The sequence below is a fragment of the Panthera tigris genome, chromosome D4, assembly GCF_018350195.1.
Source record: "Panthera tigris isolate Pti1 chromosome D4, P.tigris_Pti1_mat1.1, whole genome shotgun sequence".
In the NCBI taxonomy this organism is placed as follows: domain Eukaryota; kingdom Metazoa; phylum Chordata; class Mammalia; order Carnivora; family Felidae; genus Panthera; species Panthera tigris.
In genome coordinates, this window is record NC_056672.1 from 14821652 (window position 1) to 14965830 (window position 144179).

General features: G+C 40.2%; 1 protein-coding gene across 1 annotated transcript; it reads left to right on the forward strand.

The window, feature by feature from the left end:
• The first annotated feature begins 13385 nt into the window (after positions 1–13385).
• TMC1 (transmembrane channel like 1) lies at positions 13386–118986 on the forward strand. Its single transcript, XM_042965019.1, has 20 exons — positions 13386–13438; positions 13956–14032; positions 17761–17932; positions 26215–26343; positions 46542–46632; positions 48381–48462; positions 56327–56433; positions 59321–59419; positions 75556–75698; positions 79906–80050; positions 80659–80853; positions 83567–83746; positions 83873–84034; positions 90895–91023; positions 100624–100691; positions 105849–106088; positions 111115–111240; positions 114892–114970; positions 115073–115124; positions 118919–118986. Exons 1-20 carry the CDS (start codon positions 13386–13388, stop codon positions 118939–118941), a joined length of 2352 nt encoding a protein of 783 aa, XP_042820953.1. The 3' UTR covers positions 118942–118986.
• The last annotated feature ends 25193 nt before the right edge of the window (positions 118987–144179 follow it).

Genomic DNA, 144179 nt, shown 5'->3' on the forward strand with positions numbered 1-144179 from the left:
AGCAACCAGAGGGAATGGAAATAGAGACTAGTGAGCTGTCAGTGCTGAGGAGCTACAGCTGAGAGTCTGGGGATATTAAAGCAGCTGGAATTCCCAGGGAAGTGTCCCAGAGAAGAGAAAGCTGAATGGAGAGAGTGTTCTGGAGATCTGCAGAGCATTCTGAGTCTTCAACTGAATAATGATCAGTGTATACATGTAGCTAGGAAAGAACCACCCAGTAGGAGTAAAGGGAACAAGCCCTAGAGCTCACACAGGTATGGGTGGCTTCTCTTCCCACCAACAAGAGTTTTAGCACCTTTTAATTCATGAGACACCAGGTAAAGTACTCAGAAGGTTTTGCTTCAGCAGTAGGAAAACATTTGTCCTAGAGTAAACATAGCTCTGGTCATACCAGCAGCTTTAAAGTGAGACCCTGAAGGATAAAATTGATTCCAGATAACTTAAATGCATACCAGAACAAAGCTAAAGAATATTTCTGGGAATATAAAAATACCCAGCACCCAAGAAGGAAAAATTAATAGTGTCTATCATGCAATCAAATATTACCATGAATACAAAGAAACATGAAAATACCCGTAATTAGAAAAATCAATTAAACATAATCATCCCATAAATTACACAATTGGTATAATTGGCAGACAGTTATGAAACTGCATTGTACATATTCAAAAGGCTAATGGAAAAAAAATAGGGACACATATGAAAGTAAAAAGACAAAATTCAACTACTACAGATGAGAAATACAATATGTGAGATGGAGCAAATGCTTTATGGGCTTAGTGTAAGATTAGACATTGCTGAAGAAAAGATTACTGAACTTGAAAAAATGTATGACGACAACACCAAGTCTGGAAAAAAAGAAATGAAAACATTCTGGTGTAAGGTTTTATACTATAAATGAAATGTCATAATATCACTTGCTATTTATATAAATTTCTCTGGTACTGTATTAAGTATCTGGTTTAGAGCAAAGTGGTATTTAACTAGTTATAGATAATAGGCCATAAAAGGCAATAAAAGAGAATCACTGGAAAAGTTAATTCATCCAGAAGAAGCCTGCAAAAGAACAAAGCAGAAGCTAGAGACAAGACAAAAATTAAATAGCAAGAGGAGAGCTTTCGTCATTCGACCATGTGGGTATGGATGTTAAATATTAATGGTCTAAGTACCCAAATTAAAAGTTAGAAATAATCAGATTAGATAAAAATTTCAATATCCAACTAAATGTCATCTATAGCAAGCCCACTTTCAGTATAAAGATACAAATAAGTTAAAGGTAAAAGGATGGCAAAAGACATACTATATTAAAATAGTAAAAAGAGGGGCGCCTAGACAGCTCAGTCAGTTAAGCGTCTGACTTTGGCAAGGGTCATGATCTCGCGGTTCCTGAGTTCAAGCCCCACATCGGGTTCTGTGCTGACAGCTCAGAACCTAGAGCCTGCTTTGGATTCTGTGTCTCTCCCTCTCTCTCTCTCTGCCCCTCCCTTACTCATACTCTGTGTCTCAAAAATAAATAAACCATAAAAAATAGTAAAAAGAAAGCTAAAGTGGCCATGTTCATGTTGTATGAGTTTTATTTTAGAAAAAAGAATATTATCAGGAATAAATAATGTGATTTCATAATGATAGAGGTAAATTGATCAACAGGAAATAACAAATGTAAACATGTATACACCTAATAACAGAACTCCAAAATACATAAAACAAATACTGATAGAGCTGTAAGGAAAAAATAGACAAATCCTCTGTTACAGTTGGATTTCACACCTTTTTCACAATAATTGATAGAAAAAGCAAAAAGAAATCAGTAAACATATGAAAGGCCTCTACAACACTATCAACCATTTTGAACTAATTGACATTTATATAACTCCACCTAAGAACAGCAGAATACACACTCTTCAAGTGCATACAGAAAATTTAGCAAGATATATCATATTGTAAGGTGTAAATCTCAACACATTTAAAAGGATTCAAGTTATACAAATTCTATTCTCTAACTACAATGGAATTAAATTAGAAATCAAAAGATATTTGAAAAATCCCAAAATATTTGGAAACTAAATATCACCCTTCTAAGTGACCCATGGGCCAAATAAAAAATCAACAGAGAAATTAGAAAGTGTTTTGAACTGAATTTAAATAAACACACAAGCTTCAAAATTTTGAGATGCAGCTAAAGTAGTATTTAGAGTAAAATTTATAGTATGATATACCTATTTTAGAAAAAAATGATCTCAGTTTCTGCCTTAAGAAACAAAAGAAAAAGAATAAATAAAATCCAAAATAAACAGAAGCAAGTAGGTGACAAAGACCAGAACTGAAATAAATAGAAAACAGGAAAACAATATAGAAAATTATACCAAAATATGTTCTTTGAGATCAGTAAAACTAGTAAACCACTGGTCAGACTGATTAGAAATTTATCAAGAGGAAGTAACAATTTTAAGATAGAAACGAAAAATGTGGCATCACTACAAATTCTACAGATACTTAAAGGATAATAAGGCAATCTTAGAAACAATTCAGGCCAATAAATTTGATAACTTAGATACATTGTACAAATTACTTGTATGACAGGCTACTAAAGCTCACTCACGAAAAGAATCAATGAACTTAATAGCCTTACATGTATTAAGGAAATTGAAATTATAGTTAAAAATTGTCTTACAGGGGCACCTGGGTGGCTCAATTGGTTAAGAATCTGACTCTTGATTTCGGATCAGGTCATGATCTCACAATCATGAGATCCAACCCCACATTGGACTCTGGGATGAGCGTGGAGCCCTCTCTCTCCCTCACTCTCTGCCCCTTCCCTGCTCGTTCTGTCTCTCTCTCAAAATAAATAAACATTAAAAAAATTGTTTTACAAATAATATAGCAAGCTTTGATTACTTCCATGGATAATTCTTTTCTTTCTTCCTTTATTTTATTTTTTGAGAGAGAGAGAGACAACATGAGTGGGGGAAGTGCAGAGAGAAAGGGAGACAGAGGATCCAAAGTGGGCTGCAAACTGAAAGCAGCGAGCCTGATGCAGGGCTCAAACTCATGAACCTAACCACCAGATCAAGACCGGAGTCGAAGCTGGACACTCAACCGACTGAGCCACCCAGGTGCCCCTCTGTGGATAATTCTACCAAATATTCAAGGATGAAGTAATTCTGATTCTGCACATTTTTTTTTTAGAAGAACAAAGAGGAGAAAATATTCTCCAACTTTCTCAGACACTAGCATTACTTTGATACCAAAATCAAACAAAAACATTCCAAGAAAACAAAACTACAGGCCAATGTATAAAAACAACAATCAGAGATTGAACTTCTAAAACTATCATTTCAATACCAGAATAAAAAATTACAAAGCACTTAGAAACAAATCTGACCAAAGCACTCTAAGATCTAAGCACTGAAAACTACAAAACACTGCTGAAAGAAATTAGAGAAGGTGTTAATAAACCAAAGTAATTTCATCTTATGGAAAGGAAAGGAAGGGATAGTGTGTAATTGTAAATATAAAAGCACCTTCTACCTGGACGTCATAGAACTAGATCTAGATCTTAGGTTGGTTATTTTTTTTTAATGTTTTTTTATTTATTTTTTTAATGTTTATTTATTTATTAGAGAAAGGGAGGGGCAGAGAGAGGGGGAAAGAGAGAATTCCAAGCAGGCTCCACACTGTCAGCACAGAGCCTGAAATGGGGCTTGAACCCATGAATTATGAGATCATGACCTGCGCCAAAATCAAGAGTCAGATGCTTAACTGACTGGGCCACCCAGTCACCCCTAGATCTTAGTTTTTAACCATTGCCCTTCCCTGTGGCATACAATAGTTAAAATTACAGTCCCAACCTCTTGGTATTTAATCAAGATAAAATTGATAACTTTAAAATTTTGTTATTTTAGACAGAGAGAGAGAACACACACGAGCAGGGGAGAGGGACAGAGGGAGAGATAGAGATTCTTAAGCAGGCTCATGACCGGAGCTGAAATCAAGAGCCCGATGGTCAACTGACTGAGACACTCAGGTGCCCACTAAGTGATGTCTTATTTTCAGTTAAAAGTTATCAATTTTAGGGGACGGAGAGTTTAGGGAAATATTTTATTCCTTGTCTTCATCTTTTGGTTAAATTGCCTTTAATGGAATCACAGACTGAAATTATGGCAATTTTCTACTTGCAGAGTCTAAGATATTAAGGTGAAGGTCAGAGTAGATGTGTCTTCCTTGTCTTCCTAGAATTTTAGGTGAAATTTTGGGTGCAGGTGTGTGGTAAAGCATTTGAACAGCTCTTGTAGGTTATTTTAATGTTTGCTATATGCCAAGTACGCTATATTATATACATTGCATGCATTTATTATTACATTTAGTTTCACAGCACCTGTGTATAGTGGTTAGTGCTCCTTCCTGTAACTACAACGTAGAGAATTTAAATAAACTATTCGAAGTTGTAAGATAACATAAAATTGTAACAGCCAAAACACAGATATTCATCCATCTAACTCAAAAACTCGGGATCTTTCTACGAAATCGGTTGCTTACTTGAAAGCTCTGAGTTGTCTTCTCTAGTTCTACGGTATGAGTGCAATCGTTTTGGGGAGCCAGATGAACAAAACTTCTTTCTTGTTCATATTTCTCAGTATTTGGCTAGTCATGGAAATAAACTTTCCTCTTCATGGCCATGGTCCTGAAGGAATTGGGATTAATCCAAAGGAAATCGGGTGGTGAAACATACATTTATTTATCCTGATGAGTCTTTTGCCTGTTCCCAGAAAAATTTGAAGAAATGTAACAAAAAGCAATATCCTGAAATTCCCTAGTGAACATGATTTCCGCCTCTCTCTTATGAACTCTAACAGACCTTCTGCTTGTATTTTCTGGTGAAACTTGTCAAATTATATCTTGTGTTATTGCTTCTAGTTTCTAGTATTCGTCTGATTCCATCATGGTAATCTTATTTTTTTTTTTAAACGTTATTTTATTTTATTTTGAGACAGAGAGAGACAGAGCATGAACGGGGGAGGGTCACAGAGAGAGGGAGACACAGAATCTGAAACAGGCTCCAGGCTCTGAGCTGTCAGCACAGAGCCCGACGCGGGGCTTGAACTCACAGACCGTGAGATCATGACCCGAGCCGAAGTCGGACACTCAACCAACCAAGCCACCCAGGCGCCCCCCATCATGGTAATCTTAAAGAGAAGACTTTCGATTAGGGTTCTCCAGAGAAACAGACCAGTAGGTTATCTACCACTCTCTTTCTATCATTTGTCATCTATCAAGAGATTTATTATAAAGAATTTAGTTTATTTATTATTTTAGAGTTGCTTTATATATTTTCTATTTATTATTTTAAAAACTACTTTTTTTTCTTAAGTATTTTTTAATGTTTATTTGTTTATTTTGAGAGTGTGTGTATGTGAGCAGGAGAGGGGCAGAGACAGAGGGAGAGAGAATCCCAAACAGGGTCCACACTCAGTGCAGAGCCTGACACAGGGCTTAATCCCAGGAACCTTGAGATCATCACCTGAGCCGAAATCAAGAGTCAGACGCTTAACTGACTGAGCCAACCAGGTGCCCCAAAAGTATTTTCTTATTTATTATAAGAAATTATACATAGTATATATGCATATAATATGTATTGTAATGATTCAGCTGCCTTTAGGGTATAAATGAATACATTCTATGTGAACTATTTTGATAAAATTATATACCACATGCAAATTACTTGCAAGTTTTGTTTTATTGGATATCATAAATTGAGCCTGTAGGGCAAAAGACGAATGGATAGGTGGGTGGTCACAATTTTTATAAACTCATGAGGACACCTAGAATTCAGAGTTCCTTTCCCTTAATGGGTGATGATGCTAATTAATATCCCTAATTAAAAGTTGGGTAGCAAATCCTACAAAGTATGATTTTCCCCCAACAGCTAAAGAATAGAAAGAAAGAGTGATTCATTCTAGTCAATGACTTGCTTTTTCTTTTCTTTTTCTTCCGCTTCTCCTTCTTTTTTTTTTTTAATTTTTTTTTTTAACATTTATTTGTTTTTGAGACAGAGAGAGACGGAGCATGAACAGGGGAGGGTCAGAGAGAGAGAGAGACACAGAATCTGAAACAGGCTCCAGGCTCTGAGCTGTCAGCACAGAGCCCGACGCGGGGCTCGAACTCACGGACTGTGAGATTATGACCTGAGCCGAAGTCGGACGCTCAACCGACTGAGCCACCCAGGCGCTCCCCCCTTCTCCTTCTTTTAAATTTTCTTTAGAAACAAAAATGAACAAAATCCTTTCCTCCATTTTGGTGCTATTACTATTTTGTTAGGAAGCCAGTTGTTCCAAATTTTCGGGAACTACCAATTCCAATCCCGAAGCCACTCTCTTTTTCTTTTTCTCCGTCTCTGTCTTTGGTTGCAGCCCTTAACTTACAGCTCAGCCATCCTCCAGCCTCAGTGCTTCCCCACACTGCCTTTGTTCTGTAGAAGACACTCATTAACATTTGCTAATGTATGCTAATGAGAAGTAATTAGCATCTTCTGTGCGTTGCTGGGAAGGAAGGATGAAGGCCCACCGAGTTCAGTCAGCCTTGCTTCCTGCTTCTTTACGCTGGAGGAATTGTCTGCTTTCAGTTGTGACGCAATTATTTACTGCCTTTTGTTTGTTTGTTTCGCTTTGTTTAACCATGAATCTTGACAAGCATTCTCCTTCATGACTTGGAATATTGCAGAAATGCTTTGGGGGACAGACACATTCCTTTTTTGTTCTAGGCTATCCAAGGATATAAGGATGCCAAGGGCTTACAACACATTATTTTCATCTGGTTGTTATTTTGGTATCCTATTACTAGAAAAGATCTGAGCCACAAAAACTCACACAAGAGAATATATTTTCATTTCAGCACACTTATTTACACGGGTTGCTCTTTATGGTGGTAACTGAAATGTGAGAGCACACACTCTGAATATATATTGTGACAGCATGGTTAAATAAGAAACGTGCCCTCCTCCAGAATATTCTAAATGCAAAGAAAAAGCCAAGACTCACCACTTAGTTTTTCGTAACCACGGGGAGCTCCAAATGCCTTTCTTAATAGCTATTTGTTTATTGAATATGTAAACTTAAAAAAAAAAATAAGCCAACCCCCCAAACCAGTTGAGAATAAGAACTGTTTTTGTTTTTCTGTAGACCGACGGTGTCATAAACTATCTAATTACAGCTTCTCCCAAATACTCCAGCATATAATTCACTATTTGAAGAACCATGCTTTAGCATTTCATATTTGCTCTTCGAGCTCAAGGGTGGTAGAATTTGGAAATGTATCAGCTACCCACTTCACTCAGCCTGTGTTTCATTTTAATTTCATGTACCATAAAAACAGAAGGAAAAAGTGCAAAAAAAAAATTGGTGTGCATCTCCTGCCCCTCCTTCTTATGTCTATAAAAAAAGATTATTATCGTTGAAAAGATAGAAGGGGGATTTTTCTTTTGAGTGGATCTTCTTTTTTTTTTTTCCTCTCTGTTCTTCCTGGGGTTAGCTATTGTCTCTCCAGGACCTCATGGTACAACACGTTTCTCTCCAGAATCCATCCTGTTCGATTTGGCAACTGCAGTATCTTACATTGTGTTTTTAATAAAGCAGACATCAGCGGCTATTTATTCTCTGCTTCTTAAGGGTTTCACGGACTTGAAAAATAAATATAATCTAGAAGGAAAAATATTGGAGAGTGACAGCTATTATAGCAGCTGAATCTCTCGCCCACTCGCTTCTTCTGGTCGGCTGCGTCTTACCCAAAGTCAACATCAACGTTATTATTGTTGCAGTTTTATAAGCACAGCAGTTTAAAGTGCTTAGCATCTCCAAGATATTATACTGATTGAAAATGTGAGCAGCCTTTTGGCATTGTTTTAAAAGTTTTCATTAGGGTGTTTCTGAACGCATGTGCTCCGTGGTTCATTTTCTCTGTGGTCTAGGGCAGATAAGAAGGATGCTAGCACCTGCAGAAAGAATAGCAGCCCCAACCTGTCAAATTAAACCTTTTCCCCAGATACCTTCATGATATTCAAATGTAATGATCTCATTTTGTTTTTTTCCACCCCAAGGATTTTGTAAATGTCTTATAGTTTACGGGTTTATTAAGGCATTTGAATGATATAAGAACTAAGTAAGTTTCCTCTTTACTCAATGGCTTCCAAATATTATGCTTAATTCCACCGTTTGAAGGACTTGGGATTGTTATACACAAGTGTCACAGGCATCTTTTTGTCCTTCCCTAGAAGTAATAAAAGGAAAAGGAGCTGCTGATTTAAACTGAATCAGATTTCATGTCTTGGGCACATACTATGCTTGAGGAAGAAGAATCACATTTCATCATTGTTTTTAATGTTTATTTATTTATTCTGAGAGAGAGAGAAGGGCAGAGAGAGAGGGACAGAGAATCCCAAGCAGGCTCCGTGCAACAGCACAGAGCCCAGCGCCATGTGGAGCTCAATCCCAGGAACTGCGAGATCATGACCTGTGCCAAAATCAAGAGCCGGACGCTCAACTGACTGAGCCACCCAGGCGCCCCACATCCCAACATTTTAATTCTGTTTTGCAGACAGTGCATCCTGTTCCCTACTTAGTGCCCATCAATAATTGAATGAAAGCAGGATGCTGGGGCATTCTTTGCAGAAGAGATGATACCTCATTATGGTTTGGTGACTTGATCTAGCACCCAAGTGTCCCACTGATGGGAAATTCTTCTTTATGGTTAATGTTACTCATTCCTTTTGAAATTTTGGTTGGTTTACCTTCTGTTTGGTTTTTAGAAAACAAAATATCTAAATGCTATCCTCGGCCATAATTTATATACAGCTTATAAATACACACATACATACGCATGCATATAATTTTGTCCATATCATAATTGAATCACCACCATCATCATCATTACTATAATCAAATTTAGTGGGGGCACCTGGGTGGCTCAGTCAGTTAAGCGACTGACTTTTGATTTCGGCTCAGGTCCTGATCTCACAGTCTTGAGATCAAGTCTGGCATTGGGCTCCGGGCTGCCCATGCAGCCTTAGATAAGATTCTTTCTCTCCCTCTTCCTTTGCCCCTCTCCCCTGCTTGCACTTTCCCTCTCTCTCTCTCTCTCTCAACAATAAATAAATAAATAAATAAATAATCATCCACTTGAGCAGCTACTGGAAGGCATCAGACCTAGAAATTTCAGAACATAAAATTTACAGTGTCTACTCATAAAGAGGCTACATTTAAAAGAGATTTTTTTAAATCATAGCTTATTTTTCATAGTTTCACTGGTAAGTTTTCTCTCTTCTTTTTTTTCCCTTGAAAAAAAAAGAGATTTCATGTTTTGGGTAAGGGGATCCTAACTTGTCTTCCTTACAGAACAAGGCAACCTTTACTTTGGAATATATTATCTTTTAAGAAAAAAGATATTTTTATTTTGTTCACATTGTCTAGCCTTTTCACCTTCAAATTCTTGTCAGGAAAAAGTATTGATAGGAGAACCAGTTGAAGATGGTCTAGACTTTGTTAACCCAAGGTATTTCTAAAATATGAAATAATATTAAGTATGTAAATTTAGAACTGATAACATTTTCTGTTTAGAATACTTATTTACATGAGTATAAATACAGGTATGTTTATTTATAATATGTAGCAAAGACAAATGTTTTGCTTTACATGTATACTTTTTCACCTCTCATTTACTGCAGTCACCTCATTTTTGCCCTTTTAACTCCCTTTCTTTGCTATCTTCTTCCCTTCTTCCCCTTCCCCATTTCTCTTTTTCTTTCTCTCTTCTTCCCTCACCATACTTTAGTCCCATACTTTTGAATTGCTAAACAGTCGGCACTATATACATAAGCAAGGGCTATATTAGTAAATTGCCAGTCTCTTAACAAAGTCTCAGTCAGAGACACACAGCCCAGTAACAAAACCACAAAAAACATCAATGAAATAAAAGAATTCAGAATCTAATATGTGTCATTTGAGTAACATTATCTTTTCATAACCTACATCGAATGCTCATTCTTACTAGATCTTTGCCATCAACATGTAAGAACAGTTTGGCCAACATAACTAGCTGTCCTCTATTCCTCACTGCCTATTCTCTTGTAAAGCCACTGAAATTCAGGCGTTTCCTTATACCATTTCACTAAATCTATTCTTGTCAAAGTCATCCTCGACATCCATATGGCAAAATCCAAAGGTCGATCTTTAGTCCTCATTATACTTGAGTTACAAGCCTACGACACGTTTCTTATTTTCCTTCTACGTCACTGATTGTTCATTTTCAGTGTCTTTGGTTGATTTTTCTTCTTCTCCCTGTCCTCTCAACTTTGGAGCCCTCTTTTTCTGTTTCGTTTATATTCATTTACCTGGTGATCTCACTTGGTCTTGTGGCTTTTAATAGTATCAATATGCTAGTAATTCCTAAATGTCTATTTCCAGCCCAGACTTTTCTTCTGAACTCTAGACTCAAATACCCAACTGCCTACTCAACTCATGTATGGGTGTCTTACAGGCATCCCGACACCAACATGTCATATTAAACTTCTGATCTTCAACTCCTCCCACCTAAGCTATTCTTCCTGTGGCCTTTTCATTTCCTTTTCTTCTGAATCTATCTTTCTGCCAAGGACAAAAGCCTTCTGGCTGTCCTTGATTCTTCTCTTCCTTTCACATTCCACATCACACCTCATACTGATGGTATGGGTTCTTCCGCTAAGATTTGGCAAAATCCTTATTACAGCATAGGTGAATATCCCTTCCAATGCTGTTTAGTCTGAGGTGAGATATGTACCGCACTTATACAGGAATGGCCGATGATGACATTTCCTCACACACACAAAAAGAACCCTGAAAAGTAACACACACAAAAAGCCTAAGAAACATAATGAATACATTGCTGCTATAATGCAAGTAAGCTGGATAAGATGCTGGTACCTAATCTTGGATCTCCTTTAGAAAGTCGTTCTTTTGCATAAAATAGCAAGACTCCTTAAAGGCAGTGGTATTTTCTTCTGCGCTCTACAGACTGCCTCCCTGAGCATTTTGCTCTGTACTCCCTTGTGAGTGGACGATAACTGCTAATTGGACAAACAAGCTTTCAGTTTCCAGAGTAATAACCTAGTGCTACAAACATCCCTTCAAGAGCCAAATGTGGCGTCGAGCAAGAGGTAATACCACTTAACTTTTCTGGCCCCTTGGTTACTGTGAACCATAAACTACTTTCAGGGCTATAGATTAAAAAAGAAAGTCTGGAACAGCATCCACTTCTCTGAACGATTCCAATGCCTCTAAAATGTGACATTTTGCTGTTGTTTCCTTTTACTGTTTTTAATTACTGGGTCTATTTGCATGAAATGAAGATCTGGGTTGCCTAGGCATTCATCTGCTCCGAATGCATATTCCTCTCTTAAATAGCATACTTCAGGGAAATTTTCCTTGCTGGCCTTCAACATTTTGACAGGACCCCCCCTCCCCTCCTTCCACTGCCCTCCCATCACTCCCCAGGAGAGAGGTTATTTTTAAAGTACATAATCAATAGGCTTTGGGAAGCAGCCAAAGCCTGAGGGGGGTCATATGATTGGGAATAAGCTACTGGGGATTGCTGAGAGAAGGGATGGCAACAGGCCATGCCAAAAATTGTCTGAGGAGAGAAAGACATTCTGTAGCTCCCATTTAAGTGTTCTGAGTAATTCTTTTGCCCAGGCTTTTTGTCTTGGAGGGGTTTCTTCTCTTGCTTCTTCAGCCTTGGTTGGAGTTGCAGGAGATGCAGACCACCATTGACAGTTGTTTTTCAGACCAAATAATGTCCCATTAAAACCAAGCTCGGTCTAAGGCCCTGGAAGGAGTCTTAAATTTGGTCACGGTGCCATTGTTTAGTTCTTGATGCTGATGATGCTTTTGCTGTTGGTTCGAGTCCAGAACCCATCAATTATTATCAGAACAACTATACAAACAACTGTTTCATTGTCCCGGACTCAACTGCCAAAGAAACGCTGTTGAGCCAAGAAGGCACCTGATGAGAAGGTGCAGATGATTACACACAGATGATATTACTGTTGGAGAGTCACCTCATGAGGAGGGACAGGGCTATTTCCGCAGTGCTCTCCATTACGTCACTTAGAAACCATAGCTCTTTTTTAGTTCTTTACTTGAAACCACAGGGATGTCTCCTCTGATGGATTCTTAGGTTTTATTTAATAGCCATTTGCTACTATCCTTCCTGTACTTGAGAAGATGATCCGTGACTCCAGCCCTGTTTTTTCCCTTCCCCTGGTTATCAGAGGAGATTGATTCATTGCTCATCTCCTTGGCGTGGGACATTTCATTCTGCTGTTTTTATTTAATATATGATCCTTCCTAAAGATTTGCTTATATTTTTGTCCATTTGGTGTTTTTTCTGTTTCATTTAATCACGGCTAGTGAGTTGATTATTACAAATCAGCGTAATATTTTGTGTGAATTTCTCTTTGGCTATAAGGTTGCAGAACAGGCTGTATATCCGTCTTTGCTATTTATCCTTAGCAGTTTTTATATACACACGGAGCTGACTCTGCTCCAAAGCTAAGCTTATATCATTCAAATTCCTTCCTGGGGAATTCTTCCTTGACCGGAGAAGCTTGATGGCAGCATTAATTACAAACAAAAGACCAAGACCGATTGTTAAACGTAAAATATCTTCTTAGAAGTGTCTGCCTTCACTATTGGCGGACTCTCAGTGGTGACATAAAGATCTTTGTTCCGTGAAGATCCAGTTACAGCCCGTAACAGAAGGCATATGTCCACTCTGAACAAAAGCAGACTTATTTTCACATTCCGCGGCTGACATTGAGTGATAACGTTTTTGCATTTCCTAAAAATTTTTATGCAGATGCTGTTTAAAGGCAAAATGGGCTTTCACAATAATCTTCTTTGTGAATGGGATTGAAACTCTTGGCAACTGTTCCGTTTTCAGTATGCCTGTCAAGTTCTGAAAAATAACCTTTGACGGTGTGCGAGCAGAAACAAAACGAAGGTTGTTTCCTCTGTTCACAGCAACGTCGTTTTGTCATCTTTGCTTTTTCAGACTGATGCTCATCCAACTTAAATGAAAATATGATACAATTAATATTTTATAAGCAAGTTACGAGGCTATGGCTTTAAAAAAAATAGTCAACTCTAATTTTTACCTGGGCAAGTTGCAGAGCTTTGCATCTGCTGAAATCTGTGATGAATGGACCGTAGATGACAAGTGGAAAAACATCTGCCAATGAATATATTTTCACATGTTATTGGTCAATTAAAATTCTTATGAAAGCTCTATATGTCTTTACAAAAATAGAGCAAAACTGAAAGCAAGGTGCTTTCTGAGTATAAGGTGAGGAATACACAGAAGAGATGTTCTTTGTCTTGGAAAGAACTGGAAAATTACCTGTCCCCACACTGTCAAGGTAAATCATACATTGGAAAATTTAGGCTGTGTCTGTATACAACCTACAGAAATAATTGAAATAGGAAATATCAGCCTTGTGACATTTTTTGAAAGGCTCTTGGACACTGGTAGCTGCTCTGAATGAACTGTTCTCGGTTTTAATAAATTCCTTTGGTTCTAATAACCAAAGTGTTTGTGCATGCGGATATAGCTTTATTAACAAGTCAATTTATCATAGAATGAAATAATCCACCAAACCCCAAGACTACTCACCGCAGTGTAGAATTTATTTTGGTAGCAGTTATTTTCAATGGAGCCGACAGGCTTATAATTGATGTGTTTTGCAAATCTTCGAAGACAATGAAGCAGAGAAGTCTTTGCACAACACTGCATAAGATACGGTAGCAGTATATCTTTAATGAACAATGCTCTTTTTGACAAGCTCATTGAAAAATGCTTTTATTAACTGCACAGAAAACCTTATGATGAAAATAATCATAAAAGCCCATTACTAACGGTTGTACTGTCATTTAAAGAATTGCCGTATTTTTCATTTCTTCAACAGTACAAATTCAAGTGGAGGAAAAAGAGGATGACACCGAGGAAAGCTCAAGTAAGTGAGAATGGACCCGCGTGGAATGTGTGCCTGGGGAATGGCAGTGAGTTCAGAGGACTTGTCATCTTATCTTGTGGGATCATGCTGCCGCGTGTGAGCACAGGCTACCTACCACCCATGTGGGTGATTTTTGATGGTCTCACAAAAGAGATCAAGTCCAGCAAATAGGATCTCCACTCTAGATTCCATTTAATTGGCCCACACACATTTTACCAAATGTGTAAGTTACTCATGATCCAATAGATGATAGTCCGCAAAAATTTGCTTTTTTATCCCCACCCCCCCTTTTTTTTTTAATTTTGGAGACAGAGCACAAAGGAGGGAGGGGGCAGAGGGAGAGAAAGAGAGAGAGAGAGAGAGAGAGAGAGAAAATCCCAAGCAGGATCCACACTCATCCTTGAGCCAGACAGGGGGCTTGATCCCACGACCCTGGCTGGGATCATGACTTGAGCTGAAATCAAGAATCAGATGCCCAACTGACTAAGCCAACCAGGTGCTCCCAAAATTTGCTTTTTAAAATTTCTCTACTGTTTTCTCTATTAAGGCATTTGTCCTAAAAGTTCTTCTCTAGGGCTGAGTCTACTATAATAGAACAGATTGGCCATTTTGACTGAATTGATCAGGTGGTTCAATTAAAACAAATAAGCACGTTATTTTGTACTGAATTCATGGGTATTTCATCAGAATTGCTCCGGTTTTAACCTGTGTAGGTTCAGCTCAAGAGTTTGGGTTGTGATCCCTTGCAGGCAGACCCCTCATGGACTGGAGCATGAGAAAGACCATTATATAAGCAAAAGCTTTGAATGTACTCAAACTGAAAGAAAGAGCCGTAGCTCAAGAAAAGTTCAATTAGGGGATACATCAATACAATCAAGTTAATAACCTGAATGCAATATGGCAGCCAGGGCATGTTCACGAGGCCAGGTGTTTTGAGTCAGTCAGTGCATTCTACATGCAAACAGCTCAGTTTCATACAGATCCTGCAAGTCATGGCGTTCGTACTGTAGCGGAGGAAAAAGAATTTTCCCTCTAGCCTTCTGAGTTCTTAGCTGAGACCCCTAGAAGACAGTTTAGCAAGAGGAAAAAACATACAGAAATTCATTAGCATGTACGCCTCATGTGTACATGAGAGATGCTCAGGTAATATGTAACATTCTGAGGTGGCTTAGAATTTAGACTCAAATACCATCCTAATAAGGAAAAAAAAAAAAGATAGAGATATAAGCCTTTCAGGAGAGAATAAATAATTTGAAAGAAAGATGAGTGGGCCTTTAGAAAAAGATGGGAAGTTTGATAGTTTGTGACCAAGTTTGTCTGGGTGTGGTATTGACTTCTAGCACCTTCCTTTGTGGGAAGAGTCAATCTTCCCTAAGGGTGAAATTCTTGGTGAGGGGATTTATGACAATGAGTTCCTTTTGAAGTGTCTGTGTTTGGGCAGATGAGGGGAGTTCAGAAACAAACAAACAAACAAACAAACCACAAAACAAAAAAACCTCTCACTGAATTTGCTGTTTTTCAAGTGTCTACAGCCCAAAACAATCAATATACCAAAGTGGCATAGTTTGGAGTGGCGTATCCTTAACTCCTACAGTCATATTTTGAGGTAGTAGGTAGTATATTCTGCTATGCTTCCGCCCTGAGTGGAGCCCATTTCAAATGGTAAGATTGTAGGCAAATCTACAGTTAGGAGGCAACTGTAAAATATTGATTTTTTTTTCTTAGAATTGATATATTTGGAAACAAGTTAAGGCACCAGAGGCAGTCTTTCTGTTCTGACATGGTACAAGAGAAATCCAATAAAACACTTTTTGTCCATGGTAAAACTGCGAGTTTAATATGGTAGTCTTAATACAAAACATACTATCATGCAGAGTACTAAGTGGCTGCTTGACTTCTTGAGTTATTTGTGGGAAAATTGTTTCTCAATCCCTATCAAGGTCTTGTCCTTTCTATAATTAGTGACTAATGTGACTAATAAAGACTGGGCAGATTTTCAGAATGTCAGAACGGGATTCAAGTAACATACAACATCTGCTGCATATTTAACAAATGGAAAACCATTCTTGGTTTTGATGACAGTGTATAGTTCTCAAAGCTTAGTTTGAACAGTTAACCTCCTGTTTTTCTCTCTAGCCAAACTTTAGTAATAAAGGTAATATTTAGGCGTCATATTTGAAATATCAATAAAAAAAGTTTTGGCAAGTAATGTTAAAAGATAATTGGCATAATGAACGTATTTAATTAACGAATCAGAACCCTAGTGAGCTGTTATGATCAGTTCAAAGGAAAATTTAAAGAACAGATACATTTATAGGTCAGGTTTATTGAAATGATTTGCATATGGAGGCATCACTGTTTTGTGGGAGTTTTTTCTTTTTTTTCTGGTGAGGAAGGATTGTGTCTCCACTGAACATGTTTGTGGACATGTTTATGTACATGTTTATGGACAAGGATTATTTTGCATTGCTATGCAGTGATCTAGAACTTTCAAAAGTACAAAATCGCTCCCATGGAATCAGAATCAAATAACACAAAAGGATACACTGCAGACAATTTATAGTTTTCCATTGAAGACAACTTTTTCTTTATAGTACTTATATTTAAGAGGATGGTGATAAAGGGGCACCTGGGTGGCTCAGTCGGTTAAGCGTCCAACTCCGGCTCAGGTCATGATCTCACGATTTGTGAGCTTGAGCCCCACATCGGGCTCTGTGCTGACAGCTCAGAGCCTGGAGCCTGCTTCCGATTCTGTGTCTCCCCCCTCTCTCTGCCCCTCCCATGCTCATGCTCTGTCTCTCTTTGTCTCTCAATAATAAATAAACATTAAAAAAATTTAAAGAGGATGGTGATAACTATGAATAATATTTGACTTTCTTGATAGTTGAATCTAAATATCAGAAGTTAAGAAGTGACAAAAATGAAAGAGAAGTAAGATTGTGTGTTATAAACTGTGAAGGAAGGAACTGGATTCTTTACTCTTTACCTGGAAGATTCCAGTGAAGCTATGGACATAGGAAGCATTGTTAGTTGATGAATAAAGTAAAATAATAAAATAAAATAAAATAAAATAAAATAAAATAAAATAATGTCATTTCTCTCAGTTTTACATTAAAATTATAAGTTATCTATTTCTATTCATAAAGATACTATGGTCAAGCAACTATTTATGTAAATAAATATATTTAGTATCAATTTCATTTAAGAAAGGGAAAAATATTTAGGAAAAGGAAGAAAAAATTTGGCATCAGGAATAAAGAGAATTTGAGTTAGGAGACATCTCAGGGACCAAATTAGTTTCTTCAAAATTATTCTTGTTTGTTGCATTTCCTTGTTATTCCGGTCCTTTGTTCCAAAACAGAAGTAGTAGTAAGCATATAGTGGTTAATCACTTAACCCTTATGTGTTATATCAGTAACCTCTATACTTGTCTGAGAGGTCATGGTATGACATTTATGACATTAAATGAAGATTGGAATTCTAAGGATTATTACAATTTGGGGATCCACATTCACATATGTGAGTAGATGAACCACAAAAGGAATGAAAATCCAGATGAGTGTATTTGAAAAACAAGTTATGGAATACATAAATGACACAGTGCATCTTCTTATGGTGCGGAGACTTGCTGAATTATGATCTACGTGTGACAATGGTAAGCATACATTTGGTAGTGGGAGAGAGCGCTTTTTGATATTGTTCACTGAAGCATTCACGGCTATGTTTAGGCGAAGAAGAAGAGGAGGAGGAAGATAAATTACCTCGAAGAGAGAGCTTGAGACCAAAGAGGAAACGAAAAAGAGATGTTATCCATGAGGATGACCCAGAACCTGAACCAGAGGATGAAGAAACAAGGAAGGCCAGAGAGAAGGAGAGAAGGAGGAGGCTGAAGAGGGGGGCGTAAGTTCAGTCTGATCTGTAACTGAAACTGTGGCTCCTTCAAAAGTACTTGACTCTGAAAGAGGACCCCCCACTCCCCCACCCTTTAGGCTCTCTGTGGCCTTAAAACTGGTAATTAAAAACTACTTTTAGAAAGACAGCCTGGTGGCCCCTACGTGGCTCAGTCTGTCAAGTGACTGACTCTTGGTTTTGGCTCAGGTCATGACCTTGTGGTTTCATAAGTTCGAACCCCACGTCTGGCTCTGCACTGGCAGCACGGAGACCTCCCTCTCTATCTGCCCCTCTCCCACTCGCACTGCCTCTGTCTCTCTCAAAAATAAATAAACTTAAAAACAATAAACACTGACTTAATCCAATGCTGCCATTTTTTACTCCACTTAGTTAAATGTATTTTACAATTTAAATGAAATTTAAAAACGAATATATGTATTAAGAATGGGCTAAGAGAAATTTCCTAATGAGACATCTAAATTGTCATGGTTATTAATATAGTTCATTAATTAATATTGATACTGCTATTAATTAATATTAATAGTTCATTTAGGTATTTTGAAGTTATCCCATTAATGACATATATTGTTATCAAAGTTAAGTGGAAAATTCCTAAACAGTGAGCCCAAATCACTTTAGCTTAGGGAGCCGGGGTTGACAAAATATGGCTAATTCCAGCCCAAGAGCTAAGAGTGGTTCTTAGAGTTTTAAAGCGTTGTTGATTAACAAACAAACAAACAAAACCAAAGACGAATATGGGACAGAACTGTATGTAACCCTCAAAGCCTAAAATATTATGCATCTCTTCTTTTACAGAAGAGCATTGGGGCTGTCATTTCCTTTTTAACACAACCCTGCACCTACCATTTCCACCAGGCGAACATTTCACTGAGCACTGACTTTATATAGAATAGTTTGTTAAATGCTAGTTAGGAAAAATCTAATGAAATGATTTTCGAGTCTTTGCCTTCTGGAAATTTGCAGATGGCGGGCTGGTAGGAAAAGTGTGCGTGTGATACACATCTAATAATAGAAAACCTTGACCCCTTGGAAAGGCTTTAAGAGAGCAGCTACTCTGCCCCTCTCAGGTAGTAGGGCCATGGGAACCACTACAAGGTGATACGATTTCCTCCAAAACACTCTTAGGACTTTAGATGAAGAGGAATTTTCTAAGATGTCCTCCCCAAATGATACATTCCAGTGTTCAACAACTAGCTATTACTTTCCTTTTTGTAAATAATTGTAGTTAAATACAATTGTATGGAAATTTTGGCAGGTAAAGAAGCTTAGCATTGACAGCTGATGGTTCCTTTTAAAATGAAAAGACTAACCCCACCTACTTCTTTGCCTCTGGTATTCTTTTTGCTATTTTTTATGCTTTTTATCCTTTTTACTTTTGAAAACAAAATATCTCATAGTTTTTTTAATTAAAATTTTTGTAAAGTTTATTTATTTATTTTGAGAGAGAGAGAGAGAGAGAGAGAGAACATTTATAAACGTGTGAAGGGCAAAGAGAGAGAATCCCAAGCAGGTTTCATGTTGTTAGCGTGTGATCATGACCTGAGCCAAAATCAAGACTTGGTCCCTTAACCAAATGAGCCACCTCATCTCATACATTTAAGCTCTATGTCCTTATTGTCATCACTATTATAATGCAGTAATATTTCCTATTAACAAAGCCTGCGTTTTCTGATAGTGAGATTTCAACAATAGATGCATGCATGATATAGGCTGTGTTCCAGAATTTGCTATTCTTCTCCACTTGTGCCTCAGAGAGGTCCTTTCAAAAAGGTGAATTGGGGGCTGGAGGTTGCACCTGGGTGGCTCAGTCAGTTAAGCGTCCGACTTTGGCTCAGGTCCTGATCTTGTGGTTTGTGAGTTTGAGCCCCACGTTGGGCTCTGTGCTGACAGTGCAAAGCCTGCTTGGGATTCTCTCTCTCTCCTTCTCTCTCTCTCTTTTTCTGTGCCCCTCCCCTGAACACACACACACACACACACACACACACTTTCTCTCTCTCTCTCTCTCTCTCTCTCTCTTTCTCTCTCTCTCTCTCTCAAAAATAAATAAACGTTAAAAAAGAAAAAAGAAAAAGAAAATTTCTGTGCTCTCTCGGTTTGCTTAAGCCCACATATTAACTGCTCAACTCCTAGAAATCGGACCGTATAAATCAGTGGGTCTTGGCCCCTATTGCCTGAAGGAAAGTTGTCCCTGTGACAGTGTCTGTCCTTAGCTGGTACCAGCCTCACCCTGATTCTCAGAGGCCCAAGGGTAGCCCTGCCCCTCTTTCTCCTTACTCCTCCAAACAGCCAAACCTGGCTACAGTGAGCTTTGTCTCCAAAGGTTTTTCAAATTATATGATTACTTCCATAATTTGGGCAACTCATCTAAATAGTATCATAAATTATTTCTGGTGATTGATGGTTCCAATCCCAATATGAAGGTTCATTTTCTGTTGTTCATTTTGAAGACATTAAAAAAAAATTTTCTTTTTAATGTTTATTTATTTTTGACAGAGAGAGATAGAGAGAGAGAGCATGAGCGAGGGAGGGGCAGAGAGAGAGGGAGACACAGAACCCGAAGCAGGCTCCAGGCTCTGAGCTGTCAGCACAGAGTCTGATGCGGGGCTCGAGCTCACAGACTGCAAGATCATGACCTGAGCCATCTAGGCTCCCCACCAAACATTTGTTTTTTTCCTAAAGAAAATATATTAGCAAATATATTGTGAGAAAGATTTGTAGGCAAATATATTGTGAGAAAGATTTGTAGGCAAATCAGGGCATGTTTATTTAGATTAACTGATTTACGGTCTTTTTAAATTTAAATGTTCAAGTGAAACACCTTAGGGAATTTCCCCTGCACTAACAAAACATTTGAAGCCAACTAAAACCAAGGTTGCAATGCTAACTATCTTTGGAGACAGTGAAAAAATACTGCCTCGTTAGACATTTTGGAGGATTTCTAATAATATGACAGGCTTTTCCTGACCCAGTTTTAAGTGTAAGAAATATGTTCATAGCAGTGAGAAATTCAGCACATTATGCCTTTTTTCCCCCTAACAACTGTTGTTTAAATAAATCAAACTGAAGATAGAAAGCCATTCTTGCACAGATTAGCCCTACAGTTTAGAAGATGAAGCAAACCTCTGCGATATTCTTTTAATATGATTAGCACTTTCTTTGAGTGATTCTTAGGAAAACAGTTCCCTTATATGCTGGTGAAAGTAATATTATAATTACCTGCCTGTTTGAAGATAACTTATTGAAGAACCATTCCTGGTAGCACAACACAATCCGTCTGGAGCAATCAACAATTAACAAAAAAGACTTTAAAAATATACCGGTCTGGGGTTATTTAGTGTAAGAATTTATTCTTATCTTTCCATACCATACTAATCTTGGAGGACATTGTTCAATTTTAGTGGACTTTGAGCAGTGGATTTATGATGATAACCCTGTCATCCAGAAAAATTCTGTACATAAACATTTATTTAATTAATATTTATCCAGTTCCACTGCTGTGGAAGCTAATTTGCTAATTTCTTTGGAAGACATGGATATGAATATGCAATTGACTGTATTCTCCCGAAGTTCATAATAGAGTAAGGGAGGGGTTACTTGGACCCAAATCATTGTGAAGTAAGACAGTATAAATGTGTCAGAGAAGAACAAGGTTGTTTGGAGTTTTGGAGAGGACAAAACTATTTACTATATGGGATAATATATATGGATAATCAGAAAAGGGTTGAAGAGATTTGACATAAGTTTTCAAGGAATCATAGAATTTAAATGCATAAAGAACTGAATTTAAGATAGCAGGAAAGGATAGAATTCGTGTTAGGAAGATTTCCATTAAGTGGTTTCTAAAAATTGGCATGTAAAGAAATAAACTTTAGTTACATCGTAAATCCACATCCTAATAGATCTTTTTTTTTTAATTCTTTGATGACACTACATTAAGTAAGATACTGTTTCATATATGATTCCTAATGGGAATCCATTAATGTAAAGCTTTAAGGTACTTACATGTAGATACCGTTGACCCTTGAACAACATGGTTTTGAATTGCATGGATTTTTTTTCCTTTTTTTTAAAAAGATTTTAATTCCAGTTTCATTAACATACAGTGTTACATTAGTTTCAGGCACGCAATCTAGTGATTCAACACTCAGTGCTCATCATGATAAGTTTACTCTTAACCCCCATCACCTATTTCACCCATCCCCCAGCCTGGTAACCATCAGTTTGTTCTCTGTAGTTAAGAGTCTGGGTTTTTTTTGTTTTGTTTCTTAAATCCACATATGAATGCAATCCTATGGTATTCGTCTGTCTCTGACTGACATTTCACTGAGCATAACACTCTTTAGATCCATCCGTGTTGTTGTGAATGGCAAGATTTCATTCTTTTTTATGGCTGAGTAATATTCCATTATGTTGCATCTTCCTTATCCATTCATCTATCCATAGACACTTGGGCTGCTTCCATAATTCGGCTATTGTAAACGGTGCTGCGATAAACATGGGGGTGCATATATCTTTTCAAATTGGTATTTTTATATTCCTTGGATAAATACCCAGTAGTGGGATTACTGGGCCGTATGGCAATTCTATTTTTAATTTTTTGAGGAACCTCCATACTGTTTCCCACAGTGGCTGCGCTAGTTTGCAATCCTACCAACAGTGCATGACGGTCCTTTTTTCTCCACATCCTCACCAACACTTGTTGTTTCTTGTGTTGTTGATTTTAGCCATTCTGACAGGTGTGAGGTGATATCTCATTGTGGTTGTGATTTGCATTTCCATGATGATAGTGATGTTGAGCATCTTTTCACATGTCTGTTGGCCATCTGCATATCTATCTTCTTTGGAGAAACGTCTTTTCCATGTCTTCTGCCCATTTTTAAATTGGATTATTTGTGTTTTTGGTGTTGAGTTGTATAAGTTCTTTGAATATTTTGGATATTCACCCTTTATCAGATTCTGTCATTTGCAAATATCTTCTCCCATTGGGTAGGTTGTCTTTTAGTTTTGTTGATTGTTTCCTTTGCTGTGCAGACACTTTTTATTTTGATGTAGTCTCAATAGTTGATTTCTGCTTTTGTTTCCCTTGCCTCAGAAGACATATAGAAAATGTTGCTACAGCTGATGTCAGAGAAATTACTACCTGTGCTCTCTTTTAGGTTTTTATGCTTTTAGGTCTCATATTCAAGTCCTTAATCCATTTTGAGTTTATTTTTGTGTATGGAATAAGTAAATCATCCATTTTCATTCTTTTGCATGAAGCTGTCTGGTTTTCCCAACATCATTTGTTGAAGAGATTCTCTTTTTCCCATTGCACATTCTTGCCTTACATGGATTTTGAATATTTATTAAATTTGGATTTGGTCTATGTCTACATGGAAACAAGTTTTTGAGTAAATATTCAGTAAAACAGTCTCTTTTTTTCGATTGAAGTATAATTGACAGCCAATGTCGCATTAGTTTCAGGTGTTCAACATAGTGATGTGACAACCAAAACAATCAGTTTCACTAAAACATACATTTTCCTCCTGTGACAAATCAACACACATATTGTTATTCTGATTGGCAAATTAAGCAAACAAAAACTGTGAATATAGATGCAGTAAAAATGTCAGAGTTGCAACCGCCATGAAATTTTATATAATAATCAAACAAATAATTAAAACGAAAACAACCTAATGGCAACCAGAGTTGTATTTTAGAGTGTACTCTTACTGGTCTCTTACTATTCTTTTTAAAGTTAAAAAAAATATAATTTAGAGAGAGAGACAGTGCGGGAGAGGGGCAGAGGGAGAGAGAGGGAACCTCCAGCAGACTCTATGCTCAGCACGGAGCCTGACACAGAGCTTGATCCCATGACCCCGGGATCATGACCAGAGCCATCAAGAGTCAGACACTCAACTGACTGAACCACCCGGACACCCCAAATTACTATTCTAAGCAAAACATTTGAATTGGTCAAGAAACCCAACTGTCAACAGGAAGTGTTATTTTAGAAAGTTAATATGAGTTTTTATTTCAGTAATCATGACATGATTAAAAACTGGGTTGGTGGGAAAGAAAGGAGGGTGCACAGTCATTTTGTATGGTGGCCTGTAACGCTATGGCTATGTCCCCCTCTCCTTCAGCTGGAACTTTCAAAAGCAGCTCTGCCATGGTCTTACTGTGTGTAGTCATGATGAGTATAGTGAACAGAAAAGTATGTTTCTCTTTACAATTTTTTTTTAATGTTTGTTTATTTTTGAGAGAGAGAAAGAGAGAGACAGCGCACGAGTGGGGGAGGGGCAGAGAGCGAGGGAGACACAGAACCCCAAGCAGGCTCCAGGCTCTCAGCTGTCCACACAGAGCCCGATGGGGGCTTGAACTCACAAACCTCAAGATCATGACCTGAGCTGAAGTTGGATGCTTAACCGACTAAGCCACACAGGCGCCCCTGTTACTTTTTTTTTTTTTAATGTTTATTTATTTATTTATTTTTTGAGAGAGAGAGAGAGAGAAAGAGAATGCAAGCAGGGGAGGAGCAAAGAGAGAGGGTGACAGAGGATCCCAAGCAGGCTCTGTGCCGACAGCAGACAGCCCGATGCGGGGCTCAAACCCACAAACCACGAGATCGTGACCTGAGTCGAAGCTGGATGCCTAACCCAGTGAGCCACCCAGGTACCCCACAGCAAAGTATGTTTCTGACTAACACTGAGTCAGATTGCAATTTCTCTGTCAGGGTTTATTTAGGAGAAAGAAACTTCTGCAGTTAATTGAACAGAAAGTATTTGATAAGAGAACTGTTGAGTAGGGATAAATAATTGTTGTCTAGGTTACTGGGAAGGTGACAAGACAACACTCAGGTATCATGGTGACGACAAGTATATGAAGCAGCTACCTCTCCAAGGGCTACAGGAACAGAGGAGAGAGGTTGAAATTTAAACTTAAAAGCATAGAGGAGAGGGGTGGCCGAGTGGCTCGGTTGGCTAAGCGACTGACTTTTGATTCTGGCTCAGGCCATGATCCCAGGGTTGTGGGATCGAGCCCCGAGTCGGGCTCTGTGCTGAGCGAGGAGCCTGCTTGGGATTCTCTCTCTCTGCCCCTCCTCCCCCTCTCTCTCAAAATAAAGAAACCCAAGAAGCATAGAGGAAAGACGTATGGGGCTGAAACCATTGCAAAGGGGGTGATCCACCAGCGGTGCTGGTTTCTACCGGGGTGGTGAGGAAGCTGGTTCTGTTAGTGTTGGGGAAATTGGCAAGCTGGATTCACCTGTAGCTGTGGGAGGGCCCTTCAGCCAGTGGGGTGAAGAAGCATTACCAGGGAGGAAGTACCACCCCAGGAAGCGAACAGGAATCCCAAGTCCCTTCTGGGTATCTCTTATTGACAGGCTACTATTGAGGCAGCTGACAAAGCAGAAATGTGCCCTACAGAGCCCCAGCCCCAGCATCCCAATATTCAGTATAGAAGGGCAGTCTGGAGCTGAAGGACAATAGCTCAATAAACGAAGCTATCTATAAAAAAAGTTGATCTTTACAAAATGGGGCATTACATTCCTCACCTTAAAATCCTGCTGCCCATGTTTAGATTGTTTTGATTTGTTTCGTTAGTTCTGGACCCTATGGCATTTTTGCAATCCGAGAAACACAGAAGAGAAAAGAAACATCTCATTTGCTCAGTGAGAAGCCAAGTTCCTTTGAAGGTCCCTTCAAAGGTTTCGTTTCTACCAAATAAACTTCAAGTTGAATTTTATCAACTGAAGTTTTGAATTTAATTAACAGATTAAGTTACCTTCGAGAAATAGATTTTTTTAATTTTTTCCTATTTCAATTTTTCTCTTTCTCTTGAGACATGGCTAACAAATTTGTAAGGGCACTTCAAAGACATCTTCCCCTCTCATTTACCATCCTTATCAAAAAGTAACGTTTCTCAATGAAATGTAGAATTGGTTGGGGAAAGGATACAAGGGAACAAAGTAGAGAGGAAAATATCTTGATAGATCTGCAACTAATATTCCACAGGTCTTCTAGTCCTGAGAGTTATGTCCTGAGGCTATGAATGTAAAACTGTTTCAGGACTTCAGAAGGTAAACGCTATTATTTTAAAGTTGCAATAATTCCAGAAACCCCGCATCAGTGTTCGGATATCTGCAAGCTCTAAGGCTTATAAATCTCAGCCTCCTCTGTACAACCAAGTTGATATCCATTGGCTGAGTATCCGAGAGCGTTCTTCTTTAAGTCTGGTAGTCAGGCAAAACTTAACTCTATTAAGGTTTCTTTCTTTGCTATCTTTTAAAGGGAAGAAGAAGAAGAAATTGATGAGGAGGAATTGGAAAGACTGAAGGCAGAGTTAGATGAGAAAAGACAAATGATTGCTACTGTCAAATGCAAGCCTTGGAAAATGGAGAAGAAAATTGAAGTTCTCAAGTACGATGCCTCTTTTCATAATTAGAAACACTGTCCTTGATTATTGATCTCCCAACTCCTCTATTACCTATGTTTTGTACATAGTGCTATATATAATATATCATATATATAAAATACTCATTATTGTATATAACGTTCATGGTCATATACACATATGCAACATATTATATACGTTACATGTCATGTATGTGAACATATCATATATCATATACATGGGCATATATGCATATATATGTGTATATATATATATGTATATATATACATATATATCATCATTAGAGAGGCTGGGCTAATGATTATCAATTTTAAAAAATTATGAGCAAATTCATTGTTTGGAGTCTTATAACCTCTGGTCACTTTTAGCCATTTGTTCCTGAGAATTTCTTTAATGTAATGCATTCATTACTTTCTCTCTGAAAGAGATAATATATTTGAATTTTACAAGTCTGTGTGACTGGCAGATTCTTGTTTCTCTGCAGGGTCCCAGCCTCAGGTGACATAATCATGTGACAGCTCTCTTTAAAGCACAGGGAAGATATTAAGCCAACAGAAGAGTATATAGGATTCCAATTAAGGATTATGCTAATAGCTATTCCATGGCGACACGTCAGTGACCCAATTTCACTCTTACGTTGAACGTTGACGGGGGTAACAAACACACTCGGGGCACCCGGATTTACAAACTTCCTATATGAAAAGGCAAATGATTATCTCTTTCTGGGGGATGGAAGCATCTTCGCTTCTGATCACTTCTGAGGATCACGCTATATTTCCTTGCCACGGTTGTTGGGGAGATGAGGCGTGAATAAAAGGGAATGTGTCGGTGATAACAGCCATGTTTATAGCTTTCAGTGGTGCTACCGATTGCATTTTTCCATAGAACCATTTTTGTAAGTAGTGGTAAATTTCCAAAGCTGTCTCTCCACCAGGCTATTTAACTAATAATGTTAAATAGTATAGAGAAGAATATTATTGTCTCTGGTGATGAAAGAAAGAATTGAAATAACTACCACGATAATTCTCTTCTAATCTTAGCTTTGTAAACGAGTATGTGTTATTTGAGGACACTGCTTAAACTTCTGGGGCCTCATATCCAAAATAAAACAAGAAATTCTCCATCTATTCTGTGAAGTGGGAACCTAGCCATCGTTTATAATGGCATTGTTTTGTTTGCGGATAGTTTTCCAAGTTCCAAACAGTGGTTTTCCCAGCAAACTTCTATAACACTGCACAGTCGTAGGCTGGGAACTCTATATGCATGTGCTTGTACCCACCAGCCCTGAATGAAAGCAAAGGCAAGCAGGGTTCCTGGTTCCCTGGAGCTAGTAACACGTGTGCGTGCGCGTACACATTCGACGTGGTGATAATGACGCTAAATGATAGATTTAAAAATATCCTTGCTTGGCAAAACAGGAGTTTGGCAACCACTTTACGTCGCTTCCAAAATATCGTTTGAAATACGATTGGCCATAAAATGCCCAAAACTGGAAACCATTAGTAACTGTATGTAGAAAGTTGTAAAATTGGAAAGCAGTGATATTGTGAACTTTCAAAGCGTGGTGTGAAATTGGGTAAGAATGCCGAAGAGCGTATCTTCCCTTTCCACCTGCAGAAAGTGTAGAAATACCCCCACCCTCCCTGGTCTGTCTCTCCCATGCCGGGCAATGGAGTAGGAATGGGCTTCTGATTTGAGTTTGAATCTCAGACCTTCACTTCATAGCTGTGCAAATTTGAATGAATTGTTTAGTTCTCTGACATTCAGGTTCCTTATGAAATTATGCTAATTTACCGGGTTAGTGGAATCATAAAGTGGGATAATTTACATAAAACACTTAGCACGCTGCCAGAACATAGCACGTAGCTGGGAAGCACAAGTTGTAATTATTATTTCACCTCAGGACAGAGTCAATGTTGCCTGGTCCCCTGAAGCATGTCAGGAGAGACAGAGTGCGTGTGAGACACGGCAGGGTTAGGTGGAGGCACACCTGGTCAGGGATAACCTTAGCCACCTGGGGGGATGGTGACACATTGGTAGCAGTCTAGATGGGTAACCGATTTTGACGTTCCAGCAAAGAATAGAGCCTCTTGACAATTTGGCAGAATCCAGGGCCAGGCCACTTTCAGATCTTCCAAATGGACCCAGGGTAATCCTGTGGCAGATTTTAGGACCTGGGGCCTTGAACTGAGTCCAGGAATTAACCCATTTTGCGAAGTGGAGAGATGGGGCTTGGGATGGCCCAATGCTAGGGCAGAGGTTGAAAATGAGTCTGCAGCTCAGTCTAGATCTTAGGTTTTAGATCTGAGTGTTAGGTTTTTATTTGGCCCACATGCTTTTTTTTTCTTTTTATTCTTTTTTTTTTTGTTCTTTTTATTCATATATCTATAACATAAAATTGACCATTTTAACCATTTTGGGGTGTATTTTGTTTTAAATTATTTTTTAAATGTTTATTTATTTTTGAGAGAGAGAGAGAGAGAGAGACAGAGCGTGAGCAGGGGAGGGGCAGAGAGAGGAAGACACAGAATCCTAAGCAGGCTCCAGGCTCTGAGCTGTCAGCACAGAGCATGACGTGGTGCTCAAACTCACGAACCGTGAGATCATGACCTGAGCTGAAGTTGGACGCTCAACCGACTGAGCCACCCAGGCGCCCCTGGGGTGTATTTTTTAACAACATTTTTCTTTGTTGTCAAATGTTAAAAAGTAGGAGATTTCACACTAAAAAAATCCACATGTCCAGCTCCTGCTGGACAAGTGGAGCATCTGGTCCCACATTCTTACATGAAAATAGCAGCTGGGGCTCAGTGATAGTTGCACTTAGGAACAGGGAATTCAGTCTTCAGTGCGCACAATTCTCGATCCACATCAGTTGGTCACGCTATTTGGTTAAACCCTCTAAGCATTCCAGTCTGCTGCCTCCTACCCGTGCAGCCAGGGAGTGAGTTAGGCATGTTACCAAGGCAGTGATTCAGAACATCAAGTTCAAAGCCAGCTTGCAGAATGGAGGCACAGATTTAGGCCCAGAGAAGAAACAACTATGGCTTCTCACCTGTCAGTAACGCTCACTGTCTTACAACGATTCTCCATGGCCAGAAGTCAGTCCTGCTTTGTAGCTTGGCAATTCTCTGCACAGCTGGTACCAGTGGTCATGGTCAGCCTGATCCTCTTGGTTTCAGCCTCTGGGATGAAGCTGTTGGCACTACTGTGGCCAGCCTGTCTCCCTTTGTGGGTTTTTGAATGTTGTATTGAGCTTCTCCCGCATGGATCTCAATCGCATTATTAGAACAAGTGGTGAATACTTGATAGTGTGGAGAGATAAAGGTTTCTCTGCCCCAATGCCACTGAAACATGGCAGTCAGGGAGCTTTTCTCGCACCCTTTATTTCTTTCAGGGACTTCTGAGTCTGAGAATGCATTTCTGAGGACCGTGTTATTCCCAGAATTTGCCTCCAGTCATCAATCCTTGCTAACTACATGGAGACCTAGATACTAGTCTCAGTATAACTGGAGCAGATATTTTGATCACAGGTTTGGATTTATGTCGGGATTCCAAGGCTTTCCATCTGGCTCTGGACTCTGATGAGCTTGTGAAACTTCTAAAACAGATTCTATGGAGGATCAGGCTTTCAAGATGTGTTTTAGAGTAAACTTCAGGAACGGTAACTTATTGTTCTGAGGATGCCTTGGGAGGTGGCGCTCAGGGAGTCCCACATTCTGAAAGAATATCTACCGCTAGCAAGGTAAGCATCCTCAGAGCTGAGGACCCAACGACAGTTAAAAGAAGCAGTTAATACATAGGCAAGAAGCTCTAAAAATGGGTTGTTAATCCCTAAGGGCTCTCAAACATGGCTCAGGAATTGGAGCTCAGCATTTTGAAGGCAGCAGTATTGGCTTTTTAGGACTGAAGAGAGGTCACATCCTTTCCACCGTCACTGTGGAACAGTGTTTTGCAATGTGGTTTCAATGTGTTTCACACAGTCAGGTAGCCTTAAACCTATCAAATAATAATCTCCAGGTGGAGGGGACAGGTGTGTCTGGCCCAGACCAGGCTATGTGTATTTTAATTTTCTGTTCTGAAAGCCAAGGATTGAGGGCCACTGTCTTTCGATTCTGAGAAACAGAAAACCTCAGAAGCAGAACATCTTACCTTACTCTAAACTATTTACTGAATGGGTGAGAATATGTTGGCAGACAGGGAAGGGGAAATAGTGGTATGTTTTCCAACTATTTGAAAGTCAGTTCCTATTCTTTTTTTTTAATTTTATTTTTTATTTTTTAGAGTTTACCTCCAGATTAGTTAGCATATAGTGCAACAGTGATTTCAGGAGTAGATTCCTTAGTGCCTCTTACCTGTTTAGCCCATCCTCCCTCCCACAGTCGCTCCAGTAACCCTCAGTTTGTTCTCCATATTTATGAGTCTCTTCTGTTTTGTCCCCCTCCCTGTTTTTATATTTTTGCTTCCCTTCCCTTATGTTCATCTGGTTTGTCTCTTAAAGTCCTCATATGAGTAAAGTCATATGATATTTGTCTTTCTCTGTCTTTCTCTTCACTTAGCATAATACCCTCCAGTTCCATCCACGTAGTTGCAAATGACAAGATTTCATTCTTTTTGATTGCCGAGTAATACTCCACTGTATATATATATACCACATCTTCTTTATCCATTCATCCATCGATGGACATTTGGGCTCTTTCCATAGTTTGGCTATTGTGGATAGTGTTGCAATCAACATTGGGGTGCATGTCTCCCTTCGAAACAGCACACCTGTATCCCGTGGATAAATGCCTAGTAGTGCAATTGCTGGGTCGTAGGGTAGTTCTGTTTTTAGTTTTTTTAGAAACCTCCATACTATTTTCCAGAGTGGCTGCACCAGCTTGCATCCCCATCAGTTCCTATTCTTATTAATGAACTAAAAACATAGGATTTTAGGCATATCTATTTTGAAGTTATTAATGGGTTTCACTTAGAAGTTGGTTAACTAGGGGCGCCTGGGTGGCTCGGTCGGTTGAGCATCCGACTTTGGCTCAAGTCATGATCTTACAGTTCGTGGGTTCGAGCCCCGTGTCAGGCTCTGTGCTGACATCTCAGGGCCTGGAGCCTGCTTCGGAGTCTGTGTCTCCCTCTCTCTCTGCTCCTCCCCTGCTCACACTCTGTCTCTCTCTCAAAAATAAATAAAGATTAAAAAAAAAATAAAAAATAAAAAATAAAAAGAAGTGGGTTAACTAGATCTTTCCTCCTTGTTATAGGTGGCTACACTGATCTGAGAGCAACCATCACAGGTGAAATAAAACACCTTTGTGGAAAATAACCATCTACTTATTACTCATCCTGAAACCTAAAACCTAACTGTACCACAACTTTCTACATGGTAGATTTAAAGCTTGCATGACTAATCCTGATGAAGCAATCACTTTATTTTGTTATAGTAGGGTAGTTTTGGGGTTGAAAAGTAAGAGACACGGACTCCGGGCTGAGCTCTACCTCTGACTTCATCTCTCTGAGTCTCCTGTATTTATTTGTAAAATGAAGGGATTGGATTGTGGCCCATGGTTTGCAAATTAATGTCTCCAAGTTAAGGCGGTTTGGTGAAATCCCTTCAGGGCAAGGGAGGCAGAGGTAAGAAGCAGGGCTGCTTGGCCAACAGCACCAGCTTCGAGCAGAGACCTACGACTTCTTTCTTCTTCAGAATGTACTTGTGTCTAAAGCACCCATTTGAAGAAAAAATGCTTCTGTGCCTATTAACATAAGAAATCATTAAAAGCCCTCACTTAGCTGGATATTTAAAGGAGCTTATTTTGGGGACCGAGCAGTTCTAACATTTCATGAGTCTACCAAGTAAGATATGGGAGTACTCCAATATACTTTTGCAAGGAAATGGTTCTTGGGTAGAAGCCATTTCAAATGCACTTATTTTGATAACAAGCATGTTTATTTAGCTCTTACACTGACTGTTCTAATTTCTTAGCTGTGTGGCACCCTGATCCAGTGTTTCTGGGAGTTGTCCATCGGCCTACTTGGCCTAGTGATTTATTAATGAAACGTTCAATAAAGCCAAAAGGAATCCTTACTATTTCATTTGCATTTAAACATGTGCTTGAAACTGGCAGATTGTCATTAAGGTAGCATTCTTCCTTACTCAATCTTCCTTCACTATCCTGTATTCTTTTTTGTTTGTATTGTTTTTGATTTTATTGAATTTTCTTGGTTGAGGGAACTAATATATTTCTAGGGCAGTAAGAATAGACTGGGGTTGATTTTCTCTGCTGGAACTATCTGGGAAAACTAGCCTCCTGGCTTTCATCCCTTTCTCTCAAGTTTCCTTGGAGCTTGAGATTTTTATAGGTAAGAACCATGATTTCTCCTTCAGTTCACAAAGGCGTTTCCTTCATCTGTCATTGAGAAGGAATGAGGGATTCCACACAAGAGGACCTTTAATCACATGTACACACCTACTAACACACCCTTCAGCCATTTGGGATTCTTTTTAGTCAATAGCTCAACCAAAGCATCAACTTTCAGTTCTTGTACATTACAGGTATCTGAAGTATATTGATTTTCTCATCCATAGAATGGAGACTATTGGAAGTCAGTACGGCTGAATTTTGTTGATCAAAATGTAACATTGACATTCAATTTTTCTATTATTTAATCAGGGCCTAGTAGGTATCAAGCGCTATGCTGTGACTTTGGGCAATTTTCTTAACTTCTGGAACTTAGTGTTTTCTCACTTATAAATGGGGATAAAAAGTAATACTACTTCATAGAATTATTAGGAGGATTAAATCAGTTAAGATCTAAAGCACTTAGAGTGGTGCCTGGCATGTAGGAATTGTTTTATATGTGTTAGCTATTATTATTTTACTGTCATAATCCCATTTATCTCTCTCAACCACGTATCATTACTTTGGTTTTGTGTATAAGGAAACCAGCGCTCTGAGAGATAAGTGACTGTTTATGTTCAGACAACTATTAAGTGGTAGAACTATGATTCGGACTTGTGTAGAAACTTCCTTTGATGAGACGGAGGTCTTTAACTATACTACTCCGCAAGCTTGACCACTGGCCATGGGACTGAAAGACCAAACTAACATGCTCAACTCACATGGTCTATTAAGTCAAGTTAAAGTATAGTGATAAGCAAGGGCAAAGAGGTGGCATAAATGGACATGCCAAGCAAGGAATGGCAATAGAGTGGTGGAGGCCACAGGATCACATTTCTTGAATCTTGGGGTTCACGATGCTCACATGCCCTACTGATGTTCACCATCCTGCTGGCAGTGTCATTAAGAAGGCTGAGGTCCCAAAGGCCCCCACAGAATGAAGATGACTCGGGCCAGTGATAGGCATTTGCTCTATCAGAATGACACAGAGCAAGTACACTCAACGATAGTAGTACCTTGTCAGTTAGCCTGTTGAAGTGCCACAAGTGGTAGCTGCTTTTCTTGAGCGGAACACATGCGAGGAGAACGGAAACATATTGGACGACACCAATGGGTGGTCGATTTAGTGGTGACAGATATCAGTCCCAAAGCGACAGGATCATAACTTGGTCTTTCCATCCACTTCTAACTTTAATACTCTTATTTGTTCAGCTGTTTTGTCTTTCCTTGTCAGGTATTACACGTTCCTAACTTACTTGCTATCTGTTTTGGAACACATCACGTACAAATTATGCCTGTGTGTCACATGCTACAAGTTTATTTAAAGTATTTATTAGCTACACTTAACACCTCTTATGTGCCAAGCCAGGTACGTCATTTGCAGGATCTGGTGCAAAATGAAAATGTAAGGCCTTTTGTTAAAAAAATAATTAAGAACGTCAATTGTTAAGAATTTCAAGGGGCAATTGGGCGGCTCCGGTTAAGCATCCAACTCTCGGTTTCAGCATCTGACTTTTGGTTTCAGCTCAGGTCATGACTTCATGGTTTGTGGAATCGAGCCCCACGTCAGGCTCTGTGCTGACAGCGCAGAGCCTACTTAGGATTCTCTCTCTCCTTCCATCTCTGCTCTTCCCCTGCTTACTCTCTCTCTCTCTCTCTCAAAATAAATAAATAAACATGAAAAAAAAAAGAATTTCAAGACACCTATGGCAGAGCATTAAAGTAGGCACTGGGCTCATCTATGGTGCTCTGCATCAGGACAGTCACAGGTACACCAAATTTACTCTGCCCATGAGTTTCACCTGAATATTATGAGCCAAGATCTTTCTTGTGACCTATGCTTAATATTTCTGATGAGTTCCATTCATTATAATAGCATAATTCAATGCTCTCAAAAAACACAGCAAACTCACGTAACAGAACCCAAGTCTATATTACTCCAAAGACAGTGTTCACGCATTATTGCCAGGGTGTTCTTTTTAAATTTTGTTCTTTAACATTTATTTATTTTTGAGAGACAGAGACAGACAGAGCATGAACAGGGAGGGGGGAGAGAGAGAGAGAGAGAGGGAGAGAGAGGAAGACACAGAATCCGAAGCAGGCTCCAGGCTCTGAGCTGTTTGTTAGCACAGAGCCCGACGCGGGGCTCAAGCTCACAAACCGCGAGACCATGACCTGAACCGGAGTCAGACTTTCAACCAACTGAGCCACCCAGGAGCCCCTGGGGTGTTCTTTTGAAACACCACTTGGAACATGTTATCCCCACGTTCAAGGCCTTCCGTATCTCCCCAGTAATTAAGTTTACAAGCTTTTGCTTAGCAAATCAGTGAGCTCTACAATCTGGATTTACACTCTGAAGTCCAGCTTCTCTTCCAAATCATTAGGTACTGATGACAATGACCATGAGGGTTTGAAGGTGGACAATACTGTCTTTAATTTTTTTTTTTTTTTTGTCAACTACATATCAGGTTCTGTGCTAGGAGATGCTGCACACATTAATTCTTTTAATCCTCATGAGCACTTTGAAAACAGAATGTTATACCCATTTTACAGACAGGCAAGCTAAGATTGACAAAGGTAAAGTAGCCTCACACAGCTAGTAACTGTAAAGGTGAAAATTAAATCCAGATTTCTCCATCCCCAAAACCTCATGCATTCTCTATTGTGCCACATCACTTCTCATTTGAACCATGTTTTCCAGGAAGATGACTTTAATTTTCTGTAGACATTCTGGGTACATTTTCCCACTGTACTCGAGTCTCCTGTCCACTTCTCTGCTATTCTTCTTCCTATGCTTCTTCCAGTTATACCTCCTTTGTGAATTATCATCTCCCCTCTGAGGTCCTTTCTTTGTCCACTCCTATAGAAGTAGAACTCAGGTAGACTCTATTATTCATTTGACTCTGCTGTTAGGCTGTGTTGCATTATAGTTTAAAAATTGTACAAAAATCTCCTTCTCTTCAAAACAGACTGTGAGCTCTTTAGTTCTGCAGAGACTAGCATAACGCTCTGTATGTCAGAAACATTGAATTACTGTCTCCTGTGTGGGTGACAGTATTAATGGTCATTTCTTTAGTTGTTGGACACTCATTCTCAAGGCAAGAGAATCATTAACATGATGGAGCCTTTTAAGGTCTGTATGAATGTGTGAATAAAAGGCAAGAATGTGCTGGTAAAAAGCCTTGATTTGTACCTTTTGCCAATTTCCATGGCATAAACACTCCCATTACGATCAATTTCAGCTAACAGTTTAAGAACCAGTTTACAGAATCCCTGAAAATGTAACAATCAGTAGCCAAGTCAGTTCCAGCACCTCATACGGGGATCTAAGAATGCCCTTTGATTAAGTTTGTGTTAGAGGAATCTCAATCTGGAACAACAGAAAGCAGAGGCTAAAGAAAGAACTGTTTGTTATGATATAACATATTTCCTTTATTTAATTGGTAACTAACAATGAAATGCTTGAATTAGAGCTGCCTGTGAGAAAAGCAGGCATTAAGGACTTAACTTCAGAACTCCAGATAAGGGTCCAAAGTGCACTGATAACCTCTTATTCTAGTTTCTATTTCAACACCCTGCTAAATGTCTTTCATTTTGTATTCTAGAATTTCTTCCCAAATCTGTGAGCATGACCAAGAGTTTCAATCTTTCTCCCTTTACCTTCTCCTATTCTGCTCTTCTCTCACTCTCTGTTATTGAAGTATAGTTAACATACAGTGTTACATTAGTTTCAGGTGTACAATATGATTCAACACTTCTGTGTATCTCTCAGTGCTCAACATGTTTAACTGTGCTTTTAATCCCCATCACCTATTTCACCCACCCCCACCCACTGCCCCTCTGGCAACCACCAGTTTGTTCTCTGTATTTAAGAGTCTGATTTTATCTCTTTTTTTCTTTTCTCTCCTTTTAAAATTCATCTTAAAGAGAATTTTTTTTTAAGAATAAACAAGTCTTGATTAGGATAAGACATCTCTTCTGACTTATTCACATTTTTTTAATTTAATTTTTTTTTTTTAATTTGCATCCAAGTTAGTTAGCATATAGTGCAACGATGATTTCAGGAGTAGATTCCTTAGTGCCCCTCACCCATTTAGCCCATCCCCCCCTACAACCCCTCCAGTAACCTTCAGTTTGTTCTCCATATTTATGAGTCTCTTCTGTTTTGCCCCCCTCCCTGTTTTTATATTATTTTTGCTTCCCTTCCCTTATGTTCATCTGTTTTGTCTCTTAAAGTCCTCATATGAGTAAAGTCATATGATATTTGTTTTTCTCTGACTGACTAATTTCACTTAGCATAATACCCTCCAGTTCCATGCACGTAGTTGCCAATGGCAAGATTTCATTCTTTTTGATTGCTGAGTAATACTCCATTGTAGAGATATACCACTTCTTCTTTATTCATTCATCCATCGATGGACATTTGGGCTCTTTCCATACTTTGGCTATTGTTGATAGTGCTGCTATCAACATTGGGGTGCATGGGTCCCTTCGAAACAGCATAGCTGTATCCCGTGGATAAATGCCTCGTAGTGCAATTGCTGGGTCCTAGGGTAGTACTATCTTTAGTTTTTTGAGGAACTTCCATACTGTTTTCCAGAGTGGCTGCACCAGTTTGCATTCCCATTATCATTCACATTTGCGTTCACTTGTCCTAACTATCTTATCATTGTCACTGAATTAAAGGTGATCTTTCTTTATTAAATAAAAGCACAATGTTCTTTATAATTCTTTCTCTTTCAGATTTAGCCTGTTAATATTTTCTGTGCTATTGTAAGTGCTTAGAAAATCACTATGTGTAATTTTAATAATGCTTAGAAAATCACTGGGTAATTTTAATAATGCTTTTCACATAATATTTTGAAATTCTCCCTGAAAGGATGCTGGTAGGAACCACAAGACAAAATCATATTTCTTTTTTTTTCTTGAGACTTGAAAAAGGAAGTCAGCTCTGAAGCATTGGGGATAAATATACTTTTGCCTACCAAAAATTCTTTTCTTCTTCTCTATTTGTTTCCTGATTTATTTCATCTTTCCTATCTATAACTGCATCATTTTACCAGAGATACTTGGAGATGTCCTATTCTTCACCTTGGTTTGGCATGGTTTTTAGATGGCCCATGGGCCACAGGTCCTATCTCTTTTGGACAGTTGTAAAGGCATTTATAGCTCTTGTACCTATGTCAAGATCTCAAGCTCCCAGCCTCATTAAATCAGCCTGAGATTCTGCCCAGATGGTTGATAGAAGGGTAACGGTCATTGGAAAATGGGTCTAACATATGCTAATATTCATCTTGTCAATCAATATTATTCACTACCTTCCAGAAATATCTGCTTATCCAGAATTCAGATAACCTCAAATTTCAAATAGACAGGGATTTTTAGAGTGCATTATCAGATAATAATACTTACAACAAAAAGTAAATATGAGACAAAAGAAAGTTCTAAAGTTTTCTTCTAGGTAGGTAAAATGTAGTTACTATCTTCTTAATTGCATTTCATTGTCTATGACTTCCCTAGAGTGTTATCAGTCAATATATTAGGTGTGGTAAAGCAAACTGAATTGGTTTCCCAGGCTGCCAGGGTGTCCTACTCTCCAACCATTTCACCTAACTCGCATTCTTTAGGATGTCAGCTACTGGTGACAGCTAATTTTCACAACTTGCTATTAGACTCTCCATAAATATATTATCTTTGAAAGGTGATTAAGAAGAGAAATGCATTAATTACCACTTGCAATTATCTAGAAATGCTTTTAAGTGTGTTTGACATAATACATTAACAGTAAAAGGAAAGCAAATGTGTAGATGATAAGCACAGAATACCATTAATTTGAGGAATGTGGTTTTTTTTTTTTTTTTTTTTTTGGTTTGGGGGAGTGTCATCCAGATCTTGGGTAAGGTATGAATTTTGAAGATAACCCTTTACTTTATCAGGATTATAATAAGAGAGTGGCCAAGGCATTTTTGAGGATGTTTTTATGTATAGGACAAAAGAATGGCAAACGGAACACTACTTTGGGGGATTTAGGTAAGCCTGTTGTTGTAGAATAAAAGAGGTTATTAAAATGCCTTATTAAAATGCATATACTAAAGTAAACGTTTGGAGAACATTGTATTAGAATATTAGAAGAAGACAAGTTAGACGGGAAGAAGAGAGGGGAGTAGTTTCATATATTCAGTATAATGTGTCTAAAATTTCTTTCTACAGTCCTGAATATTAGAAATTTTTAAATATTCTAAACCACTTATTTCAAATAGTTGCTAATTATGTGTTTATGGTATACATGCATGAATTTGCATATCTATGTATATATATGTCTATGTTCTTGCATATAGACATATACATACATACTGGGATATCTGCATAAAGACACATGACTCTGGATGAATTAATTGTTTATTTTATGTATATCCTATTATAGTGCTCTTGACCAGTGCTTGGACAGAAGGATCAGGGAAGCTTAGAAGGGAGGCTATGCAAAAGAACAGTGAAATTGTAAGAGATAAGTCAACTCAGTAGAAAGCCTAGTTCACAGAGGAGTGTAGAATTCTCTGTGGGTGACCTCACCTAAGTTGTGTTGCCAAGTGCTTAGGACAGACCTCGAGAGCTAAGTTTGCCATGTGGCAAGCAGTCAAGTTTACTAGGTGGTCTTAATTATTTTCAGAGCTCACTGAACTGCCATCATTTGAAATGTCTTGCCCACTCAAGGAAGGATCAAAAGGCAGAGCACACTGCTCCACCAGAAAACTAAGACTTTTTTGCACTCCTAATTATCACAACACAACATTTTGGAAAAATATTCCATAGTACTTAGAAATGTTTAGCATAGGGTAGAAACAGGAACACACAGATATGGTGCAGAATCATTCTACTCAACCTTCCAAAGCAGAACGCCTGTCTCACTCTGAGGCAACACCTTGTAAATCTGTCTGTTTACAGCATTGAGAATGTACCACATGCATTTGATTCAAATGCACCCGAACTGAGCAAAATCAGTTCAGTCTGACTACCAAGCCCTGTAAATGGCCTCGTGAAAGGCTGTTAGTCTATATGAGACTATGAGTTTGTATATGTGATCCATGGTGGAAATATCTCCTTTGTTAGAAAAATTCCTGCAAACCAATGCCTAGAATGCCTTTCTCTGCCTACTTGAATTCTATCAGCCCTTTGATGTCCAGTGTAATTCTTCTCTTATCTACATCTTCAACATGTTCTCAGGCCTCCTTTTTCCTCTCCCTTTTCACTTAAAGCTGTCTAGCACTGTTATATAACAATTTTATGGGTCTATATCTCATTTTTCTTAACAGAGTTTGAACTTCAGAAAAGAATCAATGTTTCTTTTATTTCTTTCAAAACACTGAGCGCATTGCTAAGAACAAACACACTCAACACATGCTTAGAAAAAATGGCTAAGTGTAGCAACCACTGCTTTGCTTATGTCGTCTCATATGTGTCCATATGCCAGTCGCACGAGGTAGATGATGCTGTTATTAGGGGAAAACTGGCGTGGGGCGGGGGATACTGAGCTCAAATCCCAGCCAAGCTGGGACGCTTACTCTTTGGGTAAGCTTGGACCTTTATTCCATTAATCCAACCCTCAGTTTCTCATCTCTGAGATAGTTCCCGCCTTGCTGGATTTTGTGGGGGAGAAAATGAACCGATGGGCATCCATCATGCCTGGTACGCGGCAAGCACTCAGTGTATGTTAGCTGACACTGCCATTACTGTTGCTGATCCCATTTTACAGGTGAGAACGCTCGGGATCCATAAAGTCTAGTAATCTTCTCCCAAGAGCACACAGCTAGTCTATGGCGGAGCCAGGATCCAAACCCGTGTCTCGCAGATAAGACACAGATCACAAAATTGAACAGCATATAGTCCTATTCAAGAGAGAGAGAGATCTCTTTTTACCTCTGAGCACAGAGACTCCCCGGCTGACCTGAGCTCTCAGAGGCAGCACAGCCCCGGGGGGAGCAGGACTCAGGCTGGAATTCACTGCTGCCTCCTCTCAGGCTGAGTCATAAGCGGGGTTTCGGAAGCCCGACACCAGGGCCCTCACGTTGCGTCTTAAATGCGGGGCTGGTTCCTCTTTTGCTCATTTAGTGGCAAGAACTATTCCCGCTCTTCCCACGTCCCATCATGTGAAGGGAAACGGACTGGCTTTCCGAGGGGTTTTTGCCTGGAAATATCTAGTCGTTTCTCAACTTTGTAATTTGGAGACTCAGGCACAAAAATCGAAGTCAGCACTACCAGTACTAGGGCTATGAATAATAGTTCCTATTTATAGAGCTCTTGCGATTTGCCATGGTCCCATTACATGTGCTATTGCTAAACGTGTTGTATGCATTATCTCCTGTAAAACACAGGACAGCCCCATGACGGAGCTATTATGATCTTACTTCATAGGGATAGCTACTCAGCCTCAAACCATTGCACCCACTTCCACCAGTGTCTCCTTTATAAAAAACAAAACAAAACAAAACGCAGGTGTTTGGAATCATCGCTTCTAGGATTAGGATGATTTTAAATCATGCCGCCAGTCTCATTATGGAATTACATTACCTAGTAGTCTAGTAGCCTATAGTCTTTATTTCCAATCTCTGTGCTTAGAATAGCTTCCAACCTCTGCTCCTTTCTTTCAATTTACTCAGTACTGTTTTAGGAAAAGTCAGAGTTCTGACTTTGAGTCAATTTACATTGGTCTTTTTTTTTTTTTTTTTTTTTTTAACAACTGTGTTTACTAAGAAAAGGCTTCTCATTCCCCAGATCCCTTTACTGGGAAGTGTTCCTGAGTACAAGTTTTGATTACAGTTGCCTTGAAGACTAGTTTTGAAATGTCTTTCATTTACTTGAGCAAGAAGTTGGTTGCCCAATTGTACTATCAAACTGAAAACAAGAGGGAAGAAAAGTCAACTTAACCTAACCCAAACAGAGAACATGTTTCCTGGGATGAGAATGTGTCAAAGGCAACCTTGCATGTCCTGACTCCCCTGGGCGATCAGGGTTGTATCATGTGTTATGGGTAAATTATCTATTTTGTAAGTTGGACCAAAGTGTCTTCCTCCAACTAACTGTGAAAGCATTCTTGAAAGCCCATGAAACCTTATTATTCTAATTACCAACACAAGGGGTTGATAAATGAATGATGAGGCCAGGTATCATTGTCATTAAATAGATCTCACTCAATTATTTATCCCTGGGTCTGGGGTTACAGCTCATGGACCTGTGCATATTGTACCAGGGCCGGCTGGAGCTCCGAGACCTGGGGACCGGATTACGGTCTTGGCAGGCAGCTTTTTTTGAATGCAGTTCAAGGGAATGACACACATTTTTCAGTCAGACATTTGGATGGTTCGAAGCCAATAGATATTCCAAGTTTATCCACACAATCTTATTCATGTTATCTGTGTCAAAAAAAAAATCCCTTTAAATTATCCAGATGAATACAAATGGGTAGGAAAATGGATTAACTGTAAGAAAACCATGAAGAAGTTGTCTTGCTTTACAGTTTTCGAAGGCTCTGCTCTTTATTTACTTGGATTCTGCTATCCGTAATGGGCACTTGAGTGTGATAAGTATCAGTCAGTGCTCCTCTCCATATTGGATATTTTCTTTTTGTATCTTGTTTCTAATAGCACAATGAAAGATGCTGTCTTCTGGGTAAGAAATCTGTTATTGGAGATGATGGGATTGGGCCGTACTACTTTTTTTTTGTTTGTTTTTCATCTCGAGGTCATGCAGCTCACTACAAAGGTTAGCCTTGAAAATAGTGTGAAAGGATATTCTCTCAGAGTTGCCTACGTCTTCCCATCTGATGTCCCTTCTTCTAGACCAGCAAGCTGCAAGAGTTCTTCCTTATATCCGAAGAGCATCCTATTAGGAATTTCAAGAATCTGTACTTGCTAAAAAAAATTATTCTCTGGCTACTCCATTACCCCTGGCTTTGTCTTAACATCACCCCACACCCCCACAAGACTTCTGATGTGTTGAGTCTAGAATTTATTTTGGCAAGGGTGGGCAGTGGGGAGCAGAAGGAGCTAGAATGGCTCTTCAAGGATCCTTCAGGAATGAAACTAGAGAGAGGCCTTTTGGAGAATGGAGGAGGGAGTAAGGCATTAGGGAAGAGAAGAAATGTATACCCGAGATTACATGGAGTTGAGTTCGGTCCAGGCTGGTATCTGAAAACCAGCGTCAGAATATGCATGTTGAGGGGCACCTGAGTGGCTCAGTTGGTTGAACATCCGACTTCAGCTCAGGTCATGATCTTGCACTCTGTGAGTTCGAGCCCCACGTCGGGCTCTGTGCTGACAACTCAGAGCCTGGAGCCTGCTTCAGATTCTGTGTCTCCCTCTCTCTCTGTCCCTCCCCCACTCACACTCTGTGTCTCTTTCTTTCTCAAAAATAAATAAACATTAAAAAAAAAAACAAAAGAATACATATGTTGAGGGTGGGGGACGGTAGGGCTTTGGAGGGAAGTATGAAACTGTGCCTAGCATCAGGAAAAACTTGGCAATTGAGGAGGCAAACGATAAAACCTTGCTTAGATGGCTCCAGGGAAAATTATGCTTATAATAACTGACAAAAAACCCTATGCATGCCATGGAAATAGTTTCCATTAATTTTGTGATGATTTTAATTTGTTTATAACCCTGACTTCCGTCTCTCTCTCTCTCTCTCTCTTTTAAACCTTGCCAGTTTAATGATCCTATTACATAATCATCAGTTCACAAAATTAAAAATCTTGTCAGAAATATGAAGTAGAATAATGGCTGTTTAGAGCAGTCATGTTCTCTAATTGGCCACTCATCTAGAAAGTGATGTAACTCTATAGACCAAACTAAGTATCTAGAGTAGCAAATATGCCCATATAAAGTAGGCACTTTACATTTGAAAAACAAATTTTGATTTTACTACCAGGAAGAATTTTTGACTCTCTATTTATATGTTTTACTATAATAAAGTGATGTGATGATTCCTATGTAGACCTGATTTTACGAATTTCAAAGTTCTCGATACCAAATAGTTGAATTGTAGTCAGTTCGGCTGTCATACATTGTATGGGTACCTAAAATCCACCACACTATGCAAAATAGGGCAATGAAAACCACAGGGCTGATAGGAAACCTGGGAATAAGGGAAGAATACTCAGGAATATCATCAGTGACACATTAAAAAAGATAGGTATAAAACGGCAGCAACATTTTGCACACGCTAAGTGGTTAAGAAATACAGAAAAGCTACAGTAAATGATGGCAGTTTCCTTTGCAAAAGACCTGAAGCTTGCTCGTGGAAGTGGCCTTCAACAGGTTTGCAATTTGGGATGTGGCGTTTGGAGGAAGTTCTTTAAGACCAGCTGTGAATGGCTGCGGCCATAAGGCAGGAGGCGCAGTGAGGTAGCCGGGTGAGGTCTGCACGTTTCGTGAATACGCTAAGTTTAGCTGGATGCGGTTTTTCTGCATTCCCCTCGAGTTTCTTGCAGATACAATCTCATGTCAGCAAACGCAAAATTTGTGTTATGCTTAAATTCTTCTGTAATGAATCAATCATGTTAGAGCAAATTTTCAGTTTTGAAACAAGTATTAATAGGAGAATCAGGGGCGCCTCAGTGGCTCCGTTGGTTAAGCCTGCGACTACGGTCCAGGTCACGATCTCATGGCTGCTGGGTTCCAGCCTTGCGTCGGGCTCTGTGCTGGCAGCTCCGAGCCTGGAGCCTGCTTCGGATTCTGTGTCTCCCTCTCTCTCTGCCCCTCCCCTGCTCACAGAGACAAATCAGAGGATGGTTGAGAACTCAAGTCAGAGTCAAGTTTAGTGTAGGTCACTTCAACATTTTATAAATGTCAGCGAGGTGCCATACTCACTCCTGCCCTGTCTTCTCTAGAACATATAGTTAAGGCTTAAATGTGATGCACTTTCTGATTGTGTGGATGTAGAAACCCAGCCATGAGAGCTCAGTTTATACTTTGTGATGTGGCTGCATTAAACATTTTAGGATCTGTAAAGTGTTTTAGAAACCATTATCAAATTAATCTTCATAGCTCTGAGGTCATGTCAAATGGTCAGGCCATTTGACAAGGCCAGTCTAGTAACCCTTGTCATTTCCAGGAGACTGTCATAGTTTCTGAGTAGACTCCTGAAGAAGGGTACAATCCCAGCATTTGGGAATGACCTTGTATTTGAGCATTAATTAATATGGAAAATACAATTACCAGATTCTCCCCAATCTGGTAACTATCCCAAGTTATGCCTCTCATCTCCACTTCCAGAAGGTCTAGTTTTATTAAGCATCCTCTTCTGGTCAAAGTAGTGGTCGGTGCTGTGGGAGATACACAAGGACAGGATTTCTTTTTTTTTTTTTTTTTTTTTTTTTTTTTTAAATTTTTTTTCAACGTTTTTTATTTATTTTTGGGACAGAGAGAGACAGAGCATGAACGGGGGAGGGGCAGAGAGAGAGGGAGACACAGAATCGGAAACAGGCTCCAGGCTCTGAGCCATCAGCCCAGAGCCCGACGCGGGGCTCGAACTCACGGACCGCGAGATCGTGACCTGGCTGAAGTCGGACGCTTAACCGACTGCGCCACCCAGGCGCCCCAAGGACAGGATTTCATCTCTGCCATCAAGGAACTAATTTGGGAGCTCTCTTTGATGCCTAAAGTGAATCTTCTCCATTGCACTTGTGTTTTTATGGCAGAATGTGGGTGGGTTCACATGCCCAGGCAATTCAGGAGGCACCACTGTGTAGTTATTGGGTAAGTCAGCAGGTGCATGTTGTGTTTCCATCCCTGGGTATTATAAAATCTTGAGTTTAGAACTATTACTCAGGAACACCTTACCAAAAAAAAAAAAAAAAAAAATCCTTCACTGACTTTTCATTTTTTTTTTTAATTTGCTTTTTTGTGTTAATAATATTCTGTAAAATCTCACGGTCCAGCGGCCTTCCAACCAAAAGACGATGTTGCAGCTATTGAACCATAGTTCAGGTTTGGGTTCTCCTGGGTTATGCCCTCTGCTGTCCCGAAAAGTCAAGACAAACCTGGGCCACCTCTATTTTTAAAAGTTTTTCGTATATCAAACAAACAGCAATAGCAAAATTGGCCAGCCGAGTTTATAAAATTATAGTATATTTAACATTCTCCATTTTCGTGAACTGATGCTTTTCTATACACACACACACACACATACAGAGAGACCTAAGTGTGACTACTGAAAGGTATAACTATTTGGGAATAATATTAAACTTTATCTTTGAGGCCCTTTCTGAATGTGAGGCCAAAAGTACTCCTTCCCTTTCTCTTCTTCCCTCAACCCAATTTGCTGTACATAACATTTTTGTTTCAACTCATAATTGGTTTTATGAGATTAAATACCAGGTCAGTAACTGTGCTCCATGTCAGTTTGTCCTAAACTCTTTGCCTTATTTTACAAAAGGAACCCTTAAAAAAGAAGAAGAGAAAATATTTTAAAATAAACATTCTGACTGCCAGAAGCTAAAGTCAACTTTGGATTCAATTTTATATGTGGTGGAAATGAAAAGAACTAGAGTTCTCGATTTTGACACTTAGCATAAATTCCTTGCTTTTTGATGACTCCAGCTGATTAATAAGTGAGACTAAAATATCTTATTCTTCCTGGCCGGAATTAAAAAGCTTAAACATCTATTACGAGTCCGGAGCTTGAAATAGAGCTTAAATTCATGTGCTAAGGGTCTGGAAGAACTAAGGCTACAAACCTGATAAAATGAAATGTCCACTACCTCTATTCTATGCATCTCAACCTATACCCCATTCCCTCTTACCCCTTATTTTGTTTTATTTTCTCAGGGAAGCAAAAAAATTTGTGAGTGAAAATGAAGGAGCCCTTGGGAAAGGAAAAGGAAAGCGGTGGTTTGCATTTAAGATGATGATGGCTAAGGTAAGCATTTTCACAACTCAGTTTGGTCGATGTTGTATATTCTCGATGGCGGCCTCTCAAATGAAATGGTGATTTATGGCAAAAAGACTTACTTTTGTGATTTTATCACTCTGAAATGGTAAAGATTGTGCCCCTTTCACTTCCATTCCCTGGTAGTTAAGGGGTTCTGGGTCAAAGTTTGTTGCTCTATAAGTTGTTATCTACAAGTTTCAGGGCCATACAGCTACCAGGAACATTAACTATAAATTGAATAGAATATGAAAAAAGCCCCAAATGATATAGTAATATAAACATAGATCCTTGGAAAAGATAGAAAAGAAACTAACATTTCATTAGTATTTACTTATGCCAAGCACTGAATCGAATCCCTCTATGAAGGTACCATATTTAATTCTCAAAGCAAAATAGGTATATAGGTATTATTATCCCCTTTTTATAATTGTTATACCACTTGTAGGCTGAATTCATTTCCATAAAGATGGGGTTTTGTGAATAAAATTCACACCTTAAATATGAAATATAGATTTATGATATATATCAGGGAGTAATAAGTCTGTCTTTATAATTTAAATGAATGGAATCATAATATTTATGCTTTTGTTTCTGGCTTCTTTGACGCAATATTATATTCATGAGACACATCTGTGTTGTGGTAGTTGTTCATTTTTATTGATGTGTTGTATTCCATTGTATGAAGGTACCACTATTTACTCATCCATTCTATTGTAGATGGATATTTGGGCTCTTTCTAGGTTGGGTAACCTTTTGAACTTCAGACTTGTCTCATACTGTTATTTGGGCTCTATTGCACCTGTCCGTCTCACACATTATCCCAGCGTTATGTGCACATATGCAAAGTTAGCTTCCCTGTTCCCATTCTTCCTTGTGGTCCTCTTGACCATGGATGGCCCAACATTGTGGAGTAAAATGGAAGGAAGGTCTTTTATAAAACTAATGTAGGGGGGGCCTGGGTGGCTCAGTCAGTTAAGCATCTGACTCTTGATTTCGGCTCACATCATGATCTCATGGTTTGTGGAACCCAGCCCCACATCGGGCTCTGCATTGACAGTGTGGAGCCTGCTTGGGATTCTCTCTCTTCCTCTCTCTCTCCCCCTGCCCTGCACTCTCTCTCTTTCTCTCTCAAAACAAATAAGCTTTTAAAAAAGCTAATGTATGATTCTTTTTCTTCCTCCCTTTCCTATGATACCATGACTTTCCATTTAGTTAGATGCTCTACCCCTCCCAGAATAAAAAGTGTCCCATGTCATAACACTTCCCATCCTGTATCAAAATTACTTGTTTAGGTACAGCTTACTCTAATAGTCCCAGAAGCCCTTCAAGGCAGGAACGATGTCTTATTCAGAGTTCATTAATTTCTTCATGCAACAAGTATTTAATTAAACATATACAATTTGCCAGTCAACTTAGTAGGTGCTACCCCAGTCCCTGCTCCCTTATTGTCTGGAAGAATAAACAGATCTTTCTCAGCATATTTTTTATAAAATAGGGGATCCATAAACGTTTTTTTAATTGGATTGGTGTGAAGGTGGGTGGGGAACAGAGAAGCAAGTGAATCCTACTGGTTTTTTGTTTTTTTTTTTTTTTTTCTTTTTACAAAAAGCCTTATGTGGCACTAGAGAGATCTTTCCAAGTTCATTGTCTTGTGATATTTGGGGATGGGGTGGAGGATAAAACATCTTGACAAACAAGAGGCTAGGTTTTATTGTTCTATTTGGCTTTCTTTTCAGAAATGGGCGAAATTTCTTCGTGATTTTGAAAACTTCAAAGCTGCTTGTGTCCCGTGGGAAAACAAAATCAAAGCAATTGAAAGTAAGTGCTCATGAGATCTCATTAGATGGGAAGGTTGTTTCATAAGCTTATCAGATGTATTTCTCGGTTTCTGTACTATTGGAAAGATTAAAAACAAGAAAACAAACAAACAAAAGTTATCATTTTTAACATTCTTTTTGTTTACTGTGAAAATTTGTTAGTACTCACCAGTCACAGCCCTGGAGACTCCACTCTCCCTTCCTATATTAGACCAAAATATTCTCATTCTGACCTTGTGTTCTCTCCTATACAGGGAAGTCAATATTGTGCACAGTGACACTGAGTCATATATATCATTGGGAAGGCAGTGATTTTATTTTGGCAATGAACATGACATTGAAAATATATACTCTTATGAGATTTAGACAATAATCAAATTGAACAATGTCTACAAAGAGTGAAGAAATCTTAAAGCCTCATTTTCATGTCTGAAGTAGAATAAGTTAATCACATCACCATCCAGGAATTTGTTATGTGAATACCATTACGTTATTGTGCCTTCATTTTATACAGTATTCACAGGGTACAGAGAAGTCAGGAGAATATACTTGATCAAAAGCGTATTTAGAACAGTGCTCTAGGCTTGGAATAAAGCCAATAAAAATTTTAAAAAATTGTAAATGTAATAAATGATGTTTTTAAATAAGAAAGAATACAGAATATAAAGAAAAAGGGTCATATTTAAAATGAGGGTGAGCATAATCTTGCCATGTTTTGGTTTCTAAGAGTTTTGACTAGGATCTGAATTTCCTCCCTGAGTTTTCAGACTGAGAAGCAGATTTTCCTGCTGGTTAAACTTGGCGTTGCATAATTAAAATGGAGGCTCCACAGGGAGATAACACAGTTGATGGATAGTTCATGGACATGATTGGGCATGTTTTAGGAGTGCCTATCCTCAGTCCTCTGTCTCTCATTATCAAGTGGCAATGAATTAAAAACACATCAGCTAATTAATTACACTTCCACATATTCCTGTATGAACACATTATTACTTTATTTTCTTCCTTAACACTTACTATCTAAAATACTGTATTTTAGGGGTGCTTGGGTGGCTCAGTCGGTTGAGCATCTGACTTTGGCTCAGGTCATGATCTCACAGTTTGTGGGTTCGAGACCCACATCAGGCTCTGTGCTGATGGCTCAGGCCTTGGAGCCTGCTTTGGATTCTGTGTCTCCCTCTCTCTCTGCCCCTGCCCTGCTCACACTCTGTCTCTCTCCATCTCAAAAATAAATAAACATTTTAAAAAAGGCTCTAAAAAACTATGAATGTGATTTCTTTTTTAAATTTTTTTTTTTTTTAACATTTATTTATTTTTGAGACAGAGAGAGACATAGCATGAACGGGGGAGGGTGAGAGAGAGAGGGAGACACAGAATCTGAAATGGGCTCCAGGCTCTGAGCAGTCAGCACAGAGCCTGATGCGGGGCTCGAACTCACATACTGCGAGATCGTGACCTGAGCCGAAGTCGGACGCCCAACCGACTGAGCCACCCAGGCGCCCCGTGATTTCTTTTTAAATGCATCTTAACAGGGGCAACTGGGTGATTCAGTCGGTTGAACCTCCAACTTCAGCTCAGGTCATAATCTCACAGTTTGGGGGATCGAGCCCTGCATCAGGCTCTGTGCTGACAGCTCAGAGCCTGGAGCCCGCTTCGGATTCTGTGTCTCCCTGTCTCTGCCCCTCCCCGGCTCACGCTTCATCTCAATCTGTTTCTCAAAAATAAATAAATGTTAAAAAATTTTTTTTTAAATACTGTATTTTAAATTTAATTTTTTTAACATTTATTTATTTTTGATAGAGGGAGAGAGAGAGAGAGACAGAGTGTGAGTGGGGGAGGGGCAGAGAGAGAGGGAGACACAGAAGCTGAAGCAGGTTCCAGGCTCCGAGTTATTAGCACAGAGCCTGATGGGGGGCTTGAACTCACGTACGGTAAAATCATGACCTGAGGGGCGCCTGGGTGGCTTGGTCGGTTAAGCATCCGACTTCAGCTCAGGTCACGATCTCGCGGTCCGTGAGTTCGAGCCCCGCGTCGGGCTCTGTGCCGACAGCTCAGAGCCTGGAGCCTGTTTCAGATTCTGTGTCTCCCTCTCTCTGTGACCCTCCCCCGTTCATGCTCTGTCTCTCTCTGTCTCAAAAATAAATAAACGTTAAAAAAAAAAATTAAAAAAAAATAAATAAATAAATAAAAAAAAAAAATCATGACCTGAGCCGAAGTCAGACGCTCAACCGACTGAGCCACCCAGGCACCCCTTAAATTTAATTTTTAACTGTCATTTCATTTCATTTTATTTTGTGCTTATTTCTTCGAATAGACATGAGAGAAGAGGTTTGGTTCTCTTCCTCCTGGATTGCCAGACCTAGAATTTGACTGTAATAAATATGTGTTGAATAAAGTGAAAGAGTAGACATTCCTCACATGTCTACCATTGTAGGAAGTGGAAAAAGGAATTTAGACACGTCAGAAAAGAACAGACGTCACGGAATCCTTAGGTTTCAAGTGTGCAGCGGAAATACGCTAACCTGAGAGGTATGGAGGAACAGAAAGACATTTGGAACATTAAGATCTTGATACAATTTGTGTGGAAAGAACTCTGGGTTCTGCTCTTGCTTTGCTACAGATTAGCTGTTCTGCTCCTCGGTGGTCATGTAATCTCTCTGGGCCTCAGTCTCATTCACCTGTGAGATGATAGGGTTGAATCTTGACCAGTTTTGAGATGTATCCCCATACATTTGTAAGAATGATCATTAAAATATGTACATTTGCACATTTTTTATTTCGAAGGTACACTAGAGCAGTTCTAACTTGTCTCAATAACAATGTCATGCCCGCTTGCATTGCAGTAGCCTATCTTGAGGAGGCCAGAAACAGATGGGATTATTTTTATTGCCAGAATTTCACACAAGAATGAGTTACATATATGGCCACCATCTATCATGTGTGTTACTGTGGGGAAGACAGATTGAGGGCCACTCAGTTATACTCTTAGTTATTTTCCTTCCTCTCTTCTTCCTCCAGAAAATTTGGAACAGTCAGCTGGATGATGTCAAGCACATTACTTTCTCTTCCTTATGCAATTTATGATTTGATTAGGTTGCCCTGATTTCTTCACCTTTCATGGTGCTATGCCTCCCTGTGAAGAACTGACCCTCATTTTCTAGTCTATCAACAATTGCCACAACCACTGCCCTTTGAGCATCGCTCAGATACTCCACAGACATTTCATATACTCTTTACCATGCATGCAATGTGCACATTAACCTAACTGTACCAGAATTAGTCACTAGAGGAGCTGAAATGCAAGGTGAAGTCTGTCTGGGTCCAAAGCTTGTGGTTTCCTCAATGTGGCTTGCTCATTTATCACTTTACAGAACATTTTATAAACTTTTTCTTTGGCAACACTTCCCAGAGTGGATTCTACCAGGGCAATGGCAAGATGGGTAGTTATAGAATTTCTTGATCATTATCCTACTTGGGGAATTATTTTCCATTTTCTCATGCATTTAGTTTTGAATGAGCTATTTATTTAATTATATACTTCATCTTCTATAAGATGCTTAATGCATTATGATCATAATGATAATCATAAATACACCATAGACTCTGGGGCTATTATGTTAGTTGAAAAGTATGAAACCTCTCTAAGACTGTACTAGCAAAGTCCTTGGGTCATAGTAACCATCCCATAGAAAGTACCCTACCAAAGATGGGGAAGCATGTATCTGCGATGGTCTTTGAAACTTAACTAAATGGAAATTGGAAAAGAGATGGGAAAGGCAGTCATGTTCCAATCTTTTCTAAAGGTTGAGGTCCTTTTGCCCCTTACTGGCTCCAGATAATCCAAATCAAATTTGCCACATTTAATTTTCCTAGGCCAATTTGAAAGAAACTATGTTTTTTGTCCTAGCCCAACAAGATGATATGTATATTGTACTCATGCAGCAGGTGATTTAATTGGTCTTTTCCCATTTAGAAATGCTCATATTTGTCTGCCTGTCTTATTACCCAACTGTTCAAGAGGAAATTATCCATGATGACAGACTACAAATTGCTTTGCCTTAATAATAAATAACCAGAGGGAGGGAGAGGTGAAACTTTAACCTGAATTTAAAAGAAATGCAAGAAAATTCAGCAACCAGAATATTGCATAAGCTTAAAAGGTCTCACTGGAATACATACCAAGGACTCTGTTTTAATACATGAATAATTCATTATGGAAACAGGATTTATTAGTTAGATTAAAGAAAAAAAGAACAGGTCATTTCTGGGCACAATCCAAATTTATGAATGTGCATGGCCTTGGCTGATTCATGGATATTGCCTATATTCTTTCAGACATACATGCACATGGCATAATTATTCCATATATTATAGTTTTAAAAAGATAATTTGATTATGATTCTACCTGACGAGCAATATAGCACTGTGGTTAAAAGAGATCTAGATTTAGAGTCAAACACCTAGGAATCAAGGCTGCCTGGTTTAGAACTCTGGCTCCATCATTTACTACCTACAGAACTACCCACGAGACCCCGGTTTCATCATTTCCTAGCTGTGTAACCCACGGGCTTAAGTCTCTGTAAGGTGAGAGTACGGTATTTCTCCTCTTGCAGGAATTCGATGACTAAATGAATTAATACACAAGATCAAGACAGGTGTCTGAAACAAACATTCATTACATATCAGCTGTTACTATTATTAGTCAAGTTTTGGTTCAGTCCAATGCTTATGTTTAATTTTGGGGTTCTCCATCCACACAGTGGGCCTAATAACACTTAACCTTATTGGGTTCTAGAGGTAGTTAAATGAGTTGATGTCAAAGTTTTCAGTATGCATAACTGACCAGCGAGATATGCCAGCTGTTGTTGTTGTTGTTGTTGTTGTTGTTGTTATCATTACCACTACTACAACCTATTCTTGTTCTTTACAATTTTATCTAAGAGACTAAGCACACGGGAATGGATGTTCTTTCCAATTATCTTTTAGCTACACTATAGTCAGGTTTCTCTCTTTAGTAAATGCCAGATTTAGTCCCAATCAGGGGACCATTAGCCGTGGGTGCTAATAAGTAGAGTAAAACTGTAAGAAGGGAGGTAGGAAAGGAAGAAGGGGAGGAAAGAAGGAAGGGAAGGAGGAAGGGAAGAAGGCCACGAGGGAGGGAGGGAGGGAGAGAAGGAGGAAAGCATGAGTCAGCATCCGGTGCTTGGGATTCTACACCAGAAGATCTCATGTGTGTTTCAGGGAAAAGCTTACTCCGGGTACCTAGAGACAAAGTTTCTTCTCCAATTAATGAGTAACTATAATGACTAGGAAGCTGGAAGTCTACTGCCTTCAATAAAACATGACAAGTGAACCTGGCTGAGGCAGTCCTTGGGCAATTGTTACCAGAGAACATAGATAACAGCCATGAAATGATATGAAATCACTGGGAGCCAGGTGGGTGATCAGATGTCCTGGGAGGGGCAGATCTGCTGAGCCTTTCTGCAGATGGACCAGCGCATCTGGTTACAGCACCTGCGGGCGTGTTTAGCAAAACCACATGCTTTCAGAAATCCTGTAGAACTCTGTATCCCTCTACAAAGTGAAATGAATCCAAAGATTCAGATTTCAAAATCATTGGGTTTTTTAAAAAACGTCCATTTAGCCATTGACTTTTTTAAAGTTTCTATAAAAATTGCCACTGTGTTGTGGGAATAGGCGAGGTGGCACCTAAAGAATATTCTAAGTTCCAGAAATAGCAGCATGACTCTCATGTGATCTCAGCCTCATGTTACTAAGCAGAGGCTGGAATTTGCTTCATAGCAGCCTCCTTCCTTCTGCAATAATGTTTCCCCACCAGTAATGTTGCAAAGCCAGAGGGCCAAGAAAAGCTTTGGTCACTGGAGGTATTTTGCTGAATGAGTCAGGAAAAAGGGCCCGATGCAGTGGGGGTGACTGCCAGTGTTCATTGTTTCTTCTTGGGCAACCGAAAATGGGAATTGGGAAGATTAAGGAAACTGGTAACTTAACGTTGAACCTTAAGTGGTCAAGAAAAGTCTGGCTTTTGTTAATTGGTGAAATCTCAACGTGAGACCTCAAATTCCTGTTCTTTCTTCCTCTTCCATTCTCTGTTGTAAGATCATGTTTTTTATTTTTTTCTCAGCAAATACGATTTGGACAGATCACTATCCACGGTGGCGCACGAGTGTCGATGGCACATTCTTGCCTGTCCCTTCCCAATTCATTTCCCAAAGTGGAGGAGACTTCTTAAAGGTCACGGTCCCCCCACCGCCACCCCACTCCAGCTGCTTAACACCTGTTGGTGACTTCTCATCACATTTAAAATAAAAGCCTCTCTTTCTACCTTGCCTTAAGAGGTCCTACGCAGTGTGGGTTGGCTTGTCTCTCCGTCCTCATCTGTCACCAATTTCCCTTGTTCATTGGGCTCCAACTACACAGTCCTCTGCTTTGTTCCTCAATTGTCCTGAGCTCTTGCCTGCCTCCAGATATTTGTTCTGGCTCTTTCCTCTGCTTGAGCGGCTCTTCCCCAGCCTGGGCATTGTGCCTCTTCCTCCAACTTCAGACCGAGGCTCGAATGCTACCCTCTTTGATATACCTTCCTCAACGAACTTATTGAAAGCAACCCTCTTGATATTTTATAATCAGGACCTATCTGGTTATAATAATTACATATATGTAATTGTTACAAATATATAATCATATGTAATCTTATATATCATATATAATACATACGTATCATATAAATGATGCATGCATACATGCTATATCACACATAATATATATGCATTAATCAATGTATAAAGCGAATATACATATATAATATATATGATATATAATATACATGCTATTCACACATGATACGATGTATAATATAATATATAATATATTATGATAAATACATATATTTAATTAATTTATTTAGTTTTTAAATTCCTGCATTTTTGTTGTTTCCATACCTCACTAAAATGTAAGTTGTATTAGGGCAGCAACCGTATCTGTGACATTGTGCTTCACATCTAAAGTAATTCCTGGCAGAAGATGCTTTATTTTATTTATTTTTTTTAAGTTTATTTATTTGTTTTGAGAAAGACAGAGAGCACACGAGCAGGGAAGGGGCAGAGAGAGAGAGGGGGGAGAGAGAAAGTCCCGAGCCATCTCCATGTTGTGAGCACAGAGCCCAACGTGGGGTTCCATCTCAGGATCCGTGAGATAAAGACCTGAGCTGCAACCAAGAGTCGGATGCTTAACCAACTGAGCCACCCCAGGCGCCCCAGAAGATACTTTAAATATGTGAGGAGTGAGTGAATAACCTTCAGCTACTGTGCTGTACCTAAAAAATGCCAGTTAAGTCAGACAAATAGCACGGGGCGGTCTGTTAGGACAGCTGTCCAGAAAGGATGTGGTAAACATTTTTGAGAAGAGCCTTGTTGGCTGACAGGAAGGAGGCAGAAGGGCAGTAATGATCATGATAATGGCGGAAAACTGCTGGCCAGGTACTGCAGCAACTACCTTACAGGTATTTGCTCACGCAACTGTACTAACTCCAGGCATGAAATGGGCTCTTCAAGGAGCACTTCTAGCTGCTAAGCACAAGGCAGCTTTCCCTCGGATGGACTCTAAAGGCGTAGGTCACAGTCATTCTACACAACGGCAACTACACAGTAGAGAGCACTTCCATCACCATTAACTTTCCCTCTTCCAGGATAGAAACAGGAGGATGCCAGAGACTGTCGATATGATGTCCACGTGAAAAGAACCCAAGTGTCGCCAGGAGCAGATCTCTTATGGAAAGCACCAAGACAGTGGCTTTTGTTTCCTTTTGATTCTGACCTGTCTCTCAATCTTTTAACTTTTCTTTTTGGTAGGTCAGTTTGGCTCATCGGTGGCCTCATACTTCCTCTTCTTGAGATGGATGTATGGAGTAAATATGGTTCTCTTTATCTTGACATTCAGCCTCATCATGTTGCCAGAGGTAAGATTCTGACTTCCGGGTTACAAAAAAATAGCTGGAACAAGTTTCTCCTGTCCTAGAAAATTTCTTTCCTCTTCTGAAAAATAGAATGATTAACTGGCCGTATCCACTCTGAGAGTCGTAGCCCAGGTAACAAGGTTAATCTTCAAACTCGTGCCCGTGGGCTGAAGATCCTACTCATTGCTCCAAAGGGTACATGAGCTTCCTGAAATCATATATAAAATGTGGTGTGTCTGTTTAAATGTACATTTTTATATGGAAGGGTTCATGGCTTCTATCAGATTCCCAAGGTGGTCCCTGTGCTCAAATGTTAATTGCTCAAAAGGAAAGCTTCGACACCTTGTGAATTGTATTTATTTATTTTGCCAAGTTTGCTTGGAAAGAAATATTCCTTAATGCATCTGTCTTTTCTATTTGAAGAAACACAACATGAGCAGTTTTTTTCCACATGTAAAGTAAGATAACCCAGGCACACACACGCACGCACACATACACAGTGGGGTGGGGTCTTTTAGGATCAAAGTCAGAGAGGAGAGTAAAGCAGATAGTGGGTCCAGAGTGAAGAAGGAGGCAAAGCCCTGAGCTGATGTGGGGAAAAGAGTCAATCAACTAAGGCCAACAAACAAGACTGAGGTTGGAGTCTTTAGTCACAAGAGGTTAGATGGCTCTGATCTTTGGATGCTTACTTATCACACAGAAGTCAGTTTAGGCTTTATTCGGGCTACAGAGGGTCTTTTAGGTGTCATTATTTCAAAGCCAACTTGTTCAGAACAGTATTGCCGACAGCCAAAACTAAGCGCTTTGAGTGATTTTTTATTTCCATGTGTTTTTTTAAATATGAAATTTATTGTCATATTGGTTTCCATACAACACCCAGTGCTCATCCCAACAGGTACCCTCCTCAATACCCATCACCCACCCTGCCCTCCCTCCCACCCCCAATCAACCGTCAGATTGTTAGGTTAGAGCACTGGGTTTTAAATCAGTGCCAGCTTCTGCGTTGAGCCTCCCCATGGGCATAACAATCCCAATAGTGCTTTACGTGCATGAAGAAGTTTGCTTTTAATAGTGCAAAACACTTTCATTTCTTTTACTTACTGAGCCTCACAACAAATGTAAGAAGTAGACTTACAGAAGCATTTCTTTCCCCTTTAAAAATGTGGAAACAGAGTCACGGGTTGCTTATTGGGCTTAACCAATATCTTGAGAGTGAGGGGTTTTTTTCAAGTCGTTCCAGGACTGGGATCATGATTCTATTTTTTGTCCCAAGATTTTGCCTCTCAATCCACTACTTTTATAATCCCTGAGCTAATTCGGGGCATTCTACGGCTATGTGGCTCTTAGAAGTCAGTAGACATAGATCAGAAGTCTGGCGAGTCCATTTCTCAAGTGAAAACTTTCAGGCGATAGAGCAGAATGTATGTATTTCATCTATTTCAGATTAACCCCAGCTTTATTTCTGCTCATGTCTCCAAGGAAACTTGAAACTCCATCACTGGCTATTATGACACTCCTTAGTGTCAGACTCGGGGCATACGTGGAGTTTTATCAACGGCACTTACTCTTTCCCCTACAGCACACAGCCTCCGTGGAAATGAACGGTTGTGGCTGATTTGTTCCAACTATATGAAATTACAGAATGCCTGGTGTATAGTGGAGGGAGTTAATATGTGTTTGATTGGATGTATTCCTAGAACTAAGAAGCATATTGTCTTTGGATGCTTTCTTACAGGTTTGTGTTAGTTGCTGTGAGAGGCATCCTGTTTTCTGGGCATTGGTTACCAGCTCCAGCAAAAGAACAAAAGAGGATAGAAACCTCATGTGCTAGCTTTACAGAACCGCCAGAGGCCAAGACTGGTCCCCTCCTGGCAATGAGGCTCCATTTTTCAGCAGCCTCCAGCCCACAGACTCATTCAGCCTTCCTTTGATTCAAATGCCCTTTCGCCCAAAGGGCCGAGCCTGAGACCTTAATCTCCTTTGTTCTCTGTGCCCCTCAACTTTGGAGTGAGACAGGGTAGGACCCACCTTCTGCTCTGTTCAGTCCTAGGAAGCCAAGAAGCTTCCATGGAAGCTGTGCAGCCTATGTGGAGGGTAGGAGTAGGGGCTGACTTCCATAAAGCTGCACACTCAGGCGTCCAGTCACATTCATCCTCCACCCCCAGCCCCAGGGAAGAAATTTTCATGTCCCATAAGAAGCAGCATCTGCTTGGCAAGCCTTGTGCCTGCCCTAGCGGGGTGCTTTTACCAGTTCTCACCAGGAAATCTGCCAGGACCCTATTCTTGTCCCCTTGCTGGCTGGCTCGGCCCCTAAAAATTCCTCTTTGAATCTGGCAGCATAAGATCAGGGGAGCAAACCTGAATTAGTGGTAAAGCAAATATAATCAGGGTACCCATCTTTCCTCCCATTTGACCCTCTCAAATTGTATAAGTGATTCCCTTGAGTCTTCTCTTTCTTAACATGAAGGAGAGAATCTCCCACCACCCCCAACCCTAAGAAGCAGCCCCACATGAAGATGTGGGTAGTATGGTTTGTTTGAACACTATAGTTCCCCCAAAGGCCTCTTTTCTCCTCTCCAGACCTCCCCTAAAGGAGACCAGTTTAGAGGTGGTGGTGGGTCGTGGGGCTTCTCAGCAAGCCTTCTGGGCATTGTGGTTGGCCCGACTGCTGGTGGTCCACTGAACTTAGAAGGAAGGGTTCTTAGCACTCCCTTTGTTCTTAACTCTGGATTTAGTAGTCAATTCTCGGAAAATGGGACCCCACGTGGAGACCCACAGAGTCTCCATGAAAAAGTTTCAGAAGTGCTTTTAAACAAAACCATTTGTGATCACATGTGTGGCTCAGACTTTGTTTCCAATTATTAACTGTTTTCTTTGCTTCTCTATACAGTACCTCTGGGGTTTGCCATATGGCAGTTTACCTAGGAAAACAGTTCCCAGAGCTGAAGAGGCATCTGCGGCAAACTTCGGTGTGTTGTACGACTTCAACGTAAGTGTCTCTACATAGCTGTGTTGGTAGGAGGATGGATTTGTCCTTACTCTCTGAAACCCCATGGCCTCCTCTTAAGACGAAGGTCTTAAGAGATATGTCCCTGCCCCTTGTTAAAAAAAATAAGGAAGGAAGGAAGGAAGGAAGGAAGGAAGGAAGGAAGGAAGGAAGGGAAAAAGGAAGGATGGAAGGAAGGAAGGGGGAAAAAGAGAAAGGAGGAAAGGGAGGGAGGGGGGTGGGAGGAATGAAAGGAAAGAAGGAAGGGAGAGAAAGAAAAAAAAGAATAGGCTTAATAATGTGATAATATGATTAAATGGGAATATAGATGACTGAATGAAGGTGAGCTCAGAGTTCAAAGACTTGAAACAAATATCTTTATCTCTGGCTTTGGAAAAGAACAAAGGAAGAATTTGCAAATGTGCTTTTTGAAAAATCTCATAGGATTCTTAGGGAATTAGAGCTTTGCTTCCTAAACAAGTCTATTTAGTATTATTCAATAGTCAATTCCAGACACAGCTAAATATTAAATACTAAACAGTACTAAATATTAACTGATAAATAATACTAAAATGACTACCACGGTTGTGGTACCTGTATGAGCATGACTCCACTATAGTATGGGGGTAAGTTTCACTTTTTCAGCTGCCCTGGGTGAGGATTATTGTTATGGCAGAGATTCATTTTTACCCATTGAAAAAATCATGTCAAGAGTTTGATTCAAGTCTGTGGCAACTATTAAATTTCACACATTTCTTTTCTAAATAGTGACCAGATTGGAGATGGTTGGAAGTGTAGAAGATAAGAAAGTAGTAAGGTGGAGATTGGGGAATTGATAATTCAAGGAATTTTTGGACAGTGGCAAATGAGGACAAGCTTTTATGTAACCTGGGGAATCAAAGAAGGAAAGAAAAACAATGAACACTCTTCATGTTCATAGTGCTGATAGGTATATTTCACAGATATTTTGAATTCTGTCCTCAAACTCCCTAAATTATGAGCTTCCTAAAGAGGGGATCCTATCTATTACACCTTCTTTGAAGCCCTTAATATGATACTCAACCAATAAAATCTTCGTGAATCTTCTTGACTGACAACCCCAAGAAGAGGGATGATCTGTAGAGCCCTGGAACCATAGAAATTAATTACGTGAGCATTACCAGAAAATGTAAACTTTCAGAAAGGTTCCCAGTCTCCCAGTAAGCACCAGAAATAAGCGTAAGGCTTCTAAGCATCGGCAGGCCCAACTTTGTGGCATTTGGAATCTCCGATCATCCTTGTCAGTTGGACTTTTCATTTTCAATTCAGCGCTCATTTCTGGAATATAAACATGCACTGGTTTTACAAAGATAAATGTGACATGTTTCTTGGGCTCAAGGTACTCACGATAGTAGAAGATAGTTGGTCAACTAGTATACCACATGTTGTGTGTTAAGGTAGCAAAATGGACAAAAGAAAAAGACAACGGGGGGCCCCAAGGAAGTGATTGCTAGTTTTGCTTGGGAAGGTCTAGGATTTGTGAAGGATATGGTGTCTGAGTTAGGTTTTACTTCTTCTTGTGTATTTCTCCTTTCTGTTACCCTCCGTCTCTCTTCCTCCCTCTCTCTAGATTTCAAATCATTTCTTATTGTGTTCTCCTGAATCTGCTTTTCCTTCCCATTCTCATCTTCTGATTAGCAAGATAATAAACTTCCGGTCTGGTTAGTAAGAGCCCAAACTAATAATATCATTGGCATGTTCTGATGTTTTAATCAAACCAGAGAAAAGAAGAACTGAAAGTCTGAACAAAAGCGTGTTTTGTTTGTGAACAAATATTCAATGAAGTTGAAGCACTTTTAAATTTGTCAACTAACTGAAACAAAAAAAGTTGGGGGAAAAAGTCCATTAGCGATGTGAAAGATATTGATCAGCTGATTGGAAGACAAAGAGGAAGGTGGTTCTGAGGGTCGAACCAGAAGCTCTAACAGGTGAATACAGGAAAAGGCCAGGGGAGAGGGTTTGGGCAACACATAGGCTCGCCAAGATTTTCTTACTGCCCTTGACAGCTGTCTCATTTTCAGTTTGGTGAAATACAATTTAGCAGCGGATAGAGGAAGACAGAAACCAGAGTATCCTATGATATTCATTTTCCTTTATAATCTAGGCCTGCCTGAAAACAGTTCTAAAGCAATAAGAGAATAGATTTAAAAAAGAGAGAGAGAATATAAACGGCCAATAAAAAATATGAAAAGCCATTAAAGTGACGTTATTCATTTGCAGCTTTTCTTAATTTTTCTGCGTATGGTAACCACTCAGTTATTTGGCATGTATCATAAAATAAGGGATTTAAAATTTTTCTTACTTTGTTTAATGTTTATTTATGTTTTAGAGAGAGAGAGAGAGAGAGAGAGGGCAGGGGAGGGTCAGAGAGAGAGGGAGAGAGAGGATCTGAAGTGGGCTCCATGATGACAGCAGAGAGCCCATGTGGGGCTTACACTCATGAACCGTGGGATCATGACCTGAACTGAAGTTGGACCCCCTTAACCGAATGAGCCACCCAGGCACTCCGCACATAAGAGATTTTTAGAGATACAAGTGCTTTTAGACCTCTTCAGTCCCATGTTTCACATTATAAAGTTAGGGAAACTTTGAGTCATAGAAGCCTACTCAGGGTCTTATAGCTATTGAGTGGTTCCAAAAAACTAATTTTCCTGCACTGATTTCCAACAGCATTCTCACTTACTGTTTCTAGAACACAGATCGGCTCCTTTCAGTGCCATAGCTATCTCACTGGGGAGGAGTTGAAACAGCTGGATCCCATTTTCACTTTTCATAATAAATACATAATTCCCAAATTAGCTTCTTAAGTAGAATAGTAGGTTCAATATTTACTCTTGCTCGAATTCTTTACTTGGTCCTCTGAACAATAGAGGTGCCCTCTCTGTATTATAAGATGATCTTCCTGGACAGCACAGTATTCCATCTATCATGGCACCATGGAGGAAACCATCAACGAAATATCCTTGAGATTCCCTGAAAACTCAGAATTCTGCACTTCCAAAGAGCCCAGAGACGCAAGGAGGAAAAAAGACGTGTTTCAGGACTAAGGCAGAGTTAACAAATGCCCGAACGGTCTGATTAAGCCATGGGTTTGTCGCATCTAAGAAGCTTAGTGTGACTGCTTAGCTAAACAATTCCATATAGATGCAGGTGAAGAGAAACAGAAAAAGATTGAAAGAATGCTGGGACAGAGATGCAAGCATGACCTCTTGTGGTAGAGGAGCTTATAGGATGGGAAGTGGGGTGGAGGTGGGGCAGTGAAGTTTCAGGTTGGAACCTTGGAACTTCCCTCCGGACCCTCCCCACCGAAGTATCACCCTGGAGCTCAGTGCTCTGTCATTTGTAAACACATGTCATAACTCATCCACATTCACTTTAATAGGAGACAAATGCCATTTGGTATTTGCAAAGGTCGGCCAGTCTGACAGCTTTTCAAAGCCGTGCTTTACAAAGCACCATATTTTCGATCCTTGTATTGAGTACCTAGTGGCGGGTCTTACCAACCTAGAGGGAAATATATTTTCTTAAAATAGTAAGAAATAGGGAGATTGTCTAATATGCGTGTTATGGCTCGAATCAGCAGAAATGATATGATTTGAAGCAACAGAATTGGAAGAATGAGTTTAGGTCAGGAAGAAGAGGACGTCTTTGTTGTCAAAATACTCGGAGACGCAAGAATGATATCAGAGGGTGAGATCATTTGAGTTGTGGATAAAGGGAAAGGCACTCAGTTCTCCAGCTTGTGAACGTCTTGTACCTTGCGTGTGGATAAACGCGAGTCAACTTTGCGTCCCCCTTTTCAGCTGGTCGTCGTAGCTGTTGTTGGGGCGAGGCTCTAAAAGGGGCTCTAGAGAGGACATTTAGCACCTGTATGTGTTAAGCAGGCACCTACATTAAGTTTCATCTCCGTAACAACCCTTCAGGATGAAGATCAATAATCTTTTTATAGTTGAGGGAACTGGGACTCGGAGAGGTCGGTCAGTTTGCCAAAAACGACACAGATAATTAGAGGAGGTGCTGAAATTCAAAGTAAAACGTGGCTGACTTTAATGTCAAATCGTCAGTTTACTTCTAACACACCCCAAGCCGACTCCTTCTGCCCTGCCCACCTGTGCCACATCTCACCCTTGAAGTCTGTCCTCAAAGGAAACTGTCACAGACATTCTGAATGTTCTCAAACAGCAGGTCCACTCCTTATTTTATGAGTATCAACAGGTTTTTTTTTTAAATAATAATCTTCCAGAGTGACAGCATCTCCCCTCAGTTCTCTTAAGTTCCTTCATGTCTTATGGTACTGACCACATTTACAAGAGATATTTTTGCGATATACATATGGAATAACTCATCTTTTTTTAAGGGATGTTTTAGTAGTTCAAATACGTGTTTATTTTCAGAGAGTGCCCCCTTTTTTATTGAGGTACAACTGACATACAACATTACATTGGTTTCAGGTGTACAGCATAACGATTCAATATTTGGAGACATTGTGAAATGATCACCACAATAAGACTGGTTCACATCTGGCAACATACATAGCTACAGAATTATTTTTTATTTTTTGAGATGAGAACCTTTAAGATTCACTGTCTTAGCAACTTTCAAATATGAAATGCAGTACTACAGACTATGGTCTGCGAGTTGTATGTTGCACCCCCCACGACTTGTTTGTTTTATAACTGGAAATCTGTACATTGTCACTTCCTTCGCCCATCGTTCCCATCCCCATCTCTTGCCGCGGGCAACCACTGGTTTATTCTCTGTGTCTATGAGCTTGTTTTTTTGTTTAAGATTCCACATACAAGTGAGATTCGATGTTCTTTGTCTTTTTCCGTCTGAGGTATTTCACTTAGCATAATGCCCAAGATCTATCCATGTTGTTGCAGATGGCAAGATTTCCTCATTTTTATGGCTGAATAATATATGCCAGCATGTATACGTCTGTATATATACACACCACATCTTCTTTATCCATTCCTCCATTGACAGACACACAGGTTGTTTCCGTGTCTTGGCTATTGTGAATAATGCTGTGGTGACATGGGGGTGCAGGTGTCTTTTGTCTTTTCAAGTTAGCGTTTTCATTTTCTTCAGATAAATCCCAAGCAGTGGATTACTGGATCATATGGCATTTCTATTTTTAATTTCTCGAGGAACCTCCATACTGGTTTCCATAGTGGCTGCACCAAGTTACATTCCCACGAACAGTGCGCAAGGGTTTTTTTAGGGAGCCCTTTTGAAGGAGCAAGTCATTTTTGGCTTCCCAAGAAACACACACAAAAACAATATTAGATGCAGGAGATACCTGGGGGCAGGGTGGGAATACCTACAAACAAGAAAGGAGAGAGGAAGCATGAGTAGGTGGGGAAAGTGTCCAGATGGCAAAGCCAGCCTGACTCCTGAGAAGGGAGAGAGGGAGGGGACACTGAGTAGGAAGAATCTCAAGATTGCAGTACAGCTCTGGGAAAAAAGTCTTGACGAGGCTAATGGTGAATCTCCAAGCAAAGTCTGTCCATTGGAGGAACCCCATTATCACTGGCTCTACTATTTCTCACTATTCTCGGTCATGGGCTGGGGGCCACCTGGGAGGATGTAGTCTCAGGACGAGCACGCGATGTTCCATTCTGGTTGATTCAAAGTGGTGGCATCTGGAGGCCATCTCCCAAAGGCTCTCTGAGTAGCACACCAGCATGGCTGCTGTCGGGGTCTGTGGGCTTGAACGTGTGACTTGGTTCCTCTACTTTAGGTCAGAAGTGTTGTTGTTGTTTCTTCTGCTGCTCGTACTTAGTTGCAACAAGCTTCAAATACACCAATATAATCTCTTTGCTTCAGCCCTTGTCTCAGCCTCACCCAGAGCTGGCTCAACAAAGACCAGACCCCCAGATGATAAACATCTAGTGCCCTCACCGAGGGCAAAAGTAGGGCCCCGAGGCAGACTGCTAAGCCTCTTGGGACAAAACTAGGTTTGTAGATTACCATGCTCATCAAGACAGGGGATAGTTCTCCCCTGCAGTGGAAATCCTAAGAATGGAAGGGGTCAGGATCCTCTCCTCTGTATCCATAGTGAGACTCCTTAGAAGACTTCACTGAACAGGGTGGGTGCAGCTTAGCCAAGGGATGCCGGGGTTGGCAGCATCCAAAGGTTGTCCATCCCTGGCCACCATATTTGCTTCATTTCCTCAGTGTCCAGCCCAGGTCCCTCTCAATAGGCTCATTAGATTCCATTAACAGAAAAGCCATGTCAAATTCTGCTCTCACTCATAGTTTCTCTTGCTTCATAGGCCTCTTAATCTGCTACTCCTGGACTTCTTGATACACATTTATAGCTTGCGGTAGAAGAGATCCCAGGGTCTGCTTTTGGTTTTCTTGGGATCCTTTTGTTGTGTAGACTTGGAAAACTGATTCCTTCGGGTCTTCACTTCTATCAGTGTTTTCTTTAATTCAACAACAACTTACAGTTTTCAACATCTCAAGTTGCACCTGGCCAAACCAAAGCCGACCTTTCTTTTTGCAAAAATTTGGGATGCCTATGATCCTGATGTCATACTTACAACATGAAAACAGCATCTGTTCTTTGGATGTGGTCCCAGAACAAGTCTTATTTTCATTAATTTAGTGAACATTTATTTAGTATATGCCAGATAATGTGCCAGGTGCTAAGCAAAGGTGAGCAAAACCCAACAAGGTCTCTGGCCTTGGAAACTTAAAGTCTAGTCGAGTAGTGAGGTAATCACAAAAATAAATGTAATTGCAACTGTGCCAAGTAAGAAAGGTAAACAGTATTGAGCGAACATGCAGCAGGGATCCTGACCTAGTTCACAGCCTAAGAGAGGGAAGTAGAGGATGGCAGAATTTTTCTGAGAAAGAAACCCTTGAATTGGGCTCTGAAGAGTCAGTACGAGCTCCCAGTTTGAGAGAGCAGAGAGGCATTCTAGAAAATGAGGACAGCAAGTCAAAGGACCTATGGCGGGAGAAGATTGCCTCACTCAAGAGACTGACTGGAGGTTAGTGAAACTAGACTGTGAAAGGGCGTCGGGGTGGGGGGGTTGGCCTTACAGAGACAGAAGGGGTATCAAGATGTGTGGAACTCTTTAGAATCTAGGTCATGATACTGTGTTTTTCTCAGAGCAGTTGAAAGTAGTTTTAGGGAGTGGTGGATGAGTAGTGGCACTATCAAACTTGAAACTTAAAAAGGTGAACAGATCAGAGTGGAGGAAATTGAATGTGAGGAGACCAAAAAGAGTCAAACGATATGTGAGCATATCATGTGTCGATAAATATCAGTAAGTGAGAGACTAAGATTGTTTGCAAGAGCTCAGTTTGCCTGGTAGGAATCTGTTGACCTCTGAATATTGGCTGTCAACCTAATAGATTGAAGGCTGAGCCATTGAGCCAGATTAGAACTTCACAATCCATTATACTCCATAACACAACCGAATGGCATCACATTTTGAGTCTGATACGTCTGCTGTGAAAATAGATTACTTAAAGTCACATTTGAAAACAATTCAGTAAAAACTCCATCCTATGTTCCAGCATCATGTATCTCCAATAAATATTATTTGCTTATGAATTGTACTTGAAATTAATTACATTCATTGATTTTGTTTTGTTCAGTTTTTAAGTTTATTTAGTTTTGAGAGAGAGAGAGAGAGAGAGAGAGTTTGGAGGGGCAAAGAGAGAGAGAGAGAAAGAGAGAGAATCCCAAGCAGGCTCTGCACTGTCAGCAGAGAGCCCAATGTGGGCCTGAATTCACAAACCATGAGATCATGACCTGAGCCGAAATCAAGAGCTGGGCTGAGCCATCCAAGCGCCCCTACATCCATTGATCTTAAATGTTTGAAATAAAATATATGCTGCTCATATAGGATTGAAATTTTCTAAACTTCATTTTTTTTCAAGTAGTTTCTTATTTTCTCTACTTTTATTTTTGTATTTTCATTTGTTCAAAACTTCTTTTAAAATAGATAATAGTGAGGTGTCTGGGTGGCTCAGTCAGTTAAGCATCAGACTCCTGATTTTGGCTCAAGTTATGATCTCATGGTTTGTGAGTTCAGGCCCTGCATCGGGCTCTGTGCTGACAGCACGCACCCTGCTTGGGATTCTCTCTCTCTCTCTCTCTCTCTCTCTCTTCCTCTCTTTCTGCCCTTCCCCTCCCCCCAAAATAAATAAATAAGCTTAAAAAATAGATAATAGTAAGGTAATTCCCACTATAGGCTGTGTCTATATAATCAGACATATCTCTCTTCATATATGAATTTATGATGCTTCATTTTTCATTACTTGAAAGAATTAGTAGGCAGATTTAGAAGACTAGAAGTCAACTGAACAACAAAACCCCATAATATAATGCTTTTAATCTCCATCTTGTGAAACAAAAGACCATTTTTCTCATTTGGGATGAAAATATATGTAGAAGCTCATTTTATAGCACTGAGAATTTCTTATTTTCCAAGAGTTTTAGACAATTAGTAGAGAAAATTAAGGAGTCTTGCCAATGTGAGTGTCTCTCAGACACTTTCTTGGTGTTTTGATTCATTGTTACCATCATGCTACTGTCTTGAATGATTGACCCTATTTTATTAAAATGGGTAGTAGAGAGAAGAAAAACAGAAAAAGGTAGTTTAGATGATAATTTGAAACAGCTTCATCTCACTGAGGACTGTTAATGACCACCGGAAGCAATTTTTCTATTCAATCGGTCATTCCACAAACATAAGTTGAATGTGAGATGCTGGAAATACATAGATAACTAATATATTTTCCCTGCCCACGGGGATCTTTTGGTTTAATTGGATGTGCAAACAATTGTCATACACTGAGACAACCTCGAGCCAACAGACACATGTCCTAGGCGCATGGAGGCATAATGGAGGGAGGATTCTGTGTTACGTTCCACTGGAGTTCAGTTTACTGGAGACTTGTGAAGCCCCAGAAAGCAATAACTCTATTTTTCCTCTGAGTTCTGAATGATTTGTCTGAGAGGGGAGGCAGATGGGCACCAAAATTTCACATTCATCACTAATAGGGACCAAGTTGGAGGGCTAATCTGGGACTCTTAGCCAAATGGTCTTGCTAATATGGGACTCCAAATCCATCTTACCCCGGGAAAGCCTATTTCCTCCTGGAATAAAGTTATATTTGGGTTAGGCAAGTACAGCTCATTCATTCCAAAAGTATCGATTGGGGAAGTGACAACACCTCCCCTGGGACAAAGTGAGTAGAGGGGGTGGGGGCCCTGGCAAGTATTTCATCTAGCAAAGCTCTGTGCACCTGGAGGAAATGACCGTTGTCCCCATAACAAGTTGCTCTGGTCTAGAGGTCAGTAAAAGCTTTACAGAGGTAGTTTAAACAGGTTTTAAAGAAATAATAAGAATGAACTAGGCTCTGAAATGGGGAGGATAAGTGGGAACAGCATTCCAAGAGAGGAACCCACGTGCACAATGGCACGGAGGCAGTAAATAGTGCTATGCACTCAATACCAAGGAGCGATTCAGCAAAGCTGGTATTCAGGGAGTAAGAGTAGCATACTTAAAGACAAGCGCGTCATACAAAAAAGGGATCTAATCAAGGAGGACGGTGTCATTAGGTGAAGGAGTCAGACTTGATTCTGTAGGTGGTGGAGAACACAAAGAATTTTCAAATAGGATGGAAATGTGGTCAGTTGCCTTTTAGAAGATTCCTTGTGAGGGGCGCCTGGGTGGCTCAGTCGGTTGAGCGTCCGACTTCGGCTCAGGTCACGATCTCGCGGTGTGTGAGTTCGAGCCCCGCGTCGGGCTCTGGGCCGACGGCTCGGAGCCTGGCGCCTGCTTCCGATTCTGTGTCTCCCTCTCTCTCTGCCCCTCCCCTGCTCGTGCTCTGTCTTTCTCTGTCTCAAAAATAAATAAAAACATAAAAAAATTTTTTTAATAAAAAAAAAGATTCCTTGTGAATGTAGGATGGACTGGGTTGGACTTGGCATAAGACGGAGGCGGAGAGGCCCGTGAATGGCAGAGACGTACGGAGACGGCATCCGTATCACATAGGGTCATGAAGCTGAAACTACAGGACTTTGCTAGTCACTGCATGTGACTTATGGGTAAAGCGGGAAGATAATGGAAACATCCAAGTTTCTGACTCAGGTAACAGATGGACCGGTGGTGTCATTACCTGGGATAGGAGGAAGACGCCAGTTTGGGGGAACTTTTGAGTCCAAGGTGTCTGTGGGATATCCAAGTGAAATAAGATGTGTATTGGGCACTGGGCACAATGTCTAGAATTCCCAATGTTAGTGTCAGTTGTGGACAATGACACAGAAAAGACAAATGGGAATGCTCTTTGTGGAAGCCAGCAAAGCTTAAAATGCAGGGGCACCTGGGTGGCTCAGTCGGTTAAGAGTCCGGCTTAACCGGGTCAGGTTATGATCTTGCAGTTCATGGGTTTGAGCCCCGTGTCAGGCTATGTGCAGACAGCTCAGAGCCGGGACCCTACTTTGAATGCTGTGTCTCCCTCTCTCTATCTTCTCTCTCTGCTCACGTTGTCTCTGTTTCTCCCTCAAAAATAAACATTAAAGAAAATTTTTTTAATGCAGTGTAGAATCATGAAAAGAACTCCATCATGGGATTTTGACAGATTTGAGTTTGAATCCTGCTACTTACTACCTGAGAGACATTAGACAACCTCTCTGAGCCTCTTAATTGTCATATGTCAGAAAGTGGGATTAATGTCTAACTAGCAGGCTGGTGTGAAAAAATAAATGAGGTCATGTGTGTAAAGTGCTAGCACAATGCCCGGCACGTGGTAGATGTTTAATAAGCATGTCTTTCCTTAAATGCCTATTCAGGGTACTTAACTCAGGAAAATGCCCATTTCTTAAAGGGACAATAAAAGAAGAAGAGGGAGCCCGGACAGGGACAGCATGGTATTCATAAGCCAGAAAGGGACTCAGGGTACCGGTAAAGTCAGCTGTCTGGGAAGGAGGCAGAGGCACAAGGGCACTGATACATGAACGGGCACTAAAATCAACTGTCTGCTTCCTGGCCTTTTGAGGACCCGAGTTCATGGACTACAGTCCTGGGACAAGTAGTTAATTCCAAATACTGAAAACTAGAAGTTCTGCTAAGGCTCAGCCCAATTTCCTCTTTGTAATCTACATGCACCCTAGCTAACAGCGCTGGAGTATCAATTTCGTCTCTCTACATCAGGGATGTAGCAAAAAGAAAGGAAACTCAGTGGCAAGCAGAGCATGAGGCAGAAGCTTGGTGAGTCTGGGTAGAGAGAAAGAGCGAGGTCATGGGCCGGATCTCACCTAGGTGCCGGGCTGGCCGCCATCCTTGTGAAATTAGTGTTTTGTTTTGTTTTGTTTTGGGTGTTGTTAGCATTCTCCTTGCTTCTGTCCACTTTATCAGATAATCAAGCGATGCCATGCTTGCAACTTTTTTGAAAAGTTTATTTATTTATTTATTTATTTATTTATTTATTTATTTATTTTTGAGAGAGAGCACGAGCATGGGAGGCACAGGGGGAGAGAGAGAGAGAGAGAGAGAGAGAGGGAATCCCAAGCCGGCTTGGCACTCTCAGCATGGAGCCCAACGTGGGGCTCGAACCCACGAAACCATGAGATCATGACCTGAGCTGAAACCAAGAGTCGGATGCTCAACCAGCTGAGCCACACAGGCACCCCCATACTTGCAACTTGCTTTAACACGAAAGTATAAATGGTAACAATACAGGGAATGGTAGAAATGCCACCCCCCCCCCCCAACACACACACACACCTGGTGCCACTCTCCCTTCACATGTCTTTAGCAGGCATGGTCAGAAATCATATCTTCCCTTCCACTAGTTTTGACTTTAAGAATTTTTTTTCTTTTTCTTTTCTTTTCTTTTTTCTTCTTTCTGGTTTTTGTTTGTTTGTTTGTTTTTTTGTTTGTTTTTTTTTTTACAAAATAGTGGTCTGACGGTTACTACCAACTATAAAGAGTTGCTAAGGCCAATGAAATCCATTTCCCATCCCAGGGATGGAATGTCATGTTTCCCAGTGGGTATTTATTTGTAGTCATGAGACTACATGGGGTGTAGCTCTAATGTAATTTCAGGTGACAGATCCTTACGAAGTGGATATTTTGCATGCAGAATGTTGTTGGGGGCATCCGCCATGCCCTTTAGGGATAGCTTGCTCCATCAATGTATAGTATTGGGGAAATAGTAAATTCTCAGAGTTAGTTAGATAAACAAATACATGAGTTGATTCCTAGACCAGCTGCAGCATTCAAACAGAAATTAGAAGCTTAATAGACGATGTGCAAGCATAGAACCCAGAGTTGGACGGGAATGGTTCGTGCTCCTTTGAAACTTGGCTCTGACTGTGGCTTCTCTGTCACAGATTTTGGGGTGGGAGAGTGCTCCCACAGGGAAAGCCATGCGCGCTGACATGGAAACTGAATAGAACTTTGGCTAGGCTAGGAGTCATTGCTATTTTAGTCACTTCCAGATGTCTGCCGTTGGAGTTTGAAGGGAAAAGGAAAGATGTGTGGAGTGTGGGGGGCCCACGGGGTGGAAGGGGAGGGTTGTTTAAAGTCACCCTTCAGTATGCCACTAAGATGACTTGGAAAAGGCTTTTTAAAATTGTGTTCTTCAATAGTGCCTCTTTCATTTACATGCTTGGCTGCTTAGGTAGTGATAGGCAAATGGAAGAAACCTTTGTGAAATAATCAGGATTCCAAAGAAGAAAAAAAAAAAAACAACTACAAACCTTATGTCTTTTGCTTGCCATCTAATATTTATGAAGTGCCAGCCATTGAATGGTACATACACCAGAGGAGCCAGCTGCCCCAGTAGCTATTGTGCTAACCTAACAGGCTCACCAGATGTTTGTTATGTATCCACTTTCTCCTTTCCTGTTGTTTTGGAGGTGTTTTTTAATCCCAGTACTGTCATTATGAACTAGAAAAAGATGTCAGGTTGTGATGGTTAAGGACGTGAAGATGAGGCCCTTTGAAATCTTCAGAAGGGGTGTTCAGGTCCTTCTCCAGAGGTCCTGGCACCAACATGGATCCATCCAAGGGTGTATAGGTCAAAAGGCCCGGCTAAGTTGGTAGGGTTTCTTGTTTCTTTGCATTGCTGGAAAGATACGGCCCTAGCGTGACACAAGGGGTGGAAAGTGAAGTGTGGGGGAAGCGGTACAGCACAGCAGTCATTAAGTATATGGATTTGAATCAGACCCAGTTCAAGTTCAGACGGTCACTTACTGGTTACGTAAGTGCGCACAAGCTACTTCACCTCTTTGTAGCTCAGTTTCTTGGGGCACCTGGGTGGCTCAGTCAGTTGAGTGTCCAACTTTGGCTCAAGTCAGGGTCTCATGGTTTCTGATTTCGAGACCCACATCAGGCTCGCTGCTACCAGTGCGGAGCCCGCTTCAGATCCTCCGTCCCTCCCCCCTTCTCTCTGCCCCTCCCCCACTCACACTCTGTCTCTCAAAAATAAATAAACATTAAAGAAAATAAAGCTCAGTTTCTTCGTCCCCAAAGTAGTAATAGGGCTATTGAGTCTTTGCTGGGTGGGAGAGTCATGGTAAATAACACCTCCTACCTTCTTTAACCAGGTTGTGAGATAACCAGAAATAAGACAAAGCCTTAGATGGGTGGAGGTCAACATGTCAGCTTTATTATTGCTAAGGCTGATTTTAAAGATGGTGACATCTCTTTATGGGCAAGTGCACTTCATAGCCAGAACTTTCTGCCCAGCAGCTCCAGAGCACAACAGGACGCCCCCTCCCGGGGTAGAGCACCACGTGTGCTGTCTCTGGATGGGGAAGAGAGGTGGCCTGCATCATCCCCATTTCTTCATCTATGCTTTGTTATCAGACTGGTTTCTCCTCTCCCGGGGAGGAGAAGGAAGTAAGGGGGATCTGGGAGTGTTACATTTCCGGATCTTCCCCACATGGAAGGCAACACCAAGAGTGGAGGAAAACCATTGGCCCTAACCATAACAACGCCAGAGGGTTCTTTCGAGCATTCTGTGAGATGAGGAAATGTGTTTGGCAAATACTAAATGCTCAGCAAAAGTTATTGACTGGGAGTGCCCGGGGGACTCAGTCAGCTAAGCATCCAACTCTTGATTTTGGCTCAGGTTGTGATCTCACAATTCCTGATACCGAGCCCCACATTGGGCTCTGTGCTGACAGCACAGAGCCTGCTTGGATTCTCTGTCTCCCTCTCTCTCTGCCCCTTCCCTGCTCATGCTCTCTCTCCCAAAATAAGTGAATAAACTTAAAAATCAAATAGTTGAGAGGAAGCAGAGCCCTGAACTAGATGGGTATGAAACAAAAAGATATCACTGAACTAGGTGCAGAGATCCTGCCAGTGATTATTTTCCTGGCCTTATTTCTGGGTCTTGGGCAGTTGATCAGTCCCTCTCTATGTGGTTTCTTATCTTGGGCAGAGATTAGCCCATTTGCTTCCTCAATTTGAGGTTTCTACTGGTTCTTTTTTTTTTTATTATTATTCAAACAATTTTTTTTTAATGTTTATTTATTTTTGAGAGAGACAGACACAGCGCGAGCGGGGGAAGAGCAGAGAGGGAGACACAGAATCCGAAGCAAGCTCCAGGTTCCGAGCGTCAACATAGAGCCTGATGCAGGGCTTGAACTCATGAACCATGAGATCATGACCTGAGCCACAGTTGGATGCTGAACCGACAGAGCCACCCAGGCTCCCCTAGGTTTCTACTAGTTCTTTAGTCCCAGATTTTCTTTTGGGTCAGATTTCTTTTTTCTTGAGCTGAAAAAATTCAGACAACAGGCAGGGGTGGTGCAGGGAAGTCCTTCAGTTTTTACCTACATCTCTCTCATTCCATGCTGACCCTCTTGGAAACTCATGAGCTCCTCTGAGATTTTTTTGGCTATTTTTTTCCTACTTTTATTTTTTCCTATTTTTTTTCCTGCTAATTCTTACACAGTATTGGGACGTAGACTTGCTGCAAATTTTGAAAGCAATCATTATTCCAGATCTTTGTTGACCTCTGTTTTGAGCCAGGCACGATCTTCGTTTAAGGCAATTTTCTAAATGGCTTCTCTTCAATCTTCTCCTGGGAATTGGCATCCAGGGGATTTCCTCCTCCTCCTCTTCCACCCTTGTTCCCCGCTTCTCCTGTCTTCTTCAGTACTGGGCTTTCAAGTCCCTGGCTGCGGATAAATGATGTTAAAGGTAGCCAGTTGGACTTTCCAAGGTTCAAGGGTGACTCACTTGATCTCCAGAGGAAGCCTCTGGCAAGTGATTGCTGTCGCACTTCACAAAGCATAGTAATTTTAACTTCTTGCCACAGAAGTTAGAAGGAAGCTGGGGAAGTGTATATGCAGTGATACAGAAACACGCTTCAAAGCTGGGAGTGAAAAACACAGTGAATTTGAGGAGAGAAAGATGAACACCATGATAAAAGAAAGAGCATCAGAATATGCCAATGTTCTGAGTAGAAAGAGGGTCACTCAGGTAGCCTTGGGAGGTGGCGATTCCAATTATCTGGCAGATAATCGTAAGGAGAGAGCATGGCTTGGCGTGACTGAACATGCTTGCTATGGAAGAATGCTCTCGTGGTCTTGATGCGTACAAGGCCATGCAGATCGGTTCCCATGACATCTCACCTGCTCTACAGGTTTGCTTAGTGTGAGCTGAGCCACTCAACCGCCTCTGTAGTTCAAGAAGAAGCAATCTAACTGTGGCTCAGGTGACTGGAAGTGGACACCTGCCACCACACTTTGAGGAAGCACGTCTCAGATCCTCCCCAAATGTGCAGCAGGCTCCTCACGTTGGAAATCTAATGACACCATGAAGTGTGTTTTGATGTTTCAATCAATGGGCATTTCACGGTAATGGCTCCACAGCTGAGCAAGCCTGTATTCGGTTAAAAATTTGGCCTGTTTAGAAGTCCCTGAACCTCGAGTAAATCAAGAGCCTTGCCAATCAACGTGGCAGTGGAGACATTTGCTCTACGAGGCAAAAACAATAGGGCTCAACTCCCAAGTTGGAAAATTCATGCCATTTTGCTGTTTCTCTTAAAAGTCGATCTTTTTTTCTTTGAGTTGTTCTTCATAACATCTGCTAAGTGGCTTTGTTGTTGGATTTTAGGGCTTGGCGCAATATTCCATCCTCTTTTATGGCTATTATGACAATAAACGAACAATTGGATGGATGAATTTCAGGCTGCCGCTCTCCTATTTTCTGGTGGGGATCATGAGCATTGGATACAGCTTTCTGGTTGTCCTTAAAGCGTAAGTTTTATTGGTCTCTTGGGAAGCAAGCAATGATGTCTAGAATCAAAGGGAAGAATTAATTTCAGAATTGGATATAATTCTTATTCTGTTTTATACCTAGAGGATATTGAGTCGGTAAGAGATAAAATGTAGTTTTAATATCGACGCTACTGTTAGACTATGACATCCCCAGAACAAAAGGGGTGAACTCAAGTACAGGCCTTTGGATCACCTCACGGGGTTGCACACCTACCCTGCGTTTAAGCATCTTTTGAAGAGATTGCCTCTTCGGATTTCAAGGTATGGATCAATGTTGCAAGCAAGACAGGGAAACAGCTGCTGGCCCCTGTTTTTGTGTGCAGAGAAGTTTGCACGTTGCAGAATCAGCTCAATAGGCAGAAATCGTTGTTCTCTGTTCATTAAACAAAACAAAACGAAACAAAAACAGAATAGTCATTCAACCAAAAAAAATCAGTTGTGTAAGACAGCAAAAACGAAGGGGCCCAATGCGACCATCATGATGAACTGCAGAATCATGGTTTATCTTGGAAGAACATTTATTAGAGCATGGAGAAGACTTTCATTGGAGAAGTGATAATGATGCCATTCATTTTCCCCCCTGCCTGCAATATATGTGTAACACCCTGTTCAAAGACATTGCAGAAACCGACTACAGCCATCTGGGGCTTTGAGCCATCTATGTAACCCTCCGACTAATTCTCTGAGCTAGCTTAGAAGTCTCAAGACATCTCAGTTAATGTCCCGGCCCTTTTATTTGACCATGAACAAGGTGAACTGGCCTTTTGTTTCATTGCAGGAAAGGACCTCTGCCTGAGGGTCCGTGTCACCCGGTGCAGGAGCTCTCTGGAACGGTCCGTGACACGCTTTGTGCCTTGTCTGTCAAACTTACTGGTTCCACTGGAGAACACCATTCCTATTTAGTTTTCAAGTCCTGAGAGGACTTGAAGAAAGCCTTAATGTAGACCTCACTTCCAAATATTGATCTACCTGTCCAAATGCAATCAGAGATCCTAAGTGTAAGGTGTCTGTCTACCTAATAAAGTATTACCACATTCCAAAATCTATGCTATTTCTGGTGTTTTAACCATTCTGATTTGGAAAAATTAAAATCAGGGGCGCCAGTTACATTCCAGAGATCTCAGGAGTATTGTTTCTATGTTGGTCCTTCAGTCAATTGCTAACTTGATTTCCCAAATCACAATTCATGTATTTATTCAGTTATTTAAAAATTGAGCAATTGTTACGGGCAATCTGGGTAGAGGGAGCTACTCAGTGCCTGAGGATTTAATGGTGAGCAAAATAAAGTTCTTGCTCTCGTGATGCTCAGTTGAAGTAACAGTCTGTAAACTAAGGAAAAAACAGGTTGTGGCCAATATACAGTTAACATATATATTATATCTATAGATATAATATATATGTTATCCTTTGCAGTCAAATATTTGCCTCAATTTCTTCTTTCTCAAGAATGTAATCCATGCTTTTTAGTATAGTATAGTGCTTACTATAATTCCCCCCCCCCATCTGTAATGGGCTTATCCTGTGAGCTTCTAGAGAGTTGCTTCCTACCTGCCTTTCAATCCCCTTTCCCTTCCTGACTTTTCATTTTAGCAGAGGCTACATTGTAGTGACCCTGTTGGCTTAGGATTTAGGGAAGCATTTATTTGATTTATTAAAAACCTTTATATACATCCACAAAATGACCAAGTAACCTCAGCATGTAAACAGAGATATAAACTTGTCCAGTGCAGGAAGTCCAGTATAAAACCCTGGACAAAGGCATTACAGCAACAGTTACTTTCTACAACCTCTCACAAAGGGGGTGCCTCACAAAGGGGCACCTGGGGCATTCAGTCATTAAACATTTGACTTTGGCTCAGGTCATGGTCTCATGGCTTGTGAGTTCAAGTCCCACATTGGATGAGCTTGAGCCCCACTTCAGGTGAACTCTGCTTCTCTCTCTGTCCTTCCTGGGTTTCTCTTTCTCTCTCTTTCTCTCTCTCTTTCTCTCTCTCTCTGCCCCTCACTCACTTGTGCCCTCCCTCCCTCTCTCTAAAAAAAAAAAAAAAAAAAAAAGATACAACCTCTCAGAAAAGCCAATGATAGGTTAAGGTTGCTTCTCATAGAAACAGTTCAAAACTATAGCTTTCTTGAAAAGGGAAGAATTTTCATAGGTATGTACACTTTTTCCCTCTACGGGCAAGGGATAGAGCTGTCCATGGAACGTTGTATAGATATCTGGGTTGCCTCTCAACAAAAATATGCTATAAGCAGTTTGTCTTTGGGATCTTTCCTTACTCCTTTCAGCATCCCACTCCCTTTCTTGTCGATTCCCGCACACTACGTGTTCCCGATTTGTTGGTGCAGCTCACGCTCCCTTATCTGGAAGGCTGTCTCAGCTACACAATTTTGCCAGTGAAGCTCCATTCAAAACTTAAATGTTTACTTGAGGCCCTGCCCTTTCCTCAGCGACAGCACAGAAATGGATAGTGGCATATTAATCAAACAAATAATTTTCTCTCTAGGTTAAACCATTGGGAATCTTTGATTTCAACACCTTTTGACCTTCAAAAAAAGCATTTTATGTGATTCGACGGATCTCTTGGAGTCCTAGCTTGGGCACCAGAGGGACATCAGAGAACCTAAGCCTTTGACCTCCCTCCGTGGTTAACTGCTGAATAACGTCCAGCAAATCACTTCATAATGTAAACCCTTAGCTTCCCCATCTGTGAAAAAAGAATAATACTAACTACCTTGACCTTTTGCCCAGTTTTTGAGAACGGACAAATATGGTAATGTGCAAAACACAATTTCAAAGGATAAAGTGATAGACTGATGAAAAGGATAATTGTTTTCAGGTTTTTTTTATAACACATTAACTCATTTAAAATATATAAACCTCTCTAAGAAGGGTAGCTGAGGGGCGCCTGGGTAGCTCAGTCAGTTGGGTGTTCAACTTTGGCTCAGATCATGATCTCATAGTTCATGGGTTCGAGCCCCAGGTCGGGCTCTGTGCTGACAGCCTGGAGCCTGTTTTGGATTCTGTGTCTCCCTCTCTCTCTCTCTCTCTCTGCCCTCCCTCTCACTGTCTCTCTCTCAAAAATAAATGAACATTAAAAACTTTTTTAAAAAGAAGGGGAGCTGAATGTGGGTGACCTCAGAGATGCCTGTCTTCCTATCATGTCAGCTTTATGTCATTGTGTTTCTTTCCTTTTTGGTTCTATATCACTATAACATTCACAAAACCAAAACCTTCTGGGATCATTTTATAATATGTATCACATGAAATTTTAATTTTGCTATTTATAGTAATAAGGGGAAAAAAGGAAGTGGAGTGAGTGGAATATAGATCTCTAACCACTGAAATAAACTGTAAGTAAATGCATTTAAAGTTCTCCAAGAAAAAATAAAACAAAACACAACAAAACAAAAACCACACAAAGAAAAAAATATATATATATATATTCCAATCAGTGATTTATATATACTAGAATACATAGATTAGAATATACGTAACAAGTTGGCACTAAGGTTGTATAAGAATTGTGTGTGTGTGTGTGTGTGTGTGTGTGTGTGTGTGTGTATAAGAATTTTGATTTTTGTTCAAGAGTTGTATAGTATGGAGAAATTTCATGCATTCCATCTGTTCTTTGGGAAGAGATTCTGGGGGGGAATTGGATCCATGCAGGAGCTGCTGTGCCCTGGGTTAGCTCATCCCTAGCTTCAGGGGGATCTGGAAATAAGTTAAAACTGGGTAGAGCAGTTTGAGTCTACACATATTCCCACCTCCACCTGCCCCTGCCCACCCCCACCCTGGGGGAGGGACCCATTGATTTTCATCAGATTTCTAAAGAGATCTTTATCCCACAGAGGATTAAGAACCAAGTATAAGATACTATGAAAACAGTGGAGGAAAACAAGAGAAATATATATATTTTTATAAAATCTGCTTAATTGTTAAAATCATCAATGCTTCATAGTCTTTTGATCCTGAAAGTCCTGGAAAATGAACAGTTTTGAAAAGTAAAGCAAAACCAAAATTTAAAAATAAACTGATTTTCTGGTGATATGAGCAAACTTCATTTGAAAATACATGCTTTTGGGATATTGCTTCTCCAGTTTCCCTATAACTAGGATTTTACCACTGCCCACCCTCTCCCTTTCTGTGTGTATTTTGGGGGCTGGATTAAACTCCCTGTTTTTACAGGATGACCAAAAATATCGGGGACGATGGGGGTGGTGATGACAACACCTTCAACTTCAGCTGGAAGGTATTCACCAGCTGGGACTACCTGATTGGCAATCCAGAAACAGCAGACAACAAATTCAATTCCATCACCATGAACTTTAAGGTAAACACATCAACTTCAAAAGCCACTCCTCTGTATTTCTAAGAGTAAAACTGGAGCCACTCTGTATGGTTTAGTGAACGAAATATCCTGACAATTAAAAGAAAGAGCAACTCATTATTTCAGCCTAGCAGGATCCGGGCATTGTTCTGATTGGGATTGGAAAATATCTGATGATCCACGATGGCACGATTTCTTCTCTAAATTTGGTAATAAAAATAATGCCATTGACTTGAAACAGGAGACCGTTAGTAATCAGAATCAGATAGTTTAAATAATAGACGATGCTCATAATTATTTACAGGAATAGGTTAGCTCGATATTTAAAATGACTCTGAAGTATTATTTTTGTAGCTTTAAAAACACGTTATTGGAAAATAATTTAGAAAGAAGGTTATTTCAGCATTAGACCAATCAGAGTTTGTAAGAATTCGTTGTTCATTCTCTCACTTGTCCTCACTTGCCGGTGATATTCACCTGGTTTGTGGAATCCCAGGTAGAGCAAAGATTTTCATTTCTCATGTTTTGATGTTTGCAGAATATTTTCTGAGATTATGATACTTTTTTGTAACTCGGACACATCTTTCTTTTTCTGTTTTGCTTGGGTACAGGAAGCTATCATAGAGGAGAGAGCAGCCCAAGTAGAAGAAAACGTCCACTTGATCAGATTCCTGAGGTTTCTTGCTAACTTCTTCGTGTTTCTAACACTTGGAGGGAGTGGATACCTCATCTTTTGGGCTGTGAAGCGATCCCAGGAATTTGCACAGCAAGATCCTGACACCCTTGGGTGGTGGGAAAAGAATGAAGTTCGTCTCTGCATGCTTTTTATGTGCTTAGAACCTGACATTTGAGATTGTGTGGGTTATGTTTCTATGGTGGAACATTAAATAAGGCCATCATTTACCTGTCTTCTCCACTCTGCCCTGACAGTTAAATAGCCCTGTCACGCATTTTCACTCTATTCCAGCCTTATTTCCAAATCTGTCTACTGTCTGCTGTTTTGCGTTTTGTGACTTTGTGGAAAGTTAGAGTTGGGAGAGATATTAGAACACATACATTCCCACCAGTACATTTTACAGATGTGGTTAATGAGTGTCAGGAGAGGAGGAGATGTGTTCAAGGTCACAGAACCATGGAGAAGAGTGACTTAAAACTTAGGAATCTTTATTTCAAGGCCAACGTCCTTCCATGACTCCATGTTTCTTTCTCTGTTGACTCTGCACTTGTCTCTGAAAGATCCAATTATTGCTTGAATTCTTTGAAGCAGCAATGATAGAGCCCGTGGTTCCTATGTTTAGCTCATTGGAAACATTCAGATTGCCTCCCGCACCTTGGGCAAGTCTGGAATTCTCTCTGGTTTTCTCTAGCAGCCTAACCTCACATTTAGCACCTTCTTCTCCCCTTGCCTTATTTCCTCCCCCTTCAAAAGATATTCAAGAAAGGAGGGCCTGCTCTTTGCCTGGAATTAAATATGCCTGTGATTTATCTTCAGGATATCTACCCATTTAGCGGGCCACAGAAAGGAGGTCAGACATTTAGAATAAGGAAATTTAGATGTTGAGAATAAGGAAATCACTGGTTATGTGTTGCTGCTAGGGCCTGTTCCCTTTCATAAAATGTTCTGGAATATGATGGGGCATCATTTGAAACTTGGGCATTTTCAAAACATATATAGATTTAGGCTGTTGGAAGTGTAGACTTCCCACACCAAAACTTCTACAAAGCCTGGGAGACCAAAAAGATTAAGAAAGCATAGTATTTCCTAGAAAGAAATACTTGGACAAGATATAAGATAACCTATTTACAAAAAAAGGTTCCAAAACGTTCTAGGTATTTCAGAACTGGTAGCCCTAGAGATGGGAGACCATACATTTAAGAGACTATAACTGTACAGACTTCTTTAGGTAGAGTGATTTTATTTATTTAAAACAGAGGAGAACCTCAAAGCATTTATTAAGCTTGCTGTCAAAGTTTCTTCTTATGGTTGTGATAGTTGCTATCACAGGCAAAATTATCATGTCACTTTGGTCCATGGTTCATATTTGATCATATTTTTGTATAAATGAACCACAGTAAAGGTCATAGCCAATGGCCTTCATTAGAAGGGTCACTTTGTGTAAGAGTCTGTTTAACAGCCATTTTACCCCTAAAGTCCTCAGGGCCAGCCAAGGTAGTAATGGGGATTAATTTGCTGAAACAGGATTTAAATTGACCTTGTAACAGGTAGCACGGGGTCTACCAAGTTTTTACTTTAGGCTGAAATGATATCATGCTCCTCATGGTCATGCTCCTATAATGTTCTTAATACAAATGGGAAAAACCACATTGACAATTATTTTCTAAATACAGTCTGGTAGTAGGGCACCTGGGTGGCTCAGTCAGTTAAGCGTCTGACTTCAGCCCAGGTCAGGATCGCATGGTTCATGAGTTCGAGCCCCACATCGGGCTCTGTGCTGACAGCTCAGAGCCTGGAGCCTGCTTCATATTCTGTGTCTTCTTCTCTCTCTGCCCCTCCCTGCCTCAAAAATAAATAAATACTTCTTTAAAAATACTATAAATACAGTCTGGTAGTTACAATCTTTGAAAACATAAGAGTCAAGAAGTGGGAAATAGGAAATGTTTAGTGGTGATAGTCCTGAAGCAGGTATTTGGGAAAGACCATTGCCAAGGTTTACCAGAAATATTTTTTTCATTTAAGGAGGCTTTTTCCTCATCAAAAAAGTGGTACATGAACTGGATTCTTTTCCCTTATTTAATTTAGCCTCATATGGCAATTGTAAGGGTGTCAGACATTTGCTACTTTTCATATATTTTCTCTCTTTCTCATACACTCCCACACACACACACACACACACACTCACACACACACACACACACTGGGATTATAAACCAGTTCTGCAACTTTCCTACCTTGGCTGTGATAACATCGTGTCATGTGTTCTCCTTTTGTTTCTCTGTATGTCCTGTTTTCTTAGATAAACCCAGTACCTTTTTTTTTTTTTTTTGCTCCTAATAGTATGTATTCCCCAGAATTCAGTATTTAGTCTTGAGCCCATCTCAGGGAGCTCATTCATTCTAACTGATTGAACCAGCCCATAAACTGGTAATTGTCAAATGAGTAGCTCCAGTTTGGACCTCATTCCTTGAGCAGACCATTTTCCATTTCCTTTGGAAATCTTGTTGCAAAGTGTATCACCATGTCAGAATCAGTTGTCAGGCAGAACAATTTGTGTTCTTTGGATAGAGTGTGATGTAAATTACTTCCCTCATTATACCAGGAAACAGACTATTATTACTGGCACATACACAAGCTCATACACAAGTACATCTGGAGAATGGGGGCTGAATAATGTCTTTGTTGTTTTATGAAGATCAAAATTTAAAGATGCATAAGATAATCTTCTTTAATCTTATGAAAGACAAAGGAAACCTAGCTGAAATCTTGCAAAATTCTGGAGGAAAGCAATAATATTTTTAAAAATACCATTAACTCAGTTGATTCATTGTGTCTCATTGTAGATGAACATGGTCATGTCCCTCCTGGGGATGTTCTGTCCAACCCTGTTTGACTTATTTGCTGAACTGGAAGACTACCATCCTCTAATTGCTCTGAAATGGCTACTGGGACGCATTTTTGCTCTACTCTTAGGCAACTTGTACGTATTTATTCTTGCGTTGATGGATGAGATTAACAACAAGGTGAGTCTTGTATCTGGATTGTTCTTGGCATCAGGGTGTTATTACAATTCCCTGTCTCCGGATTGCTACAAATGCCTTTGAAATCTGTGTTGTCTCCATTTTTGTGTGCATCACTTTGCTCCCAAGATTGAAGAAGAGAAGCTGGTAAAGGCCAATATTACCCTCTGGGAAGCCAACATGATCAAGGCCTATAATGCATCACTCTCTGGAAATAGCACTGGACCACCTTTTTTCGTGCACCCTGCAGATGTACCTCGAGGACCCTGCTGGGAAACAATGGTGGGACAGGTAATGTCACAAACACAAGTGGATGACAATTAATGGCTTAAAAAAGAGCAGATCAATTATTCCTTTTCATAAGTGTGGCCTATCGTTTTCATTGCTTAATAAAAAAAAAAATACCTAAGCTTTATCGAATGCTTACCACGTGCTGGTTGTGAGTTTCATATCTATTAGCTCATGCAGTCCTCACAGCCATTTTTGAGGTAAGTACTACTTTTACACCTTTTTTTACAGTTGTGTATAAAGAAAGGATATTTTTAAGTGGTGTGAGGAGATGTTTATTTTCCATTTGTGTCATCATAAAGCACCTAGATTTGGATACGGGCTCAAGTGAATATTTAAATGGAACTCTACCTATCATTACTTGTTTTCCATGAAAAAAGATTCTTTTGGGAGCACACACTAATACTCATTTCAGGAATGTCCACTTTTGTCAGATACTTGTCCCTTAAGTATTAAAGGAAATGCTATTTTAGGCTAGTTGCTTTCATGATAATTATGTAAATGGCCCCAGTCCAACACTACTGTTATTTTACCAGAGAAAAGAAGTAATGCATCACATGGTTTTCTGTCCAATGGAGGAAACCACACGAAGCAAAAGCAAGAACGATAAACTATTGCACATGTCTTACTTCTATGCAGATCCATTTTTTACTTTGAAAAGCCTTTAATTTTAATGTGAATTTCATAAACCGATTTTGGGCTTTGGTTCATGGACGATGAAGAGGTATTTTTAAATATGTCATCATGAGTCTGCCTGCCTGTTGGACCAGAGTTCAGTTTCAGCAGTAACATGGTCTTGTGGAATTATTTGAGCCCTTTTTTGCTGTGTACTTATTTTCGGAAATATAAAAGGAAAAATTAAAAGTTAGTGTTAACCTTATAAAGCTAATATAATTTAAACATATGTGGGTAGGGGCTTCTGGGTGGCTTTCGGTTTAGCCTCTGATTTTGGCTCAGGTGGTGATCTCGTGGTTCGTGGGTTCGAGCCCCGCGTGGGGGTCTGCTGACAGCTCAGAGCCTGGAGCCTGCTTCGGATTCTGTGTCTCCCTTTCTTTCTGCCCCTCCGTCACTCGCACTCTGTCTCTGTCTCAAAAATAAATAAAATATTAAAAATAAATAATTAATTAAAAAAATAAACGAAAGTGGATATCATTAGATACCCTCATGCTCAATTAGATGCTCGTCAGACTTAAGCCAATCAACTGTGATTTCAATTGTGGGGGAAAAAAAATTAAGAAAAATGTGTATGATGCTAGCCACACATCCTCGAAGACTGTGTCCAAAAAGTATGGCATGATTAAGGATTTTATTTTATTTTATTTTTAAGGTTTCAGGGGGCCAGATAAACTCCCTTTCCAGTTACATTTTATTAAATACTCAATTCTTAGATGTGCACATTCCATACATGTTTATAGCACATATTATGTATGGAATGAAATGAGATGAAATGGAGTGAAGTGAAGTGAAGGTTGCCTTTACTTAGTAGAGAGGCGTGGTGATCCGAGGTGTGGGTAGATGGGATCGTGGACCTTCAAAGACGTCTGTATCTTAACCACTGGAGTCTTTATGACTATATTACCTTACACGGGAAAATGGACTTTGCTGATGTGATTAAGTGATGAGTTTTGGGATAAGAAAATTATCCTGGATTATGTGGATGGACCTGATGAAATCACAAGCGGAGACAAAAGGGTCAAAGTCAGAAAAACCAGATGTGACCATGGAAGAGTTTGGAGAGATGTACTTTAATGATGGAGAGAGGGGGCTCTGAGCCCAAGAATGCAGGCAGCCTCCAGAAGCAGAACAAGGAGGGGAAACAGACTCCTTCCTGCTGCCCACACCTTGATTTTAGACCTCTGACCTCCAGAACTATAAGAAAATAAATCTGTGTTCTCTTAGGCCACTAAGTTTGTGGTTAATTTGTCATGGCAGCAATGGGAAATGAAGACACAGCAGTACACAGGTTTCTGGATTCCAAGGGTCTTGAAGCGAAGTCTGGTCACGGCGCTTAACACAAATCTTATCACGTGGACACTGCTCCTTGACTCTTCAGCTAAAGTTGAAAGAAATGAAAGACTTGGGAAAATAAGTTTCTTGCACAAACTCAAGGAGCTGGAAGTGTTTTCTTTTATATATCCCAGAACGCAGACTGGCATGTGGACTAAGAAATTTACCCTTTAACAGTCTTGATAGAACGAACTGTAAAGAATAAAATTGAGGCGGGGTGCCTGCGTAGCTCAGTTGGTTAAGCATCTGACTGTTGACTTCAGCTCAGGTCATGATCTCATGGTTCCCATGAGATGGAGTCCAGAATGGGCTCTGCACTGACAGCCTGGAGCCTATTCTGGATTCTCTCTCTCTCTCTCTCTCTCTCTCTCTCTCTCTCCCTCTCTCTTTCCCCCCTGCTTTTGCGCCTCTTGTGCATGAACACACGCTCTCTCTCTCGCTCTCTCTCTCTCTCAAAATTAAGTAAATAAACATTAAAAAAAGAATACGATTGAGGCTTCTCACTTCCGGGGAAGAGAAAGTGATTAATTAGGTAGGAATGCCAATGCAATCTAGGAGGCTACTTATGTCTCTGATTATGCAGAAGATTCTGCAATAGTTCCTCACAGACTGACTTGAAATAAAGGAAAAGTCATTTGTCTCACTCTTCTGGGGACCATGCTACTTGTCTTGATCTTTTTAAAAAAATCCCATCTTGGGGCGCCTGGGTGGCTCAATCGGTTGAGCGACCGACTACGGCTCAGGTCATGATCTCACGGTTTGTGAGTTCGAGCCACGTGTCGGGCTCTGTACTGACAGCTCAGAGCCTGGAGCCTGCTTCTGATTCTGTGTCTCCCTCTCTCTCTGTCCCTCCCCTGCTCATGCTCTGTCTCTGTCTCAGAAATAAATAAATATTAAAAAAAATAAAAAAAAAATCCCATCTTCATGCTTCATTATATTGCCTTACTGCCGTCTTCTCGGTCACCTTCCTTTCTCTAAGGAGGACCTTCAGCACTTGAGAGAAAGTCTGCAGGAGCTGGCCCATGAGGTTGTGGTTCTGAACAGACTATTGATGAGGGAGGTAGAGTCCATGGGGACAAAGAGAACACAGGGAACATAAAAACCGTGAAAAGTCTGGAAAGTCTGGTCTTTATGAGATCAATGTCTCTATCCATGCACCTAGAAACATTTCTTTTAACTACTGAAAAATAGTGACTCCAGGGGAAATAGTAGAGGCATCTACTTTGCATGTAATGTTGGGGACACACCCCAAAGTCTCATTCTTTGTTCCGTCAGAACATTCCAGATGTTTCCTCTTCTCCTCCATGGATCCCCTCTGCTTTGTTTCCTTAAAGATGATGTAAGACTCAAACCTCTCTTTGAGTTTGGATATGAGATGATTTGGTGGCTCCTTTATCCCTCCAGGGAATCTCAAGATGTAGCCACTTAGTCCCATTTCCAATAGTATTTGATGGGTAGGCAACAAAGCCCTCCTTGGGAGACTGCTCTTTGAAGCTATATACTGAGGTCTGCATTTTGGGGAAGGAGAAAGCAGCCAACAGCTAAATGTAACAACAGCAAGGTCTGGCATTTATTGAATGGCTCTGATGTGCTCAGGGCTGTCTCCTTGGATTTTGAAATTATCCTTTGAGATAAATCATATTATCTCTATTATCTCTATTTTATAGTTAAGGAGACTGGGACCCAAAAAAGTAAAATAATTTGCTCAAGCTCTTAAACGACGTCAATGACGGGAGCCCAAGTTTAACCCATATAGTCTGGGTAGAGTTTGCATCCTTACCCATAGTGCTGAATTGTCCCTAGGAACATAATTAACATCAACACATACTCTCCAACGTCCTACTATGGGACGTCTAGAGTTCTAGAGTCTGTGGTCCTCTGTGATGCCCCTTGTCTATGGTGTTCCTGTTATCTACTCATGACTCTTAGGTTTACTGATCAAAGCTGCCTAGACATTTTAACTGACTGAGTGTTAAGTTGTGAGGTGTGAGGTGTGGTGCTCAACGGGGCCCCTGTGTGGAGAGTGTGCTCCCATCCTGACTAACACGCTAGAACTGGGATTGGACGTGCCCCTGAGGTGAGCTGAGCCACTGTTTGGGGGATTCCCTTATAAAACATTGTTTGGGTTTTTTTTTTTTTTTTTGATGTTTATTCAGTTTTGAGAGACAGAGAGAGACAAATCGCAAGCAGGGGTGGGGCAGTGAGAGGGAGATACAGAATCTGAAGCAGGCTGCAGGCCCTGAGCTGTCAGCGCAGAGCCCGACACGGGGCTCGAACTCACGGAACTCACGGACCGTGAGATCATGACCTGAACCGAAGTCAGACCCTTAACTGGCTGAGCTGCCCAGGTGCCCCAAGCATTGTTTTCTTCTAATGGTTGGTGAATAAATATTCTTATGTCTCGGTATAATGTTTGGATCTTTTTCTGGTACATTCTTTAATGTTTATTTATTTATTTTTGAGAGAGAAAGAGAGAGAGAGAGATAAAGAAGGGGCAGAGAAAGGAAGAGAGAGAATCCCAAGCAGCCTCCACTTTGTCAGCGCAGAGCCCAATGCAGGGCTGAACCCACGAACTGTGAGATCATGACCTGAGCCAAAATCAAGAGTTGGACACTTAACCGACTGAGCCACCCGGGCACTTCCGGTATTTTAGGTGACAGAACGCTGCTCAGGAACAGTAGGATTTCAGTTATTGGGTGAGGGTGTTTAGGAACATGTAGGAACTTCAAAACCGCTCTGAAATTTTCTCTTACCTGAGGAGGCCCTCCTGAGCTGGCAGTGCAAGCCAAAACAATATCCCTCATCGCCTACCTCTGATTGATACTAGTCATTGGAGCCTGAACTCAAATTGGTTGGGGAATGAAAAGGAGAATCAGAACAGGGAAGGGAAAAGTTGTGGCCAGAAATAACTGCAGGAATTTACTATCACCCAATCATTCATTCTGTATTTATCGAGCAGCCGCTGAGAGGCAGGCATCGTGCTGGACACTAGGGGTACATTGGGCATAAAGGTGGGCTGGTTCCTTGCCCTTGTGAAAACTATGTTCTTGAATAATTTTGCCAAATTTGCGAATTTACAAGGGTGACGATGAAATGCAAGGAATCTGAGAACTTTGTACAGAGAGGCTTGCCCTTGTCACCGAGGGGAGTGAAACTCTCCCCATACAGAGAGGCTTGCCCTTGTGAAACTCTCCCCACTCAGGGATGCTGTAGTGATGTGTATGAGTTGGTGTGTAAACTGAGTCAAGAAGTGAAGTGAGAATGACTGAATGGCGTGAGGACCACATGCAAAGGCCCTGTGGTCTGAAGAAGTATGGAGACTGAGGCTCTCAAGGAAAGCCAGTGGGGCTGGAGTGAAGAAGAGGCGAAAAGCAATACCAGAAGCATATGGGGAGCTACACAGCAGTCGGATTATACAGAAACTTCCAGAGCGTGCAGGGACCCCACGCTCTCTTGGTCCACTTTTTACTCCGGCTCTTGCTGCCCCAAACAGCTGCGCGTCCCGGTTACCTGGTAGCATTTCAACTCAGCCGTCTGCATCACCCTCCAAGTTTCTGTGCTGTCACGGGGTGGGGGGATCATTCCACGTGGGGCCACCCTTGACTAGTGGTGGGGGGGTGCCGGTTCAATATGTCTCCCTTCTGTCTCTGGCACGGACAATTTGGAGGCTTATTCTATATGGCTTTCAAGGCTTCCAGGTGGGTGCCCACCAGGGTAAGACTCACGTGACAGATTTTAACATGCTCTTGGGCCAAAGCTCTCCTTCCTTCTGTTTCATTCTTCCCAACCTCCACTCCTGTTCTCTCACAACACTTCCCAAAATATACTGCTGGCCTCCAGGCCCTTGTCACAGGCATTGCTGGTGGTGAAAACTAACACTAAGTTTTAAAGTGTTTAATATCATAGTTTTTGCTTGTGTTCCAGCCGTATTGTAGTTAACTACAACTTATGGCAGATTATGTTTAAAAGAGTAGTAGTTATCTTTTAAGAACAAGGGATATTAAAGTTAAAAGAAATAGGAGATAAATTCTATTCCGTATGGTACTTGGACATACCAAGAATCCTGGAGGTGGTACACAATTTTCGGGAAGCATAGCTCTGACGTGTGAGGCTGGAAATTCACCTAATGACTGCTATTCAAATGGTCCTTTGCCCCATGAGAAAATTCTTTTTCACTAATTATCTTATCTTATCTTATCTTATCTTATCTTATCTTATCTTATCCTATCTTTAAATGTTTATTTATTTATTTTGAGAGAAAGAGAAAGCTAGCAGACAAGCGACGGGGGCGGGGGCGGGGAGAGAGAGAATCCCAAGCAGACTCCTCATTGTCAGTGCAGGGCCTGACGCGGGGTTCCATCCCACAAACTGTGAGATCATGACCCGAGCAGAGATCGAGAGACCGGGAGTTTGCATGCTTAACTCAGCCACCCAGGTGCCCCTGACTTATAAACATTTTTAACACATTAGACAAACTAATCCTGTGTCACATTTGCTGCCAGTACTTTTCCCAGTGTGTCTTTTTAACTCGATAAATATTGCTGTTTGCTAGATTAAAGTCTTAAACTAACATGTGGTCAATATATTCCTGGTTTTCTTATGTCATACCTATAAAAGTTTCCCAGTAAGAAGACTTTTGATACCGTGGCTTTGGAATGTTGAGACAATTATTTTTAGACTAAGAAAATAAGGGTGAAATAGTCTTCACTTGCTAGATAGGCCTTTTTTTTTTTTTTTTTAACTTTTCATTGTGGTTTCTAAGCTAATACTATGCAGAAGCAGAACAAACCTGATGTTGACACTAGGGCCATTTGAAAAGAGAAATGCTCGTTTTAATCTGGCTAATATCCCAACAGGAATTTGTGCGGCTGACCGTTTCTGATGTTCTGACCACTTATGTCACAATCCTCGTTGGGGACTTTCTCAGGGCATGTTTTGTGAGGTTTTGCAATTACTGTTGGTGCTGGGATTTGGAATATGGATATGTAAGTATGATATTCACTTTTCTCTTATCAGATTATTCCTTTGTGGATTATCATTTGCACACACAATGCAAGAAAAAGACTTTAGAAGGTGGGGCCACCTGTAAGACATTAATAATGAAGACCAGGGAATACAGTTCTGATTCAGAAGGGTTTCAGACAGGAGTGTCATGATTTCGGACATTCTGGTAAAATTAGCCCGGGATGGCTAAAGCAGCAGAGCTCAACCTTTCCGTGAATGTGGTGAGCTCAATCGATCTGGGACCCATAGGCTGCCCCCTCCCCTTGAAGCTTGCCGACATTTCTAGAAGCAGGGCAAGATGGGTGTATCAACTGCACATTCTGTCAATTCCTTTGTTTCTACGAAACAGAGTCCTGGACAGTTACTGTGCAGTGCATTGAGGGATAAAAGAATTCAGCAAATATGGTGCTAATTTCATAAAGCTCGTGGGGTAATGAGAGCTCAGCAGAGACACGAGCAGGGAGATGTGGAAGTTTCAAGGAAGGCCCAGGGTGCTGATAGAGCTTTGGCGAGTGGTGAACCTGAGCTCTGAACTCTGGCAAGATGATTTCCTGCCCCACGACAACAGTGCAAGTTTCTCTGACTCCCTCCCCAGCTCACCCTCTATGCTAAACCCCAGGTGCCCCCCGCAAAGTTCAAGGGCAGCAGCAGGGCACACATCACTCTTGGTCTACCACCTTGTCAGGTGACCGCTGTCCCTCTTTTGCAAGTGTAACAGTCATCTTGGGAACTATGACCTGAAGGGTTGACTGTAATCACTTGCTTTAGATCCTCCAATGGCTTGTAAGTACTTAAAATGGATTCCAAATCCCTTTCCAAGGCCTTCGATACCTTATGGGATCTGTTTCTTATTTCTCTCTGACCTCGTCTTCTACCAATTTTGTTCTTGCTTTAAAGTCTGTACACTTCGGAATTCTCTCTTATGCTCAAACACAAGATGATCCTTGCATTTGCTCTAGCTGTTTTTCCCTGTAGGGTGCAGATTCCTAGAATTTGGTGCGGTTGATGCCTTCTTGTCATTAAGGACTCAGCTACTATGTCACCTACTTTGAGCTGTTCTCTGACCTTCCCATCTAACAGAGCCTACCAGGCACTCTGTCTCAACACCCTGCTTAATTTTCTTCATAGGATGTATAACTATCTGACATTTCCTTTTAAAAACAACCTTATAACCTATCTCTCACAGTTTGAATGAGAGCCCTGTAAAAACAGAAGCTTTGACCTCTCGGCTTAGAACTATGCTTGTCACATGGCAGGCATCATATGTCGACCAGACGTCAGTGTCAACGTCAGTGTCGAACCTCTGCTTTCTAACACCATCAAGGCAACGCCACCTGTTGACAGAATTCTGCCTGCTTCCATGGACATGCCCACGGGGTCAGTTCTGGCTTCGTATTGCGGAGCCAGTGCTGTTTCTCCCCTTGCTGGAGGAGGGGTCTCCTTTTCCGCCGCCCTCTCCTCAGTCCCGTGCCCTCTAGTCTCCGGACAAATCCTATACTCAGAACGGTTTCCAGGACACCAGCCTGGATCCTCAGCGTGGCTCTCTGACTTTGAGATTGTACCTTTGATGATTAGGTCATCTCTGCCACCCTCACTGAAAGTGCCTCTGGGACGGGCCAGAAGTGGTTAGGTAATGCTCTTTGGTGAACTTCAGTGAGGTAATGCTATGGATCCAGGATGCTGTTGTATTGTTTTCCCATTCCCTGCTATGAGGTATTCAGCTGGCTTGGTTTCATTTCTATTTTCCCTGTCTGATTCAGCTCTTCTGAGGCCGACGTAAAAATTGCCATTCTTTTCTTAGGCCATTGCTTGGCTTATGCTTGCCTTTTATCCCTTACTTCTTTCTTCTTAAGTGCTAGAAAATTTTGCTTCAAATATGAAGTCAATAAAACATGACCTGGATGCATAAAAGCTGTAATTAAATGACTGTAATTTATTATTTATTGAGTGCTGACGGTGCTCTTGGGTTAGTACAAAGTACAGGAAAAAAGACGAGTTCCTGTCTTAGGTCACAGAGACTTTGTTCCCATGTTACTTTTGGAAGGCTCTTTAGAAAGAAGCCCAATATCCAAACAAGTTTTAAACAGTAAAGGGTGGATGGTGGATCTTCGATGTGGATCCTACTATCATTGGCCCATCACGTAGAGAGGGTACACGGTTGAGTGCTTACCAGGTGCAAATCGGTACGAGCAAACCTCTGTGCTGGGTGATAGGGGTACAGAGATGTAGAAGATGTAAGCCTAAGGAGAGGTTGCACACTTGGGCTAGATGCCTCGATTCAGCTTTCCGATATATGTATTTTTCTCTTGTCTACAGAGTGTTTTTGTTTGTTGGTTTGGTTTTTATTTATTTATTTATTTTTTAATGAGCTCATATTTTACAACTGGAAGTTTTATATTTAAAAAAAATATGGATCTCTTGCTTTTCGTGACATATTGGGAGGGCTGGCAACATTAGATCCACATTCCCACACGGCAGAAATTGGCTGCAGTGAGAAGCCACTGCCTGGCGGCAGATGGAATTTGCATCCCCCGGCCCGCACACTCTTTACTGCCCTTTGATCCCCCAAGTTCTTGTTATTGGTACAGAGCAGAAAATATAAATGCCACAGAAGAAACCAATGGTTGCATGACTTTGGGGGTGGATGGAGGGAGGGAGAAAGGGAGAGAGGGAGGAAAGGAAAGAGAGAAACAGAAAGAGAGGGAGAAAGAGAAAGAGAGAGAGGAAGAGGGACAGAGAGAGATCAGAAATGCAAAGGCGTGTTGTGGGAAGAGGGCCTTGGGCCGGTCTTGAGAAAGCCTCAGAATTTCAAAGGTCCAGTGGAAGCAAGGGTTCTCAGTGGAGGGACCAACGTAAGACAGGGCCCAGCATTGATTAAATTTTTATTGGGTGTCAGTTAAACTTTATCTAATTTTTAGTTATGGTAATAAATATTATGGTTACGTTTATTTATAGGCATGTAGATAAATATGCTCACAGAGAAGTTATAATGGTAGGCACAGATTGTTTCCTTAAGAGAAATTTCTCTATGTTGAATTGCCCAGTCCTAGAGAATGTAGAATTTAAAAAATTCATTCACTTTTATTTATTCTATTTTAAAAAAATTATTATCGTTTTTTTTTTTTTTTTTTTTTTTTTAATTTGAGAGAGAGCAAGAGAGACAGCATCCAAGCTGGGGAGAGGGGCAGAGGGAGAGAAAGAGAATCTTAAACAGGCTCCATTCTCAGCACAAACTTTCGGTCACTTTTATTACAACAGCTTCTGTAACGACTAAACTCTGCGGACTCCAGCCTCAGCTCCAGAGAGCCACAGAATGTTAATGTCTGGCGGAATGTTGACACAATCAGTCATACATCCTTTGTTTCACACCTGAAAATTGAGAGCTTATGAATCGAAGTGAGTTGCCTAGGCTTGTGTGGCCGCCAGGGAATAAACAAGGGCAGGACACAGCCATTGTGTTAAATATGCTGAATGGTATATACTGGTCGTATCAGAGTAACTTGAATGAAAAGCGACCCCATATGGTTCTCCAGTTATAAATTTATGGCCGAAGTATTATCACAACAAACCTATAAAGATGAGCTGAGCTGCGAAAATTACTGGCTAATGGTAGGCTGTTAGAGCACGTAATGTAAGTTAATGTTTTCCAAGGCTTCTCCAAGCAGAGCAGACAATTTTCAATGTTTCTGAAGTGTTCACTGACTCATAGGACGTGGAATGGTTTCTCCCAGGAGGGATTTTAGCCCCCCCCCCCCAGGTTCGGCACAACTGCCCTAAAGCCTCACATAAACTCTTTGTGTTTCCTGCAACAGTTCAACACAGAATGCCTTTATTTTCAGTTTAGCTTGTGTTGACATTACCTTTGCTATTCATCAATAAAAAAGGTAACAGGTATGCAAGAAGAAATAGAACTGAATACACAGCATGGTATTAGAACATGGTCAATCAAATGAAACCTCAGCATCTTGTTTCAAGTTACATTTTTGAGGTGGTCCTTGTTAAATTTACGTAAATGGAAAATATAAGAGGTTTCCCTGAGATCTGATGAAGGGGTTCAAGATTATTAATCAATGAGAGGCATATGTTTGACAGATCATAAAAGTGGACTCCATAGTATAGTATATCTTATGTAGTTCTTATTATATGTCAGAACTTCTACAAAATACTTTACACATATTATTGCATGTATTCATACCAGCAATGCTATGAGGTAGCTCCTTTTTTCCCCGACTTTACAGTAAATAAGCCTTAGAGGATGTTTCATAATTTTCTCAAAGACATATCCCTAATCATTGGTGGAACTAGGACTCAAACTCAGTTGAATCAGCGTCAAAGCCATCAATCAGATTTCTGTCATGTTAAATTTTCACTGTAACGCTTAACCCTAGAAATTTCAAGGACTCTGTCAAGTCATGATGAATTCATGAGCCAATCTATGACATGGGTAACTCAAAGCACTCCCAAGATTAGACAGTTCACCTGCAATAGAACGGAGTTAACAAGAAAGCCTGTGATGTACAATTAGAAAGAGGGGCATCTGGGTGGCTCAGTTGGTTAAGCATCTAACTCTTGATTTCAGCTCGGGTCACGATTTCACTGTTGTGAGATCAAGCCCTGTGCCGAGCTCTGCGTCAGGCTCCGATTAGAAATAAACTGATGTTCTCTAGCTGGGAATGAGGTATTATTTAACAGTCCAGGAAGATGCCATGCTAAGGAGTCAGTAAGAAGTCTTGAGTATCCCATGAAGGACTGACAACATGGAAAAAGGGACAGTACATTCTGGATGTGAAGTTCCACTTGAACATTGGACAGTATGTCTTTAGACAACGAGGGTTGAAGTACAAAGCCCCAAGTTTTCTGAATCACCCTAGTAGATGAGGCTAGGATTTGTCCTACATCAGTGGTTCTTACATTTGAGGAGACAACAGAATCCCCCGAAGGCATGTGAAAACACAGCATTTCTGATCTGGGACAGGTCCCGGAGAATTTACTTTTCATTTTCTTTTTTAAAATTTATTTGTTTATTTATTTATGTATTTATTTATTTATTTATTTATTTATTTATTGAGAGAGCACTCACGCAAGTGGGGGAGGGGCAGAGAGAGGGAGCCTGAAACAGGCTTCAGGCTCTGAGCTGTCAGCATAAAGCCCGACACAAGACTCGAACCCACAAACCGTGATATCATGACCTGAGCCGAAGTTGGACGCTTAACTGACTGAACCACGCAGGCGCTCCCAAAATTTACTTTTCTAACAAACTCCCGGGTAATACTGCTGCTTCTGGTCTGGGGACCAGAACAGTCTTGAGAACCATTGACCCAGAGTGATTTCAGCTGTGGGCAAGTGAGATTTGTATGTCAGACAGGACATTGCAATGACAGAATTCTCTCTGAGATATTCCACAATATCCATAGGTTAATGATCTGTCCCAAATAACTAAGCTTGCAGACAGAGGATGAGTTTTCATGGCTCTTCAGTCCAGTGACAACCATCTGTCTTCGTTGTGGGCAGATGACTGACTCCCGCCTGCCACAAAGGTCCAGAAATAAAACAAGATAATTTCCAATCCCTTGACTGTTACAGACCTCAGCCTAAATCCAAATGGGATCTGCTTTTGCTGGCCCCTAAAAGTCTTATCAGGGATGAGCAGCCCTTAGTGATTTTGTTATATGCATCCCATTTGAATCAGTTCATTTCTCAGTTTTCAGGAAAACCTATTTTTTCCCAAGCATCATTTACCTTCAAGCTATTTATGTTTTAGAGGCGATTAAGCAAACGTATTGCAAACTGATTTATGCTTGTGTTATTAAAGTATTGCTTTTAAAACTTTAAAATACAATATCATCTCAGGTTTTCATTAAATCCATCTCTAAAAGAATGAGTATTGAATTTTATAGGGTGTGAGTGTGTGTGTGTGTGTGTGTGTGTGTGCACGCACATGTGTGTTTGCCTCCTTACTTTTGTTTTTGGTTTTTTTTTGGAGTGAGATTTTCTGAGTTGAACTCATATAGTATTCAAGTGCATTTCTAAGATGTTTACAGAGAAGCAATTCTTTAATAACTGCATCTAATTTTTCAACCCATTACAGATTTTAGATTAGAAAAGGATCTTAGAAATGATCTAGTTCAGAAGTTGGCAGACTTTCCCTGTAAAGTAAAGGGCTGGATGGTAAGTGTTCTCACTTCTGCAGGTGTGATATTGTGATAAAATAAGAAATATATATTTGGTCTCCATCTCCCGGGCAGAGCTCCTAAAACCTTTGTAATTTCCTAAGCGGTACAGGTGCTAGGATCATCCTTTGTTCCAATATTTGGTCTTTGACGCTGGTTCCTGATACAGAGCCCCCAAATTCTTTGGGATTACCTGGGTAACAGGAACATTGCTTGTTCCAATGAGACAATGCTTGGTGGCTCCTAGATAGCTTCAGGATGGGGACTGGTCAACAGAAAGGCCGAACCACGATTAGAAGCTTGAAACTTTCAGCCCTATCTCCCCCATCCTCCAGGGAGGGAGAGGGGCTGGAGAGTGAGTTAATGATTGATCATGCTTACTGATGAAGTCTCCATAAAACTCCCTGACCTGTGGCGTTCAGAGAGCTAGCAGGTCGCTGAAAATGTTGAGGTGCTGGGAGGGTGGTGTGCTTGGAAAGGACATTCGTGCCCTTTTCCTCATACCTTGCCCTATGCACATGCACCTCCTCCATCTGTCTATTCCTGCCATATTTAATAATAAACAGTAGCCGAGCAAATCAACTGTTTTCTGTAGTTCTGTGAGCCGTTCTAGCAAATTATCAAACTTGAGGAGGGAGAGGTAGGATCCTCTGACTTAGAGCCAGTCACTTGGCATATATGTGAACTTGTGATTGGTGTCTGCAGTGGGGCAGTCTTGTGGGACTGCGCCCTTAACCTGTGGGGTCTGCACAAGTTCGGGACAGTCAGTGTCAGAACTGAGTTAAATGCTAGAGCATCCAGCTTATGTCTGTAGAGAATCGGGGCACTGTTTAGCATGGGGAGAAAGCCCACACATCTGTATCAGAAGTACTGTGCGTGGAGCGTAGAAAACACTTTTGCTTTCAGCAGGAGATATGGTCTCGGCGGGGACTGTTGAGCTCTCCTGTTTTAGTGTCCAGCAGCCACAGACAATACATAAACGAACGAAGGCCGCTGTCTTCTAATAACTATCTATTTACAAAAACAGACAGTGGTCCAGATTGGGCTTCTGGTCCACAGTGTGACAACCACTGACCTAGTTTTTCGCACCAGTTTATCTGTGAGGAAACTAAGGCCTGACGAGATACGCAACGGGCCCAGCTCACGCAGCTAGGAAATGGCAGGGCAAGGTCTAATACTCAGACAAGTGTGTGGACCCCAAACCCTTGGTACAGTAGGGACGCCCTCTACCCATCTTTTGCATCAGGTCAATTTGTGCATCAAAGGTTGTATCCCTCCGGCTGACCCTGCTGCACACACAGTATGCGAACAAAGGCTCCCAATGTGTCCTTTATGTTTTTATAGTTACCTAGTTGTAAAAATATCTCAAATGGGCTTTAAGAGGCTTATATATTTGTGAGAGTAAAGAAAATACACTTCTAAAGGGTTGAATTTTTTAAATTTTACATAGCTTGGTGGGCTAAATCATGGCACTATTCTAAAGAGGTCAAAGATGAAGGTTTGGTTCTTAAACTGACATGGAGAAGAGCCGTTCCAAGGCCACAGATGGCACAGGCCACCCAGCTGAGCATTTGTCAAATGTGTTCTGTGAGCTCACAAGGCTTCAGGCAAAGGGAAAGGTGGTCCAGAGCACAGCGCTCCTGATGAAATTGGGGCCTAGATTCAAGAACTCTCGAGGCAAGGCATTCAAAAGCTGTGATCGTTCTGTTGGGGTTCCAAACCAGACAACTCTCTCATCTTCTTACAGATATTTTTAGGGGGGGTTCTTGGGTTTGAAAAGAAGAGTGACGCTTGTGTGTGCATGTGTGTGGGCGTGAGCATGCGTGTGTGTGGGCTGCGTGTGTATGTGTGTCGGCAGGGAGCTTTGATGAAGATACAGGGGATCTGAAGCCACCTCCGCAGATGCCGGGATCTGGGACAGGATTAAGGACCTGCTTCCCGTTTGGTCTCTCTTTCATGGTCTTCTTGGTGCTCTCAGTTCACAATTTCGCTTTTCTTTCTCTTGTCACTGGTTAGTCAGTTTCCTGACTGATTGTTCTCTAGCCCAGCTCAAGTAGGAGCCAGTTTCATTGCTGTTGCTAATTAGCATTACTCCCATTGATAGACGCTTTCCTTCTAGGATGCCTGATGTGTTACCAGAAAGCCTTTCGACAGGCCACCCTGGGACAGATGCCCACCTCAGTTCCTATTGGTGGGCCCTCGGTACAAAAAAAACAGCCTGATGCTGCACCCTAAGCAGGGTGGCATCTAGGAGACAAACACTGGATATTGAGTTGAATGACTTCTTAAACTTTAATTGTCTCTCTCTATATTCATTTTATTGTAAAGGAAATCCGCATTTTTTTGAAAAATACAGTGAAACATTGGATTGCGAGTAACTTATTCTGCAAGTGTCCCACAAGACGAGCAAGCATTTCTAATAAATCTTTACTTGATAATCAAGGATGCCTTGCAATGCAAGTAGTAAGTGATGCCGAATGTCACGTGATCATAAGTGAGCCAATGGTTCTTGAAACTCGCTTTGATATATGAGTCCTTTGGATTACAAGCACGTTTCCAGAACAAATTATGCTCTCAAACCAAGGTTTTACGGTGTTTTAAAGTATGCAAACTTCAGGAAGAAAATGAAAGTCATGATACATCCCCCACCTATAACACCTGGTAATTTGTTGGGCATTTTCAAGTCTTTTCCTTATGCATAATTTCATATTCAGTTGATAAAAATAATGAATGTATAATTTTATATATTTGTTGCTTAACATCAAATCCTAGTTTTCTTTTGCGTAAGTAAGCATTCTTCAAACGGTGACCTTGATTATGTGCACTGTATATCACAGTATAGATATACTGTATTTACTTAACCAATACATATGAAGAAAAGGCTATAAAAAGGTTATCTTTTCCATTATGAGGTATGTTTAAAAATTTAATTCCTGCCCTCTTACTTTCTAAATTTTCCAAGTTCTGGCTCATGTGCCCAGAGAGTCATTATTGGATATTTAGATGGTGTCATCTCTGCTTGTTACACTTTGTCAGCATTTAAGCTCGATTTGTTAACTCACATTCCCAGAGGTAGACTCATAGGGCCAAAGAGACTGAGACTTTCTTAAGTTTTTAATATACATTGTCAAACGTTTCCCAGAAGGTTGCTCCAATTTTTACAGTGGGCCATGCATGAGAGCCCAGTGGTCCACACGTTCACAACATTTTGAATGACTGCTTTAGAAAATGAGCCTTACTTTGTTAAAAAGGGTGCTGCATTATTTTATTTAGCACTACTTGTTTATTAGATTGATTATTCCGTGATTATTGCTGCATGGAAGCATACCTATGCAGAAACATGAACCACTCGGGTTTTTCAGTTTGCACCATTTGATATGTTAATCCAGCAAATGTCTGTGTCTTCTGTAGCCTTCATACACTGAATTTGACATCAGCGGCAATGTCCTCGCTCTGATCTTCAACCAAGGCATGATCTGGTAGGTCTGCTATTGGACTGTTTACAACTTACAGAAAAGCCGCAAAGAACATTATTGCATAATGCATTGTAGCCTGGTGTCAGAGAGGTCCCCAGTCTGGGTCTAACTCAACTGTTGCCTTTGCAAAGTGGATAGGAAAATCTTGTTTATATTTGTATTTATATTTATATTATATTTACATTATATTTATATTTACATATTATGTTTATTTTATATTATATTAATATTATATTTATGTTTATATTTGTATTTATATTCATATTTGTATTATAATTACATTTACATTTATATTTATATTTATATTTGTATTTATATTCATATTTGTATTATAATTACATTTACATTTATATTATACTTATATTTGTATTTATACTCATATTTATATTTCTATTATATTTATATTACATTTATATTATATTTCTATTTATTTCTATTTATATTTATATCTTAACTCTTCGTCCTCAAAGACATCTGCCTGTTTTGCAGAGCGTTCCTTTATCAAATACTGGGAGTGTATTTCCGCTTTGTAGCTTCTTTGAAAGCTTTTTATACTTTTATATCCTGTGACACTAGGGTCTACTGGTGAAACATTAATGGTCCCATAGCCACATGTTCAGTATGAAATAAATTAATGTAAGGCCCTTCTGAAAAACTGATTTTATTCTGTCATTATCGAGTATGTTTAGAATACAACTTGTTGTTGCTTTTGAAAAAAATATCTTACCAAATCCAGTAGTTTTAGGTAACTGGACTACTGGAGATGTAACTTATGTTTTAGGAAGTTCAAGCTAAAAATACGATCACTGTTTCGTAACTTGTTTCACAGGCCATTTACACATCAGAATTATGTCTTTTGATGTACAAAGGATTGTCATATCTTTTATTAAATGAAAGCATTCTCACTGTAAACCTTGACAGGTTAAGATGAGCCGATATAGTAGAAACTGTTTTTGAGTTTAAAAATTGGTTCATGGCATGCGATTCATCTAGGGACCATGTGTCTTGGAAATCTGTCACTTTTAACTAAGAACACCCAACCCACAAGCTACAATTGAGCATCTTTATCTTACTGACACTTGTTTAATATAACACCGTGCCACTGACCACGCCGTTGTCCTATGTACTAGTCCTAGTAACTTGGCTCAAATTTTGCACAAGCTTTATATAGCACTTAAGTCCTTCAACCATGGCTGCATTGAGCTTTGCAAGACTGGACCTCTCTGCAAATGTTAAAATTATCTTGCTTTAGTAATATAAAGACCATAATCAAGGACCCCATCATCCTGCCCTGGGGTCTGTCCAATTCCTGTGCCTCACTAGGTCAATACATATGAAGAAAAGGCTATAAAAAGATGATCTTTTCCATTATCAGGTACATTTAAAAATCTAATTCCTGCCCTCTTGCTTTCTAAATTTTGCAAGTTATGGCTCCTGTGCCCAGAGAGTCATTAAAGAGTGAAACGCATCTTTCATTCTCTAAGCAAGGAGGAAAGTCAAGTTGGTCCAACATATGACCACCAACAGGGAGAGTAAAGGGAAAAGCTTCTAGCAGTTCTGGATCTTTCATTTTCTGGAGGGGATTCTGCTGTCACAGCAGAAAATGGCTAACTTCGCTACTGGAACAATGAGAAACCATCACCTTGTATCAGTTTTAAAACTCCCTGGCTTCTACACAGAGTGCCACAAATCCCTCAGGCCTGGTGGATGCCATTTGTGCAGACACATGCTACATGTCTGTTTCTTGTTCTTTCGTAGCAAAGACAACAGACTGGCCTAGAAATTCATTTTCATGATCAGAAAAGCCGTTGAAATGGCCGTCCTGATTCGTTTCGCTTATAATTTTGCAACTATTTAGTCCACCATGGTTCATGTTGAAATTCTTAAATATCCAAAACCCTTCCCCCATTCTCTCATGGGCAGACCCATTACCAAAATCTCTCCTCTATCCCTTTCTGTGTATTCCTCCTTTAGATAGTGGTCAAGCCTTGCTTCTTGTTGGTCTGAAGAGGACATTAGAATGTGATGGTGTTTTTTTGAGCGTACAGAGATAACTACACCCCGGAGTTACAGAAGCAAAAGAACTATTGCTTACTTTCAGGTCAACCCTTTGGACAGATGGTCTTTTTCCTAACTCCCAGAAAGTTGGTAAAGGAGGGAGGATGTGGTTGGTGGGCAAGGCGTGAGGAGTGTGTGTTCCAAGTGTGGTAGGCTCCCCCACACAAGGGGACTCACACATGGTAAGCTGCTATCTTACGAGGCGCAAGGAACTGATACTGGAGCTTGGTCACACAGAAACAAAAGACTGTGGGACGTTTGCACTCACGTCCGTTGGTTTGTGACTGGCGACATTCAGGTACAGCTTTAGGGGTTTCTAATTAGAGGATGTTCTTAAAGTCCAACTTTAAAGGTAAAATCCATTTTGGCATGTAATTGGCTGACATGATCAGTACACTTTTATATCACGCACTTCATTTTAAAATGGATAGCACAGGGTTTCGTCATCGTATTTTAAAACGACAAACACACGTCATATCTCTATCAGAACAGGGTGTAGGGGCAGCAGAAAACAGTGAGACAGAAGACGGGTGTGGACATTGCTCCAACACTGTCTCTTTGTGTACCTCTTGTACCTTTGTCCCTGTCTGCTACCTCATTTTCTTGGTTGATCAGATGTGAATAATTTACCTGACATGTACCATGTCACTGGAGTAATAAGGAGAGCTCAATGAAAGAAGCTTTTCATTCGCTTTGATCTTCTTGGAAGAAAAGCACTTTATAAGGCTAAGGTATTACAAGGATCTTGAACTGACAGATGACAGGCTCAAGTGTGGGTAAGGGACTTAGTGAGCCGAGCTGATTAGTGAGTCACCGGCAAAGACAGTTTGAGCATTAGGGTTCAGCTATCACTGTGCCAGGATCTGTTTTTCTAGGTTATGGTTCTTGAACCTGTTTGTTCAGAGTGCCCATTTGATATTTATTTTGAAAATCTGAGGTTTATAGGTGCACGTACCTAGGTGTGTGCATATATACGTATACAGACGAATGATGCATATACATATATGTACAAATGTGTGTGGCTTTAGGTAAGTCTAGGAATTAAATTATATACAGAATTGTGTCTGAGGGTAAACTAGGTTGTATAGCAGCTAAACACCACCCCCTCCCCCCCAAAGCTTAGTGGTTTACAAAGGGAAAAGTTTTCTTCTTATGTACTCTGCATGTTCAATGTGGGTTGGTAGAGGGATCTGCTCTTGTGAGTTACTCTCACTCTAGAGTCCTAGACCGGCCAAATTGAGTCCATCTGGAACAACACTGGATAGGGTAGCAGAGAGATGAGAAAAAAATCCACACAGGGCTTTCAACATTTCTATCCAGTAGTGAGACACCTCATTTTGATTTCCATTTCCTTGGGCAAAACAAATCGTATGGCCAAGCCCTGCTTTAGAAGGGAACACACATAATCATTCACAAGCATCTAACATGACTAATATTGGCATTTGAGAATACAGTGCACTGCTATGTAATTGTCGCCCCTTACCTGAGGCTGTCACTCACTCGCTCACAGTTTTGAGGCTCCGGGTTCTCTCTGGCTATCCTGTAACAAAGATACCCCGTGTTGTTCCAAAGTCTATCTTCTTACTTTTTTTAATTCGTAAAATTTATATTTTAGAGAAGTTTTGGGTTCATAGAAAAACTGAGTGCAAAGTACAGAGCGTTCCCATACGCCCCCAGGCCCCCACAGGCACACCCACTATTGACATCCTACACCACAGTGGCACATGGGTTACGATCGATGAACCTGCACGGGTAGATCATCGCCTGAAGTCCGTACCATTAAAAAAAAAAATAGTTTATCTTTCTTCAGAGTGTCTGGTCCACTCGTTATGTTCAAATGTCATTCAGATCTGTGGTATCAAATCCTATCAACAAGAAAATCCAGATTTGGGGAAGATTCCACTTTTAAATGAAATAGCTTAACGCTGGTTTGCATCATTTCAATTATAGAAATAGCAGAAATGAATTTCTTCCTCTAACTCACCCCTTGCCCCCCTCCAACATAATATAGCAAATTCACATTGGATTGGTTAAAACAGCCTCTCTACATATGTAGGAAATCTAAACTGCTGGCCCTAACTAGAGCTACTGAGGGCTTTATCATAGCTGGGACAGTTGAAAAGACGTGACTCTGCTTATACTTCTAAAATAAGTGCCCATGTAACCTCTTTTTGGTTTTGGACCAATACATTGCTATTAATACTGTTTGATGATGCTAATGGATTTTCTCATCAAAGAAAAGTGAAATTTATTTTGTTGAAAATAACCAACTAAGCCATCAAGTAAAAGTGACCTCACCTAAGTACTTCCTTTTTAAAAGTGGCATTTAAAAATAGTTTTTAAAAGCCACATATACAAAGTGGTGGATTTCCAGGACAAACAGAAGTGTAAGGAAGTAAACAGATTAAATTAAATTAAATTAAATTAAATTAAATTAAATTAAATGGATGTGTTGCATTTTCATCTCAAACACATAAAGCTTCCTATAGATTATCAACAAAACACAGTCTATTACTGGGCATACATACATCAGCTCTAAAACACCATAGTAGCTACACAGCTAATAGAGAAAAGCATCAGCAAAAGAAAAATTCATTGTATTTTTTCTCTTCCATTAAGCAAAAATTAATTAGCCCACAAGAAAAGTAATTAATCCAGATGTGTAGTTTATTTGAATAGAATGAGTGGTTTTAAGGGTAACAGTAGAAAGAGGTTAGATTTTTAGATTTATTAATTGATGATTTGAGTGTTAGGGGAAATCAAGTTTATTTTAGAAGTAGAAGAGAGAAGTAAATATATGTAACATATTCTCTGGTGTAGTTTAAATTGATTAATGCTAACAGATATAGTTAACGGACAGCATAATTGCCGTGAGAGAATCATGTATGCAATCCCTGTGGTAAAGGGAAAGATGGTAAAATGTGCATCAAAGACGGAAATTGACTAGGCGAGTTTATTTATGAAAAGAGTTTGTGTGCTTGAAAGCGGCACTACATTTTCTCCCTTTGGCAAATAAACATGACGTGAGATAAGCAAGGTGCCGCGTGACTTTGTTACGAAGAGACGACTTGAAGTGAGCAGAGCCATGTTTTTTCTTTCCAGGATGGGCTCCTTCTTCGCCCCCAGCCTCCCAGGCATCAATATCCTTCGACTCCACACATCCATGTACTTCCAGTGCTGGGCCGTGATGTGTTGCAACGTTCCCGAGGCCAGGGTCTTCAAAGCTTCCAGATCGAATAATTTCTACCTGGGCATGCTATTGCTCATTCTCTTCCTGTCCACCATGCCTGTCCTGTACATGATCGTATCCCTCCCGCCATCTTTTGATTGTGGCCCCTTCAGGTTCTTGCCTTTGAAATTACATCCGGGTGTCGTTTTCTTCCAGGCGTGGAGATAGGAATGGTCACTCCTATAAGCTTTGTTTTGTTTTGTTTTTTTCTCCAAACAATGGCATTTTGGCCTGTAGAAATGAGATTCTTTGAGCGTCCAGGCTCATTAGGTAACATGGAGATTCTTAGGCAAGTTGCTTTGGTTTCTTATTTGAGAATCATAAAAGGGAAAAGGATTTGAGTGCGCCAGGCTCTACCCGGGTAATATGGATGATAAATCTGAGCTCAAAGGGGATGGCAAAGAGCGTGTTTAGATTATGAGAGTTGGGATGTGTCAGTTTTCTTGGTGCCCGGCCAGCGTGTCCAAAAGTCGGAAGGAATTTTGACGTGCTAGGTCACGTCAAATAGATAATAATTAATTAATTAAAAATAGATTATTCCACAAGCTACCTAGGAAATGGGATCATCATTCGATAACTGTGACTATAAAGTGGGTCACACAATTCACAATCCAAAATGCTACCTGGTAGCAAAACAATTGAGGGTGACATTCGCTCCTATATATTCTCCCCAAACAAGGACAGATCGCTCAAGTCAGTAATAAAGAGTCAAGAGGTCTCTCTGATCCAAGCTGAAAGGTCCTTTTCGCCAGTTCTCTATGACAGAGTTCTGACGGTGACACTTATCAAGAAAGCCAGTCGCCGGGATCAGGGGAATTGAGATTTCATTCCCTAAATAGGGCCCTAAAAATGAATCTACCACAAGTTCCTCTCTGCAACCGCAAGAATCTCTGCCTGTTGAGTCACTGCTCAGCATGCATTTGAGTTATTTCTCCTTTTCAAGTGAAAGAAATGTGAATGTGAAAAGCCACGTGAATGACGAGCGTGAGGCAATACTGGCCACATGTAATATCCCCGTCGTGCTGTCAGACGCAAGTTATTAAAGTCAAAAGTTTCGTTGCCCACAGACCTAAGTATAAAAGAGGCATTTCACTCTAATAATAGGCTGAGTTATTATTATTGCTTTCCTGGGGGGGAAAAATAACAAAACAAAAGAAAGAAAATGTTAAGCCAGCTGATAGGGCAAAAACCACTGGAGTTCTGTCATACTCAGGAAGCTGATGCTGACAAATCCTAACCCCCAACCCCCCCCCCCCCCCCCAAACTCTGGGCTGAAATAAATAATGCAGACAGTGACATCTGGAGACTAAATATGAAATTGCAGTCTTGAAGAAGAGCTTGGTCTTCATAAATCCCTAATGAATCTCTGGGTACAAAGTTCAACAGATAAGCCATTCAAAGACTTTACTTAATTGCAAATTACCCACACAACTAAATATCTGGGATGGGTTTTAGATGTGCTTTTGACTTTCTAACTGGAAGTCGATGCTTCTCAGAAAAATGTATCAACGGGAGGGAAACCCCACAATGTCCACATGGAGCTGGATGGTGGTTACACAGGGGGCGTTCCTGTGAAAAATATCATTGAGCTAGACAGGTACAATGGCCACACAATTTTAGCTTTTTGAGCCTAATTCCTCTGCCTCTCTTTATATCACATAGAGTTGCTATGATTTTAATTAAAAAAAAAAAAAAAAAAAGAGCCTGTATCTAAGGCATAGTAGCTGGTTTTAACCAAGTGTTCCCTGATTGGCAGACTCAGGCAAAATTACCGCACATATATCACTATTTTGAGATCAAGAAAATTTAAATATTTTCAGTAGCATGTCAGGAAAGGGGTGTCTCTATCTTATTTAACTAGTCTATTTCTCCTGTCAGTTTACTCATTTTGGAGCAAAAGAATGTATACTTCATTTATTTGTTTGGATTTAGAAGTTTGAAAGGGTTGCTCTGCCCTAAAAATGAAGTGAGAAAGCATGAATTAGGATCTTCATGGCTTGGCATTCTCAAGGATCCTGAGTTTGGGATGGTTTTGTCAGCCTGCCTCCGGAAGAGTGTCTGACTCTACTTGGCACCTGGGTGGGCAGCGAACTTGCATTTGCGGTAGGTTAATGGATGGCCACACCCACCCAATAGCACAGTGATGGTTAATCACTCCCAGGGACAGGTATGTTCGCAGGTAAAGTGGCTACAATACCTTAGAAGACACATTCTGTGGGGCGCGTGGATGGCTCAGTCCGTTGAGTGTCCAACTCCTGATTGGTCATCTGCATCTGGTTTAAGATTCTCTCTCTCTCCACCTCTCCCTGCTCTTGCCCTCTCTCTCTCTCTCTCTCTCTCTCTCTCTCTCTCTCTCTAATAAAACTTAAAAAAAAAAAAGAAAGGAATTCTGTAAGGAATTTGATGAGGTATTCTTGCTTGACCTGATTTGGGAGGGTGAATTTGTCAGAAAATTATTCCAATAGGCTATTAAGTGGATTCACCTTAAACAGTTCAACAATTTTAAAACCATTTATTTTGTACCCAGATGAAGAAAATTCTAATTTCTCCCACCACATTTGCTGACGCGATGCTTCTCCCCCAACCTCTCGCTAATAATTCTGAACAATTTATAATTCTCTGGGTTCTCACATACCTCCCTGCTAGCATTATGGTAATTATATTTTAATGTATTTTCATCTCACTGCAAAGGCCTTATTATGTGTTTCTCCCAGAAAACCTGGAAATTATAGAAATGTTTCTCCTTGAAAATAAACACTTTTCAAAGGCTCCAAAGACCTGAAATAACAACCCTCCACATTTCAACATTTTGGAATTTTGTATTCTGGTTTTCTTTTTATGCAGTTTTTTAAAATAACTGAGATCAAACAATAAGTGCAGATTTATATTATATTGTGACACTTTTATATTTATTTTTATTTTTGTTTTAAATTGCGACGCTGTCGTTGTGTTATTTATTTGCCATTATACCTTATGTGTTTATTTTTTTAATAGTGTGGCTGACTTTCAGAGGTTGGGGATAGAATATTTTCATGTCTGGGGCCACCTGGGTGGCTCAGTCAGTTAAGTGTCCAAATTCAGCTCATGTCCTGATCTCATGGTTCGTGAGTTCAAGCCCCACATTGGGCTCCGCACTAACAGCGCAGAGCTTGCTTGGGGTTTTCTCTCTCTCTTTCTCTCTCACTCTCTGTTCCCTCCCCCACTCACTTTCTATCTCTCTCAAAATAAATGAACTTTTAAAAAATATTTTTTTAAAAAAAGGTATTTTTATGTCTGTGAGTCTAAGCATAGTTAGAGTGTTGGCCAGTAACTTGAAGTAATGAATGAATAATGGCTATTTTTTGGACACTAAGCATTAGAGGAGATGTAGGAGTAAATTGGACACTGATTCTGGTCCTGGGAAGCTTTCAGTCCACTGGGAAGACAGGTCTGCTTATAGACTATTCTAAGCCAGGGTGGGTGGGGCCACACCCATAGAAGCTTAAGTTCAGTATCATTTCATTTGACTGTAGAGTCACAGCAGACCAGAAAAAACATGGCACGCTTTGGCTAACTGTCAGATAAAAGGATTACCAGGGATTAGTAGAAGCTTCTTTAGCTTGTACATAAGAGATCTGGACTCCTAGTAAGAGCACCAGACCTGGAAAGAGGAGAATCCCCAGAGATGCCAATGACTTCGACTTTGGGACACACTGAATGCAGAGAAGACCTTTATGGGAGGGGAACATTTGGTAAAATTCCAGTTCCCCTATTCTAACCACGTCCATCAGCTTCAGACCAAGAAGCTGGGGAGCGGAATGTCTTGCCTTCTCTCATCTTTGCTTACCTTCTTACTCTCGCTGTATCCCCTATGGCTGGGAAGGAAGCATGGCCAGGTAGAATGGATGGTGACAAAGAAACCCTAGAGAAATAAATCAATATAATCTTGAATTATCTCTAAACTCCATTCCCCCTTAATATATCACAGGTCTTGCCGGGTGCAGATCTGTAATTTGTGAAGCAAAACTTAACATCTCGGCAGTCCAGCAACCCCTTGACCACATATCTGGAATTACTCTCAGTGTTTTGAAAGACTTTATTATAGTGAGGCCAGAGGCAAAAAAAAAAAAAAAAAAAAAAAAAAAAAATCTCATCTGGAACTTGTGAGTCATGTTTGTTTAGTAGTTGAGAGTGTATGAAGATCAATAAACGATAGTGAAACAAAAATATTAAGTGTTATACCAGCCTTTATTCTGATGATATGAAGAACTTGGTGGTAAATAACCTAATCTCTGCTCTGAAAATTATAGCTTTTCATGGTAGAATCAATATGCGTATACAGAAAAAAATAACTCGACATGATGGGTATTACTTAATAATTCTGACTATTACATATTAAGATAAGACAGACATCCTGCCCTCATTTCTCTAGTTTATAGGGGCTGATTCTTACCTCAATGGGTTGAGAACAAATCCATTAAGGACTTTGGCCCTTTAGGCTTCTTTCCTTCTCTTCGCATGGTCTGTTCTTAGCCGTAGGACTGAGCTGGCTGTCATTAGAGCCTGTCCATAAGAAAGACAGTGAGAGAAAGGACTCACCCTTCAGTGTGATTACCTGTTAATAACTCTGATGAAAGAGCTCTGTGGAAAATGAGATAGCAGCTCTTGCATGGGGAGAGATACTGGATTATTTGTGGACTTGATTCTGTTAAGCTATTTTGTATGTTTATTTCCAAGGCTAATTCAACAATTAAGTGCACTCTTTATGCAGCCCAAAGGGAATGTTCTCCAACAAGGACAGCTGGCTAAGGGGTAGACTTGCAAGTTATTTATAAAATATATTTCAATCAAAATCTTAGGGATACAGCTTAAGAAACAAAACAAAACAAAACCAGACTTCTCCTAATGCTGTTAGGTTAATTTCCTAACTGCTCGACTGCGTGTTTACGTTGGGATACCAGTTCTCATGTCTTACCCATATGTTGATAATAACAGGTCGAAGTGCCAAGAGTTGTAGCTAAATATTAGGTTCCCCATCTGAAAGAGTACTTAGGTGGTGTTTGAGAAAGACGTCTAGTTTTCTTGCTGTAACCATGGCTTTTACATATGTTATAAATGAACTTCTCTCCTCCACCCCCTCCCCCCCTTTTTGTTTTTCAGTGGCAAAAATAGGATGTTCGAAGTCATTGGAGAAACACTGGAGCATGATTTCCCAAGCTGGATGGCAAAGATCTTGAGACAGCTCTCTAACCCCGGACTGGTTATTGCTGTCGTTTTGGTTATGGCGTATGTGCTTCCCCTCTCATAGGAAGAGACTCTGTAATGTCTTTCCTGGCTCCTTTTAATTTCCAGCTTTCTTAGCTTTCTCATGCTCTCCAAGGGTTGTGCTGTAACCTCAGCAAATTCAGTGCTGATTACATGGTGGTGAGAGTCTGAAATTCATGAGCCATATTCTGATCCTATTGAATGTAATTCCCAGCCATCTGCATCTGTCTTTGCCTGCCTAGGATTATAAGATTTGTTCCCAAGTAACCAAAATAATTATCAGTAAACAGCTAAAGCAAGGGAAACATAAATGCTAAATGCTAAATCTAATCAGCACATTGAGCTCCCCCGATCTCCTGGTCCCCAGCTCTTGTCCCATAAAGCAGATGGCTGTGAACACACAGAAATGATGAGTCTCTAAGTTAATATTCCCTTTGGGGACCCTATAGGCTGCATTTTAGGGCTAAAGGTTTAAGGGGTCCATCATGTCCTTGTTCCTCAAAGGCTATCAGTAAGTGTGGGTCCATGATAATAAAATCAGAGGCCCAGAAGGGTCTTGGAAAGGTCGCTTAGTCTGTCCCTTCAAAAGTCAGAGGTGATATCCAAAGGAGAATTTGGGAGGGGGGTTTTGTTCCCTTGTAACTTTCATTGGCTTCTGACTCTTGACCAGCACAGAGATAAACTTACATTCTAAGGAAAAAAATATATTTGCTATTGAAGAGCTAGGAAAAACACCCTGGTCCTTCCTTTCAACGCCTGAGGCCCTCCTAAATAGAAAGTCTGGTACTGTCACTGCTCGCAGTCAAGGAGGGCAAGTATGAAACCACCCTCAGAAACACTTTAGAAATAAAGCTGATGCACAGGATTTGTTTCTTAAAAGGTAAAACTAGGAAAGCTCAGGGAGAGAAGTCCCAATGATTTGAAATAAATGAGCTGGGTTCTGGGCCAAGTTGTTACCATCTACTTTGTGATGATCATGGTCATGAGTCATGTCAGAGAAGACAGGCTTCATCTTCAATTTTATTAAGGCACCAATTTAGAGGGACAAGATGATTTTCCCCTGGTAGGACTATAGCAAAATGGTAATAGTAAGACTCTGACAGTAAATCCAACCTTTACCTCCCGCTTTATACTATGACACCTTTTTTGAAGGAGAGCCATGGGAATAATTAAACAGTAAAACAGATTACTTTTGTATATTAGAGAACCTTGATCATTTGGTGGCATTCAGAATCTGATGGTGAATCTCTGGTGCAGATATTTTAGAAAATGATCTGGTTGGGGGCACCTGGGTGGCTCGGTCGGTTAAGCATCCGACTTCGGCTCAGGTCATGATCTCGCATTCGTGGGTTCAAGCCCCATATCAAGCTCTGTGCTAACTGCTCAAGAGCTTGGAACCTGCTTCGGATTCTGTGTCTCCCTCTTTCTCTGCCCCTCCTCTGCTCGCACTCTGTCTCTCTCTCGCTCTGTCTCTTTCTCTCAAAAATAAATAAACATTAAAAAAAAAAAGAAAAAAAAAGAAAGAAAATGACCTGCTGGAAGCCACCTGTTTCACCAGATGGCCCTTGAAGTGATTTTTATTTTCCAAGTTTTCGTAATACAATGGCTTGTGGGACGATGTTAAGTTATTAAGTGGTTTTTAAAAGTCAAAGCCCCTTAGTGGTATAAATGAGATCTTGGATTAAAAAAAAAAAACTGATCAAAGTTCATGTCAGATTTTATGAGTATAGTCTTACCTTAGTAAGAGACAGATTTATTTCTAAACTGAGGAGCAACATTGTTCTGATGCCAGTGGTTGAAGGTTGACTAAGTTGTCCCAAGAGTGTGGAAGAGGAACTAGTATGGCCTATGTCCCAGGCACTACCCGTATATTGATCATTGCATTTCCACGATAATCTTAAAAGGCTGGCCTCATTAATCATATTATTGCTATCACATGGAAGATATGCCCCAAATCAAGTGGCTGATAAGTCAATGCAAGCTCATGTCTTATTTCCCATCTATTATTTCCCCTAATCATTTGAAGCACCAAACAGTGAGTTTGGAATGAGTGGGAATAGACAGAAAGGCTAGAAGCCACTTGTCAGGGATGGTCTACACTCAGGGTCAGCACATGTTTTCTAAAAGGGCAAAATAGTAGATATGTTAGGTTGTATGGGTCAAAAGGAAAAATTGAGGATATTCTGTAAGCACTTACCTAACCATTTGAAAATGTAAAAGCCGTCTTAGTTCATGGGCCATGCAAAACAGGCTGGGAGTCCTTTTTACCCTGAAGATGATGGTTTGCCAACCCCTCATACAGACTGTGCAGAAGAAAGTTGGCAGGATACAAGGTCAAATAGATGTCCTGCAAGGTTGATTGTAGTTCTGAGGTTCTGATTTAAAACCCAATTTCAGTTTATTGCTGATTTGATTTTTCAAATCCTGAGATGTCATCTTCTAGTTTATGGGGCTCACACAATTCGCCTGGTTCTTTATTACCTTTAATTAGAGAATGTTACAAGTTACAGACATTTTGAATTTCCCCAGTGGCTCATAGTAAATCAGCTTGGGTGATTTTGGGATAACTGAGTAGAATTCAGGTTCTCTGCAGCCAGGTTCATTCCTTTCGGAGACCAGAAAATGATTTATGAAGAGTATTTATTTAAGTTGCATCACAAGACAGAAAAAGTGGCAAATACAGAGAGAATTCCAGAACTGCAAATGACTTGTGAGGTCTTTTGCGTTCACCCTCCAAATCCAGGCGCTTTTCTAAAAAAATCTTTATCACACACACACACACACACACACACACACACACATTTATTGAGCACCTACTTCATATCAAACAGTATATGCCAAATGCTTTCATGTATGTAATTTCATTCAAATTCCCATCACTCATATAAAAGATAAACAAACCCAGCTAAACAATATCAATAATTGTGTTGCTAGCACCAGATGGCTCATAAAGGGTATAATCTGGCATGGTTGGGGAGTAGAGGAAATGTGTTTAGTATCCAGTCATTTGCAAAAAAGAGCAATGCCAGTTACCTTTTTTTTTAATGCATTTTGTTTGTTTATTTTGCTTTAAGTGAAGATGAACATATTTATTTTTACACAAATGTTTGGCTGGAATTTGCTCTTTCTAGAAATGTAAATGTCAGTTAAAAGCCAAGGATATTCCTTTATAAAACATTTTCGTTTCAAAGAAGGGAGAAATGCAAACAATACATCCTACGGAAAAAAAATCTATGTGAATTGACTATGACTTATGAGGATTATATTCTTTGTTGTGAAAGCCAAAGGAGGGAATTTAAGGCAGAAAGTCAATTTCTTTTTTATTCCACACATTCCCTAAGCTTCCGTAGATTTTCCATTCCCTTGGATGCCCTTGGCATCAAGTTGAAATGTTACTTTTAATTATAGTTTAAACTGACGTTAATACATTTCCAAGAAGATACAATTAGGCAGCGAGGTATGGTAGACAGATTGATGCTGTGGAAGAGAATCCTTGAGTCCCACCTTCCCAGGTCCAGCTCTACTAACCATGTTCCGAGTGCATTTTTTTTTTTTTTTTTTACTTCTGTGTACTTCAGTCTTTTATCTACATTCTATGATGTAGTGAATGTAAATTTCAGAAGAATCTCGAACTGAAAACTACCATATATTTTATTATTTTTTAAAATGTAGTTTGACCATCTATTATCTCAATGCTACTGCCAAGGGCCAGAAGGCAGCAAATCTGGATCTAAAGAAGAAGATGAAACAGGTCGGATACAATTGATTTTATAAAAATATCATCTTTATTAATGTCAAGTAGTAGGAAACACCGGGAAATCTCACGTCCTTCTCTCCTTTTTGTATTGTGTAGCAAGCTTTGGAGAACAAAATGCGCAACAAGAAAATGGCAGCTGCCCGAGCAGGTTGGAGAAATGTTTGTGATTGCAAAATCTCCCCGCTATGGATAAAGTGTTCCTCCTTTTTTTTCTTTCCAAATGGGCATTTGATGTAGTATACCATTACTGCCCTGAGTGAGTCATTCCACAATTTTTACTGTTCACCTTTTGAGACCCTCTCAGCTTTTCCAGTGGAGGAAAGGCAAGGGAAAGAAAACTTGAAAAATGGAAACTTAGCAATAGTAATAGACAGGTGACTTTGCAAATTGACAGAAGAAAAAGACAACATCCACATAGTCATGTACAAATAGCAGACACAAATGCAGAAGTTCTGCCTCCTGGGGCCATTTTTATACATAGATGGATACACCAGGAAGGTATCACTAGGCTCTTCTGAGCTCACCAGTGTTGATTTCCTGGAGCCTTTTCTAATTCATTCATCTCTCTTTTTTATAACCTTCTTAAGTTTTAAACCATTAAAATAAGGCATACCCTTATTTGCCAAAATTCCCGATACGTTCTGCATTCCACATGGGAAAGTAATGTCTAAGAACCTCAGGGAACATTTTTTCAAACTTTTCCCTCGTTCTTAACTTTAAAACTCTTTATATTACTAGGGCTTTCCCCCCTTGTAAGTACTGTAAGTCAGTCCAAATTGGTTTAAGTAGAAAAAAACTTCATTAGTCCACACAAATGAATAGGAGAGTGGTGTGGATGGCCTGAGACCACGTTTTATCCCAAGTTTAGAAGTGAGCAGGGCTGAGCCCCATTTCTTTATGGTTCTTTCAACACTGCTCTCCCTCTGTGTCAGCTGACCTTTATGGCAACAGGAGAGGATGTAGCAATTTCCAGTGCTATGTCCTTAAATTACATTTGTCTTAGATGGTTTTTCCACCGTAAAGCTACTTGTTTTTTTTAATTGCATTAGCATTTTTTTTTCAGCTGTGACAAATTGTAAAAACTTGAAAGTGTACGATGGGATGATTTGACATGCACATACATTATGAAAGAGCTCCCACCACTGAGTTCATCAACACATCCATGACCTCACATATTTACCTTTGTGTGTGTGTATGTGTGTGTGTGTGAGCACTTAAGTTCTACTGTCTCAGCAAATTGCGATGTATACAATGCGGTATCATCAACTATAGTTCACCATGTGATGCATTACATCCTCAGACTTCTTCATCTTACAACTGAAAATTTGTACTCTATTACCAAACTCTATTTCCCCCACCCCGAAGCTCCTGGGTTACCATCCTGCTCTCTGTTTTCATGAGTTTGCCTTTTTTTTTTTTTTTTATTCCACATGTAAGTGACACCATGTACTGTTTGCCTTCCTCTGTCTAGTTTATTTCACTTAGCATAATGCCTTTCAGGTTTATCCACATTGTTGTAAACGGCAAAATTTCCTTCTTTTATAGGTTGAAAAATATTATATAATTCTATATCTCTATCAATCTATCTATGTGTATCTATATCACGTTTTCTTTATCCATTCCTCCATAGATAGACTCATGTGGTTTCCATCCTTCCATGCTGCAATGAACATGGGAATACAAATTAATGATTTCATTTCTTTTGGATATATCCAGAAGTGGGATTGCTGGATCATATGATAGTTTGCATTTTCCTGGGAGTGATGTCGAGCATCTTTTCATGTACTATACAGATATTGGTCATTGATAAGTCTTCTTTGAATAAATGTCTATTCAGATCCTTTGTCCATTTTAAATTAGGTTATTTGGTTTTGATGTTGTTCAATGGTATGACTTCCTTGTCTATTTTGGATTTTAACCCCTTCTCAAATATGTGGTTTGCGGATACGTTCTCCCATTCCATAGGTTGCCTGTTCGTTTTATTGACGATTTCCTTTGCTGTGTAGAAGCTTTTTAGTTTAATGTTTATTTTTGCATTTTCTGCCTTTGTTTTTGGTGTCAAGTACAAAAATCATTGCCAAGACCAAGGGCAAGGAGGCTTTTTCCTAGGTTTCCTTCTAGGAGTTTTATGGTTTAGGGTCTTACATTCAAGTCTTTAATCATCATGCATTAACTTTTGTGTATGTTGTAAGATAGGGGTTCAGTTTCATTCTTTTGCATGTGGATATCCAGTTTTCCCAGCACCATTTATTGAAAAGAATATTCATTCTTCATTGTATATCCTTGGTACTTGGTCAAAAACTAACTGACCACATATGCATGTATTTATTTCTTGTTACTCTGTTCTTTTCTAGTGATCTTGTTGTCTATTTTAGTGCCAATGCCATACTGTTTAATTACTACAACTTTGTAATATAGTTTGAAATCAGGAAGCATGATGTCCCAGCCTTGTTCTTTCTCAAGATTGCTTTGGCCACTAGGGATATTTTTGTGGTTCCATCGAATATAAGAATTGTTGTTTGTTTGTTTGTTTTTTTTCTATTTCTTTGAAAATGTCTTTGGAACTTTGAGAAGGATTGCACTGAGCCTGTAGATTGCTTTGGGTGGTAGGGACATTTTCACAAAATCAATTCTAATCCATTAACATGAAATTTCTCTCCATTTATTTGTGTCTTCTTTAATCATTATATAATGACCTTCTTTGTCTCTTGTTACTACTTCGTTGGCTTAAAATGTATTTTGTCTGAAATAAGTATAGCTGTGCCTCCTTCTGGTTTCCACTTGCACAGAATATCTCTTTCCATTCTCTCACTATCAGTTTACGTGTGTCCTTAAAGCTGACGTGAGACCTTCGTGGGCATCTTTTAGTTTGAAGCACGTATGTCACACATATCTGTGCTGTTCTTGTGTTTGCTATAGATTGTGACTATAACGTAACATCATCAAATTTGTGTTTAGAATGGTGAATGAAGGGGCACCTGGGTGGCTCAGTTGGTTAAGCGTCCAACTTCGGCTCAGGTCATGATCTCATGGTTTGTGAGTTTGAGCCCCATGTTGGGCTTGCTGCTGTGAGCACAGGGTCTGCTTTGGATCCTCTGTCCCCCACCTTCTCTGCTCCCCACCCCTGACTCTCACATGCTCTATCTCTCGCTCTCAAAAATAAATAAAGAAACATTTTTTTTTTAAAGTATCTTACAAAAAAAGAATGGTGAGCCAAAAGTTGACTTTTAAGATCTGAATTCTAGGTAAGGCTTGTTTTTATCTTCATTGTTTTAAAGATATAATAGTATAGCATGCTATTTATTTGATATTTTCCCATAATTTTTACTTAAAAACATATAAAACCTTTGCAAAAGCAGAGACCATCTTATTCATAGTTGTTTCCTCAGAACTTAATACAGAACTTTATTATATAACAGTCATTCAGTAAAGGCCTACCAAATTTCTACTGGCCAATAAGGAACTCTTTTATTTGAAAAATTTAAAAAGAATACATTTTTATATTAATTATAAAAACAGTACTAAATATAAAAAGAGCAGAACTTTCACTCCCTTGTAGAGTAAGAAATATAAAAATATTTTGTAGGTAAAAATGCTAAATATTATGGCAACCTGGAGCACATTTGGAAGATACAGATTTCAGACCACCTCATTTGGAACATTAAGCACACTGAAAGTTAATTTTTTAGAAAATGTTTATTTATTTTTGAGAAAGAGAGCATGCGCAGGAAAGGGGCAGAGAGAGAGAGGGACAGAGGATCTGAAGCGGACTCCGTACTGACCGCAGAGAGCCCTATGTGGGGCTTGAACTCACGAAACCCGAGATCATGAGCTGAGCCAAAGTTGAACTAATGCCCAACTGACTAAGCAACCCAGGTGCCCCTGAAAGTTAAATTTTGATTTGTTGCTCCTTCATCTTCTCTCTCTCTCTCTTTTGAACAGCTGCAGCTGCTGGTGGCCAGTAGCGTTCCCAGGTATGCTGGGGGCCCAGAAGGACTCTTCACCTTGCTGTTCAAAACCAGCCACTTCTGAAAAGGGCAAGAACACAAGCATTGTGAAGTTGCCGTTCCCCTCTTCTAACCCTGATGTATTGTCAAGGTCATGCTGGTCAATCCAGGCGTCACCAGTCTTAGTTCAGCAAGAAGGATCTCCACCTTGTTCCAAACTCAGGGATTTGTTCCCCCACCACCAACTTTTCCCCTGATTTATTTCCCTGGCTTTTCTTCTAACTAATGGAATTTAAAAGTGGATGTGATTCAACAATACAGGTTACTGGTTTACCTGTTGCATTAATTAAAAAAACTTTGGGTATATGGACTTTCATCTTATACCCTTCTTCTGCCTTAGTTTTCTTTGCCTGGGAACAGAAATACTTCACCTCTTTTTACCCTCAAAGTTAAGAAATACCTTTATCAAGTAGTCACTGTAATTATTCATTAACTCGCATTTTGAGACCAACGTCTTGTTTTTCCATTTTTTTTTTTCCATCTCCCCATCTAGGGCCCCCATGACTATACACCCAAGATTTTTTATTAGCTGCTGGATTCAGTAGGAAAAGGAATGGGCTTTTTAAAAGAAAAATCCTAAGGGAAGTAGGGGCCTGATTAGCATTGGATTGAAAGTCTCTCACCTTAGACAACCCACCTCTTTATGAGTTAAAAAAAAAAAAAAAGGCATTCTACATGATTACAACTCCATCACAGCTTAATCATGACCTCCAAGGATCACATTTCCTGAGTTTAGCTTCTAATATTCCATAATTTGTCTTTGCTTTCTTGTTAAGGTTAGGAAAACACACACTTTCACAGGGGGCTTTAGTTTATAGATGTGTTTAAGCGTTATCATCTGTTTAAACTTTGAATAGCAGCAATCGATGCCCTCAGGCAGCCTTGTTGTGTGACTTCAGTTACATATGCGAACCCACAATGTCCTTTTCCAGAGCTGAGCCAATTTGCCTGCCATTCTCTGCAATTGACTTGCTGGTTTTTATTACCCTGCCCGGGAGTTCTTCCTTCTTTTCACTCTTCTTCTGGCCATAAAAGGATGCCCTGTTCCTCTGCCAATCCGTGTGCCCATCACTGCCATGACACAAATTCAAGATTTCCTTCCTCTGGTCCACCTTTCCCGATTAGCCTCCATTCCCAAACTTGAGAGGTTTCCTTGGACCCTACTGGCTTTATTTCAGAGTCTATTATTTATATAGGTTTTCCTGTGCTTTTTTAACAGTACTTTACTGTCTCCTGTATGCATGCATCGTCTTTCCTATCCAGATTGTAAGCTCCCTATGAGCAGGGATCATATCTTTTAACTCTTTTGTATGCCTAGGAGAGTGCTGTGCACAGGTAGGCACTGAGCATATGCTTATTAATTAAATTGAATCAATTTAACTTGCAGCAGTCACACTGTGAAACAAAAACTTGTGTTATCTGCATGAAAAGTGTTATTATGATGGAAGAAATGGAATTATCTGTTGCGATGCAGGGTTTCTTGCCTCATTCGATTATAATGCAGATGAGTAAATAAAGTTAGTGCTTATTTCTACTTGGATCATTTTGTACTGTGTAGTAATAAGATTAGAGAATTGGTGTACATGTGTTGCCAAATTTGCAATGTGGATGACACTCCCTTGTTCTTGATCTACTTCATAAGAGAAGTGTTGAAAGCTGACAAACTGTCACCCAAGGACTTCATCTCCTAAAGGCAAGGTAGGCAATGCACTTTTTTTTTTTTTTAACTCGAGTTGCCATCTGTCCCCATACAAAGTTATTACAATATTATTGACTATATTCCCGATGCTGTGCATTGTATCTCCATCACTTACATATTTTATAACGGAAAGTTTGTGCCTCTTCAAACACTGTACTTTGGGAAAAAACGCTCAGGGTATAAGAAAGAATTCAGACATGACATTCTAAATTTCAATCTTTGTATACATTGAAAATTAAGTTGGATTTTGATTGCACCTAAATACTCCTCTGATTTAAGCTAAGCATTTTTAGAAAATTTAACCCTTTTCGTCTCCAGAGAGCTGACAAAAATATTTCCATAGTACTTACTACATGAACAAGCATCTGAAACGGTGAGTGCCGTTTCCAAAGCTGTTTGAGGACAATTTGGAGACTAGCCTTGTACTGGGAAGGTTCTGATTGCTATGATTTAGTTCTCTATCATTATTTCTCTATATAATGATCAAAACCATAGGAAAAATTTGAGAAGGCAAACCTAACCAACCAACCAACCAACCAGACTGCACCTTTTATTTTTTTTCTAAGACGAATAAAGAACCAATTCTGACCAATGTATGTGAAAACTAAATTTACTTTTCTGCAGAGCTTTGCCATTCATTTGAAAACTGAAAAACTGCATTTCGACACATTCTTTGAATTATCTCCTTTGACTTCTGAGAGTAGCACATAGTGTAAACCATACCTAGGGGCTCGTGTTAACAATACTTTGACCTGAACTATGTTTTCTTATTCTGATGGATCCCTACAACTACCAGAGCCAGAGCTAACCAGGGTTTGGAAATATTATTTGGTGACTCAAAATGTTATCATATGACGGGGTATAGTTCCCCTCGGTGCCACAGGGGGTCAGCCTTTGCTATCTTCACTCCTCAGTGGATGAGTTAATAGGAAGAGGTTTCGGGTCAACTTCTCTGTCTAACACTTCAGGGCTGGAGCCCTGCCTTTAACCTAGTAGACTTTACTGGAACTTGAAATATTTCACTTTGCTTTAGCAGCCCCTTCCTAAAAGAGTATGGGTAGATTGTGGGGAAGTGGGCTTCTCATACATGCTGGGACCACACCGGGTGTGTGATCGTTAGGAACCATGATGAAGCTGGCACGTCTTCATCCACTTGATAAACATTTATCACATACTGTGTGTCAAATGTTTATTAAACGTAATGTACCCCAAGTATCACCTACTCTCTATATTTTCTCCCACTGTTTTGTACCACCACCTGCCATATTGATCTTCTTGGTTTCCAGAATCTTCTAGAACGATACTAGAACTTATGAAACTGTTTTAAGATTGAGGGAAATCAATGATACCTTTCCATTCAAGGCAAGAGTGTCCCTTTCTTCACAGTGAGGCAGCTATTACAGTACACTATCAGAAATTGGAAAAGAGTTTTACTCTCTCTCATTCTCTGTCAAGTGCAATGCCGAGCAAAATCCAGATGTTACTCTCACCTTTTCCAGCCTTCATCCACAACTAGGATTTTTTGATGGACAAATAACCCTGGAATGCAGAATTGGCATCACATGCTTAGTGAGTGGAAGGCAAACAAAACAGTTTAGGCTTTGTTCCTTGGGGGAAAACCAAGGGAGTGTTTCAAAAGAGGGAAACCAAGGAGATAGGTGTCTCATGACTTTTATTTCCTTCCTTGAGTCAAAAAATATAATGCCCACTTATAACTTTCTTTTGCCTTGTTTGGTATACAAGGGCAAAAGCATCTCCACAATTTATTCGTGAAGAAATATATCCCAAAAGAAGATGTAAGCAGGCCTCAAAAACAAGAGACTTAAGAATGGGTTTGGCAAATGTTCCCAGTTCTCAATGCAGGTATGCACTTCGTTTTTTGGAAGAGAGACACTGAGACTTAACCATGTATTTTTTTAAATGAACTATAGTCATGGCCTCTTTTTGTGTTTACTTCCTGCAAGAAGGAAATACCATTGTATGGTGGTGACAGTTCTCAAGCCCTTTTATTAGATTTATTTTTCTGACTTCTCTTGTAATGGATTGCTTTGATACTTGGCCTTGGATGGTCCAGCTGTCTTTTCCAGGATCAGTCTTGGTGACTTGGTAACTATGAGTAATGGAAAAACATATATAAGGAATACTTGACCTTTTCTGGGAACTTAGATATTGTACAACACACATCTTTTTCACACATACCAGGAAGTTTTCATATCAATCCTTATGGTTATTTAAAAACTTACAATAGAGGTACATGTTCACTATAGCAAATTTAAGCAGTTTGAATAAAATAAAACAAGTGAAAGAACCCTGTAATTCTACCACCCAGCAAAACTGCTGTTTAATATTTTGGTGTACTTTCCTTCCCTCAAATCGCACACACAGACACACAGACTTAATAAAATATTTTGGATCATGAGATATATTTAGTTTTATCTTACTTCCTGATTTAACATTTTCCCATGCCATAAAATAACTTCGAGACATTTTTAATGGCTATAAAATATGTCATGTGACCTTAAGGAAATTGTTCAAAACCTCATGTTTCTCATTTCTAAAAATGGGGCTGGGGTGCCTAGGTGGCTCAGTCAGTTAAGCTGAGCCAACTTTGGCTCAGGTCATGATCTCACAGTTCGTGAGTTCGAGCCCTGCATCAGGCTCTATGCTGACAGCTCAGAGCCTGGAGCCTGATTTGAATTCTGTCTCCGTCTCTGCCCCTCCCCTGCTTGGTCTCTCTCTCTCTCTCTCTCTCTCAAAAATAAACAAACATAAAAAATTTTGGTTTTAAATAAAAAAAAAATAAAAATGGAGCTAATAAGAGCCCTACTCCATAAAGTGTCTATTTAGGGTTAAAAGAGATAGAACCTTTATAGAATATAGCACTGGGCCTGGCATGCAGCTAGCATTCAGGAATAGACACGGTTGTCATGCTTGTTATCATGGAATTCTAAATATTTGTAGTTATCCTACAGCTACTTTTTGTGCTTGACTATACATATCAGCTCTGTGAAGTAATCAAGAACACTACTGAAATAAGATTTATCCAGAGCCTGATCATAGTTCTTATAGGGGTGGAACACTGAAAATATTATGGTGATCCCCAACATCTAATTTTAAACAAAAACAAGATTAGTCTTAAAATACTAAACTACATGGATGCTGAAGTCAGACGCTCCTTTCTAAAAAAAGAAAAAAGAAAAAAAATCCTGCTTTGCTGATTCTCTAAACACCTGCTTACTTGCTGTATCGTATAATCCAGCCATGGAATTAGCAATCTGATGTGCTTATAATTTAGAGTGTAAGGCCCTATGGGCATGGTTAGCATTTTGCAAGGATTATATAAATGGGTTAAATAAGGACCGTGAGTCAACACGAACAGAGAGCGTGACTGAGTTGAACGTTAAAATCTTAAAATGCTTTTTTTTTTTTCTTTTGGGGATCAAACTTTTTTCCTGTGTGAATATAGCACAGATTTGATAATAGGAGTAAGTAGAGAAATGGCTGCAATACACGTTTTGAGAAATAATCCTGTGTGTGCTAAGGCAGGTCAAACTGAACAACATTAATTAAAAGAAATTTTGTGAATGCAGTATTGTTATGCATGATGTGAAGATACCTCTGGAAAAGAGATAGATTAGAGGTCTGAAGGGCAAGGTGCTTAGGACATAGACCTCGGAATTGACAAATACATTTGCAGTGGAGTTCAAAGTTGCATAAATGACGATGGCATGACCCATCAGCAGATGAAAATTACCCTGCTGCAGAAGAACCATTCATTGGCTGGAATGACAACTGACTTCAATGGAACATGGAATGAGTCGATTTCATGGGAAATGCTTATCCCTAGTGAAGTAATAAGATCCAGTGGAAATACTCAACCTTTGTATCACAGAAAAGGCTCCGTATATGTCAACTCAACAGGCTACTAACTGGGGGCTGAATGGAGTGCAGCGGGCAGGAGTGGGATGACTGGTAAACAGTGCTGACCTGGGAGTCGAGGCCAAGGTTTGAGTTCAAGTTCTGTTTCTGATGAAAAGCGCTGTTCACTGGCCATGTGATTTTCTGATGTTCGTTATTAGCTTTTTGACCCAGGCTAACTACTTACTGTCACTAAGTTTCATTTATGTCACCTTTAAAGTGGATTATAATTGTCTCCATTCAAATTGCTATCGGGATTGCATGAGACGGTGATGATGCTGAAAACCGCCTGGCACCGTTTGGCATGGAGGACGCAGTGAACAACTGAATAAATATCACCCATAATTCTCCTTTTCTTGTCAATCAAATATTTTGATTTGAAGACGTCAGTCATGTTTTAGTTTAAAAAATTAGGATGCTTTTAAATTGATCTGCTTCAGAGAGCTATTAGTCAGAAACCAATTGCAAAGAAGGTTTTGCTTGGTCGGGAAAACCTAATCTTTCACAGACCCAATAAGAACAACTGTCTGGGGGTGCCTGGCTGGCTCAGTCAGTAGAGCATGCAACTGAGTCTTAGGGTCTTGAGTTCAAGCTCCACCTTGGGCATTAAGGCTACTTTGAAAAAACAGAAAAAAGAAAAAAAAAACAGCTCAGCTTTTTTGGAACATCCTTAGTATTTTTTAGAAGGGTGGTTGTAGTAGCAGAGTGGCTTAACAAATATAAGCAGCATTCAATGAATAAACATGCATGTGACTGAGCATTAGGGGCCCTGTGTTCTAGTCCTGCCTCTGCTACTGATTAGCTGCCTGACTTGTTGGGAAGGGTGCAGCCCCCCTCCGTCTCATTGGCAAGATAAGGGGGTTGCGCGCGTGATTTCTCAGATTCCTTCCTGTGCTCTAAACCAGACCCGCTGTGTCAGGTAGGCACCAGCCACGTGGGACTACGGAGCCCTTGCAACATGTTTGGCACTTGGAATGTGTTAGCGACATAAAATTCACCCTGATTTGGAAGGCTGTATGAAAAAGCTACTGTAAAAATATCTCATTAATATTGCTTTTTCACTTCGAGTGTGGGAAAGATACCATTTTGTGTATTTTCGACTAAGTGAACTGAATTACTAAAATTACTTGCACTCGTTTCTTTGTCCTTTCTTTAGTGTGGCTGCTAAGACATTTTAAGTGACGCGTGGTTTACATTTGTGGCTGCTTTCCCTTTCTGTTGGACAGTTGAGCGCTGCTCTCCAAACTGTGTTTATGAAATAAGACTATGTGAAGGTTTCAAGTGCATCGTTCGCAGAGCTGGGTTTCAGATGTGCTAGGAAATTGACGATAAACTGTTAGGGCTGGTGGCTCCCGCCCATCGAATTTCAGCAGCTGATTTGCACTGGGGGTGGGGGATGCTGCCTTTGAGGAAGTGGGGAAGGGAAATAGGAATGAATTAGAGTCCACTGGACACAGAGCCTGATGGAGTAACTTGGTGGAGGGGGACTCTGGACAGTGGGCTACCTGTGATGCTTACTTGTGGCCAGGGAATAAAATCTAACACAGAGAAGGGAAGAGAGACATTCTGCGCCCCTATGAATGGAGCATGACACCACTGTGGTTCTGCCATCAACTGACAGCTTGGGGAGCACGGGAGATGGCCCTCTTGAAAGGGTTCTGGTGTCCCCACGACAGACATCCATGACAGGCACTTCTCAGATATTCGTTTGAGGGACTGGAGGTGCAAAATGAGAGTACAACACACGCTTCATGGTGAATGAGCCTGAGAGATCAATTCATAAGCTGTGGACCAACACACATAAACAGGTGGCACTTTGCAGGGTACCAGTGCGTAGGTACTGAGACATGGATGCAATACATTTGGGATCTTAATGTTAATAAATACCTCCTTTGGACTTAAGGCTGGTAACGCTCAGGGAAGTTTTTTAGTTAAGCAGCGATAATAATCTTTTAAAAATCAAAGTTTCCTGGGGCATCTGGCTGGCTCAGTCAGAAGAACGTGCGACTCTTGATCTCAGAGTCGTGAGTTTGAGCCCCGTGTTGGGTGTAGAAATTACTAAAATAAAATAATATAGAATAAAAATCAGAGTTTCTTGAAAGCAATGACATGCCAGGTCAAAGAGAAGGCAGCTGGTTCACGGTGTTATTGCCTAGATTGTCTGGAGGTGCAGGGGTCTGTGAAGAGGGAGGAAGAAAGTGTTGACAGACATGCACCTTGACAATTTTGTATCGCCTTTTCTGTTGCTTAAAAACCAGTGACATAAATGGGATCACAGAGCTCCCTTCTCTTTGACCCAGGGATAATATTCTTGAGGCAATGATGAGATTGAATACTAACTCATACTATTTCCTGAGCCTATGAATTAAAAAAAAAAAAATCAAATTATTACTTTACAATAGCTTTTGTGGTTAACTTTTCTTAACCACGTTTTTCAGATGGGTGTTGACTGTCTTCTTACTGTTGTTAATATGCATGTGGATCTGTGATAAACTACGAAAAATTAATAAAAGAGATCAAGGACATAAGGATCAAGATGTCAGTTTTCTTTCCAGTGTTCCTAATTATTTTATTCTTAAACCTACTTTATAGTTAGAAATTATGAAACATAAATGTCACAAATCTGTGACTCATAAGTGACACCAACTTTTCCTCGATGAATCCAATGAATCCTTTTGGCTTTTGGGTTCATGGGGTTCACGTTCAGGGTCATACTGACTTCTGAGAACTGCTTCCCCCCTGCTAGCACACAACCCAGCAAAGTGAATCGTTACCTCCTTGATTGCGCTCTGTCTTCCTTAATAACATCAGCTGGACTTCCATGACCCTCCTTCCCCCTTTTCTAATCTCCCTCCTTTCTAATCTATCCTCCGTGAGGATATACAAAACCAACGAGCCTTCAGTATAGGTTGCGAAACTGCTGTATAAGTTGCATAAATATTTGCGGGACAATTAGCGTCAGGGACTGTAGGAGGCTCCAGAACCCATCAGTGAACACAAGAGATGTTTCCATGAAGACGATACAGACAATAACCGTTACAAAAACAAATAAACACTCTGAATAAACACATGAGTAAATTGAAAAAAAAAATAAAGCAACTTCTGCCATTGATAATGACCAAGAGAAAGGTCAAAAGAGGTCACTGTGATGGAGGAGACGGAGGGCCGCTTTAGCAAGGTCATTGGGGAAGCATGTCAGGGAGGGTGACACCATAGTTAGACAAAGCTGATAAGAAAGGGACACGCAGAGGGCACTTCCTTGTCTGTTTTGATTACTTACTCCCTCTTGGGGAGTGGGAGGGACCTCACAAAAAGAGTTTAAATTACAGAGAACTAGACAGTTGGAAGCTTGACCATCGTTTGTTTGCTTTAGAGAAATAAATATTTCTTTAAAAAATAGTGTTGCAGGGTATAAGCCATACCTCATTTACATACTATAAGTTTTATTCTCTTTAGTTAAAAAAGAAAGCCCAGCAGGATTGGATGAGTACAAGAAACCGTGAGAATGCAGAGGTTTAAAGATAGGGACTGTTTTTCCCCAAAGTCACCCAACCAGGAAGTGACAAAGCCGAGAAATAGAAGAACCCTTTAGTCCGTGTTTTGTGCTCTTCCAAGGACATTGGTGCCTTTTTGTTACGCACTTCCTGCTTTATCAGGGACCACAAACCCAGCCCCTGACAGAGGCCAAGAAAATAACACAATGAATGAACTTGTCTAGTGGTATATGAGAAAATGAAAAGAACTGTCCTATCTTTAGGGAGCCTTCACTACTCAGTTTAGCTAATTATTGCAGAACCAGGGCTCTCAGATTTTCTGATTTTTTAAAAAAATTTTTAAATGTTTATTGCTTTTTGAGAGAGAGAGAGAGACATATTGCAAGCAGGGGAGGGACAGAGAGAGGAGACACAAAATGTGAAGCAGGCTCCAGGCTCTGGGCTGTCAGCAATGAGGCCAATGTGGGGCTGCAACTCATGACCTGAGCCAAAGTCGGATGCTTAAGCCACCCGGGTGCCTCCAGATCGTTTGATATTTAAAGAGAAGCCAGAAACTGGAATTTTTATGTCACATACGAAATTATTTTAAAGTCATTTTTTTTAGTGTTTATTTATTTATTTTGAGAGAGGCGGGGGGGGCAGAAAGAGAGGAGAGAGCGAATCGCAAGCAAGCTCCGCGCTGTTGGCTTGGAGCACAGTGTGGGGCTTGAACTCACATACCATGAGATCATGACCTGAGCCGAAGCCAAGCGTAGGACACTTAACCGACCGAGCCACTCAGGCTCCCCCTTTAAAAAAAAATAGAAACACATTTTTAAATGTTTATTTATTTATTTTGAGAGCGATAGAGCAGGGGGAGGGGGAGAGAGAGAGGAGAGAGAGAGAACCAAAATAGTTTAAATGTTAGCAATTAGCACAAAACAATACACACACGCACACAGGCACACTCCATCTGTCAGCAGGATGCTGTCCAAGGGCCCTCGGGGTCAAAAAATCCCCAGGATTTGGGTTCAGCTCTCAAAATGTACCACCACAAGGGGGAGCTCAAACTTTTTTTTTTTTTTTTAAAGTTTCACTGGAAGGTAACGCTAATTAATGCAGTAGCAGAAATTCTCATCCTGTGACGTCTCAGGCTACCTCTTCCTGCTGAGATTGTTTATGCGGCTTGGTTTTGTTAAGAATTGTTTCATTAACTGTAAAAACAGACAGCAAACAAACTCCGCTAAGAGCCAGCCTGACAGCGTTATCGATCTATTTTTATTTTTATTTTATACCGTATTGTTTTTGTTTTCCAAATTAATTCAGGGTTTGTTTGTTTTGTTTTGTTTTTCTTTCTGAGCCACGCTATGTGCTCCAGGCAGAGGTAAAGGAGCAGGAAGAGTACAGAGCTTTGGGGGCCTATCGGCTCATAATTCAAATTTTAAATTAAAAACAGACAAACAACAACCCAGGATTCTCTGAGAGACCAGAAATAGGTTTTCATTTAGGCAAAGGAAAACTTACATTTAGTCCCTCTAGGCTGAGGTACATAAAGACACTTCTCCAGCTTGGAATCTAGCTGTTTCCTAGGTTTCCGGCTTCAGTCCCTTCAGGCTTCTCGGCATCTCTGTCAAGCTCGCTCTCCTGACACGTCCATTCGCACACCACACCCTGAGCTGAGATGTAGCCTGCGTGTGGTTTTGTCTCCTGGTTGTTCCTGCTGTCCGGAAGGTGCTTTGTTGGCCCACCTAGGCCGCGGCCATTTTGTGTTTTTGTTTTTGCAAATACCTCTTGTTTCCAGGCTTAGTTGGAATCGAAAGCTCTCTGAGAAGTCTCTCCAGACCTTCTCGGTCCGCTTTACTAACCTCGTCTTCCCTGAGGGTAAGAAGTTCTAACACAGGCTCTGAGCACCACACAGGGGTTCACTCGGGCAGGCCTCACACTAGACCGGGAGGTTGTGTGAAAGTTCTCCTCGACGTGCAGTTGAGGCAGTGGAGAGGGAGAGGCTGTGCCAGCAGGGTTAATGGCACTGGAACCCGGCGAGTCTCCCCCTGCTAGGTTAGACAGGTTGGTACAGCACAGGTTTCATGGCTTTATCTTAGCATCTATAACTTCCTTTTCTCCTTCTTCTCCTCCTTCTCTTTCCCTTGCCTTTCCCTTCCTTCCTCCTCTTCCTCCTCCTCCTCCTCCTCATCATTACAGCTACTTATTTATGCATCTATTTACTCCATTAGAGTCTGGCTTTTGAAGGCTAGAGGCCAAGTCTTGTCACTACTGTCCCAGCTCGAGGGTGCCCATGCCACGTGGAGGAGGGGGGCCATGGAGCCTTGGTGAAGAGCGTGAGCTCCAGGGTCCAACGTTCGGGTAGCATCTGCCCCTTGTTAACCAGGTGAGCGACCTGGGGAAAGACATACTGCCCTCTAGGCTTATTGTCCTTCCCTGTAAAGCCTGGAGAATAACAACACTTCCCCCACGAGGCTTTGCGAGAGGACGTTGAATTAAAGTCCACGAAGCGCTCCATGCAGGGTCTGGCACATGGAACTTCAGACGGGCTAGGAGTTACAGTGGACATTTGATGTGGATGAACCTTGTTGAGTTGACATTCCTGGAATTCAAACTGTGACATAACTCACAGTTTTCAAGGCAGTTTTTTAAGCGTTTTGAAAGAAAATTCTAGCTAGATTGCTAATATTTTACTTTCCCTGGTCTTTAGCATGAAGAAAGTTTACGAATTAATGACTAGCATTGGGAGACTGGAACATGAAACCAAAACAAATGTCAAATAAAAATTATTTAAAATGTAAAGATTACCACATACCACATGTATTTAATGTTTAAAAGTTAACATCCTTGAATTAAAAAAAAAAAACAACACGTTGATAACCGTGATCTGTTTTGTAATGAAGATCACTTTTATTCTGCATTGGTGTTTGTTCACTCATCCAAAAGATTTTTTTTTTCTTTTTAAAGTTTATTTGTTTATTTTGAGAGAGACAGAGAGCAAACATGAGTGGGGAAGGGACAGAGAGATTGGGAGACAGAGAATCCCATGCAGTCTCTATACTGTCAGCATGAGCCTGATGTGGGGCTCGATCCCACAAACCATGAGAATATGACCTGGGCTGAAATCAAGAGTTGGATGCTCAGCCAATTGAGCCACCCAAGTACCCCATAGCCATCTTTAAGTTGGGTATTAGGATACATATTGCTTCATATAAGTTTATTTCCTTTTTAAACAATGTCGAGTTTTTGTTGAAATCAATATGCTTTTGCTCATTCAGATATTAGGTCAATTTCTGATCTCCCAAGGGATAATCCTTCAATAATATTTACATCTTCTTTTCCTTGCATTTCCTCTTTTAAGGCATTTACAAAGAACTGTAGACTAGAGCAACTATTCAGACCCTCAAAATGCCAGAAAATGTCATTGGGCAGTATATGAATGAATGACAGTAAGATCTCCTAGGAAGTTCACAGGACTGTTCAGAATCACTGATTGAAGTTGCTAATTTAAGGACACCTTCTGTTTTCCAAACTTTTTATTTTTTGACACACCACTCATTGGATTTGTTTAAAATATGCCATGAGATAAACTTATCGGTATCTATTTCATTGACAAGAATAACTGTTAGCAGACTGGACCATGAACACTCATTTATACATGACAAGAGCTACGGCAATACTGGATTAAATCATTCCTGCTTCTCTCCTCCGTATTCCCGTTCAGGTTTCTGGAAAGGTTAGTCCCAAACTTCAGATGTCTTGCTTTCTACTAGATACCAGGGAATTCCTTACAACCAGTAATTCCTCCATGTTGATTATTAGCTTGCAGAAGAATTAGAGTCCCCCCCCGCCCCACCTTAATTCCTCAACTGAGCTTTCTTGAGATTCTGAAAAACATGACTTCCAATGACATCCTGGGCAAGAATATCCACACTGACACTGCAGTGCAAGATACTCTGGGTGCTCTTCCCGCCTTTTCCGCGGGAAATTTCTCACACTTTTCTTGTGCTATGAGTTTCCTTATAAATCCAACCTGTTGGGCTCTTGTATTTCCAGAATTTCTCACAATTTCTTATCTATTATAAGAGATGTCTTCTTTTTATTTTTCAGCGTGGCTGAATGTCCTTTAAAATGTGTTTTCTGTCATCTCTGTGGGTTTGATGTGAGAAAGAGTGCAACCATTACAATGTCTTGAAATGACAGTTTAGCAATGCCATTTCTAAACTGACTCCTTCAGTAAAGAGATAAGTAGATGCTCTTTGTAAATGTGGTATTGGAAATGAAGGAGATGTGGGAGTCCCCCCTGCTTTAGGGAAAAATGGTGCTATATTGAGCTGTTCCTATAACCTGTGCCTGGGCACTAAGTAATTTGAGGAGCAGTGGTTTGATTCTATTTTTTTAATCTTTATTAAAATGAACCGTTCTCATTGCAATAACTGCTTTGATAGATTAATCAGTACTTTCTGACTAAATGCCATATTTCATCATACCGTGCCGTTGAAATGACTGGCTGCGTGATTAGAGACAACTTTCACGTCATGAGCAAATCTGGCTTCAAATCTGTTCACTGCTCACAGCTGCCCTCCCCAGGACCATGTGAGTGTTAGAATAGTCAATGTGGCTTCAATCCTAATGCTTTCTAGCATGCCCGTTTCTTTGTTATTCTGCTTTAATTTGTATAGTGAACACTTTACAGGTAAAGGAGCAGAATGAGTGAGAATGAGAAAAGTCTCCCTCCAAGACCCTCCTCCACCAAAGCATTTTCCATCAGTCTTGCTTTATAGCTGGGGAAGGAGGAATGAATTAAATCCATCATGGGAAGTGACACGGGGCACCAGAAGTCCTTGACTAGCATGTTCCCAGTGAAATTTCATACAGTTGAAAAATGAGCACTGCAAGCCATCAATTTGTAGTGCCATCTGCAACCCAGCATTTTAGTTTAACCCAGGCAATGCTGGTATCAGACAATTGGATAAAAATGATGACATTTTAAAATCTTATTTTACCAAAAAGTGACAAATGGGAAAATTAAAGAGCAACAAGTAACAATACCATGGAAATAAAAACGGACTTCTCTAAAAGATACTTAAATGATAAACCCCAATCTACGTCTAACACTTCAATGAGGTGTGTGGATGAGAAAGAAAAGAATAGATTTAAGAACACGTTCAAAATGGTGGAAGACTCTGTTGTAGTGAAGATTTGACACTTTTTGGCTGACTTCCTGTATTAATCAGGTTCTCCAGGGAAACAGAACAGGACCGATAAGTTGTGTGTGCATGTGTGTGTGTGTGTGTGTGTGTGTGTGAGAATTGACTCACATGATGATGGAGGCTGATAAGCCCCAGGATCTGCTGTCAGCAAGCTGGGGACCCACGAAAGCCCATGATGCCTTTACAATATGAGTCGGGCTTGAGCACCAGAAGATCTTTTGGTATAGGTCCTGTCCAGAAGCTGGTAGGCTAGGAATCCAGGCAGAGCCAGAGTTACCAACATTCCAGCTCAAGGCAGTCATTAGTTCCCATTACGTTCAAATAGTATTTGTTCTATTCAAGCCTTCAATTGATTGGATGAGTCCCACCCACCTCAAGGAGGGAAATCTGCTTTCCTCAGTCTAAAATTTAAACACAACCTCACCCAAAAAATCCTCATAGATATACCCAGATTATCCAGTCAGGTTGACACATAAAATGAACCATTGCAGTGCCACTGGGGAGGTTAACTTCTGTTTGGAGTAGTGTCTCCCCTGTGGAAGCCAAAGGGGCCACATCTGTCTCTATTCTGATACAGCCACAGAGCCGGCATGTGACTTAGGCTCAGCCAGTCAGAAACTTTCTTTGACTCTCACATGAGTGATGCACAAAGACATGCTACCCATTGGAAACCCACTGAGGGGAAAAATATTGTGTGTGTGTGTGTGTGTGTGTGTGTATCTTGACTGAATACTTTTAGCATATTTTATTTTTCAGAGAGGAGAATCTTCCTTACAACATATGCACTCAGCAGTCTTACACATTTTTCAAGTATGTGTGACATGAACAAGCAGAAGATTGACTCTATTTCAGAAAAAGAACTAACCAAAAGGCCCCAGGCTGCAACTATATGGGTTTCCGTTGAGGGGGTTTTCACTGTAGATTGTAGAAGTAGGAATGAAAGGGAAAAAGCCACTATGGAATTTCCTTACCTACAGATTAGGGGTAATATACAGACCTCATAAGAATGGGAAACTGAAATGTAACTCAATGAAAGCTACAGTGCTCAGAAAAATACCTGTCTCTTAGTATGTGTTTAATAAACATTTGATGTTGATGGCAACGATGACCACGACGACGACGATGAGGCTGATGATGACATGTGGTGAGTTTGGTTTTTTTTTTTTCAGGGATAATCCAGTGATAGGGGTGAATATGAGCCAGAAAAGTAGGTGGTGAGAAGAAGAACTTCTGGGAATCTGAAACAACAGTACCAGGATACCAGTACCGGTTACCAGTAGCCAGATTTATTTCAGGTGAGTGAGCATTGATTTAGCACTCAGGGGATATAAAGGTTAAAAAAAAAAAAAAAAGGAAAGGAAGCGTAAACAACGGTGTCATATCTTGAGCTTCCATCTTTTCTTCTTCCAAGGCAACAGGGCCTCCGCTTAGAAATGAAGCCCGAGATTCAAATGAACCCACTCTTAAGTTGAGATGTCAAGTGGATCCTGACCCATGACTCATCACTACACTAGTGTGAGTTTGAAGAGATGTTTGGTATATTGGTCAACAGATTTGTTATCATATATTTCTCAAAAAGAGGAACTACAATTTTTCACACAGACCACGAGAGAGCCCAGTACAAATTCCCAAAGCTTCCGTGCCCAAGTCAACAGGATGCGGCTTACGTGGATTTGGAAGCTGCTGAAGGTCAGGGAAGGCTGAGGGAAGCCAACCCGGTCTGACCATCTCTGGATGAGTTTAGGGAAGGCCTCTGAATTGGAAGCAGTTTCATAACCAATGTATAGCATGAGACCACTCTGAGAAATGGGTAAGACACTACTTACCAATAAATAGGACATACATACCATCTTCAATGGATTCACTGGTAAGGATGGGAGTGGTCATTAAATGCTCGTTAAATATACAAATTTCTAATCTCTATCTTTTTTATCTTTTCAATCTTCGTCCCTGCTGAGTGGACCCTGAACTCTACATTTTTAACAAACTCCCTTGGTGTATTTATGCAGGATAACATTCAATTGCCCTGTCTGTTTAAACCAACAGGAATCCTGGAGGAAATTAAGTCTCTGGAGATGTGTTCCCCACCACCTCCAACCGAAGAAGGCATGGAGCTCCAGGGGGTATGAACTTTCCTGGATTGCTGAGCTCATTGGGGAGAATCTCAGAGCTGCCAGGACTGTTGACTCTGTGCCAGATGATCTCCATTATCAAGATCATAGAAGAACGTTCAACACTATGGCGTACGACAAGTACTCTCCTCCAGAGAGAAACTCCTGCATGATTTCAAATGTAGTGATGATCTGAAAGATCGGAAGCTAAGTGGGGTGGAAGATTCAAGATGGCCTCACTCTCGTGTGGGTGGCGGTCATAGACTGGGATGTTTACCATCATTTTTAAGTCTGTCTGAGCCTTATTTTGTTGTAATCGCAACTCCATGTTTCTTTTCCCTTCCTCCTCATTTTTCCAAAAGCTGTTGCACCATTTACTTACATTAACCGTGTACACAAAACTTGTAGAGATATGATATATTAAAAGTAATAGGGTCCCTGAAATTAAATTCATGCTTACTCTAAGCTAAAAGTTGAAAGTAGAATTTGTTCCTGGATGAAACATCACATTTTCCAAAATGCATATTCTGTTTGATTCTTGCAACTAAATATATAGTTGGAGGAAGTAACAATTTTAAAACTGCATCTAATTCTGATGCAAATTTAAGGACAGAAGGCAAGGCAATTTACAAAACCACGTTTTACATAATTTGAGAAATGGAAGAGAGATGGAATTAACACTGTTACAATTTTGATGTTATTTTCGACCAGTTTTTAATCCATATGTTTCATAATGTTGTCATAATTGCTTTAAATGCTGCCTTTAAAATAAGCTTATGCCACAAATAATCTTTCATATTACTATATGATACTCAACACATATTTTTAAGGGAGGGTTAATTTTCCATCCAGTGAGTGAACTGTAATTCATTTAACCAAGTCCCTATGGGTGGATATACACTTTGTTTCCAAATATTTTTTGTATTGTTTTGCCTCCTTTTCATTATTACCTACGGCCAGATTCCTATAAGTGTAGTCAAAACTTATGAACATGTTTATAAGACATTGCAGACGTCAGTTCCAGAGAGGTGGACTGATTTACTTGCCCATCAATAATATATGAGCAATATTATCTGTCCTCTCCAGCATTTCTAGTATTCACAAAATATTACTATTTTCGTAATTTCTTCAAATATATTTATTGAATGCTTTTCTATGTGTCTACAGATACAAAGAAGAATAAAGCCTAAAGAAGTTTGTAACTAAATAGGAGATACATATATCTGAAAAATGTATTTCCAGTTCAATTTTAAAAACCCATTAGGAGAGATTTTCAGTTGAGATGGCCCTAGATCATCATGACTGCAGTCTGCTTCAAATATATGCCAGTGATGGGTAAAGGACAAAAAGTATACAATTTAAAAGGCATGGCTATATTAAAAGCCAAATAAACCTGAAGCTATGGCCTGCTGGGCTCCTGGTTCTGGTATCTGTGGCGTTGGAGGAGGAAGAGACCAGTGAGTTGACAGATCCCTCCCCCCACCCCAATGAATAATACATACCTCTATCAGTGTGTGGCAATTTACACAGAATGTCAAATACATTGATAGATCCTTTAATTCCGCAATGGAAAACACATACTTTTTTACTTTGTTTAATGCTTCATTCACTAAACTCAAAACCTCTCTGTTATTAACACTCACTTAAACATTGAGTGACCACAAACTTTCTAAATATTTCTGTACTACTTATAAAGCAAATCCATCAAAACTTTTAAAGTTAAAGTTAGAATATCTCAAATATTTAAACAATTAGGAACCTATTTCACTTTACTCTTCTAAATGTTTAATTAAAATCAAAACATAAGACATGAAAATCTCTTAAATGCCTTTAGCAACTTAAGGAGCAGTTAAAACGTGGACATAATATCACACCAATTACAAATACTAGAGTAAAATTCAAATATAGCTGACCCTTGAATAACATGCGTTTGAACTGTGCAGGTCCATTTATACATGGATTTTTTTATAGTATAAATGTATTTTTCTCTTCCTTATGATTTTCTTTCCTGTAGCTGACTTTATTATAGGAATACAGTATATAATACATACAACATACAAAATATGAGTTACTTGGCCGTATGTTATCAGTAAGCCTTCCAGTCAACAGGATAGTAGTAGTTAAGTTTTTCAGGACTCAAAGTTATACCAGAATTTTTTACTGTGCTATAAGGGTGGAGGGGAGGATTAGAGCCTCTAACCTCTGCCTTTGTTCAAGGGTCAACTGGAGCTGTAAAGATAACGATGAAAGCATTTATCTGCATTAATTAATGATTTCATTACATATTTACATTCTTATTTTTGCTCTTATGTGTTTACTTTTCCAAAATTGCAGTAATTTTACCGGAAGGTGGTGATAATATTTTCAAACCCTAAAGCAAATGAATACTTTCTCTGCCTTGCCAAGGTCCAGGGTTTACATTCTAGAGCAGTTGATTCTTTGTTGAGTTGCAGGACCCAAAGTTGCATTCAAAGTGATGCAACGCTTAGGATAAGTCCTTTCTAATGATCAATCTCCCTTGTTAGATCATGAGACCTTGAGACCATATATTTTATGAAATTATCTGTTTTTTGAAACTTGATACTTTTCCAAGAATAAGGTATGCTTGAAAATGGACAAATACTGATTGATAGTCCTCTCATTTTGAGGGTTTTCTGGCATCACTGGAAATTTACATATATTTTTATGAGGGTGTCATGATTACTGGGAGAATCATCAGGGGTGTAAACTTCTGGAATAAAATTAATGAGGGAGTGTGGAAGGAACCAAATTTCAAGGATAGAAATGGTGAGAAACACGTTTTTTAACACCAGAAATTTTAAATTTATTGTAAGGAGTAGATTTATTATAAGAAGTAGATGTTTGGCAAAAACAGTATAATCCAGATCCACATAGACTTTTGTCTTTTTTTCTCTAGGGCTTGGATAGAGCTCTCCTCCAAAGGATCCTGTGTCCCTTCAGTCCACCAGAGTATTAAAGACCAAAAGTTAGATGCTGGATACAGCTCAGTGGTGGGAGTAGAAAAGCACATTAAATTAACCTCCTGAAGGAGTTTATCCTTCTTGATGCTACTGTAAATGGAATTGCTTTCTTAATTTTCTATGGAGATTGTTCATTGTTAATATATAGAAGTTCAACTCATTTTTGTGTGTTGATTTTGTATACTGCTATTTTGCTCGATTCATTTATTACTTCTAACAGGTATATGTGTATTTGTGTGTGTGTGTGTGTGTGTGTGTGTGTGTGTGTGTCTATGGAATCATCAGTTATTTATTTATTTATTTTTATTTTTATTTTTGAGACAGGGAGAGACAGAGCATGAACAGGGGAGGGTCAGAGAGAGGGAGACACAGAATCCGAAACAGGCTCCAGGCTCCGAGCTGTCAGCACGGAGCCCGACACGGGGCTTGAACTCACGGACCGCTAGATCATGACCTGAGCTGAAGTCGGCCGCTCAACCGACTGAGCCACCCAAGTGCCTCTCATCAGTTCTTTACTATGAACTAAAGCTGTATAAAGTTTTATGAGTCATATAAGATCAACTTGTCTGTGAACAGAGATAATTTCACTTCTTCCTTTCCAATTTGGATGTCTTTTATTTATTTTTCTTGTCTAATTGCATCATTTTTTAAAATGTTCATTCACTTTTGGGAGAGAGAGACAGAGCATGAGCAGGGGAGGGCCAGAGAGAGAGGGAGACACAGAATCTGAAGCGGGATCTAGGCTCTGAGCTCTCAGCACAGAGCCACACACAGGGCTCGAATCCATGAACTGTGAGATCATGACCTGAGCCGAAGTCAGACACTAAACCAACTGAGCCACCCAGGCGCCCCAACTTTTAATTTTTAATTCATTTTGTGAAATTGATCTGAATCAGGATATTCAGGCCTCGAGGCAGAAGTGGGTCAAAATCCACTCTAGGTTTTCAAACAGAGGAATCAAATACAGGGAATTGGTTATACTCAGATAGCTCTGTGGGACCAGCAACAAACCCTCTATCTGAAGGAATATTTGGAGGCTATGGGCCATCAGAGTCCAGAATCCTGGAGAAGGGGTCTGTCTGGGCCAGTGCTGAAACCAGAAATAAAGCACCACCCAAACCCGTACTGGGGCAGCTGAGGGGCTACTGGCCAGCATGCGATGGTACCTACTGTTGCTGCGGATGCCAGAAGTGCCATCAGATGATGATGGAGTGTTGGCTGCTCTCTTGCTGCTGGAAAGTGCCAACAGAATCCAGAACAGGAAGCAAATCCCGTCTCCCCACTCCAGCCTGCAAGACTCCTGCCTGTACTTCCCATTGGTAGAAAGGATCCCAGAAGCTTGGGGCAAGAATCTGTGAAAATGGAACATGCAGATCCCTGGACCCTCTGAACTGAGCCGAGAACAGCAAGCCTACTTGTTGTCAGGGACTCTGAGTGGGTGAAAACGTTCCAGAAGGTCATCTATTTTACTTTTTCAGTATGTGTCTTTTCTTCTTTGAGAAATGAAATCAGTCTGGTGCCTTTTTATCCTCATTTGGATTGGTTTATTTCCACAGGTTTCTGAATCTCCACCAGGTGGAGTCAGAGGCCAGTTTTAAAGGGTTAAATTTAAGAAGCAAATTGGTTGGGAGTTTCAGTTTCAGATTGGACCAAGCAAGGATAAACAATACCAAGGGGACTCTTGCTTTCCTCTGATGTTTCCTGCTAGAACGTTACCTTGTTATTATTATATTCACTTTGACAATTCTGTCAATGTGCCCCATTCTCTAGCTTTGACTTAGGACTCTTCCGTTCCAAGGAATGGAGACTCATTCCAGCTGGCTCAAGAAAAGAGAATTTTATTATAAATATACAAGAAGAAATATCACAGACATTTCTGGAAGAGAAACAAAATACAGCAAAGGCTTACTGGGGGCTGCTCTTTGCTTCTTTAAGGGAACACATACTCACTCTTTTGTCTGCTTCTCATTTATTCATTATTCATTCATGAATATGCAAAGTATCTGCTATGGTGCTAGGGACTTGAGATACAGGGGTAGATAAGGCAGTAATAAGGAAGAGAGATATTAAACAAACATGCATATAAAATTGTAAATCACTATAAATGCTCCGCATAAAATGTGTGGCTTTTAAGAGACAGTGTAACATGGGGACTTAATTACAGTTATGAGGTTATGGGAAAAAATTCTTTAAGTGGCATTTAAGTATGGACTTAAAAAGACGACTCACGGCCCAATTAGAGTGAAGAAGCAAATTTGCTCAGTTACAAAGTATGTGAATGAGAATCCAATTATTTTCTATGTATATACATAGGCAGAAGTCTTATTACTTAAGTACCTTATTATTTTAATAAGGGGCATACATATTTGTGGTGAGTGGTGGAAATCTTATCAAAATTAGTGAAAAACCTTTGTTGTGAAAACCTTTGAAATATACACAGTGCTATTCCACTCAGACTGGTTTTTTTATTTTATACTTGTTTTATGTAGTACCTGAAGGTAGAAATCATCAATTTGTGATTGACACAAGGTTTTCCAATGCTTGTTCCTAAAGTAATCTTAAAGTGTATGCAAATAACTCGCTTCACATTTTCAGTTGGCCAAACTCCCTGCCTCTTGGGGGAGATTTATTACATACACTAGCAGATCTGGTTCTCTTTCTTTCCACCAAAACGGCACAAAGGCAAATCTGAGCCGGGCAAATAAACAACGTCCTATCTACAGATGATTTTTCTTTTAAATCAAGTGGTCGAACGTCCCCACACACCGCCTGACACGCATCTGGTGCCACTGTGTCCAGGGTGTAGACTTGAGTGTCAGAGATCTGACAAACAGTCCTAATTCTCCCTAATCCTTAGCCACAGTGCAGCAGGCTAATTGTGAATCAGCGCTTTAGACACCCTGGGTCACAATGTTACCGGTGGCCTTATTGTCCCCAGGTCCTGATTTCACAGATAACAGTCCACAATTAGTGCACTGATTTAATAAAGCTCCAGTAACAATTCTGATGCCTATGTTGATGTTCCTATAGTTACTGGATTTGGGATACATAATAGACCACCGATGCACACACAAAAAATTGAAGAACAGGAAGCAGATCCTAAAAGTCTACTGGAGTAAATGAATGAGTATAAAATGATCACTATTCTCGCTTAGCTACGTAAGCCTAGCAAATGGACTATTTGAAAACTCTAGGGGGTGCCTGGGTGGCTCAGTCCGTTGGGTGACCAACTTCAGCTCAGGTCATGATCTCACGTTGTGTGGGTTCGAGCCCCGGGTCGGGCTCTGTGCTGACAGCTCAGAGCCTGGAGCCTGCTTCAGATTCTGTGTCTCCCTCTCTCTCTGCCCCTCCCCTGGTCGCACTCTGTTTCTCTCTCAAAAATAAATAAACATTAAAAAAAAAAAGAAAACTCTGTCCATAAAGGAAATATTCCACTTAGAATTTTCCGAGAAATACCTAGAAAACATAACTAATGCAAATTTACTTGTATTGCTGGAATGATAGAATTGGAAATTTAAATGAAAACTTTCTAGTAATCCAAGAGATCCTTTGTAGGTATTTATTTAAGGGAGAGAAGGTATCTAGGTCTTTTTTTTTTTTTTTTTTTTTTTGCCTTCTGTTAACTCATTCCAATAAAAATATCTAGAAACATTTAGCCTCAGCCAATAGTATTTGATTATTTCCACAGTTAGTGGTTGGATGGCCAAAAGATAAACCAAGATATGAAACTTATTCCACTCTTCAGAATTAAAGCCCATATTTTTCCTAGATATATGGGCTATGGGCATTGCTCCCATAACTGAATCATCTAGAATTAACTAGATTAATTAGGTCCGAGGTGGACAAGATAGAATACCCACAAAAGAAGTGGGTTAACCTATAAATATGCATTCTCTTATGTTGACAGTTTTATGTTTAGTCTGTGGACATGTAAAGAACATGAGAGAACCAGCAAGACTTAAAAATGTTGTTCATATGTCAGTGCATGGATTAAGATGACAGGCCAGGATTCAAATCTTAGCTCTACCTGAAACTACTGCATAGCTGATAGGGTCAGTTACTTGAGTTCTTGGTGCCTTAGTCCTATAAAAGGGTCATCAATATGATTTATACACGTCAAAAGGTTATTGTCAGGGTGGGATGATAGCAGGTTTCTAAAGTACTTGGCACGTAACAAGCCCTTACTTAAAAATCAGACAGGGCCACCTGGGTGGCTCAGTTGGTTGAGGGTCCGGCTCAGGTCATGATCTCGTGTTCGTGGGTTCGAGCCCTGCATAGGGCTCTGTGCTGACCACTCAGAGCCTGGAGCCTGCTTTAGATTCTGTCTCTCCCTCTGTCTCTGCCCCTCCCCTGCTCGTGCTCTCTCTCTCTCTCTTTCTCTCTGTCTGTGTCTCAAAAAAATAAAATGCTAAAAAAAATTAAGAAAAATTAAAAAAATCAGACAGCATTATTAACAACCTGCAATTTTGTTTCATTGCTTATCTCTGCCATGGTGTACCTCCAGGTCCATGATTCTGAACTGGGGGCTACCCTACCTCCCATCCCCAGGTGGCATTTTTGGTTGTCAAATCTGAGGAAGGAAAGTGTTACTGGCATTTAGTGGGTAGAATTCAGAGGTGCCGCTAAACATCCCACAACGCACAGGGCACTCCCTACAGAAAATACCTATCCAGCCCCAAATGACAGTGGTACCATGGCTGAAAAATCTACTTTAGAGTTTACTGGGTCTCCGTTTCACTGAGTTTGTGTTGTAGAAGGGTGTGACTTTGTGTTGTGTGCTCTAATTCACTCTCTTCTTCTTCTTCCCCCATCCTCACTCCCCACTCTCTTAGACTCCGAACTCCTTGGGGGCAAGTGTTGGGGCAAGTCTATCATGGCCATGCTTCCATCGTCCAGCCCAACGCCTGGCCCAGACACCTCAACAAATGCTTGCTGAAGGATGTTGCAAAAAATGCTTTTCAGGAAGTCCATAAAAAGCTAAATCTATTATCGTTGGCTATGCATGGTCACCATGTATAACCATGTATAACTAAAACTCAGGCCATTTGTTTTGACGAGGTATGAGAATGTTTATGGTATAGTCAGAGCACATTTGTTTTAGAGTCAGAAAGACCCAGGTTTTAATTTTGCTCTGAACTTCCCACTTAGCCTGTTACTTTGACAAGTTACAAAACTGTTGATAATCATGCATTTATTCCAGGGGTCCTGTGAAGATTTCACAAAATAGTCCGTGTGAAATGCTTCGTTCAGGACACAGGTTCTTAGCAACGAGGACATCCTATGACTTTGGGCAAATTCTCATCCCTACCTCCCCAGCTACAGCCTTCATCAATACAATAGAGACAACTATTTCTTGGCATGAACTTCAAGGCTTAAATGAAACCATGATGTGCATAGCAGAATTTAATACGCAATAACTATCATGGTTATTATATTTTTATTTCAGTGGCAAAAAGAAAACTCAAGAAAAGAAATAATTCTTTGCCTTGTCCTTTTTGCTGATGCCGTCTCCCATATCCATACTCCCCAAGAACAACAGGAAGGAAACAAAACAGAACAGAACATGGAATCCAGGAAGAGACATTTTAAGATCCTTTGCACATATTCCAAAATAGTGACATGCATTTAGAGCTCTCTTCCAAAGCAGAGTTGGACCCCTTAGTTCTTGTAGCTACATTGCCTAGAAGAGCACTGAGGCCTTTTACTTGTGTTTCCGGGCTGTTCTTCAAAGTATTGAATTATCCCAGAATGATGAGTTTCTTTTCTAGGACATGCAACAACAAAAAATAAATTGTGAT

Coding starts and splice junctions, on each gene's coding strand:
- TMC1 (XM_042965019.1), top strand. CDS start 13,386: ATGTTCTTTGTCTTGGAAAGAACTGGAAAATTACCTGTCCCCACACTG. Junction 83,747..83,872: donor TGGATGAGATTAACAACAAG/GTGAGTCTTGTA, acceptor TTTGCTCCCAAG/ATTGAAGAAGAGAAGCTGGT. Junction 114,971..115,072: donor TAAAGAAGAAGATGAAACAG/GTCGGATACAAT, acceptor TGTATTGTGTAG/CAAGCTTTGGAGAACAAAAT.